The 144,179-nt window shown below is 41.4% G+C and overlaps 1 protein-coding gene and 2 long non-coding RNA genes across 7 annotated transcripts; 1 reads left to right on the top strand and 2 right to left on the bottom strand.

Annotated features, from left to right (window-relative positions):
- Nucleotides 37,345-48,491, top strand: LOC110402905. The gene is made up of 4 exons (XR_002441388.1): nucleotides 37,345-38,672; nucleotides 43,687-44,877; nucleotides 45,627-46,099; nucleotides 48,347-48,491. It is a non-coding gene; the product is annotated as an uncharacterized LOC110402905 (long non-coding RNA).
- Nucleotides 38,683-42,699, bottom strand: LOC110402906. The gene is made up of 3 exons (XR_002441389.1): nucleotides 42,614-42,699; nucleotides 42,369-42,515; nucleotides 38,683-39,427 (listed from the first exon to the last, which is right to left on the bottom strand). It is a non-coding gene; the product is annotated as an uncharacterized LOC110402906 (long non-coding RNA).
- On the bottom strand, nucleotides 53,996-129,699 carry ELAVL4 (ELAV like RNA binding protein 4). Of its 5 annotated transcripts, none has more exons than XM_021405085.1 (7): nucleotides 129,189-129,699; nucleotides 94,520-94,760; nucleotides 72,559-72,662; nucleotides 63,043-63,196; nucleotides 62,430-62,655; nucleotides 61,049-61,087; nucleotides 53,996-56,754 (listed from the first exon to the last, which is right to left on the bottom strand). In XM_021405085.1, exons 1-7 carry the CDS (start codon nucleotides 129,231-129,233, stop codon nucleotides 56,427-56,429), a joined length of 1,137 nt encoding a protein of 378 aa, XP_021260760.1. In that variant the 5' UTR covers nucleotides 129,234-129,699; the 3' UTR covers nucleotides 53,996-56,426. The 5 variants fall into 5 exon arrangements, with proteins under 5 accessions (XP_021260760.1, XP_021260762.1, XP_021260763.1 ...); XM_021405087.1 differs by lacking the exon at nucleotides 129,189-129,699 and adding an exon at nucleotides 128,792-129,161; XM_021405088.1 differs by lacking the exon at nucleotides 129,189-129,699 and adding an exon at nucleotides 112,803-112,973.

The raw sequence follows: 144,179 nt of genomic DNA, 5'->3' as shown, positions 1-144,179 counted from the left end.
ACAAGTTTGCACTGTGCAGGAGCAATAATGAGATAGAATTCCATGAGAGATGCATGTGAAATATTCATTGATAGGCAGAACCACTATGGATGAAAACAAGAGCCAAAACTGGGTTTGCAAACCCAAATTCTTATTTGCAGACAAGTGCCCTTTGGCATTTTTTCTTCCTGATAGGGAATAAATTAGGCACATTAGCAGCCACATGTTTTTAACAGATGATCTGAGATGGCTGCAAGAAGCAAAAAGAGGGCTCAGAAAGAAGGCCAACCAAATTAAAGGAATTCATAATATGCAGCTGACATGTCCTTGTAAAGATGGCTATTAATAAATACGCAGACATTGCACAGTTTCTAAACGTCTTCCTGTATAACGGAGATACACAATCCAGTGACACAGGAATAGAAATGATCATTTTACCATTAAAACTAGGGAAGAGTCATATACCCTCTGGATGCTTCTCAGAAACATGAGGAACCAAAGTGTCGTCTTTAGGACTTCAGGAGGGCTCTTCTCTGGTGGAAATGGAATACTTAACAGATATCTTTCTGCAGTTAATAATAGTTTTGTAGCTCAGCCCAAACAAGGATGTACCAAATCTGGCTCCCTCTTGAGTCAATAGAAAGCGTTATTTTCCACTAAGTCCTGGCAGGTCTACAGACAACAAAGCTTAAACTGATGGAAACCAAACTATGTTTTAGAAAAATAAGTCCCTTAGGTTAAGTATGAGGAAATTCCTCTGTGACACTTAGCACATCACGAAGTCTAAAAAGAGACTTTCAATGCACAGGCACAGAGAAAGTGTTTTTCTTGGTAGAATCTTTGTCTGTGTTCAAGTACTTCAAAAACAAGGAATGAGACTAGTCTGTTCATTATGATTTGTTTAATTATTGAACTATTAGTGACCAACATTAGGGACATTGGAGAAGTTCAGTAAATAAATGTACTGGGAATAGGCATTATATGCTGATTACTTCATGCTCGCTATACAAAATATCAATTTAATGAAATAGAAGCTTTCATTTGGAACCGCTTTACATACAATGCCTAAGTTTAAAAAAGAGGATAGCTGCTGACTGAGAGCAATATCAAAAGGGTTGGATATGTGGGTATAAATACCAAAATAGAAGAGCTGTATAGTTTATCATATTAGAAAAATATGATAAAAAAATTATAAAAATCTATAATGAAGTAAAAAGTTGCATATTACTGTAGACAGAATTCTCGCATTCTACCTATTGACCAGTCTTTATCAGGGGTTCCTTTTACAATCCTCAATTCTTTTCTTCTCCGAAGAAAATGAAGATGCTAATAAGTATTTTTTTTTTCTGTGGTCAGCATGAAAAACAGTAGGGACAGCAGAATTGCATAGATCATTCATTTGTGAAACGACAGATCAGTGTAGAGCTAAAATGCATTTTTACTGGAGAGAATCTATTATGGACTAAAGCAGAATGGAGATGAGCATGTGTGTCAAGGCAGCACCATGTATCAGGCTGTATTTCAAAATTACAGTCCCAAGAATGTGCATTTATTAATTAGGTCTTAGTGAGGTATAAAGAAAATAAATTTCTGGGCTGAAAAAAGAGCATTTAGACAACTAAAATTAAATTTAAAGTTCTCTTTTGGGATGCATGATGCTGGAAAGAAGGTATATTACATTAAAATGCATACACAATAAGTTAATATGGTTTACTTGTTTTATTGAAACACATCTGGAAGAAAATAGCAACAGTAACTGCATAAAAGCATTTCAGACATTGGATAGCATTTTGGTAATTAGGCTTATGTCTAGACCATCCAGTTATGACTGCTTTTTCAAAGGTAAACTACATTAAGCTATTTAGTTATGAAATACAGATTATAAATATGAAACAATTGGGAAAGAATAAAATGCAAAGACTGAAATGAGCAGAAGTAGGTGATAAATATTGGCTTTGCTGCTAATCAGGTAGTGTTAGTTCTGTGCCGCCTGGTTCACAGAATATTTTTCTCTCTATGTAATAAAATACATTTTGTTGTGTTGGATGTCTGTCTAAAATGCCAAACAAACTGTCTTTCAGAAAAATTATATGCCACTGTTGCATTTCAATGCGTACTGGAAATCTGACAGGAATAAAAAAAAAACAAAACCAACCTCAGGCAGGGAACTCTGCTAGGTCTTAAAGGTACGCAGTGGGAATTGGTGCGCTAACAAGATTTCAGTTGCCCTTGGTCTATAACCTCTTCTAAGCCTGAACCTGCGCCCTTTATTAATCTTTTTTACAAACCATATAGGAGAAATAGAATATCTAATAAGAGAGGATCGCTGTAGTTAGGGTATTAAAAAGAAGTGTAAGAGTAGTAATGTTCCTTGCCTATTAAAAAAAAAAAAAGGCATCAACTAAACAAGAAATTAAGATGCTATGGCATAATACTTAGATGGAAAACAGTACTTGTAAAAGAAGATCATATTCTTCCTTAATAGTCTGTACTTGTCCTGCCTCAAATGTCCTACTCCCTGCCCCGCTGAAAGTATTCAACTTCTTGAAATCTGAATTCTTCTCTTGAAGATGAAAGATTAATTGTAAAATTAAGCTCTACTTCTTAATTTATATAAAAGATTAGGGGTTTTCTCTGACAATTTAAGATCAATATGTATTTTTCAGAAGTTCCAGTCATTGGAGGCTACGCTATATTTTCTATATTTCCCACCAAAGAGACAGTATAGGGACGTTTCATTTAAATTTGCCGCTGTAAGGATAGGATCAGTGTCACCAACACAGGATAAATGAAAGTTTTGCGCAAGCAAATTTTCAGTCAGACCATATACATACTAATTCCAGGGAGGTCAAATATTGACTTCTGCTTGCCTTGGCAGTAGCTTTTTAAGAGCCAGCTGCAAGTGTCTTTTTCACCACTAAAATTATTTTTAATGTAATGTTTCCTACTCTGGATGAAAATAGTTTTTACAATCTAAAATGGGACTTCAGCCCAGTATCCCAATATATAAAGACATTACATTAACCAGCTGAGATGTTCTGTCGTAAAAAGATAACTACCTTTACATAAATAACTCTTGACAATGCAAGCAGGGCTTATATTTGAAGGTGAGAGTGTACACTGTAGTTTATTGTATTATATGAATGATAAAAATGATATTTATAGACCAGACAACATTGACCCTTGTGATGAGCACTGAGAGATTTACACTTTAAGGGGAAAAACTTTTTAAGAACTGACATCATCATCAAACAATTTGTGTTTCTCAGTGAATCCACAAGCTGAGCCTAGTGTTTTAATGACTAGAAATCATGAATATTAAACCAGAGAAAAGTTGACAGTATTTAAATGAGCATCATTAAGAGACACATAAATTAACAGGATTTTTAGTTCTTGTGGAACCGCCGTTTCAATGTTAATTAAACAACTGGAGTGCTCTTGTGCATTCCCAGCAAACTGTCCCTAATGTGTTCTGCTGAATATCATTATGGGTGGCTGCCTTGCTGTTTAATTATTTTCAAGCTGATTTTTTTTTCCATTGCTGCAGTGGTTTTATGCTTGTCTTGCATTCAGAAGGTGATGGGGCTTAATCCCAAAGGAGTCTGTCAGTTTGATCTACATGTGGTGCCTATACTGAAATACCCATTTTTGTAACTCATAAAACATGCACGTATAGTGTTGCTGCCTCACCCTGCTGAAAAAGCCCCACTATTGACTGCATTATCTTTGTACATAGCAGCCATTTGATGACTTACTGGGATTTTAGCAGTAGTTCTCTATCACAGTGGTAATCATTATTTATTCCATTCTGCACATGCAGGTGGTAAAGAATATGAATTTAGTTATAGGGAAGGGAAGCAAAATAAGCGCGAGTTCTAGTTATTTTGTAAATGTGAAGAGAAATCCTACACAAAGAACTATGTGCTATATCTGTTTAGCAAATTCACTGTCCAGCTGTTCCTGTGCTTCTAACTGCAGTAGGCATGTGTAAATCAGGAATTAAAACAGTGCGTCTTTTCAATTTTGGACATCACCTAGTCCTCTCAGAACCAGGTCTGTAGGGACTGCAGACTTTGTTCCTCATTTACTACACCTTGCTTTGCCAATCCCATGTGTCTCTGCTTCTATCCTTTCCACTCCACCTACTTTGCAGGAATCCATACTTCATGTTTGAAGGAGACATTCCCTCAGATTTTACATTTAAAGGCCAAGTTGGATGGGCCTTTGGGCAACCTGATCTAGTGGGAGTTGTCTGTGCCCATGGCAGGGTGATTAGAACTGGGTGGACTTTAAGGGCCCTTTCTGGCCCAAACCATTCTGTGACTGATCATGAGGTCTGAAATGAGGCTCTATGGACTCCTGGGATCCAAGACCACCTCTGCTCTGTAGGTTTTTGCTCATGTTATCTACTCTCTTGCTTGTTGATACCTCATACTGCGTTCTGAAGCTTGTGGCTGGACACCAGGAAGCATTTCTGTGCTGTGCAGGTGACAGAGCAGGTAGTCCAGAGAGATTGTGTGATCTCCTCCTTGGAGACTTTCCAAAGCTAACTGGATGTAATCCTAGGCAAGCAGCTCTGGGTGGCCATGCTGGAGCAGGGTTGGACCAGATGGACCAATAGGACCCTGCCAACCTCAACCAGTGTGTGATTCTGCGTCCTTTCCATTTCCAGGCAGAATTTCTAGACATAGCACATACAGGTAAACATCCCAGCTAAGTTAACCATAGATATTATGATGCTGTACTGTAAAAATGATTCAAAAGCAGTGCCAATCGTCTATATAGGCTGCATATAAAGAGGACATTGGAGATTGTGACAGCTCTAGCTTATGCAAGGAGGAGAATGTGCCCTTTCTCTGCTGCCTTGGCAAAACAGAGCAAAGGCTCTAAATACTGATTAAATGTACATTAAGTCATATACTGTCACCCTGATTCCTCCCTTGCTACCCTGCAGCATCGTTAGGACCAGGGAACACTGCCTCCATGTTACGGCTGCATGTTACTAAAACCTGTCAGAGCTAAATCTTTGGGGCTGTTAACGCATTCTTATTCTGTTTAACCTCAGCTGACTGACAGCCTGGCCTGTGGATGGCAATGTGACAAGCTGCTGGCTGGTCAGCCCGAATTTGAGGAAAGGTCTTCTATAAAATTCATGAGTTGAAGGAAGAAAGGAAAATCCTTGTTTTCTGCCCATGAGAAGTCAGGCTTGGTCATATCAGCTGGAGATGTTTCCGTACTCTGTACCATTACTCTGTATCTAAGTAAAGCCAGAGTGCAGGTGTTAAAGAAAGGTCCACCATCTTCCACATTTTGTAATGCATAAACTCACCTATTCCTAGGAGCAGCAGAGGCTTTCTTCACGAAGTACAGCAGTCTGTAGAGATAATGTACTTAGTGTTGCTGTGCTGAAATTATGAGTAATAAAGTAGATGGAAATTAGAAATCTGATACAATCCTCAGTTTTAGGATTATCTTTCACTCTGAAATAAAATTTTTAGCCAGTTTTCTCGGAAATGTGACAGGAACATTTGTTGATGGGGGAAAAGTATTTTGCATCCAGACCTCAATTTAATTAACTAAAAGTTGTTTCTGAATGTTTTTCCTTCCTACCTACCTACTCACAGTTGCCTGTATTAATAGAAACAGTTGATAGATGTCTTCAGGGGATCTTCCTATCTAATTAGTAGATTTTTTCATAGTGCTTCTTGCCAATAAAAACAAAATCAAAATAACCAAACAAAGCTAATTATGTGGTGCTTTGAAATACCTGTCACTTAGTTGAATATACATTTCCTCCTCCCCTTATTGTACATCACATCAGTTAATTGGCATTTATATATAATGCATTTGGCTTTCTACTGGAATTCTGTGGTGACAGTTTGTTTAGGAGGTGATATCCAGGTCCTTTATGAGCTCTTCCTGACTGGAGCAGCAAGAAAGGAGGCAGTTGTAGTTCACAGAGTAAGCAGGCATGTCATCCAAGCAAGTCATTGACTCTATTTGTTTAGACTAATATCCTTGGAGATCCTCCTATCTCTCTTCCCCCTAGATCTCTCTCTACCCCCCCAGGTCTCTAAGTAGCTGGTGGCTGTAGGTGTGAGTATTGAAAGTAGATCTGGGACAGCACGAAGTTCTGGGTATCTGGTTGTGAGATTTAACCTCTGTTAGATTTAATGCCTGATTTAGCCTCGGTTTTGTTTGAGACAATATGAAATTATGTTATTCATGTGTGATCTCTTAGAAGGTATAAAATACTTCTTGGTTTTGGATTCCAGTACTGATTTAATAAAAATTTATTCCCTATGTTCTCTCCAGATTTGTTCTAACTTAATCAAAATGTAATGCAACATGGTGTTGTCTTTATTTCGCTTAAGTGATTAATGGAGTTTATTTGCAAGTAAACCAGCTCTTCTATAAGTCACCAGCTCAATGAACTTTTACCAGATTTAACAATTCACTTAGCATTTCCTGACTTCGGGATGGGGACTGAGAGGCAGAAATATGTGCAGTTACATTCTATATTGCATAAAGTAACGTGCAGCTCATTGAATCCATACTGGATATTTCTTTCATAGCTCTCTTTAAGTAGTCTGCATGGTTTCATATTGTATACTACAAACAGCTGGCAGAGTGAAGACAGCACTGCATTTTGTTGTTTTTAAAAGTCTTGTCTGAGGAGACGTGTGTCAATTCCTATGGATGTTTAGACCAGTAGAAAGTTGTAAATGCCAGCAGCAAATACAGATGGTTGTGCAGTGCTGCTAGTGCAACGGCAAACAGAACTGTACTGAGTTAAATTCTTGGCTACGGGTTTCAGGAGGGAGAACAACAAACCTACCCCTGAAACAAACTCCCATCAGGTTAGCCAGCCAGCAACACCAACAATAATTCAGTAATCAGAATAGGAGGCAAGCTTTCTTTTGCTCTGAAATTTGCAGAAGGAACAATGTGAAGTCCATAAGCGGGACCCTCAAGGGTCATGCCAAATGTGTATTCCTATTGAAGGCTGCATCTTACATGTGTTGGAGGGCAATGATCTTCCTAATTTACATTTATTATAGTGGCCACACCGATATGATTCCAATTCATTAGACTGACATATACCTTTGCCTCACTTGTATTTCTTGGAAGTATCTAGTACAATCTATAAATTCCTATCTCTGTTCTGGATGAAGGAAGAAATATGAACCTTCAAATATGTATTTTATAATGAAGACAACTGTGCCATCTTATCACTTGTTACTCCTCACTGGCTCCCTTGTGTTTAACTTCCCTAGTAAGTACTACAGAGCACAAACTACTACTCCTGAACACAAAATTGTATGCAAAACAGTCATTTAATTTTGCTGGGCCAGTATGTAGGACCAATTGCTGTTGTTTAGATGCTAGGTGTTTTACAGAGATTTTCAGAGTGTTTCTGTGTCATTTAAGTATTGCAAATTGCAAGTAGTGTCTTGTCGATAAGGTGTCATAGAGGTGAATGCATTTCTAAAAGTCCTAAGAATAATGAAAGCATTTTAATGCCCTTGTCTCCCGATTTTGTGTTCTATTTTACACCCTGCACACAGATATCAGTGGTGTAACAAAGTGTTGGAAACCTGGCCTAAACTCACTATCTTTTATTTTTTTGCCATTCCCATCAGACTTGATGAAATTGGACTTGGATGCCCTTCTTCTGAAAGGGGTAGTGTACCAGAGGTTAACTGGTTCCCAGACGTCAGTAGTTGCTTCTGTGTGCAGTTTATGGTGCAAAGGCATGAACTACATTTGCTTTCTCTGCCATACATGGCGAACAAAGTCACATTTCCCTCAGTGTGTGGGAGGAAAGGAAAAGGTTGCAATCCCACTATTTAGAAAGTCTTTGCGAGCCTGTAGTGCAATGCAATGGGAAGCAGGAAATGCATGAAAGCAAAACCAAACCAAACCAAAAAAAAACAGCAAATAGTAAAGGGCTTGAGGAGAGCCCAGTGCCTAGGGAATGTTTGAGGAGCAGGAAAACAGGGACATCAGCAAGAGATGAACCTTTGCTGTGGTATCTGGTTCTACTGGTTTTGCTTTTCTCTGGGCACAAAAGCACTGGAATTAAACACAAGCTGTTTGCTTGCTCAAAGCAAACCAGTCTGAGGCCTTTTGCTCTTATATCTCACCTTCAAACTTGCACTGATGTGCCAGTATCCCACTCCTGGGCTGTGAGAGGCTGAGTCATGGTGCCCAGCCACAGGGTACTGCGCGTGCAGGGAGCTCTGGCATTTTGCAGGAGGTTTGTGATCACAGCATTTGAAGACAAAAGGCTCCTGAGCAGGAGCAGTTAGCTGGCTCTCTATCAATTGAAATTCAGGTTTTTGAGCAGCAGTAATCTGATACTCTTTGCTTCTGCCATTCTGGGCTGCTCCAGCATGCACATCAGAGCTGTACACACAAAATCAGATATAAAACAGCTTTTCAGAAATCTTTCTTTGTTCTGAGCATTTAATGTTTATTTTTTCTTCTACACAATGGCAATTCTAGTTAAAATAGCATTGCATCGTTTGGCTCTGGTTGCTAGATAATTGGGGAGTCTTTAAAGTAGATTTTCAAGTTGAGAGTAATGGAGACAATTTATAGTGGAACAGATGGTTGGCCTTCATTTGCCTGTTGACAGGTAACGTGTTGTCAGCACTTCAGGTTGTTATCATACAGAGAACAGCAGTTCAGGATCTTAATTGGGACCCAAAAGGATATACTCTACAGCACTTCCTGGGCATTTACAGGCACAGGAAGACGTACAAAACAAAATGGGGGAGGAAAGAAAGCTGAGGCATACATATGATTCAAATGCGAAAATGTTGAGTTTCTGCATGATGATTTCAGTGTGCAAATCTTTTGATGAGGATAATACAAAAATTGAGAGGATCAAAGAACAGGGCAAACTACTGCTTCCCATGCACAGGGTGCAGCTGGGGTGTCCACGTCCTCGCACAAGGGCATCCTGCTGTAGCAACAGCAAGCAGTTCACTACTAATACGCTGTGCATGGAGCTATGCAGGGCACCTGGAAGACACATAGGGAAGCTGAGGGATTTCTCATCAACACTTCTCCATTCAGATGTTTGCTATATCAAGCAGGAAGAAGCTGATACCACTTTCTTTGAGGAAGCAACATTATGGTTATCTGTAATGTACCTGTCTTAACAGAAAGAATCATAAAATGGCTTGGGCTGGAAAGGATCCCAAGGATCGTCTAGTTCCTACCCCCTGCCACAGACAGGGCCACCAACCTCCAGATCTGGTACGAGACCAGGCTGTCCAGGGCCCCATCCAACCTGGTCTTGAACATCTCCAGGGACAGAACATCAACACTCTCTGGGCAGCCTCTTCCAGCACCCCGCCACTCTCTCTGTGAAGAACTTCCCCCTGACATCCAACCTAAACCTTCCCTCCATGAACTTAAAACCATTCCCCCTTGTCCTATCACTATCTACCCAAGTAAAAAGTTGATTCCCCTCCGGAAGGCTGCAGTGAGGTCTCCTTGCTGCCTTCTCTTTTCCAGGCTGACTGTATCAAAAATCTGTAATGGTTTTTTTAATACTGACTTTTGCACAAAGTATTACAAATCAATTGCTAGCTTTGTTACCCTTATAGTTTATATTGTTATGTTTAATTGGTTCATTTGGTGTGCTGACCTCCTCCAGGGAGGCTGTGTTTTCAGAAAGTCAATGGTTCCAAACATTTGGAAGAAGAAATGCCTGTTTGGATAACTGCTGGGAAACTAAAATATATGCTGTCAGCAAGCAAGCTGGCGGCGTGGTCCGTAGGGGACAAATTCCTCTCTCATATGTGCTGCTTAGAGAGATTCCCCTGAAATAATGCCATTATCCCCAAGAATATTGTGAACTTTTGCTCTTCAAACATTCTTTATCTCTCACATCCAGTTATGAACTCCTTTCACAACTCATTATTATTATTGAGGGCTAAAAGTGTGCTTGGACTGAGTCAGTAGCACGTAACTCCTGCCTACAGGGCTAACAAGCTATGGCGGGCTGCGCTCATTCAGAAATGAAATCAGAGCCTAGAAGCAGGTCACATCCCAGCTGTGATATTTTCCCAAGGAAAGCAGCTCTGTTAAGCATACAGCTAAAACATGATCTCCATCTGAAAGGCACATGATGCTGTATTACTTAGGAATGACTATTTCAAAAAACAAAATCAGTCACTACCAAACTGCCTTTTTCAAGCCTGGGAACAAAAGGAAGAGGAAGCAGACACCTCTAACACAACTTTGTTTTGAAGAGTAATGAGACATCAGATGAGATGCTATTATAAAACTCATTGAGATTCCATACAGCAATACAGCACCCATTGCTACAGAAATTTCAGGAACACGTGGGAAACGTGTGCAATCTGGATTAGAAACAGAATGTCCTCTAGCAAGATTTGTTGTTGTTGTTGATTTTTTTTTTCCATCTAACCACAAATGTGACTCTTATGCCCAAAAACAAAAAGGGAGAGAACTTTATGTCTGCTGAGGAGTGTGAGAAATTCACACCACTGCATCTTGCCTTGCGGACAAATAGCTGATTCTGCTCTCAGCAAGACCTGTTTCTTCAGTCGGGCAAAATTACTGGGCTTTATTCAATCTACAGCAAAGCTTGAACGCTCACTGTTTTACCCTTGCAAAAGATTATTTTGGCCAAATCATGATTAAAAGGATATTTTTAACTGGCTTCTACAGACAAAATATCAGAGGATTTGTTTCTGAGTCAGAGATTTAACTTCTGTTTAGGGAGCAGCTCTGGAGCACTTCTGAGTTGCTGCAATATTCCAATGCAATGTGCTGAGTTTACTGTTCTGTGCAAAATTGAGTGGGTGCTAAATATTGGACTGAGAGCAGAGCATCCATACATGGGTTCATTGACGCTCAGCTTTAGATAGATGAGATGTACCATGAAATTAGCAGGCTTACTCATGCTGAAAGCCATGTGTGGTTTGGTGCTTTGCAAGACTGGAATCACAGAATAACGGAATGGCTTGGGTTGGAAGGAACTTTAAACACTATCCAGTTCTAACCCCCCTGCCATGTTCAGGGCTGCCACCCACTAAATTAGGCTGCCCAGGGCCCCGTTCCTAAATCAAAGTTGCCTTTTGATGCATGGTACAGGTATAATGCAGGTAACAACATTAGCAGCTGGTCTACTCCTCCCCACTACTGCATCCTTGCGTGCACTTGAAAAATCATGAACGGCATAAAAGCACTGTTTATTTACTCTATTTGCTCATTTAGATATTGGAGATTTTATTGAACCTAAGCTAGCAAAATTAGCTGAGCTCAGGTGGCACAAACGTGTTCTCACCAGGAAGCAAGCAAAGTCCTCCTGACCATTTCTGTGAAAAATTGGGTAGGGATGAATTACAAGTGCTGTTGAATTTAGGGGGCTGTTGAATTGGCCTTTGTGACACTATTGCTCTCTTTGGGCGTGCTTGATAATATTTACCTCCTATACAGTGCTCCCCACCTGACAGAAAACTGCATACCGTGCAATCTTTGCCAAAATTTGTTTAATCTTGGGCATCTCTGACAACTTTATGCACAATATGATGAGATGAACTGCTGTAGAAGTGAGATGTAAAGGAATAAGGTTTATTTATTTCTTTAGTCAAGAATGGGATTAATAATCTATGCTAATAATGCACAGTTATACTAAACCTCTGTCTGCTTTTAGCTACTCTTAAGTTTTCCTCTCTATCTGGTGTTTTATCTGTTAACTGAACCTACCTCATCTGCAGAGATATGAGCAGATGCTTGGAGCCTACCTTGCTGAGAGGGATAGAAGCACAGATTTGGTGATATTTGACAGATATTTCACAGTTAGCTGGGCGAGAACATACCAAATTCATTTGCTGCCAAACCTCAGGGAGAAAATGGAGCTCACTGGTGTGCAAGGACCCTAACTTTGTCCAGGTTAGAGCACAGCCCCTGTCTACTGCCTGCCAGCCCTTTCCAGCAGGAGTTCTGGGGCCCTCCACCCCACTACCTAGGGAAGATGCATGCAGCGTCCACTAGGGTTTGTGGGGCTGGAGAGCCTAGGGCAGTGCTTTGTACACCCTTGCTTCCCATCCCGTACTCCGGATGAGCCAGGCACATTCTACCTCTAATTATCTCCAATTCATAATTAAGCAGTTTTGTTTGTTCCTTTGTTTTTAAAGGTCTCTCTTTCCCTTCCTTTTTCTTTCCTTACTGTAACATCTCCTTGTGATACTGAAAAGAATTTCTTCATTGTTTGGACTAATTTCCAAACAGATTAAAAACTGTTGTAGCAGTCAAGCTTCAGTTCCTTCGTTTATTAGATTCAGAAGACAGCAAATTCCTTAAAACACAGATATAAACAATTATGGTAATGTATTCTGATTTTATAATTAGTTTTCATCACATGAAACGTATATAAGTTTGGGCTTCAGGTTGGTGTTTTTTTTTTCCTGTCCTCCTCTTCTCCCAAGTCTGAGTTTGGAGTTCATGCTTTCTGTTCCCGGATGTGCTCACAGTCCTTGATGGGCCATGTGCTAAGCGGTGTAAACTTACCCCTCAGAGACGCTGAAATATGAAAGAGAAGGCCACAACTGCTGGCGTGGGAAGTATTTTACTGTAAAATGCATGAAGTGCAACGTATCTTGTCTTTTTTTTTTTCATTATGAGAAAGAGAAGGAAATTGCATAAGGCTTAGGATGCCTTCTGAATATTTCCATTCCCTTTTCGCTGTGAGGTGTCACCTGAAAACTCAGGAAAGCATTCAGAGTCCGGGTGAAATGAGGCCCAAATGGTGCTAATCTCTGAAGCAGGGCAGAGTGGCTCTTCTCACAGTGAATGCTGGAGGGGAATTTTTTGGCTATCGATATAAACACGAAACCCTCAAGTACTTCATGGTGAGCCTGACCTTGCCCTGCTAGAGTCAGTGAAATATTTTCCAGTGACTTTTTTGGGCACAGAATCAAGATGTTGAGGCTTTGCTGAAAGCTGAATTTGGGCCTCCCTCATTGTTACATACAAGAGCTTCTTAATTTTTGTTTTAATTACTTTTGTCTTGCACATCCAGAAGGATAGGAAATGAGTTTTATTAATACACTGAGAATGTAATGATCATTAAAGAATAAAGAAAGGATTATAGTAGTCTGGTGCTGTCCTCCCACACGGAACCCCGAAACCTAATTGTAGCCCTTGAGGGTTTGAGCATTGCCCTGCTTAATGATAATTTGAGTCACTGCACCAAAAAGGAAGTGGCTGTTAGGGCAGGAAAAAAGCTCTGATGAACAGTAGGAGAGATTAAATTAACATGAATGGGAAGAAGCCCCATATGGGATTGTAAGATCCATTAAGAGAAGTATTTCCAGGAGAAAGAGGGAAGCATTAATACCAGTGTACAAAATGCTGATGAGTTTTGAACAATCTCATCTGTATAATTCTCATCACTTACCTTCAAGGAAAACAAAGTCAAGCTGAAACAGGTGCTGGGAAGGACAGCAGGGTGACAGGGGCAGCTGACTGGAGAGCCTGTCTGACAAGTGGGGACACAGCTATTTTGTGTGTTGAAGGACAGCAAGGAAAGCCTTGAGCTAGCACCTGCCCAAGCTAGTATATCCAGATGGTGCGCTCAAATGTGGAAACAGCAGCATCAGTGTAGCCCTGAACCTCAGCTGAAGTACACTGCAATGCAGCAGTGCTTATTCGCTCAGGTGAAAAGCTGCTCTGAAGCACCTGTATGGCTGTCTAGAGCTGGAGCTGGCTCCCGTGGAGGCCAGGTTGCACAGCTCTTCTGGGACTGCTGCACATACTAAACGAGTTTGCTGAACCTATCTGAGTCAAGACTGAATGGATATAATTTCTCTCTATCCAAGGAGAGAAGCACATTCTGAACTGTGGACTGTGTGCACACATGCTGTGGGAAGGGAGGAGGAAGAAGAGAGAGAGAGAGAAGGAACTATTCAGTCTGGGGCAAGAATAAATGCAGCTAAGGTGGTTATGAAAACAGAAGGAGCTCTAACTGGCAGAGAAGCAGTTTTGTAGTAGCTTTACATTAAGAGTATTGAACGTGTTTCTTTGCTGATGTTTATTAAAGTACGCTTTGGCTGAAAACTGGATCCGCATGGAGTTGGCCCTCCAGTTCTGAACCCTGTATTCAGTCCTTTGCTGGATAAAATGTCCCACTTGGAAGTGAGAGTTGTACAAGAGATGTCAGGTTTCCTGGGTAAATCTCCAATAATTGGCAGAATGCTCAGTAAATTCCCCGAGGCCAAGAATTCACAGGGTTTTCTGGGCTGGGGAGTGGGGTCTAGCTATATAAGCACAACCTAAATACAAATGTAATTTAAAGATTTTTAATGTTTTATGAGAAGATCTCACTGCGGCCTAGGAAGAATATCAGAATCTCGTAGAAAAAGGAAATACTGTTACCAGCGGGCATGGGGAAGTGAAATGACACAGCTGTTGTTGCACAGTAGGTTAGGGACTGAAAGAATCTAAGTTTCAGTTACCAGGGTCTGTGTCAAACCAGTGACTGATTTATACCAACTTAAGAGGATGAATAAGGGCATGTGTAGAAGATGACTTTACCCGGTACAGTTGTGCAGCCACTTCTGCATGATATCTGTGAGGTGGAAACTAATTTACATGTGGTGACCCTCTGCAAAGCCTAGGCATTGGAAGTAGAGATTTGGTTAGAATTACAGGATGTTTTGTAGGCCAAATCAGAACAACCAGATTTTGGTTCTTTGATGCAAAGTTTGCTTTGGTGTTTCTGGCAAAAAAAGTAGATTGTTAAATTCCAAAAACTTTGATGAACATATCCAAATGCCTGTTGTTGCCACTGGCTGATGCCCTGAGATCTGTGCTAGAGACTGTTTCAGTATGAACAAAGTAACTCCTCTCAGTACGTACTGAACTCTTCTCTCTCAAGTTCTCACTAGTCCTCCAGCTGATCTTGATTCATTTGTGATGTGTCTGAGTGAGGATGTTGCATGTATGGAATGTGGTAGCTCCTTGTCTGTGGCAGGAGATAATCCAGATAATCCTGCACAGACAGCTGTTAGTGTAATATTGCAAAGAACTGAAGCTCAATTGATACAAAGATCTTTGTACTTATGCATAAGGCAAAGCTTCTAAGGTGAGCTGCTGATGTGTACAGGGCAGTGATCAGTCCTTGGGGGACAGGACCTATCTGAGATCAGTGTGAATGTATGCTGAATTTATGCTGTGTACGCTTAAGCACTCTGCCAAAGGCAGGATATATGCGTATGTTTATTTCACTCTTCAAGGCAATTTATACAGACTAGAAGAGACAGAGACAGTGGAGGTTAAATATTCAGGGTGGAGATTTAGCTGTGTGGATCCTTTTAAGGTTAATGGAAGTTGTACCACTAAGTCCCTTCACGTCACTCAGTGAATACTCAGTATCCTTTATATTATATGCTTTGGCAAGAATTTTATCATAAACGGGATCAGCACCAGAAATAAAACTCATTTGATGAGCCAAATGTATTGATTATTTTAAGGACAGCAAGTTCTGTTGTAGTTGCTGTTCTGTTCAGAAGCCAAGACATATGAAGAGTTAGGGAACAGATTAGGTTTCTGTAAGAAGTAACTTTTGTTTTCCCGTCTGAGATCCTTTTATAAGCCTTATGATGCATCAGTTTTCAGTATTACCCCCATGAAGAAGATGTCATCAAGTTCTCATCCCGTTCTGTTCCAAATACCTCCTGAGAAATTTGAGCCACCTTATCTACCCTGAGAACTGAGTGTGTTGAGCATTTGGCACAAGCTGGGCTGTAGTGAAAGGGTTGCCCGATATGACTCTAAACTCAGATCTAGTACTCTGAGGCCCTGGACATGAGATGCTGTTTCTGTAACGTCTGGATGCAAACTATTCTGACATAAGTTACGATGCACGCTGTGCTATTAGGTTTCTTTAGGTTGGACCGCAGCAAAAAAAAAAAAACAGGAGAGCAAGGTAAAACCTGCCTTTCATGCAGTGATTTGTATCTCGCTGGCATGCAGTGAAGCTGTGGAGATCTTCATCTGGGCAAATTTGAATCCTCCAGCACCAGACCATCTGTAACCTCCTGAAAGTACTTCCCATCATTAAAATCTCACCACTTCAAAAGTGGCTTTTGAAATAATTTTTTCCTACAAGTCTGTTAATCTGTGACAAGATAAGGGTTAAAAAGCCTTTCTCCCTCTAGGACAAAGCAGTAGATTATCAGCCTTATCCTTCTCATAAATACCCAGGACACAGGTCAGCTGAACCCCTTTGTGAGTCAGGACTCTTTTTCTCTAATATAATCATATGTTTGGTGATGGATACAAAGAAAATTGCCCAGTACTTGCAGGGTTAAATCACTAATAATGATGTTAGTAGCGATCTGGCTGGCAAAGTATAATTCCCCTGAGATCATTTTCTCCAAGAAAGGCAGCAGTGTGCTGTGGTGCTTTTTGTGAGGAAGGCATTATGCTCCTGTTTCCATGTGGATTAGCTGATCGCTTTCACATCTAACCCTTTTTTGACTCTTAAAGTTCATATCAGTGCTGTGATAAGAGGGTGACGTTCACTGTTGTCTGCCCATCTTTTGTCTTCATTTGTCTTCATTACCAGTTTTTGGTAACCTTGGAGAAACAAGTCACAGCAACTATCAGCCCAGCTGACAAATTTGCGGGCAGGCCAGGGTACAAGTGAGAGGATCTGATGAGAGGTGAGTCCCTGCTTCTCCTGGGTAATGCACCTCCACAGACTTCACTCTTCAGGATGATCTGGTGTAGCAAAAAGGTGTGAAACAGGGAAATCCAGACCCAGGTAATTCAGCTCACGTTTAAAAGGAGGTTTTGCTTGTTGATTAGGTAATCCTTCTCTAGGAAATGCATGGCACCAACTGCTTTTCATGCTAGATTAGTGCTCCTGTGGTCAATTTGCTTTTACTAATGTCAGGGCCCCACGGAGCAGGTTCATCTGTCGCATAGCAACTGCTTCAGCAGCAGTGGAGGTAGCCATGCATAAAAGATTACACATGATGGCAGGGCACAAGTGTGAAGATTTTCAAAATTAGATACAATCTCAGCATGAATATGAACTGCAGAATTGACATGGAAGGATTTTTTTTTTCAAGTCATCAAGTTTCCATATTTATCGGAAAAAATGGTTTAACTGCAGTGCATGTAAAACCAAGGAAATGCAGAGGGCAGTAATTTAGAAAGAGCAGCAAACAAGCCAGCATCTGTATACAAATAAATGTAAACAGAAAGCCCCACACAGTTTCTGCCAACTGTGAGGCTGCCTTTAGTTTCATGCTACAGATGCCCTCAGGAGCGGAGACAATCTACAGTATTTTACGTACATTTGAAAAGGTCACACTCTAAAATGTCCCACAGTCACTGGTAAGAGTGGCTGAGATAACATACGGGACTTCATTTACAAAGGGCATCAGAGTGACCTGAGCAGCTCCTGAACCCTGCTCCAGTGGTGCTGGGCTCTGCCTGCCTTGCTGCCTCATCCTCAGGAGCAGCCAGCTTTTCCTGGCTGCCTTAGCTCTGGCTTCTGCTTTGTCACACAGTCCAGCTTTCTTGGACATTTCTTTTCAAACAAGATGCAATCTTTTCTCTTAATAGATGGACAGAGAGAGAGAGAGAGATCGATCAGTTATTTTAGAAGCTATATGTCAAGGACTTTGTTTTGTTGCTAAAAGAGGTTTTTCTTTTGTCTCCGAAGTAGAGCAAAAGTGAGAATTTCAAGATCTTTGTATCTGAAGTGCCCTGCTAATTTGATGGACTACTTTTGCAGGAAAGGTTTGTTTTTGTTTTGTACTCTTCTGTATTCCCTCTTACTGGGAGGACAAAAGGCTCGGCTCCTGCTGCAGAGCGCTGTGGCTGATCCTTTTGTATGCAAGACCATCAGACTTGCCTGAAACAGGAACCTTGGAGGTAAATCAGGCTAATGAAGCAGCTCAGAGAGGCAGTGTGCATTATTTTGTATCCCACAATGATTTGAAAGTCAGCACACATACAGTACCAACTATTTTGAAGCCTAACATACCTGTAGGAGAGCCAAGAGAAGGCTGTTCATCTAGTCTCCTTGGTGCTTTCATTTAACTGATAGCAATTAGCTCTCCTTTCACAGTGAGGAATACAGGAACCATTTTGCACTCTGGATAAATTTTATCTAGGCAAGAAATTATGTTATGACAGTTGCTATCCGTGATGCTAAAATGCTTTTATTAGGACAATTACAGCTCTTTTTACTCCAGGCTGAAAGAGAAAGTGAAAAGCTAGCTTTGCTAGAGAGAAATCAGTTTGTTAGGAGTGGCCTTTTGCTGCAAAATATCAGGGTCTTCTGGATTAATCTCTGGATTATATAGATTTCCCAAGGATAAGACAGCTAAGTCATCCTCCGTCTCTAAGGAAGACAGCATTGTAGCTGCTTTGGCTAATCTAAGACAACAGCTTTTCCCTTAGAGGGTGTCAGTAATCCAAAAGATTGGTAGATAAAATAATTGAAGTTCTCAGGGGTTAAGTTTAGAGACTGGAGCCATTTTTGCAAGAGCAGCAACTTATTAAACTGACAAAGCCACACTTCAGTACCCACTGGCCCTCCCTCAGCTACCATCAGAGCGTTATCTCCTCAGCTCATGTTTGGGGCATTCTGAGGGGATGGGAAGGCAGGAGGAGAACAACTAAGGCCTCATAACATCCAAAACTCTTCCTTACCATGTGTAAGATTGATAATAATGTACAGTTCAGCTGTGTTTACCAACTTGAGATGTCAAAGCATACTTTAGGCAATAATGATGAGAGTTATTTTTCTCTACACTGTAGAAATACTTTACTATCCCTGTTTGTAAGTGGGAAACTGTGACACAGAGTGTTTAGCTGACATTTACCATCATGTTTTATGCCTGAGGCATAGGAGGGAGAAGAGTCCCAAAACCTAGTGTCCTGTTTTATACTTTAATGACCCACCTCATGTTCCATTGGACCCAATGAAGGACCTCGAAGTCCAGTAGCTGGTATTGTGTCATAGAGATGAATAACAAGGGGCTAGCCTGTGCCTGAAGCATGGCACACCAAATAAAGCACACTTAGTCTGTGGACCCGAGGGCCCTCCTTCCCTTCCTTTATCAGAGTCTTTGTGAGTGAGCGTGCACAGCCTTGTGAGCCACAGAAGCACATCATGGGATATCTCTGGTTCCTGACCCTCCCTTTGCATGCTTCTCCAGAAGGCATGGAGCAATTGGGCTGGGGAATAGAAAACTGTTATTAAAGCAACGCTTTATTCAGGCTTGGCCTTGTGAAAGATGAAAGAGAGAGACTCTCCCAGGGGGCACCCAGCCACGAGTCTTTGTGTTTGAAGAGCCCCATCATTAGTCTTCACTGTTTGCAGATTATCTGACATTTTCAGGCAAAGTTTCTGATAAAACACATAGAATAATTTTCAGCCTCTCCTTACGTGATATTGCCATGGGCTCATTTTCTATTTTGCACTTGCACTGCCAGCTGTATAAGACCAGCCCTAGCTTTACTCAGAGCACGTTTGGCGATTCCTATTTTTCAAGCAGTCAAGTCCTTCCCTGTCAGAGTGTGAGCAGAAACGTGCTGCCATTTTTCTGGAGCTATTAATAGGAGACAGATCATCTTCCTTCCCTGGTAGGAAGGCTGAAGTAAGGATAGGAATCTTGCCTTTCTCTCTAGATGTATTGAAGGTCATAATTATGTTTTCATGATGAAAAACAATTGTTTCTAAAATATACATATGTCCTACAAACAAACATATGTACTAGTTTAATACTTACAGTAGGGATAGATTCTTTTATTCCTTTTTAATCTGTCCTTTATTTTCTTCTAAAAAACACACACAAAGAAAGAAAGGAGCTGTCCAGTTTGACTAATTCATGGATTAATGCTGTCCAGCCTTGCCTCTAACAAAAGTCAGTGCTGGTCCCTGCGGGAGAAGGTGCAGTTCTCCTGGAGCTGTGGGATAATGGTGACAGTCACACCTTCCTACTAAACCTGATAGGTGAAGTTTGGTGCAGACTCTGAAGTGAGGTGCTTCAAAACTCTTATTTTTATTTTTTAATGTATTTACTGCTATCACTCTGCATATACTGTTGGTCTACTGCATTACATTTTCAGAGTCTCGGTTAGATAGCAGTACCAAAGTAAGCAAAACTATCAAGTTAGCCATCAGTTTCACTGTGTCTTTGTACTTGTCAAAGGACAAGCATATTCACAGATAATTGAGTAGGGCTGTTAAGCTGTGTTTTAAACTTTTGTTTTTCATAACTGTTCTTGATATCTTTTAATGTAAATAGTCCTAATATCTGCAATTTCTTTTCACATTATTTTATCTTACCACCCTGTAAAATCAAACCATTTTATGTTAGGAAAAAAATGAGTAGATTTGGAGTGGCATAGAGACTAATGTTAATATTTTTTCTGGTATTTGTGGTGACTGTATATATCAACGATTTTATGCCTCAGCAAAACTGTATGTAGCTTCCAGACTCTTCAGCTGAAATCAGTAGGGTTCTGATGGAATTAATTATGATTTTGTCATCTTTATCTGATTTTAAATATTTACCAGCACACCATAATCTCTTTTCTATCTAATACTCTATTCTGCATATTTTTACAATTTGTTCTACATTTTTAAAAAGTCTGACTCTAATAAGAACAATATGTGATGTAATGGCCTTTTTCCTAGAAATATTTCAGATCTGATAATATAATCACTGAATTCTAATTGTGCATCAAATTGTGTTTTATTGATTAGCCTCGTTCATTTTTTTGAAACAGAGTCCTGGAGAATTATGACCCTTTTGATTCACTCACACAGGTAGTACAGGAAGCTGCTAGATTCTGATAGAGATTGAGTTCATCAGAAAGAACATTTTCACTATTAATTTTTTACCAATTAAAACTAAATTAATGTTAAAAGTATAAAAATTGGCCATCTTGTTTGATTCATTTATCTATTGTCCGGATATGTACTTACATATTTATCTTATTTTCTGGACATCTAGTTATACACCTAATGTTCTCTTCTTCCCCTTTTCCATCCTATTTACATCACTGGTGTGGAATTCATCCCTTTTCTCCTTTTGTTTTCTTTTGGTATATAACTGAATTTCAGTGACTTATTCAAGTTTACATTATTTTGGAAAATAAATATCATTCATTTTTAAGTTTCTTAATTCAAAAAATATAATTCAAGAAGAGTTATACTGTATAGAATTTGTATCAGTATGGAGAAAATATAGTCTCCACTTTATTTTTTATTGATAACAACATTTTCTTGCTGGAAGGAACGATCAGCCTTTCTGTTTTCTCTTACTTTATTTTCCTCATTATACCTTTTCAGATTAATAGTATTTTGCTATCGCCTACTTTCACCTGAGATTTGATGCTTCCATTCCATTGTATATTCAGTTCTACAATTAGCATTTGCTAATTAAAAACATCATATTTCACTCTTAATAGCCACTGTATCCTATTCCTTTCTTTATTCAGGTACAGTTTATTTTTCTTAGTCTGCATTGTTTAAGCACCGTGTCAGTACTGTCTCAATGCAGATTCACAGCCTTCATCCATCAGTGACAAACGGAACTGTTTGTTCATCAAAAATTTTTGCTTAACTCCTGGATTCCTGAATGACTATAAGTGAGCTTGAACTCTTTACCTTTCCTCATCATCTCTCTCACTTTACTTTAGGGACTTAAATCTTGTCTTCAATGTCATCTACCTTGTCTGAAGTACAGCCCTGAGTTCTCTTTAGTTTGTTTTCTTTCTGTATGGTCATGAACTCCAGCATTCACTTCATAATTGAGATGCATCGCGGTAATGTTTGCCAAAAAGGTACCTAGCACTGGGACTCAAGCCTAGTTAGTTGTGAGGCTGCCAGTAGAGATAATGGAAAGAGAAAGGCACCTCCAGAGAGCAATTAATTTTACCTATCTCAGGCACATGCCATAAGATAGGTACGAACCACTGCCTAGGCAAGATCTTTTCCTCTCTCTGGTGACTGCAGTACGAGCTGAAGTGACTAGCTTAAATTCAGTGCCCTGACTTACCTCAGATGACTAAAGCTAAGTGAAGAACGAATGTATCATCTAAGGATTATACTGAATGTTTACCTCCTAAGTCGCTACTGCTGGCAGGGAATGAGGTGCTCCTTTTGGGAGCCAGACATTTAGTCATTGTGTATGTATAACAAGATGCAAGCAGCCCCATCTCTGAGTGGAGATGGTCTGGACTAAGCAGTTTCTACTCACCCAGAAAATTTTTCTCATGGTGGATTTTGCTGCTGATGCTGTAGATGGTCCAGCCCTCAGCTCCCACCAGTTATGCCAGGTTATTCAAAGGCTGTACCTACATTTTGGTGCACAAAGATTGTACTGCAATTTCCAAATGAAGGCATCTCATGCATCTAACTCGTATACCACAGTGACCTGAGAGAATGCTGTATGGAATCCTGCATCCCTTATTTCTGATCTGTCAGTAAACTTCAAATTGATCTTCAAGCTTAATTTTTATAATAACCCATAGGTAGTTTAAATATTTCAGTCTGTTCACCTCCCAGTCACCTTTCCTTGAGGCTAAAAAATTCCCATTTCATCATTCTCTCAGCTACTATGTTAGCTTCTCTAGTACATTAATCATTTGGTTGCCTTCTGCTGTGCTTTCTCCATTTTATCTACATCTGTCTTCCACTCTCATGACCAAAATTGGACATTAGATTCCAAATTTGGTCTATCACCACAGGGTCTTATAAAGTAAAAATGTAATTTTATTGGCTCTGTTACAGATATACCTCTTTCTTAATGTGTACTAGCATATTACAAACGCTGTTTAGTGCTGCTGCCTGTTGCACTGAGGATGGATTAGAAGGATCAGTCAAATACACCCAGGGCTTCTTACTCTCTCGTGTTAACTACCTCATTACCAAATCATCTATTTTTAGTCTTCATGCATCTCTGTTAATATCAGTGTTATTTGCTATGTGGATACCAGTACTGTGTGAACAGCAGAGAAGAGGAGGAGATTACAATATGCAGGGAGGATACTGGCACAAATCAGAATAATATTTCTTTAAAAAAATTCAGGAATGATTTTCAAGGATGATTTTTATTGGGATTTGTCTTTCTCTTCTGCTTTTTATTTTATATTTCCTTTATATCTTTCACATTTCTACTAGTGCTAGCAAAACTATTCTATAAATGGCTATATCCTTCAGCGTCTTGGTGATCAGCCCTACTTTAGTGTCACTTGTATTCTTTGTGAATATAGAGAAAAATCCTAAAAGGGTTCGTTTGAGGATAAGACAATATAGTGAATGTTGAAAATCCTGTCTAAATTGCCATTGATTTTATCAGAGATGTAGGCTCATCTTGTTTCTTAAAAAACCCCTATAAAATACTCTCAAAACAAATAAAACCCCCAAAACCTCAACCAACCAACCAAAAAAAAAAAAAAAAAAAAAAAACCACCCCAAAAGCAACCAAACCAAGCAATCAACTCCCCCCAAATCCCAACCAAACAAAAAAATTCCCACCAGTCAATGAGCAATCTGTAATTATATTCTATTCAGGAAAAATATGGATGCTCCTGTTTTCTGGACAAGTTTAATTTTTTTTCCTCAAATATTTTGTCATATAACCTTCCTAGGATTTCATGCAACCTTGTATTTATACAGATCTACAATTATGAACCTTATCATTAATCTACTGAAAGTCTCTGCTGGATCAGTGTCTCATACATTTTTACTAACAGAGTAAAGGAAGGGAATAAAATCTAATGCTAGAATAATTTAGGGACAAATGGGTACAACATACAATTTTCTTTTAAATTTCTTACTACATTAGTGAGAGATGGTTCCAGCAGTTAAAGTATCAGGTTCGGGCTGAGGAAATTTGAGTTCAATCTGAGTTCATTTGAGTTCAGTATCAGGGCAAGTCATGTCATTTGTCTTTGCCTCAGTTTCTCTGATGAGAGAATCTCTGTAAACGCTGAAAGCACTGGATATTGTGGTCACATACACCATATAGCAAAAGATAGATTTCAAATGACAAGCCTATTGTAATTCCATTTTACCAAAAGCAAAAAAAAAACAACTGCATTTATGCAGTAACTAGACTTAGAGAGAAGTTGGAAGATTTGGTCATTAGCCTTGGAGGGGTTCCAGTTGGCTTTAATGTGTGGGGTGAAGGACAGAGGTATGGAGCAGCCACATGTCAGTACGCTAGTTTGCCTTCTGCGACAAGGAGAATGGGCCATTCAGATTTCTCAGGAAGCCTCAGAAGCACTACTGGCCAAAATATAAGAAGATTTACAAGGGCTAAACATGTGGGCCAGATTATCTGAAAAAAATATCCCCTGTACTGAGGACAAAACTCCTGCTAAGATTTTTGGAAAAATATGCCTTTCATTTTGAAATGTTACAAGTTGTTTGGATATATATGCGCACATACAGCCATAGAACATATGAATTTCTTTAGTGTCCATCTAAAGTAGTCTTCTGTTCTTTCAGCATGTTCAAACTGCACATTCCACTTTTATTTTGACGCAGGTACCAACATTGTCACTGAGACCTGTTTTTAATGCATGATATTAAATTTGTGGACCAACTGATGCAATATGATGGTTAGCCACATTCACTTTAGAAAATACTTGATGATTCCTGAAATTCTCTGCCCAAAATATTAGCTAGAATTTCAACACATGTAAACTCAGAAAATGGATGCAGCTGATTACACTTCTGAACAAGAAATCCCTATTTACCCCAGATGATGACTAGACTCCAATGCTTAGACTGAATACATATGATAGTATTAATTTATTTTTTTTACCAGAAGGCAATCAGAAGTAGGATTTTCAAACAGAAATTGTACTGGTATAATCTATTTAGCCGGGATTTAAGGATTAAAATAGAGTAAGAGAATGACTTGGATGCCCATGATGTAAATAAGATTAGATAATGAATCATTTCCTAATGCATTGGGAAAATAAGATTAGGATGTTCCTGGTCATATGAACAGCTTTTTATTGATGACCAAATCCAAGCCTCTGAGAATAATCCTTTGCTTGTCCTCATCTTTTACATCGTATCAAGAACATGTCCTTAGAGATGATAATTTTAGGCATCAAGGATGAATGCTGCAGTTTTTTGAGACTGTAGGATATAACATGACAGTGAACTGGTGATCCACAGCTTATAGCAATTTCTGTTTCTCAATTTCTTTCATTAAAGTTTTTTTGCGAAGGTTAAAAGCAAGCTGAGACCATAGAAATAACGGAGTTATGCTACTAGTTTCAATGCAGACAGAATTTACCTGGGAGATTTCATGTCATGTCTGTCCACCAGACACGAAGAACTGGACTTGAACTATTTGTTATGTGCTAACAAATAATGGTCCTGGAAAACAGCACTGATGTTAGTCATCAGCTAAAAATGGAGAGTAGGAACAGTAAATGCTTTATTCACTGAGTCTCCATCTTTTATCCTTTTCAGGTTTCAGATGTCATTAAACCTTTTTTATCAAAGTAGTTTTAAATTACCACATTAATTTCAAAATCAAACTAAGTTCCTTAGTAAGTGAACCATTTTCATCAGTATCTGAAAGAATTCATTATAAAGTTGATTCACTGAGAGCTCTCAACTTGCTACATCAAAAGAACAGCACAATTTTCACAATTCAATATGTTCTTGGGGTGAAGGTTCAAAATGTTTGTTGAGCTTCTATTGAAGATTCATATAAAATATTGTAAAAGCATTGCTGAATTTTTTTTCTTCCCAAATATGTATATGGGGCCAATATGCTATGGGATATGCATCTCCAGCTGCTGTAAATCACTATGGATCCACTGACCCCATCCAAGGAACTCTAATTCATAGTGATCTAGTCTATTTAAAATCTTTACTTCTCCTTCTACATGTTTATATCCTAGACAGTCTTCAGTGGTAGGAAAGACTGAAAGGAAGGAGTAGATCAATGTGAGAACAAATGCTACAATTTTAACTGTGTTCATTGGTAGAAATAAAACACATAACACAGTGGTGTTTGTTTATGAGATGAGCTCCTATGTACTACCACAACACAAAGGAAATACTTTTCCATCTTGCAGTAGCAGAGAATAATGGTGAAAAAATAGAGGGGAGAAGAGGAAGTTTGGACAATTGTTCACTCAAATTCCTGGAGCCTGGAAAGACAGTTTTGCACTAACCCTCTTTTGTTGATTACTGTACGAGTATTACTTCTATATATAAGGGAGATTTGGGTGTAGTTTGAACGAACTGTACTTGGGAAAACCAAAAGCATACTCTACTGTGAAACCTTTATCTGGTCTTGCGGGGTAAGTGAAATGAAACAATTCCTTTCAAGGTGTTTAGTGTTACCTATAGCTTTGTTCATTGATTGTCTTGTTTATTTTTACTGAAAGACAGAAAACTGTGCTCAGATCTAGTGAGAAGTTTTCAGAGAATTTTATGTCTGATGTGGCAAAGTGATTTCAACAAAATAAAATCACTGTCTTGCCTGCCTTGTTCATACTCGTGGTCTGATAGTGGGGAATGGCTTTAAACTAAAAGTGGAAAAATTTATATTTGAAGTTAGGAAGTAATTCTTTACTCAGAGAGTGGTGGGGCACTTGCACATGTTGCTCAGAGAAGCTGTGAATGTCGCATCCCTGGAGGCATTCAAGGCCAGGCCCGTTGGGATCTTAGGCAGCCTGATCTAGTTGGTGGCAACCACGCCTATGGAGTTGCAACCAGATATCTTTAAGGTCCCTTCCAACCTAAGCCGTTCTTAGGTTCTACCAGAGCTTTACTATTAGCAGATGGGGGATACTGGTTCCAGAGATAGCCTAAAGGCTTAGAGCCGTAAAGATGTTGGTTTAGACCTGTGAATATCCTTTTTCAGAGGGTTTTATACTGAAGAACTATTGCTTGTTTCAGTTTTTATTGGTACCATGTTCCATACAAATCATTCCTTTGCTTCTGAAAAAAATGCCTTAAGGGAAGTTTTTAAGAAAAGAATTTTGGAGATTTTCATTCCTACAGAAATTCTTCTCCTGAACATTTTCATGGAAAGTGATGTTTGGGTCCAACAACTTGAAAAGCAGATCAATATCTACAAAAGCAATTAAATACGTCAGCAGAAGAATAAAAAGAGCAATTCAAGAGTGGTTTGCCCCTGCTAGGAGAGCCTAAAACAATAGATGTCCTCGTGAGGAGCAATGAATCACAGTGGCACAATATTGCATACTCAACACTGACAGAGCACAAGGGACCATAGAATCATGGAATAGAATCAGAATATCCCAAGTTGGAAGTGACCCATAAGGATCATTTCATCCAACAGAGGACCACCAAAAATTCAAACCGTATGTCCAAGAACACTGCCCAAATGCTCCTTGAACTCCAGCAGTTTGGTGCTGTGACCTTGTGGAACCTGTTCCAGCATCTGAGCACCCTCTGGTGCAGAACCATTCCCTTGCCCCAACCTGATCCTCCCCTGGCGCAGCTCCATGGCGTTCTCTCAAGCCCTGTCCCTGTCAGCAGAGAGCAGAGATCAGCACTGCCCCTCTACTCCCTACCAGGAACTGCAGGATGCCATGAGGCCTCCCCTCAGTCTCCTCTGCTCTGGGCTGAACATACAAAGGGACCTCAGCCGTTCTTCATACATCTTGCCCTCCAGATCCTTCACCATCTCTATTGCTCTCCTGTGGATGCTCTAATTGTTTTATCTCTTTCTTATGGTGTGGTGGCTATAACTGCTGTTAATGAATCCCATACACTGTATATTTTCTTTAGAGCAATTATTTCTCATTTTCACCGGAGCAGCATTGCATGCTGGCAAAAGGGAGGCAGTGAAGGCCAGGTGTCTGTGGAGAGAGATTTACTTCACCTAAATGACCCCTCGGTCACGAGTATAAGTAAGAATATATTTTACCTTCTATAAGAACAAACTGTCCTAACTTTCCTAATTGTCTCCAACACTATACAACAGAACTCCTACCTGGTATCTAGTTCTCTCTGACATTAGCAGTACACAACAGTCTTTATCTTGAAAACTTTTTCAGTGATATAATAACTCAATTTCAGATGGGATATCTATATGCAAGCAATGTACCAATGTGTTAATACTCTCTGGAAGAGAACACTTGGGGGAATTTGTTCAATTACTTGATGCCTCTGGGTGCATCACATATCATTTGGGTGCCTTGTATGTTCTGGCAGTGGGATATAAACTTATAAAAAAATTCAGCTGTGAGAGCAACCTTTGTTACTTTGCCTCCATGAATCACTGAAAGGAAATGTGCTTAGGATGATACAAGCCTGCTTGTAAAGAAGATATCAAAGAGATTTTGGGTTACTGAGGCTGTAGAGGTGAATTGTTCTGTCACAGCACTTTCCATGGGGAAGTCACATTGTGCAACAAGTAGGTAGCTATTGTTACAATATATATTTGTGATTATCCAGAGTTAGATTGGTGTGGTTGATTTAGGGATTCATCAAAATGAGCTTGTACCTTCCATAAAGGTTAACTTTGACTTGTACAAAGTGAATTAAAGATGTGCAGTCTTCAGTATTATGCTCTTCAGAATTTTACAGCGAATGAGCTACATGTCATTGATTATTTACGGAGCACTCCACAATGTAGTAATTTCAGAGTAATATCAAGATATATGTATCCTGAAGCTTGTTGGAATAGAAAAAATGTTGCCAGTGATATTTTGTAAAATAAGTACAGTATAAAGGTCATTGTGGGGAGATGTAAAATTACAGGATATCTTGGCCATGAAATTCAGTTGAAATAAGTTCAGAAATTATTAATCTGTCCTTAGAGTGAAATGATGCATTGGCAAATCTGCAGTGAACTGAATTTCACTTAGGTTTTTGTTTTAAGTGGAAAACCGAAGGGAAGAGAAACCCTGGCTGCACAAAGATTTTCGATTTCACCATGTTCCCACAGAAGAAACTGCAGTTTTGACAGGGCTTCAGCTTCAACTGGCAGCATGTCCCATAAGAGATTTTTTCCTCTCCTTTCTTATACAAAGACAGTGTTTAGTATTGTATCTCTGTGTGTTTGCCTGGAGCAATCTAAGGTACTATGGCTTTTCTAATATCAATTCACATTTGATTTTCATATTATGGCTGCTCAAAGTTTCCAGTAGTGTTTTAGTTTTAATTTGGCAGAAATTAATAAGTATAAGAAGAAAGATATCATACATCAGCACTGTGCAGTGTATTGGTACACTTCCTAATTCATTAGACAATAAGAATAATCTACCACTTCCAATTTAGATTCAGTAAAATAAACACATGTATATTAATGATTTTAAAATATTTCTGTTCAGTCAAGCATGTCTTCTTTATGCAGAATAGCATCAGATCAATAATTAGTTGCCATGCATTTTAATAACAAGAGTTTTTGCTTAAGATTGTTTTTCATAATTTTGCATTTATGTTTGACAAGTTCAGGAACTTGTCTTATTTGAAAGAGAAAATATTAATGCAGAAATTACTTCTCATTGTATTATTGCTTGCCAAATCTAATATGTAAATACCCAGTAGAACTCATGCTTATGTTAATGGGGAAAGGATCATAGAAATCTTGTAGACAAAGTCTATTTGTCCCACTTTGTTCCACACATTAGTATTCTCTATGGTACTTAATTATTCAGTGTTTTAATTTTAAATTAAAAATAAATACTGTACATGAATGATAATTTGAGTGAAATGATAGGAAAACATTGTCACAATGAAATACAAGATAAGTTCCTTTCTGGCACGCTTTTGGTCAGAAAGAGTATCACAAAGAACTTCTTCCTATATTTCCTAAATTTAACTCTCTGCCATTGTTGCAGATCTAAAGAATACGTATCAGTGACTGGTTATAATGTGGAAAAGAAAGTCAGCTGAAACTGTTGTATAGCCAAAGGCAGAGTGAACTTATTATTTAATACTGGATTTATTACTTCTGTGCACATGTTGCAGAGTATGAAGATTGTCACCTTTAGTTAGAAAATTCATACCTGGCATAAGTAGTAGTTTTTACATACAGATTTTCTTTTGTGCTAGTAGCTTCTCAAAAATAATTCATTAAGAACACTCTTAAAGATGACAAATTTGCCCAGATTTGGCTCCGAGAAGAATGTTCTGGTTGTACTGTTATACCACTCTGAAATGAAAGAAAGCTTCTATCTGCCGCACAGAAATGGCTTTAAAAGTAACCTTCCTCTAGAACAAGTTTTGTTTCTTTTTTTTTTTAATTTGTACGAAGCACAGAAGTTGATGACAGAAACAGTTTACTAGGGAAATTAAAATGCTATTGCTATGTGAGACATGAACACCAAGTGGCTCCTTTAATTTGACTCCAGGATGGAGAAGAAACTTGAGCGTAGGAGTAAGGAGCCAGAAGCACCTTCCTTTCTAATGCACTTCTGGCATTTTGGCTTGATTCAGAGTGGGAGCTGATACTGCTCACTACCATAAGGTTGTTGCACCAATACAACTCTCCTAATCATCTTGCTTTTGCAGTTTCAGTGACCGAAATGCAACATGATCTAAGTCACAAAGTCTTTCGCTTTTTCCATACTGATACAATGAGAGAAGCAGTGCCTTTTCCATATCTGTTTATGAGAACCTTGTAGAAATAAACCTAGAACTGGGAGGGAAATTCGAGGTCACCAGCTGTGAATTTAGAAGCTAAATACATGGGCTGGCTCCTTATCAGAGTTCTTATTCTAAAAAGGTGAGATTTGTTACATAGCCACCACACAGAGCTACAAGTAATGATCTGTAGATTAAACTTCTTGCTTCCTTCCTCCCCAAGACTGCTAACCTATGCTCAACTTGTAAGGACTAGTAGCAAAACCTCCTTCACAAATCTTATCTCCCTTTCTCACTCCAGGTACCTGATGTCACCTGTGGGCATGTGTTCCATGACCAAGGACTTTCTTCTTTCTCAGCTCAGTTCTGAGGTAGTTCTTCTGAAAAGCTCTCTGCCTTCCTTCTTGATTATGAGTGAGGATAGTTATCTTTGCTCTCTTAAAAATAAGACTCATTGCTTCCCCTTCATGAGAGTATTTTGCTCAGCTGTAGTTGACTTTTCTTGCTTTCCCTCCCAACCTGCTGTAGATTGGACCTGGGCTGAGCTGCGGTTCAGTTGCTTTCCACCTCATTCCTCTTAACACATTCCACTTTAACCACATTTTAAAACTCACAAGCTTGTTAGGTGCTTTTGTGCTCGTTGCATTTATTTTGGGGAGTTTGGAAGAGGCTCTCAGCTCTAGCAACACATAAACCGTGTAAAATTGCACATTGTTATTGATAACAGTTCAAGTAAAAGTCTGATTGTTGCATTGTTAATTCACAATGGAAACAAGCAGGAAGTACAATCCCCTGTTGTTACTGGTGCTCAAATCGTATAATCCTGTACATTTATATTAAGCTCCATTATACGAGTGGTTGGATTTCATTCCCTCAGTCTTATTGAAATGCTGTTCCAGAACATCTCTGCTCTTCTGATTAGAAACTTCCTAATTTCTAGCCTAAATTTATCCCATTTATACTTTTTGGTTTAGTAGCAACATTAACCTGTAGCACAGAATTTTTTTCCCTCTAAGGTGTTTTCCAGGTTAAACTGTTCATTGACTACAGTCCTTTCCCCTCTCTTTCTCACTATTGTACCTCATCCCTCCCGTCTCAGGCATCATTCTTTGCACCTGTTGAAGTTTTTTCTTCTTAAACCTGAGGAACAGAATTAGCCATATTATGAATGTAAGTGTATGAGTTCCTTGTGCCATGGTGTTCATTCTTTGCATTTGGAAGTACCTTCCTGGATACATCCTGAAGCTGCATTTGTCTTCTTGTCAGTGCATTACACTGACACGTCACACTATACACGGTCATGAGGGAGCATGGGCTGGTAAATTTGGTAGCTACTCTGAGTAAGCTGGACAGATGCTGGCAGCATGTGAAGGACAGGGATGTGAATTTTTTTTTTTTTTTGATAATAAATCAACACTTATCTCTTCAATTTGAGAAAATATCTGTCCTAATTGGTAAATTCTAATAGTTTGTAGGCTATAATTTAATAATGAAGGGCTGGGAATTCTAAATGAAACAAAAGACAAGAATCAAAGCAAAATCCAGTTATTGCTAAAAGTTGCATTGTCCAAGCAGCGTATTTTGCAGTTAATTTCTTTTTTTTTTTCAGTTCTTTGTATTCATCCTTCTATTTATTTGAATAAAGGTTCCCCTTTCTGTGCCAATGAACAAATCAAACAGGTTTACTTGAAATGTTGAAGCATGAGACAATGTATTTTTTGCCATCTTGTTAATGGAAACTAGCTAGTTATTTGTACAGGAGAGACACACTTCTTCACCTAGAGAATACTTCAATAAAGAAAGAGATAGAAATAAACCGCTTACCTTAGTAACATATTCCTGTTAACTGAGGTGGTACATCAGTACCACAGGACCAAGGATACAGGACATTCATAATTTTCCCTAAGTGTTAAGATAGGAATAGCCTTTCCAGTGGTACAAAAGCAGGGGTATTGCTGCATGCTACTATAAGATACTTAAAATTATGAGTGGAGCTATGTTTAATGTGTTAATTAATTCCAACTGCACAGAGAAACTGTAATCTGAATTTCCAAGGGGCCAGGACTCAGGATTTAAATGAGTTAGAGAAATATGTCATATGGAAGCGAACTGTCGACTTGCATGGGGCTGGAATGGTGAACCTGATATTGGCAGCAATATCCCAAATGTAGTATCAAATAAATCTTTTATCTTCAATTCCTGTGTATGAAACCTGAGGATGACACTTATTTTCCATGAGATACTAACAGTTATAATCAAGCATCATGTGTATGAATTGCACAGGTGTTCTTGTACACTATATAAATATGAAAAAGCTACACCAAAATAATTTAATTATACGCAAATGTGACTTTATTCTGACACCAGTACTCATAAATAATCTAGTGGGATAGATGTGAATAGCAGTACAAAATAGTCTGTAACACTACACACCACAACAACCACACCAGTTTGGCTGTGCAGGCATGGCCTTACTTTTCACATGGTGCTTTGGAGTTTAGACCCTAATTTGTCACAGCATTTAATCCTTGGTTTTAACATGTGATAGAGTTCAGTGGTGGATTTATATTTAAGCTGAGGCTTAAGACAAGTGCTTTGCCCTTTAGTACAAATGTAACAGGGTATTTTTTTTCATATATAGCCCAGAAGAATGGCTGGCAAATGATTCATCACCATAGAGCATATCTAATATACCCAATATTAGGAATAAAATGAATTGCCATTACAAATAGATGTTTTGGTAATGCTCTAGTTTTCTAATGGAACAAGATCTGTACTGCATTTGAATCTAACCTTTGTCATGACACAAATCAGCTGGGAATTTGTGGGATTGTGATGCACTCTAAAAACCTGTAAAGCTCCAGAACTTTGAGCCTTTCTAAGGACGACTGTATTCAGAGAAAGGGTTTTGCAAATATGCAGCCTCATGGTTTAACTTGAAGGTTTGACAAGTGTATATTTTAGAGTTGTTTTTCCTTCAGTCAACAAAACCCTATCAGACCCCATAATATACTTCAGTGCTCAGAGCCTTACAAAGTCAAAATTGCTATGGAGAAGGAGGTGGATTGCTATATCCTCTTTGCAGTTTCAATTAAAGGCCCCATCATCAAATGAACTCACTCTTCAGGCTTTGCAGCAGGTCCTGAATTGTCATTCACTTGCTAATTATACAGTCTGTGGTGCTGGTGATTAGGGAGAAGAAAATAAAGGCTGAGTTTGACTGTAGATCTGAAAGTGAGCTTTCAAAGGTGACTATTAGTGGAACCCTCTTTTGACTTGCAAAGTTGATACAGAGTCAGAGAAAGATTAAATCTGGATCCAGGAGCCTTGTTTTGATTGAGAGACATTTCCAGCTGCAGCTACACTTTGCATGGTTACATTTTAGCCCAATCAATATACATAGTGGGTGGGCCATGCACAAGTCCTCAGTACCAACAGGTTACAGGGTAAGAAGTTTGCTTTCCAATCAGATGTGCACATTAGGCTTCAGTACTACTGTACTGAATCTGTGAAGCAACACTTTTCACATATAAGGCACTACTGAAGTAAGTAAGTATAAGGAAATTGTGTTATGCTGTATAATGGATAATAACAAATTTTGGCAATGCTTTAGAATAAATCTTCTTCTGATATTGTTCTGTTACAGATATTTCTACTGAAAGAAAATTCTGTAACTTCAAAATGGCATTCTTTCAGAAATGGAAATACACTGATCAGCAGGAAGCCTAAGGTCCATAATTGCAAAGGTAAGATTTAATGTCAATTTAGAGCTTGGAAAAGAAGTTAAAATCTACGGTAGGGTATTTTAACAGTCAAGACTGGTGATGTCAAGGGAAATAATGGTGTGGTGGGCTAAAAGGGGAGGAGTTTAATGATAGCATAGATGATTTCCAGAAATTTGATGATTTTGTGTGCCTCAGTGCTCAGTTTGGACAATGACTCTGAACTTGAATGGGAAAAAATTGGCTTTATGGAAGTGAAATTGGAATAATGGGAATGAGGCAAAAATCAAGGAGTTGTTTCTTGGGATCTGTGTCACAGTAGTTTGAAGGAACTGACATTTGAAACTGCATTTGTACTTGAAGGATATTTTGGAATACGTTGGAGTGGTATGAGAAATTTCAGACACGATTCCTATATTTAAGACAGGAAAAATTGTGATCTAGTTAAGTGTAGGTATATTAGCATGACATCAGTAGTATGCAAGGCTTTTGGAAAGAAGAGTAATAGAAAACACAGTGAATGGAAGAAGTGGGATAACACACAGTATCGGTTTACTGAAAGCAGATTTACTGGATTATCTTGATAATCTTTCTTTAGATTATCCTGATCTTTTTAGACAAATAACATGAAAATAGATGTGATGTATATCCACTGTGAGAGAAGCATCTGACACAGAGCTACATGGAGAATCGTTTGACTGGAAAAAATGATTATACCCAGAATTGTAAAATGGGTAGGAACTGGCTAAAGGAGATAACAGACGGTGCTGAAAGAAGAAATACCAGGTTAGAGGGAGATAAAAATGGAGTTTCTGAACTCACATTCTGGTAACCTATATCCCTTAATATTTTCATTAATGAGCTAGGCACAAAAAGAATAAGAAACTGCTAGAGAAATGTGCTGATGGCTTAAGTTGGGAGGGAATTGTCAATAGCTAGGAGGCTCAGACCACACAACTAAAATATCCTCAAGGACTGGGGAAATATAAATGGGATTATATTCAACAGGTCAAGTAGCAAGGTCATGTAGCTAGAGACTAATGACAATTTCTAGTATAAGGTAAGGCTTGTCAGTTGGACTGATACGGGAGAATTGGGCATATATTTTGGCACTATTTCAGAAGGAGCATTTCCAGTCAAATAGGACTGCAGAAAGCTTTGATAAGGCTTCCCCAAGAATGTGGTGATCAACTTTGGCCACTAGTGTTTGAAAGAAATTCAGCCTATAGCAGGAGCAGAGAAAAGGTGAATAGTTTGATGGGGGGAGACATTGTGCTGTAGGATACCGAAGGCTTCAAAGAAACAGCCATAAACATGACAGGAGTGAAGCTTTGACAATATTGATACACAAACAACTAACAGTAAACTGCGCATCAGTAATTTTACCTTGTATTTTAGCAAAGAGTTTCTAACGTAAGGTGTGGGTTTCTGGAAAAGCATTTAACAGGAGCTGTGGAGAGAACCTCTTAGTTGTGGAAATGAGTACGTCTGAGAGATTCAGCAACACATCTTCATGCTGTAACAGCAGACTGGGCTCTGTACATCAGTGGTCTCTGATCCATCATCCTGTTCTCACTCATTCTGTTTCCACATTCATACAAAACCATTTCAGCTTTTAACTCTGAAGTCCCCTTTGATGAAACCCAAGCACCGCTGATCCAGAGCAGGTTGGTGACACTTCTAAAGGCTTAGCAAATTTGGAGTCTGGGGAGAGTGTTTTGCCTGTACCCATCTCCTTGCTACTGAGAAGAGAGAAGCAATCAACTGTACTCCATAAAGAGCTGAAATGGGGCTGCTCATAAATAAGAGGTGTTTCCCCAGATATTCAGTTGACTAGTCCAATTTTAGTCCAGAATATTTAGCTGAAAATATTGGCTTCTCATTGACAAACTGAACAGTTTCCCTTCCCCCAGCCATTACTTTTTTTCTGTGTTTCTGCTCATATCTCTTCCATTTCCCTTATTAAATTTGTCTAGCAAGAATGAAATAAAAACATGCTGACATTTTCAAAGAAATCAGATACTTCCCATGAAAGTTTTGATGGAAAATTTTCAGAGAGCCCTGAGGCTCAGGAGCTAGTTAGATTAGGGTGTGGCCAGCTAAATCTGCTGCCTGAATCAGTGGGAGAAATGCCTTAGCCTCTCTAGGACCTTTCAGGTGATTTACTTCTGAGAGGGAAACATCTTTTACAGGGAGCCACATGCTCTGGGTGGCAGCAACTTTGCTCTCACAGCGATTCGTGCTGACCTTGCTGCGAGTGGTGCAGAAGGCTGAGCTGTGCCTGCCTCCACCCTCCCCTCCCTCCCCCTCGCACTGCAGAGGCACACGAGAACTGACCACAGAGTAGCATTAAATGTTTTATTTTTAACTTTTGCCAGACAACGTGTGTATCCGAGGCCAAAAAAAAAAAAGAGCCAGAGAATGGGGTATAAGTGCTTGTCAATGTCAGACTTGATCATTGTCAAATAGGGGCTGGATTCTGCAGCTATGCTGCATGCAGCGCTCCTGTTTCCTTCAGTGGTGCTCCCAAACCACGGCGGTGAATGCCTAGAGAGATGGATAAAGGCAGACAGACGTAGATACAGACTGACAGAATCAACCCCCAGATGGAGGTTGCTTGAATTTACCAGAAATTAAGATGCTGTACTGCTTAAGAAAGAGTTCCACGATCTCATTAAGTCTCTTTTATGTCTCCCTTTTTATTTTGTCCTCCACCTTCCTACAGAAAAATACTTTGTGTCATTTCAGATTGAATTAGAGGAAAATTGCCTATGGACTAAATAAAATGTTTGTATACTTTCCTACTAGCATAGTCCTACACTGAAGGCTTGTGTTTTTTAAAGGAGAAGAGAGTACAGCATGTCGTAGTAATGTCATATATTCTAACTTACTCTAGAAAATCAGGACTTCTTAATATTTTCTTTTAAAATGAAAATGCCATTTATCATTTTCAAATGAAGTGTTAATGGAATCAACTCATACACAAACTCATGTATATATATCTATAAATTAATATACATTCAAAAATCCTCACTGCAGAGAATGATCAAGCACCTTGTCAGTGATCCATATCATATTTGTTGATTTGATTCCTGCTAAAAGATCACTTAAGTGAGACCTTCTGATTTCTTTAACACTTTTGAGGTTCCTTTCATCTAAGCAGTGTTTATTAACCTATTTCTGGAATTCAGCAAAAGCACAAGCTATATTTAATCTGCTCTTTGCTTTGTTTTTGTTTCTGTGTTTTACCTTATTTTATTATTAATTCCAGTTTAAGAATTAGTTACAGAGCGTTGGTCAGTATTTTAAATAACTGAGTTCAAAAAGTGAGAAATGAAATAATAAGTACTAAGGTTTATTATGTGCCTTAGGTTCATGTTCTTTAGGAGGATTCTGATTGTAGTTTAATTCCAGGACTAATGATAATGACAGCAGGAAAAGTATACCCAGTGCAAGAGTAATACTGGGACCTGATGACTGAGCGTTGGGGTACAGCTTCTCCCAGTTTTACTGGTGGCCTGATTATTCTGAATGGCAGAACTCTTGCTGTGTTACCCTAGGTCCCCATCTGAAATGTGGATGTAAAATATTGAACTCTTCAGTTAATTCGAAATCTGCAGATTATGTTCTATGAATAGACTGCTTTCTCATCAAAACTTGACTTAAAACCCCATGACCGGTAAATTCTGTAGATCCCAGAAATCAGATACAGTTTGGAGACAAACAGTGAACACCACTTTTATGGTGCTGCCAGAGGCAACTATAGCTGCATGGAAGAAATCCTGGCCTCATTCGTACGAGTGAAGTTTTGCCACTGAGATATTCAGGATTTCGCTCACACTTTTCATCAGCAGGCCGAGCAGAAGGCAGGCTGCAATAAGGCAAACTGTCTGTTGTGTTCAGTGTGAGTGCATGGCAGCTCAGGACCACACACATGAGCTGTGGTCTGTACATCCAGCTACATCGTGCAGATACCCTCATTCTCCAAGGGTTCCACCTTCACAATATTACAGCTGAACTTTTCCAGCTCCGAGGAGTTTTCCCTCACAGCCTATGTGGTGGGAGGTTTTGTCTTTCTCCCAGCAATGTGGTCAAGGACAAAACAATTCTGAAACTAAATTCTCTGTCGAATTTAACAGCTCTCCATTTGCCCCAGCTAGGGTTGTGGCTACAGATTTATATAGGAATGCGGGCTACAGATTTATATATATTGGCTGGAGATCCACAGAATTCCTACCAGGAAGGATGAAAATTTTTGCTAAGCTTCTTCAAGGAGAAGACTGTGGGAATGAGAACGTCTTTATAAAAATGAACATAATCTGAGAGCAGAGGTGAAATGATACCAAAAGGAGCAGGTAAGAAAAAGGTATTTTGCTGTTTTAGGCTGCTTATTTACAGACGTAGGTGGCCATTTTGGGTCCTTTGGAGAAAGTTCCTAGGCATTCCCCATCAGGGACACAGGGAAAGCAATGAGATGACTTGTTGAACATTAGAGATTGAATTGACCACAAATTCTTTGACAGAACCCAAAACAAATACGATTTGCTGGAGCCACTAAGTTCAAACATGTTCCTGAATGTCACTGTGCCTCACAAGTGTCATGGATTTGTATGCGTTGGTAAATAGAGAGGTAATAAATCTTCCTACTATTTATTGCTCTGCCAATATGTATCTTGGCAATATTCAAAGATATGCACGCATGCTTATGAATTTTATTTTTCTTCAAAGGAGCCAGCTCCTCGTACTAACAATCACAGCTATGACTTGATAGACTCCTCTTTACCTGTCATGCCTACAGAAATCTCCAGAGAATTAGAATTCTCATTAAGTGCTCTGGAAAGCAGAATTTAATCAAATGTATGCCAAAGCTCGCTGTTAAAAAATGTGCAACTATAAATTGCATTTCTGCAGTAGTTGTTGCAGTCCTACAGTGACCACTGAAGTCTTTTTTATTTATCGTACCATGAATACAGAATAGATAAAATTAAATCCTCCTTAATCAATGGCTGCAATTTACATGCGTTACTTGTCAAAGTGACTTTCTCCAGTCCCCCAAAAATACTATACAATGCGACATCTCACCAGTCTTCAGGAACACCCTAAGACGAATCTGAAAGATAAATATTGCAGTTGTGAGTCTTTCTGTCATGATTCAAATAATTTTAAAATTGCTGAGATATATTCCTCTAACAATGTTAAAATTGTTCTAATGCAGGATAAAATGGTAGTTTTAGTCTCTGTAATTTTTATAGCAGCTTGTAATTTCCTTGCACTTGTTACAATTCTCAGATCAGGAAAGATTATGGGAGAAAATGTTTTCACTGAGAAGTCTGGCTCTGTTGCTCATCTTCCCCATAAAGAATATACTGAATATTTGAAATCTAGGAAGGCTTTTACAAGTTGTTTGGTACTGTAAGTGTCAGAGTTGGGCCATTTGATTAGGATTAGTGCCTTTTCTGGACTCCGTTAAAGGGGTGAGCCTTTAACAGAGCCCACCTCCTGGTTTCTCCCTAAACATACTTTTGTGAACACTGATACACTCATTTATATCTATTCTGTTTGGGGTTACTCAGCAGTGAGCTAGGAGAATTTAGAGAACTGTGAAATGCCAGAGTGAAATGCTTATGTCTTCTGGTTCTGCTTTGAACTGGTTTTAAGTCTGTACTAAGAGAGCTATGATTACCACAGAAGGAATTTTAGGAGAAATGTTTGAACACTAAAACCCCTCAAAACGCAGGTACCTTAAATGTACTGAGATCTGACAGAGTGCTGTTGACATGTGTCACTCCTGTTAAATGCACTGCACTGAAACTTCGGGCTTATTTGGTGATGTGTACCACAGTGATCCTTTCAGGCTGTCGTTGGGCTAGGTGCTGCTGTGACTGCAGCTGTGCTGACATGACAAAGGGGAAGAACAGACATTTTCTGGATAAGCTGATGGAGAAGGAGGAACAGGGCTGTCCTCCAGGCTCTTGCAGAATTTGGGAGAGGAGGAGGATGAGGTGGTGTCCAGAGAGACCACTGTGAAGCTGTTGCACCAAAACATGTTGAATCTGCATCTTGAAATATTGCCTACAGATGTTAATGCTGTGCCAAGCTGCACACCTACAGCCACTGCATCAACGCTGTGTCTTTGCTGTGGTGAGGATACATTTCAGTGTTGGAGTACTGGCAGGAGGTTAGGTATGTCACTGTGGCACATATGAAGGATTGTGCACAACTATACTTCTCCATGGTGAATTCAGGGAAGAATCTGAGCAGATCAGGTAGCAGGAGTGCCTCTGGTGACCTGCTGGCACAGGGTGAATGTTTTAGCTCAGGTAAACCCTCTGATTGCCATGGGACTGGGCTGGCAGACCTGTGCCTCTCCCTGTTCACCTGGGAAAAGCCCGGATTTCCAGGGCAGTGAAGAGGTAGTTTTACTTCATGTCAGTGGCCAGTAGAGAATTCCCTGCACCCCCCTCCCATCTTATATATCCCCATGCCTCGCTGGGGCAGTCACTGGCCTTTTTCTTATTCTCTGGCTGCCAGGGCTGGCTCTGAGACACAGGGCCCTACATTTCATGCCTAGAGAAGAAGAAATCTGGCTTGTGCGTTTATACTCTCAACTTTCGTGGGGGTAGAACCCAAACAAACACCTTCATTTTACTAAGGTGAGTTGATGGAGCACCAGTGCTACAGCACCTTAGAGGCCAGCTGGATGGGAAGCCCTGAGCTGAACCCAGCCTCTTTGTATGAGGCCATATCTCCTTAACTCTTTCTCTCCATTCTTAATGTCAGAAATTCTATAACTAAAAATTAAGACAAGTGGATAATACAAACTTCTGATCTAGAAACTGAGAGATAAGCCTCCCTAAGAACGCTGTATATCTTTTTCTCTTGTAAAGAGATGTTGGACACAGCATCACCTCAATTATAATGAAATAGCAAAGAAATTCCACATTGGGAAAGGTTTTCTGAGGGTATATTCTCAGTTACTGCTGAAGATTAAAAATAACCTTCTCAAGCAATAAATTGGTTGAGACAGTAACAGGACCAAAATCATAGTGAAATCTAGTAATGAAATATTAATGCTACCATGTTAAGCTGGGAAAATCATAAAAATTCATTTTGCAGAGCTGCGTAGATCTTATTACTGGTGTCCTGAGCTAGCTGGATGTTAACGTGCAGTGCTCTCTCCTCATGTCCTGTTCCGATATACAGTTCCTATTAGCAGAAAAGATGACCAAACTCTTAAGTCATGTAACTGCTTCAGGAAAGCAAAGAAACCCTGTTGGAGTACATGGCAGCAGCTCTCTAGAATTAGAAGGCATGTTGCGAGTGACACAAAGAGAGCTGTCAAGTACCTGGCACTTTGCTTTACTGCTCCGCTAAATGGCCATTGTAGAGCTGTGGCAGACATGTGGGGGAATTTTATTTCTAGGGCAACATTATTTTGTGTGAAACTGAAATTAGATAAAAACTAGGTGTAAAGGTACGTTTGAATTTCAGTTGATCTTTGTATGCTGAAAGGACCTCCCTCGGTTACTCGGTCTAGCTGCAGGCTTTCTTTCAGGCCCTGGAGCCTGCAGCCTTCAGAAGTCAGGCCAATTTAAATTGTGTAGATTTTGCTGCTTTACATAGCCTATTTGAATTCTGTAGGTTTAAAAGCCTGCAGAGTAAATAGGTAGACTCTGCATATACCTGTCCTACTATCTCAGGCTGCAGCTTTCATGTCACACAATTAAATAAGGTGGGCAGAGGAAGCCTTGCAAGGTCCAGCCACGTGTCACTGACCATGGGTGGTGCTCTTCAGAGCAGAAGGGGTGGCTCATTCACTGTCCAACCAAGGTAACTCTGTGTTATCAATGTCCTACATCCTCTAGCTTGTGTCACCTTTCTGACACACTGCAGAGCAGCAGTGTGTTATTAGCAGTGGCCACAGCCCAGCTAGAGATGGCTGCGTTAAGCTCAGAGATGTGACGAGGACTGCATACTTTGTTCCACTGGCTGGAAGGAAGGATATGAATCTGGAAGCTAGACTAGCATCATGTGCCCAAAATAAATGATACTTGGAGTCACACTTGGGCTGAGGCACTGAATGGAAAAGTCCAGAGGTTCCCGTAGAGAGAGATGGGCACCTCCAAAGAGGAAAGAGGTCTCAGGATCTGAGCAGGAGTGGCTGGAGAAGCAGACCTTGCTACAGAGCCCATACTTGGCTGGTGGAGGGACAGAGGCACAGATTTTTCCAGAAATCAGTATTGGAAGCAGAAAGCTGAGCCTGAGACAAAGTATTGGAAGGGACACACAAACCCACAGGGCTGTCCTCATGCCTAGGGCAGACAGGGATCTTGGGGCTGAGCTACCCCCAGGTTGGGGCTGTGAACACCAGTGGCTTGTCCCGGTGTCTAGCAGGAATCCTGCCCCTCATCAAGGCCTCGACCTTTCCTGCTGCCTGGCAGCTGTGGAATTTTGAGGCTGAGTTACCTCCAGGACATCATTATGATGCATTTTTTTTTCTCTTGGGACTGAATCCTATAGGAGTTTGCACCCCTTGAAGTTTCAGAGGAGAGATCAAATCAAATATAGAGCTACTTTGCTGCCTGTGTGCCAAGGATAAGGAAGCTAAACAAAAATATCCCAGCAGATTCCAGGACTATGCCCGTGAGCATCACCTTGCAGCCCTGGTCCCTCAGCGCACATGGACCTCGCTGGCCTGAATTGTGCTGTTTGCTGAAGGCAAGAGCCTCACAGAGCCGCCGAGGGGACACTGCAGGGTGGCTTTGCTGGGTATGTGTGCCCCAGGGCAGTGCCACAGTGTGCTGAGCCTCTCATCTGAGGACTGAAAGGCAGCAGAGAGCATAATCTGTTTTAATGGATCCTTCTGCTGCTGTTGAATAGCTCCCTGGTTTGGATTACTTCTGCTGCAGGCATGATTAGTCAGCAGTTGACAGGGCAGGGGGTCTCAGTGGGGAGTCCACAGCTAGCTAAGAATAGGAGCCAAATGTTATTTTCTGGCTTATTTGGGAGAAAAACCTGAAGAGAGCAGAAAGTTTGTCCCTTGTTGTTTTCCTGGGTAGGGGAGCTGTCTCGGAGGTGATGAGACAAACACTTGAGGATGGCTGAAAGCACTGAAGTGCAGAGTAAACAAGGAGATGGTACTGGATCCAGGGCATGGGAAAACACTGGGAAGGAGAGCTTACTGAAATCACCTGAAGTCACTAAAACAACTGACAGGACGCACAAATGGTTCTCACCTCTTTCCACCTGAAAGAGCCGGGCACGTTGAGAAAATTCTCGCTCAGTGTCCGCCTTTGAATAATGAAATAAAATATAATGGTCGGTAAAGTTAAGCTCTTAAAAGTAAATCAGTTCTGTTTGCACCGGAAGGCAGCCTGGATTGCCCTGAAACACTGAAGCCATCTGCAGTTCCCGCATCGATTTTCTTCTCCACGGCACTGAACATACAAAGCCAGCAGGCACCTTTGAGTGCTCTCTCAGCCACATGGAGAAAATAGATAAAGCCCTCTGGGCCTCCTGCATGTCTGTGTGCAGCCTCACCTGTGTGACACCTGGCTGTGCCCAACGCAGGAATCAGCACAGTGAGCTGGGAAGCCTGCTGAATCGGCATATTTGTGTGGAGGGGGAAATGCTGCCAAGGAACCGTGACCTGCCTCTTCTCTGCAATGCACCGGTGTGCAGCATCCCAACAGGAGCAGCGTTGTTCTGTGCCAAGTGCCTTGGAGACAGAGGAGACTGTGCCCAATTTGGTGGAAATAAAAAGCAACCTCCTATTTTTGTTATTTGCTGCTCTAGTGAAAACTGTGCTTCCCCTGATCCATCAGAAAATATTGTTTTCACTTCTCAGGCGACCACAGTTTTAGCATCTTCATGTGAAAATACCTGGTTAAGTGCCACAGAAGGGAGGCAGCTTTCTGCACTATGCCAGATGTGCCACTGCCCAGATGACGGTTGCACCAGGAGCAGTACCCGTGCCTCCAGCTGCTGGAAAACTCCATTCTCCATCAAGCCAAGTGTCTAAGCAGCACATGGCAGTTCCTGTGTCCCTCCTTTAATTAGACACTCTGAAAAGTGAGAATAGCATCAAATAAGGTGAGGTCCCACTATTAAAAACCAGCAAGTGAGTGTATATTTAGATACTTACAAAAAAGATCCACATAAAAACCTGCAAGTTTAAGAAGAGGCAAAAAGAGCCTTTGATGTTTCTGGACTCATGTGAACTCTCATGTCAGGGTGTAAGTCCCCAGTCACCGAGCTCAGAGCTGTGGCAGTGCTCTCTCCTTGCATTCAGCATAGCTGCAACTGGTCACAGAGTACATAGCAGGGAGCGAGGCTGCACGACCTGCCTGCCCTGTGCTGCACGCACATCCCCTGGAAAGCCAGTACTTCTGCAAGAGGCACTGAACACATCCCCTGGCCCCACAGAGCAGAAGACTGGGTGTCCCCATCACTCCTGGTAATTCTCAGCATGGGAACAGCAGTACTGCTGCTCTGCTGCAGCCCTGTGTCCTGCAGAAAGCCACAAATGTCAGAGGAAGACGATGGAGTATGAATTCAAAGGTTAGTCTATTTTTTCCCCTAAGCTGTAAAGGAGGGAATCACTATCTTCTGAGATGGATAGTACCATTAATCAGACACTGAAGGGAGTTCAGTCCCTTGTACAGTGCCAAATCATCTGGACTTTTATCTTCGCAGCCCTGCACAGACAAATCTGGGCATGCTGGTGATGGGGAGGGGGATGGGGACAGAGTTATTAGGGGGAAATTTTTGAAGCATAAACAGAATTTCAGCAAAAGGTTGTTCCTGCCATGACATGATTATAAATGAGATGATCAACCACACAGAACATTATTTTTCACGGCTTTAGCTGTTCCAGTGGTAGAAGTAAAAAATGTAAAGGAAAAGGGAGGGAGTTCCTTTAAAAATTCCAGATATTTTAATTAATGCCAATAGCATTAAAATATTATGGCTTGAGATGCTTACGAAAAGTCTCTTTTATTCATTAAATTTCCTAGACCCAATGTAATTAGAATTCTTAACATTCATGGTCTCTCAGCATTGGCTTCCAAAACTAATGGTCTGAGTAATTTTTTACAGCAGATGACCTGAGTTTCAAAATAAATGTATCGCTGTACTAAACATCAGCTTTTTGTAAAGACGGTGCACCATTTAACTACAGCTTCCGAGGAGGAGAAGAGCCTCCATTTTCTCTCATCCAGATTTCCATATTCAAAGGCCATATTGAAAGACTGGAATTTCCCATACTCTATATGTAGGAAATCCCTGAACGTCACATGTTCTTTCTGCAGGTTGCTTCTCCGTGTGCTGTGGAAGCTGAGAGGGCTGTGATGAATGCAGCGGGCACGGGGAAGTGTCCTGGATGAGGCAGCTGAATGATGTCCCGCAGACCTGGCTGCTGCCAGAAACTTGCTCCGTCAGCCTGCGAAGGTCGTTTAACCCCGACGTTTTGCATGGGGCTGCTAAATGTATGCTGCTCATTTTGGCGTCTGCTTGCCAGAGCACAGAGCTCCTGCTGCTGGGATGTGAACCCAGAAGAGCCATGCAGTGCTGGGGATGGAAAGCTGCCGCTTCCCGCTGGGTGTGGCAGGATCACACGGATCGTCTGGCAGCCTCCTGACAGTGAGCCTCAGGGTCCTGCAGCCCATTGCTGGTCCTGGACAGCCAGCAGTGCTGGTTGGTGCAAACCACTCTGCCTACTTCCCTGCAGCTCGTCCGTTCTCCAGTTCTCTCTGTTTTGATGGTTCCAACCGCCGCTATTCAGGTAAATTTCCCAACACTCAGTACCTTTCTCTCTCTTCAGCACTGGGCTTCCCACCCCTGCCCCACTGCTTGGCCCCCCTGTCTTCACCCAGCCCATCAAACTGTCCCTACCACTCCTGATGGCTGCAGTTCCTCCAGGAACCTGGCCCGAATCTCCTCTATGTCAGCATGGCTGAATTAATTCCCCTCATGGTCTGGATGCTGGAATACGAGTGATCTTCACGCCCACAGCACAGCGATAGGACCATAGGGAACATCTCGCTGTGATGCTCCAGCCAGGCGTTAATACGTGGTAACCCATGGTGTGTGAGGCTGCGCTGAGGGTAGCGCTGTGTGAGCAGCTCTGCTTGGGGCTGCAAGGGACTGCCCCGTTTGGGGTGAGCTGCAGGGCAAGGCAAGAACTGCAGGACAGGATCTGCACTGTTTTTTGGATTTCCCACTGCAGAAAGCCTTTACTGAGGAAGTTGGGTTGGATTTTTTTCAAGTGCTCTCACTTGGCCACACTTAGATGGATTTTCACAGTGGCAATGAAAGGAACATCCTTAATACAAAGGTCACAAGTCGGCTAAATTTCTGCTCCCCTATCCAAAGCGTGAGGAGACGTGGTGCATCTTAAAGAAGAGGATGTCAGTTCTTTTTCTCTTCTACCATTACAAAACAGTGCATTGTTCCCTGGCCTTGCCCTTGGGAATAGCTATATTGTTTTGGCTGAAGCTTTCCAAAAAAATTCAGCCTGAGGCAGATGCCCAGAATGGAAAATGACAAGTTACTGGTCAAAATATGACAGTTATAAGCAGCTGAAAGTAGGGTCTTGTAATTGGGAATGTCAGACGGTCTTGACAATAGGCAGTGCTACCAGCCCACTGAACTCAGGAAGGCTGCTCAGGATTCGTGCGTAGGTGGAGCACTGTGCGCACCTCCTTGTGGGCCTGGTAATTTTATACGTGCTGCAAAAAGGGGCAGCAGACGTTGCTTTCCTGGGTGTTAAAGCATGGCAAGCGCTGCCACCAGCTTTGTCCTCTATTCGGCCCCGAGCTGGAGACTGCTGCCAGCTCGGCACAACCCCGCTGCTGCCTCCCAGACAGGGAAAGGGGACGGAGCCAGAGCTGTGCGGCCAGGCATGCCCCAGCTCCCCACAGCTGCTGCTTTCTGGGGGAAGCTGGTGTCCCCACCTCCCAGTTGCTAAACTGAAGGCCTCGGGAGCAATCTCACGAGGAGCAGTGCGGATCTCTGCCAGCAGACCCATGTGCCCATGCCCCGCGCTCCTCTTCACTTCTTGGCCTGCTACAAGTGCAGTGGGTGGGTTTGTGTCTGTGAGCTCTCTGCCAGCTTCGTTGCAGGGCGCTGTGACAGCTAGGAAGGCTGCAACAGGGCCCCGCCGCTGCGCGCAGCTCCGTGGGACACGATTCCTGTCCCTGGCACGGGGACAACTCCCAGCGCCGCAGTCAGTCACTGCACTTTCATTAAGTTTTATATTTAACTTTCCCCCAGCACTTGGGACCAGGAGGAGTATGTTAGTGTCTCAGAGCTGGAACGCTACATTGAATTACCTTGTTGGTTTATCTGGTCATAATAGCAGGGAAGATCCCACTGCTATAGTTAAGAGTCTGTCAGCATTTCCATTATAAACCTCCTATTCTCTAGAGGTTTCAACTTAGCTGTAAAAATCTGTTTCCATTGCACAAACTTAGTTTATAACATGGTATAGAAATATATTTTATCTTTTAATATTGAAAATACACACACAGTTCATACTGAAGTATATATGTGAGTATCCGAAGAGGTACTGGTCTCTAGCACAGGGAACAACCTGTTCAGCATCGTCCCTTCAGTTTAGCTGACAAAACAGCTCTCTGGCCATTTTCACAGTTAAGATACTGCAGTTTGACAGTCTCTTCTTTTACTGGCACATGAACTCATTATATAAATATATGTTAATGTGATCATTCACAAGTGCAGCACAGTCAGTGTGAAGGAAACGTATGAGGTTTGGCACAAAGGCTGCGTGCCCTTCTTGTCCCTTTGTTCTAGATGCTGATTCAAGGACAATCCCCGCATGCTCTGAAAAAGCAAAGCCAAACCTCTGACCAGCTGCCTGGCAGGGAGGGTTTGGCAGGTGTGTCATCGCGGGTTTCTGTGCTGTGCTCTGTGGGGCAAGAAGGCAGAGGGAACTGAGGCACAGCCCTGCAGGTCCCTGTGGAGCGTGGTGAGTTGCTTCTGAGCTTTTTTTTTTTTTCTCCAAACACAGGCTGGTACAGAAGGAAGCCCCTTCTCCTAGAGCCTCCATCCTCCTGAGAGGAGATGACAATTGCAAGACACAGAGCAGGATGTGCCATGCAGCGAGCCTCTGTGGTGAGTGCCACAGTAACATTTACAGTAACATTTTCCCTAGAAATTCGTGGTTGTTTTTTTTTTTGTTGTTTGTTTGTTTGCTATTTTTCTTCCGGAAAAAATTGCTCTTTTTTTTTTTTTTTTTTTCCTGGCCTTTCCGGCTTTTGAAAAGTCGTGGCAAAGCAGTTAATGCCCTGGAGACCCAGTAGCACTCCCATATTCCTGTTGCAGCTGCACTGCTGTCCAAGTGACTCTGACAAGGCACCTTTCTGCTGGCTGCACTGCCTGGCTGCCTCTGCTTCCCACCCAGCCACAGCACACCTTTATTTCCACTCATTTGGTGGCACTGCTGAATTCGATGTGGTTTGCTCAGGTAGGGTTTTACTTTCAGCTTCCACCGCCTTTGCTGGAGGTGTCTTCCAAGTGGCATCAGGGTTTTCTCACCCTCAGCTTTCCTTTCTCTTCTTCAAAGATGTGTCTTCTTCTAACAGTTCTGTTTGGATTCCCTCCCTATACACGGGCTTCTACCCCTTTGACAAGGCTCATTTTTCAGGACAGAGGTTATACTTCTCATCAAAATGCTGGCAAAGATAAGGGCCACATGGGCCCATGGACCAGCTGATGGAAATTCATCTAAATCCCACGCTGACGGCTCCCCACCAATAGCCAAGGCTATGCAGGCATGGCTGCGAGCCCATGATTCAGCAACTTTCACTGATTAATCAAGTCACTTCATTTTTTATGCATGCAAGTTTGCCCAAGGCAGCTGTATTCAGTCGCTTTCTCGTCAGAATGTTAGCAGTGCTGCGGATGTCACAGGGCTTGTGATATTGATATAAATACATATAGATATGCGTAGGTTTCTGATTAGGTTGAGATTTGGAATACTCTTTAGTGGCGTTCGTTCAGTTGATAGAATCCCTTCTGCACATTTACATGCACGTTGTACCTCTGATGCTGCATTTCTTAATTACCGATACACTTTATCTGAGCAAAACATGGAACAGGCCCCTCAGCATAAATTATACTTGTGTGTGCTGAGAGCCCTTCCCAGGTGTGAGGGGATAAACACGTTACAAAGCACGCACACCTCAGGACGGGTTTAAGGGAATCTTCTCACTTTCCAAAAAATTCTTCTGAGTCCCTTAGGAGCACTAACACAGAGCACACGGTGGCTGGGGCAGAGGGAAGGGGTGCCACGTTTCCTGCATGACCTCATGGGTTGCTGGGGATGTGGTGTAGACTTCTACACGCTGATGGGTTTGGTAGCAGTGAGGCCCGGAGAAGTCATTGCCCTTCTTGGCTATGAATAGCGATTCAGCTCTGTGTCATATCACAAACACTGCCCCTTGCCTCAGTACAGAACGTGCAGCAGTTCGGGACACAGGACTCGGCATCATGTGGCTCTGCCAGGTATAGAAGTAAGAGCACACCGTAAATTAGTGTGCTAAAAAATGGGGAGGGAAGATTAGAATATGAGCGCTAGGTTTCAATGGAGTCAAAGGGAAACAGATATTTGTGTTTGCTGGATTTTTAATTTTTTTTTTTAATGGCAGCAGTATTTGTTGATGTTTGTTTTTCTTCTCTTCAGTAGAACTGTGTTTGTTAATAATTCTAATAATAAAACATCCACAACAATTGTGAGATTTGCCAAATTTTCAAAATAGCGGCTAAATTGAATAGAATAAAAGGGATTTCTTTCTTTGTTCTTTCTTTCTTTTTTTTTTTAAATTCTACCTAAACCCTCAACACCTGGTGCGAAGTGGCAGCACCTCCACAGTGACTGCGGCCATGGGGAGTTCAAACACACTCCATAGGCTTCGCATTGTCAGATGCAACAATTATTGCAAATGAACAGACATCAGAAACAAAACAGAAACTCAACCCTGCTGGAACCTACTCACAGATGGACAAATTTGTTATTGTTTTCATGATCTTTTGCAATGTGTTTGCAGGTTTCTACAGCCTTGTTTAAATTCAAGCAAGGACCTTTTTGCACCAACTTTGCAGGATTTCATTTGTGAGTTGTACATTTAATTCTCCACAGCAGATGGTGATGTGTGGGTGTACTGCTGTATATTTGCAACAGATTCCTTATCCTACAAAATTAATTAAGTGTCTCATGTGCTGATTTAAAATCAGAATTGCATTGTTTGTAAAAAGCTAATTCTTGCATATCAGTTTGCTGGGACCCGTGCAACTCAAGCACAGAGTAAGGAAGAGAAGGCTCAGTGCTCCTCGAGCGCACACGGCAGCGCTGTCAGTCCTGCGTGCAGACAGAGAGCTCGAGATCTGCCTGTTTAGGTCCTTGTTTGATAGGCTTGTGGCTATAGGAGAGCTTTTCCTGGGCTCTGACAGGGCACCATGGTCTGTGCAGCTGCTGCGGGGAGGAATCCTGGCTCCTAGTGGCCCTTGGTGCAACGCTGATGGCGTATGGAGTGGAATCCTGTGCTCAGCATGTGGTGTGCGTTAGGTCTGAGGGACAAGGAAGCGGCCTGGTGTTGTAGGTACCTGCGAGCGAGCAGCAGGAGCTGGGGCAAGGCTGCTGCCCCCAGGGCTGTGACGTGAGGAGGGCACTTTGCTGGGGAGTGGCTCAGGTAGCAGACTTGGCATTTTTGATTTTTTCTTCTTCAATGAGAAATAATTTGCAGCCTCTTAACATTTAAAATTTGAGTGAAATTTAATACTAAATAGTTTAAGCCCTTTAAAATGTGCTGGCTTTGTTTACAAATGCGATACAAGCTTGTGGATGGCAAAATGTCAAGCTTTGTGTAAAAAAGCAGCTGCTGGTGTGTGTGTGCGCGTGTGTGTTCATATCCTCTTCCCAGTTATTTCTGCTGAAAGGGTATTTCAGAAAATGGCTAATATGATGATAGATGAACCTGTCTGAGATCAGATGTGGTTGGCTTAAGTTAATTGGTCTTTGTGTCTGTCCCTCTGGTTGCCTTCCTTCCTACAGCCCTTCCCGGTGCCTTGACAGGGAACAGGCTTTCTGAGACACGGGCTATGGGAACAGGAGCTCCAGAAGCTCGGTGACACTTCAGCGGGGTCAGTCTCCGTGCTCCCTGCACGCAGTGCTTCTGCTGACGGCCCCAGCCGTGCCTGTCACACCAGCGCTCATGGTTCCCACGCGGTGGCAGTGACCCCTACCACCCCGGGATCACAGCGAGGGCTGCAGGGGCTGTGCACCCTGTGAGGTGTGTGTGGGTTTTGCTTTTTGGTTCCTTCCAGCAGCTCTTGTTTTGCTCACTTCAGAACCTACTGAAGCTCGGCTGCATTGTCTCCATCACTTCTGGGTTTCAGAAGTCAGTTATTTTTAGACTAGAAATACTGGATTAGCTTGAGACGGCGAAGCTTTTGTAATGCTGTTCTGGATTTGATCTCTCATTCTGCTCCCCATGAACAATGAATTACTGCTGTGCAGTCAGCCTGGGCTTTGAGCTCCTCAGGGCAGGGAATGAATCTGCCCTGTCCTTGCTCACTGACCCTGCTGTACCTCACCTCGTTGCAGCCACTGAAGGGGACGTGCCCTTAGACAGCCCTGCCTGCTCCAGGTGATGGCAAAAGGGGACTGTCCCCAGGGCCTTTCTGTATCTCTCACCCCCACAGCTGAGCCAAGTGCTCAGTAACAGCTGGGTGAGGCAGGATGCATGCAGCCTCCATGGAAGCCAGTAGTGGTAACGGGGAACTAGTCTGCATGTGACACACCTGCTGCCAGGCTCCCACGACAGAAATTCGGGAGCAGTCCAGGGCCCTCCCACCAACAGCCCCTGCCCACCCTCACCCCATCCCATTCAGCCCAAGCACAGCACTGAGGGAGCGCAATCCAACCCCCCAAGGTGATTTTCCATTTATGCAGCAGGCTCGCTAATTGCAGAGTGATTACCCTTTCATGAAAGGAATGTAAAACTTGATTACTTTGAGTGAGCGAGTGCTAGGGAGCAGTGGTTCTGATCCCAGCTGGGCGGAACCTGTGTTTCAGTATGAACTGCTGGCTCTGCTCAGGCAGGATGGGTGCAGGCAAAGGCACCATCAGCACCCCGTTTTATCCAGCACACAGGCGTGCAGCGCTCCGAAAGCAGGTCAGGACTTCACATACCACAGCTGTGACACTGGGCAGAGGCTGTTTGCTTTTCTTAAACGGGCATGTGAGCCTTTGTACAGCTCATGTAAGCACATTTATGAGTGCTGTACGTAACACAGGGACATGGGTACCTTACCTCAACAAGATGCTGAAGAACAGCAGCTGAGCCTGAAGTGGACTTAACAAAATTAGGCTCTTTTGTAGTCAACAGCAAAACGCCCAGAGCAGAGACAGGCTCCTGCCTTAAGCAGTGTGCCCCGTGCTTCCAGCTCACTGCTGGTCTGGCCACGTGAGGTACACAACAGAAAGGAGGAAAAAAAGAAATCAGGTGAAGGGAACAGATGGTGTGGTGTACCTGGTGGCATTCTATTACAAGCACTAGTGACTGGATAGTTTTTTTTTTTTTTTTTTTTAAACAAAGTAATGAGTTCTAGTAGTTAAATGCCATAAGGTTAAATTGGCTGAATTATTCAGGTGTCTGATGATTCCTTCCTATGAATTTTTTTTTTTTTTTTTTTTAAACAAAGTAAGTTCACATAAAAGGCAATGGACTGGTGCATGCTAAAACTCTTTCCTGAAGTGTGTGTCTAGGTAGGTCTAGAGCTGGGTAGATGGCCCTGAAGCATGCCTTCCATCTAAGTCTTTAAACAGAGCCACTGCTTCCTGTATTTTACACCATGGAAGGGGCAGATTCATTTAAGGATGAATAAAGCAAGCCGTAAATTTAAGAACCAACTCATTCTGGGGCCTGAAATTAATTATTATAATCAACAGGGTAACTTAATCTCACAAAAACACGAGTTTATTAATAGGTGAAGGAGCTGAAAAATTGCACAGTCCATCCAGCCCACTGATATTTTTCCTAATCTGTTACGAGATTCAATGCTGCAGTTTTACAAGGTACACATTCTCAATTAGTGAATGTTACAGAACATAAACATGAAGTGAATATTTGCATTAATGGGATTCAAACAAGTCAACTGAAATATCAACTGTTATAACATGGTGAAAAGAATTAAATTGGGAATGTGGTCACACACTGTTGTACAGCAGGTATGTACACTGTTTCATATCGCGTGACATTCACAGCATGGTCATAGAAAAGTCAAACTAAATGACTTAGAAAATATTAATGCTGAAATTCTCATTACTTTTGTTTAAAGTTGATATTGACCGAGTTAATATTTTCATTGTGTAAAAACACTGCATATGGTAGAAACCCTTCAGCATCTCCCACATTCAAATAAAGGTATTGAATCACAGTTACAATTTGGTCTTTGGTGTCAAACATCTGAAATGGCAGATTCCTTCTTGCCTTCAGAAGGAGGAAAAAAACAAATAATGAATATTCTTAGTCTGGTTCAACCAAGACATTTGTCTCCGAGACCTTGCTTCTGAGATCAGACTAACATCTCCCTCTTTGGAGGTGTGGCTGGGATCACTACGACATCTGAACACGGTTAAAAATGTGGAAAGTCCATAGCCATTCTACACACTTTCATTTATTGTCTGGACAATTAAAGTACAAATAATTCAAACACAACAAGGTTATGAAAAAAACATTTACAATACTTTCCCTCAGAAATGATCTAAACTAGCAAGGTTAACATGAAGTCATTCATTATAACTAAAGTATACAACTGCCTGGTCCTAAGAAAGATTCTTTTAAATTATTATTATTCAGATAGTAAAACACATTGTAGAGAAAAGATTCTGACATGCCTTCCCCACTAATGCTTAGCAAATGCATCAAAACTTTCCCAGCAAACTGCGCTCATTCATAGCAGATGATGTATAAAGGTTTCCCTGAACATTGAATGAGTGTTCCTTTAAACTAAAATCTAACATTGTTAAAGTAAAAAACTGATAAAATTATGATGCAGCCTTTGCTTTAGTTATTTGTCTACTACAAAAGTTTGCCTCTTCAGTGTGAAAAAACAATACTTAGTCTACATGCAGTTAGTGGGTATAGCATGGAAAAAATGCACAAAATAAGCACAAGTTATAAATAACCATAACGTTTTATTACCATTAAGACTAAACTTGTATTGAAAAGATTTTATATAACAAGACAAGAAAAGCAATAGCAAATTTAACTATCAACTAGATTATGCATAGCGAGTAACTGTTTCTAGTACTCAGGGAAGAGCATGACCCTTTTTTGTTTTAAATATATAACCGTACAAAGCACAAACATACTAAAATGATCAGTGCACTGGACATGGGAGAGCACCCCCTCAGTCATTTTGTTCCCTTAGCTCTGTTTTCCCCAATCTGAATTACATTAAAATAAAGACCCAGTTGTTTTCTTTTCTACTGTGCAGTAAGAAAAAATATTCACAACAAACATGACAATATATCAAACAATATTTCTACACAAGTTACCTTGATACCTCTGTCACTTAAGTATCATAAGAAAACATTTTAAGACATATACAAACAAAACTAGCAAAGTGTTACAACTTATAATAAATTAACCAAAAGAAAAAATAACTTTATATATATATATATTTATATTATATATACACATACACACACAACAAAATGACACAATAATATGCTTCTTCCCATAGTTTAAGTAAACAAATAAGTAGACTAGCCAAACTAGCTATATTTGATTTTGGCCATATGCATCACATCGGCAATTAAATAAATAAGTGTTTCAAGCAACATAAACAGTGTTCCAAATGTGCCAACACAGCCCAATTATATTAGCATGGGCTATAAAGTGAATTTGAAAATTCTTAACAAATTTAAAGCAAATGTATTCTTTCTAAACACATTACATTTAACTATGATACTAAGATATGTAAATAATTTCGTAGCACCTACTGCTCAAACCAAGGAAGTTTTTGATCAAAATTAAGTTTTCTTTTTTTTAAACTTTTGTTCTGCTGATATCCCATACTGATGACTTAAAGAAAAACCATCTTGCAACTCATCTCCTTGCTTTTGGGTTTTGACTGTGGGTAACTGCGTGCCTGGGAAGAACACTCTCCCGTACTGTATTTAATATTTTTATTACATGCTATGAAAAGATACGAAGATCATCTGTTTGTAGCCCATCCTTCAAAAAACAATCTACTAATCCAGTTTAAAACACACATCTTGATCTCTAAAAAGTTACCAGTGCAGTATGAACATGACAAAGTTGTCAATTTCCCCTAAATTAGCCAGTCAAAATATTTTTTCTCAAATCCAGATTCTCTTGTAAAAATTCTTTATATTTTATAAAAATAGATTTTTCTTGAAACCCATTTTCAGCAAAGAGACCACCTCTTTGGCAACATTGTTAATGTTATTTAAATTGTTATGTCATCAGGTATCCCCCTCTACCCCATTCCCTAACAGAAGACTGTTTAGTTCACATGATATAAAAGAAAAAAGGAAAAATAAAAAAAGTTGCAAAATTATGTTCTTCTTTTTGCAATTTTTATTGTTCCTCTTTAATTTACCAGGGGGGTTTACCAATCTGATTAGATCAATGTTTTCAAAAGAAGAAAAGAAAAGAAAAATCTGTTTTCTCGCTTTTAATCCCATTAGTTTGTAAAAATTGTTTTTGTTTTCTTATTTTTTTCAAATGAGTGAATGGTCATCTTAAAAAGACCCACCTTCAAGGAAGGTAGTAAAACTAGCTGGCCGGGTAAAAATCCCTGCACATTGTTATCTATGTATATTATATTCAACAACGACAGCTATGAAAGAACATTCAATGCATCAAAGGTTTTTTTTTTTTTTTCTAAGCATTATAAAATCCTTTCCTGTTCCTCACAGGATATCCAATGTTTTAATACTTAGGCAACACTGGCTTATAAAGTCCATGGTTGAATATAAGCCTTGAAGAGTTTTTTTGTTTTGTTTTGTTCGTATATATATTTATATATATATATTTTAGTAAGTAAGGATATGAAATTCAGGATTTGTGGGTTTTATTGGTTTTAAAGGAAACTTGCAATACTCTGTCTCCTAAACGGTATCCATTAAGGCTGGCAATCGCCATGGCAGCTTCGTCGTAGTTGGTCATGGTGACAAAGCCAAATCCCTTGCACTTGTTGGTGTTGAAATCGCGGATCACCTTGACATTATTGACCGCTCCGAAGGGACCGAACAGCTGCCACAGCACACTCTCATCCGAGTCGGGAGACAAGTTGTAGACGAAGATGCACCATCCAGTTCCAGTGTGACCAGGGATATTCATTCCGACAAGGCTCGTCATACCATCAATTGTGATCGGAGAAAACCTACCAAGTAAAAAGAGGGGTCTATTCTAAATATATCTCTTGGCACAAGCTACATGGAACCAAGACTTGAAAGTAAATAATCCAGCATTAACTTAGGTTCTCAATCCTACCCCTGGAAGATGACCATGTAGCAACCTGGGTCTCTAACTCCCATGTATGAGGAAGGGATCTCTACCAGATAAAGTGACTGAATCCGGGCATAGGGGCTTTTCCCTTCAAGGATAAACCTCACTTAAATGTTACCAACGTCTAGTAGATCGTCCTTAGCATTTCTTTCAAGTCAAATAGGGTATTCACATTCTGCTTAAAAAGGTCTGTAGGAGTTTGTCACGTATTTCCATCATAAAGATAATGTTGTTCCAGAGCGATGGAAAACCAATGCTTTACTTTTAAGAAGTTTGTTGCACAAAAAACAGAGCCTTCGTGGTTTAATTGAGAGAATAACAAGAAATGCCATTGTCAGGATTCAGCTGTACTAGTAACCTCTTTTGGCTGAATGCGTTATCGGAGAGCTCTGGAAGTGGTAGATTTTAATTCTCCCCTCACAGCCCTTAGCTGACACACACTGGGGAAAAAAAAAAATCCAGTCTGAAAGTCTTAAAGCCAGTCAGCCAGATATACTAAAGAAGATATACGCAGCAATCATAAAGCAGAACAGGGCATCAAGGTGATTAGTGGGCATATGTCAATTAATACCTTCATACTGTGAGATTCCATGTCTGTGGCAGGATCTTAGGTTCTTCAGATAGTCAATGGAGAGAGAGAGAAGCTCCTGGAGATCTAACAGAACTCTAAGCTTGCTTGCACTGTCTTGTAGGGCCTGTTGTGTATACCTGAACACAAACTAGAAAGCTGAAGCCAGGTGGTGTGTTCATGAACAAAGAACCAGCACAGATGAGCATAGGCTGGGCAGGATCTATGGAGGACATCTGAACAGATCTCCTGCTTGAAGCCAGACTAACTGGAGCAAGACTGGGCCTCACCCAAGGAAGGTTTAAAATCTTCAAGGGTGGGAACTCCACTTGCAGAGCCCCTGCTCTGGGTTTGACATCCTCACTGTTCACAATTCTTCCCTTATCTCCACAGCTGAATTGCCCTTGCTGCAGCCTCTTACTGTTGACTCTTGCTCTTCTGCAGCTGACCTAAGAAGAGCTTGGCTTCACCTTTTTAATGCCCTTGTAGGTATCTGAAGACAGCAGTCGGGCTGAATTCTGCATTTGCCTTTCCTCAGTTTCACCAGGTTCCTCCTGCTTGGCAAGGTCACCCCAAAAGCAGCCACGGCCAACAGTGTAAGGACTGCCCCTACTCCTGCACCACACCAGTGCCACCCAGCAACAATGCATGGAGGTGCGCTGCAGCCTGTGACTCAGGTTATTAATGAAGATGTTAAGCAGTATCAGCCTTCAGGATCAACATAATTTTCCTTTCATCAGTTTGAAAAAAATATGACATGATTTCTGAAGCTACACTTTGGGATATGTTTTAAAATAACAACTGCACAGAGGAAGAGTCTTAATAAAAACCCAGTTCCACACAAATTCAGTATGATGAGCTTTAATACCAGAATTGAATAATAATTATTCCTCAAGATTCTGAGCGATGACTGAGGGAATGGAGGGGGGCACTCACAGCATCGCTAAGATGCTTGTTCACACTCCAAGACTTCTCCATTTTACTTCCAGTGTTTCCACATCTGTTTTGCAATCCACACATATTATGCAGTGTATACTTCGTAACTATAAAAGCAACTACATACTTGATGGCTGCTTCTTTTGACTCCTGATGGCACCTGCACATATATTTGGAGGGATGTAGATGCTCAGAATATGCATTCGGAGCCGAAGAACATCACTGGGGTATAGCTACACTATAAATGAGCAGTTTGCAAATGCTCACAGCCTTGGATCCTCAGACATACACAGACGTTTGTAAAAACAGCTTATTAAGAATAAATGACAGCCTTCCTACTGAACTTCATTTTTGCAAGTGAACATCCTTTAGTTTCTCTCCCACATACTGGAACTAGCAACAACATCACCATGGTTCGTTCAGCAAGGCTCTGCTAACTTGCTTCTAGAGCTCTGGAAACAGAGATGGCAGGACAAGGCCAGTTTATATGCTCCTTCTGCCACTTGACATGGTGGAACTGTTGAGAGCAGCCAGGACAGAGCTTGTATAAGCCAAAAGCTTCACATTCCTTTAAAATCTGGAAGATGGAACTTAAAGCCCATTGCTGGTAAGTGCCAACTGTGCTTGTAACATATGTAAGCCAGCTAACAGTTGACTATTTTCTGCTACGTTTAAATTTAACATGAAGACAGCACTAATATGTACACAATCCTGTACGTGACATTACTGTAAAACCTGTACAACGCACAAAGCCGTGCACACCCTGGTCTTCCATAGAATTCTGCATTAGGAAGTTCTGCACGGATACAAAGGGTTAAGGTTTCATACAGTTCACTGAAGAGCAGTTTTTCCCCAGAAACCTTTAGGAACTACATGGCTTTCAACTACCAGTGTGCCATGAGCACAGGAGCCAACATGACTCTAAGAGGCATCTGTGAAACCAGCACAAGTTCACTGACGCAAATACAGCGTTACCTACTGCTGGTATTTGCACTGTGAGTTACGCACATGACCTGAAATCACCGTCAATAAAACCTCTGGTCCACCCCAGCACAGCTCATCTGGCTGTCTGTATTCCCCTAAACAAAGGATGCAGGAGAATGAACTGACCCCCCAAACCCAGGAACACTACACATTTTAGAATCAGTTCTAGAAATCAATACAGTATTTTTCCAGTGACCCTACACCTATAATTACAGACTTCACTAGTAAAATTTTTCAAGATCTGCTGGGAGGAAAAAAGCCAACTCAAAATGCCTGAAGAACAACTATTTAAAACAAACAAGCTGTTGCTATTTAAAGTTTATGCAGATGTATGACGAACAAGCAGGAAACTCATTTTCATTCTCTCCGTAGGTAACATGAAATCAGAACTGTGAAGTCTCGCTAGCTAGAACCAAGTGCTGGTTGTCCTGTACCACATACCAGTGTAATTCTGGAGAAGCAAAAAACCCAATGACAACTCCTGAACACCACCATCTTCTGAGAGTTACTTGCACCTGGCAGATACTCAAGGCTTGGAGTTTTGCAGAGTTTCTGGCAATTCATCAAGAGACAAAGGAGAGGGGAGAACGTAGGAGAAGCAGACTGTGATAGATTCAGGTGGTAGTTCCGACACCACCACCAAGTACACAGTGAAGAAAACAGTGCACTGATGAACATGAGGACTACTTCACGGAAGGTATGCAGCCTGTTTTGTCCACTGCTTCACTTCCATAAGCAGTCTCGTGATCTGTCTGTACAACAGACACTGTGGCAGCAGTTAGGGAGTATACTCCTGTCCTCTGCTAGCTACAGATATACTTACCGTACCATTTACAGCATGAGCTTGGTAAAAAAGCTCAAACCATTTTCAAGTGTGATGAGCAGGCCATTTCAGAAGACTAAGTAGTGTTTTCTCATCTTAACTGTGGGAATGGCCGGACATCTTACATCAGGAGTAAGACTACGTCTTTATTTTGCTGTAAAGTTCACTTGTATTGATGTGCACCATAAGGAGAAACACTGACAATATGTCAACTCATTTTAGCTATCAGACATTGAACACACTGATGAAACAGCATAAACGTTTACACATCAGCTGGACTTTCACACACACGAGCACATACACACAAACACATCACTACTTGAAACAAAAAATAAATCTCAAGCATCACTAAAATTTCAAAGTATTAAACCTGTAACAAAAGAAACGTAGGGCTGATTAAGGTGCACACAGCTACAGTCTGAAGTCAAACTTGGGAAGCCTGACGTAGGACAATGAAGGTCTTAACTGAGATTTGGACAATAGTAGCCTAATTCCATTTTCAGCTGTTACATTCCACATAATCAAGTCAGAGGTTATTTAAAAACTCAAGTTAATAGTTCTGATTCTGAACCATGTGCCATCTAGCAGGACAACTTGAGTTTGAACGCTTGTAGCTGTTGCACCTAAACCATTTGAGAAGCCCACCTGTAAATAAAAAAGGTTGAAAAACCCACAGAATTTGTGTGGCCTTGAAAAGGAACAAAACCAACTGAAGTCCAAACTTAAAAAGAATTTGGCATGCTGGCGGAAGAAAAGAAGGAATTAAAAAAAATAAAGTTAGTGAATTAAAAAAAAAATAAATCGTAGCACCAATCTGTGCCAACACGGACATCTGGCAATCTGTGGAATTCTAATTACCTCTTTACGCCATAGGCCATATTAAGCAAATTGTCCAGCCTGAAAAGAGAAGGAGGGTCTTTGGGTTAATGTCTCACAGATGGCAAGATCGCTCAATGGAACTATTATTAATAGCGTTCCATTTTCAAAGAAGAAATGTTCAACAAGTTTCCCACACATCCAAAGAGTCTAACAACTCGTGGCCTGCTTTGTTAAGTTTGAGATTGTGCTTAAGTTTCCACCACTACATTTCAAGCAACTTTAGTTCATCTACAGCCTTAAAGAAAACCTTACTTCTGCTGGTCTCATTTGGTTTTATCAAGATTCACTTTTGGTTGGTCAATTTAGACAGTATTATGAAATTTTTTGCAAATAATTTAACTACTCACCTAAGTTAACATGGAAAGAATGTTACAGTACAAAACGAATGGAACTGAAAAAAATCTTGATTTTAGCTACATTAATGTATCCTCGTGGAGACACTATTACACTTAACAATCCTCACAATACATCAGTCTAAATGACCACCAAGTTTTGCAGCATGCATATAACAGTCTTCCTTCTGTTAGCCCTTCATCGACAGAACGTTAAGCTGTAACTTCAAGGGGCACAGCTGCATTGTAAAGGTATACTAAACGTGTTTACTTTTGAATCAGTCAGATTACTTCATAATCTTAATTCATTAGCACTTAGCCACCGAAAAACTAAAATAACTCTTGAGTAATTTGGTAAAGCTACTCAGTTATGGAAACGCACTTTCTTCCATCAAAAAGAGACTTCGGTTTGAGTGCTAGGTTGCCTGAAAGTTATTACAAGAATAACAAGGACATTGTGCATTGCAAACACTGGCTTATGTATCAGATGGAATCAATATCTTCAGAATATATGCCATAAAGCATCTCCAAAGATATCTGTGGAAACACATCAAGCACTAATATAAGGTCTCTTCACAGTAAGAGCAGATATCTTAGGCTAAATTTAATGATACTGCTGCCGACTGGAACAGACTCAGCTTTTTTCCTGCTACCAATCCATTGTCATTAACATCAAAGCCCAGGCTGCATCAAAACTGTAATAATACAGCAGAAAATAAAAGCATTACCAAAAAAATTGCTAAGAACAGGGTAGTCACCGCTCATTTGATTACCAGCGTAACTTTGTTCTGTCCTCCCTTTTTCTATGAGCCTTCATGAGATCCGATAGTACAGTGCTTCAGCTGTTTTAGTAAATACAACATGACTACTGCTGTCAGCAGATTTTCCTCCTCATTCTCCAGGAAAGAATATTTAATTTTACAAAGAAAATCAGGTCAGCCTACGCAACTAAAGCACATTTCTCCTGCACAGCACCTGCCCCACATCATCGTCGCTGGTAGAACTTCAGTTCTTTTCCAGGTAATTACCTGAATCTCTGAGCCTGGTGGTGAAGCGGTCCAGGGTAGCGTCTGTTGGGAGACTGATACAGCTGTGAAAGGAGTGCCTGGCTTGTTTTCTGGCTGGGGTTATTGGCAAACTTCACAGTAATTGGTTCTGTAGCACCGCTAGGCTTCTGGCCATTTAGTCCCTTTATGGCTTCTTCCGCCTCTATTCTCTTATCAAAACGGATAAATCCCACACCTCGAGAAACCCCTGGGAAGTAGAAACATGCCAACAAATGAATATATGCAGGAACAGCCTCATCTATGTCATGATGAAACAGAACGTTCATTTTCACACATCGCTTGCAAATTAAGCTAAGTCTTAAAATAAAGAAAAATACCGTTCCCCACTTGTGTTCTTTGCAAGCAGACCCTACCATATTTAATATAACCATTTCAAGAAAACAACACTGTGTTTTCCTATCCCTCAAAAAAATAGCCAAGTACAACTCTAAGCAGTTACAACTACAGAGTACTGGATACGTATTTTACACTAGAAAAAATATCACACTGTCTTAAACCCAACCACCAGCAAGCACTTGCAATTTTACCATCCGGAAAAACATGCACGCAGCAAGGAAACATTTTTTTGTTTAACCTGTGACTTGATCAACCAGAATCCGTGAGGTGATGATGCGCCCATATTGTGAGAATAACTGCTCTAATTCTTTCTGGGTCATTGTTTTCGGAAGGCCGCTGACATACAAGTTCGCATCTCTGATCGATGCTGAACTTGGACGGGCATATGACACCTAGGGATTTAAGAAAAAGAAATACCTATTAGTAAGCAGAACTGCCTTTTACATTTTAAAGACAGATTTTCTTTTCCACAAGCATGAAACCTTATGTTCAGTGAGATGAGTAACCCCCGAGTCGAGGTGCTATCTGTCAAAAAAAACCCAAACCAACAAAACCAGGAGCGGTTACAAGAACAAAGGCGGCTAGAGACTTTGACAACAAATGCAAGGGTTCTTTAAGCACAGGCACAAAACAGCTATTGTTCAGAGGTAGATTAATGTGTGACTTCCTACGCGCTGCTCTGTAAATTTACCCCCCTGAGCTGTGGGTGTATGGATGATGTACTGCATCCAACGTGCAATAACCTTACAACATGCACAGCATCCTCGAGTTCCAGGATGCTTTTCTTCAAGTGTCTGAAACAGATCGGGTTATTTTCAGAGTGATCTTTTGTGCTCTTTGTATTCTCATCCTGAGCTGGCGAAACCTGCTCCAGATGAACAGCAAGCGCTGGTGAAATTCAACTAAATGAACATCTGCTCGGGGAGCTGCATACTGACACTCATTGTCATATCTGCAGTTTATCACAAGAAGTTCCCTTGCACTGTAAGCCCAAACCAGACCATAAAATATTATGACCAAATAAACAAGAAAAGCAAGCTGAGGCTCTGCATGTATGCCATCAAAAAATTATTAAATCAAATCCTTCAACTGCTCTTCTGCCTACAAAAATACAAATCCAGAGCTAAAAGAAAAACCAGATCTATAAATTGTAATCAGATCTATAAATTGTAGTATGTGCATGAAAAGCCCTCTGCACTATTAAGATAAATGCTTTTAGCATAACAAATTGAACAAGAACGCTTCCCAGATAAGGCCTAATTGCAAGCATTCAGCACAGATCACGAATTACTTTGCAGCACATCTAAAACAGAGTCAGATCTAAACCTGAATATTTTGCACTTCATCTTGATTTAAATATAAACAGATCAGTACATTCCTGTATCATGTCTTAAAATGCTTCCTGGAAGAAATGAGGGGTCCTGTCACCAACACAATGCTTTCAGTGATCGTCTTCCCCCCTTCCCCAGCCTCAGCCCCAACACAAATGATGTCAAATGGATGTCTTTATGTGTTTTATGTGTCAAAGAGTTGTCTTTATGTGCTCCACACCTAAAAATAGATGTTGACTCAACACAGAAAATGATGTGAATGACTAATATTTGCTTCCACTATCTTCTGAGCATAATAGCAGACAAACTCAAAATTTTTCGTTTTAATATTTTTGGCAACTTCTTTATAATTCGTACGCTTATATGTAAGCTTTTCAAACTAGCATTTGGAGAGAAGGCTAAAAAGAGGAGGTAGAAAAATTTAGGGAAAGAAACACAAAAAAGAGGTTAAACAGAACATTTGCATCGACTGAGGCAAGCTCAGGGGAAGCACGCAGGCCTAACAAGCTGGGAAGCACTAGACACAGTGCTTGAAATCAGTTCTGCTGTGCATGGTTTGGTGGCTTCACACTCACCCCTCAGGCGAGTACTGCTGCATCGCCACGGTGTGATCTGGCACAGGCACTGGAAGACCGGCAGGCCCAGCACCAAAGCCTCCCAGAAACTGCCAGGCATGAGGGATGGGACCAGGATCGGCCTGGCCTGGGAGGTTCAGAGCACTGCCATGTAGCAGGCTGGAGGATCAGCCCCACACCCAGAGCAGAGCGTGGGGCTGAACCCATCTCCTGAGGTCGGAGAGGTGCTGACTGACCACAGCCAGGCCCACACCAAAACACCGGGCCAAGCAGAGCCTCTCTGCACTCCGCAAGCATCGTACCTCAAGAGGGCACTGCCAGGGTTCACACACCTACAGCTTAACCTGCTTCAGGAATAACAATTTAAAAAAACACTTAAGAGCCTCCCTGGAGCAGGGGTAGGGACCTTTCCTATTCCTCAAAACAGAGCGCTGCAAAATTAATAAAGTTTCTAGGAAAACAGCCAGGGGTTTCCTTTGGGTTTTCTCACTCTGGCACATCCATTAACTGAATGCCACATTACAGGGAAGATGAAAAGTACTGGGATATGCAAAACCACCACTTCCCGGAGCACCGAGTGCCTGACATTTTGTATATAAATTCATACACACACCTCTATGTAGGAAAAAGAGGCTCAGCTCTTTTCTTGTGGGCCATGCAGAAACGCAGAGCTAAGAGCCTGCATGCTCAGAAATTCATCTCCTCACAGCACATGTGAAGACGCATCATCACTCAGATCTAATTCTTATTTCCTCCTGCAATCAAACATCCAGGTTGCAGGGGAGCCTGGGCCAAAGAAAGAAGCTGCCAAAAGCAACTCAGCTGTCTTTAATATCAAGGAGAAAAGGTTGCAAGCTGAATGGACATGAGGCAGTGGTGTCAATTATTTATCTCCTTTTGAATCTTTTTCATCTTTCCTCTCAGGTCAGCCAATGACAAATCGATTGGTTACAGCACAGCATCCTGCTTTCAAGCTATTATTCAGTTAGTGCTGAGGACGGGATGTCTTCCCATGTATAACTACCTAAGGAGGAAAACATCCATCCCAACCCTCTCCCAATGTGGCCACAAGCAACTTGCGCTACGGAAGTTAAAATGGGCGCCAAAACCAGCTCCCATTTTATCAGTGAACTACAAAGCACTCAGGAAGAAGGCTGCCTCAATTCTTTATATTTACATCACACTGCTCACAGCAGAATTAGCACCCTATAATGAAACAGCCTGTTGAAAACAGGGAATATGGAAATCTCCAGAAGAATCCACCAGAAGAAGCCAGTACACCACACTGTTGCCTGAACCGGGCACTTCTCAGAACTCAAGTGTTCGTTTGTACGGACACGATACTGTGCTTCACTACATAAGATCGTTCTTAGTTCCTCTGCAAGGAAGATAAAATACCATCTGATTCATTTTATGGCTTACTGACCTCCAGTGTTAGTTTCTAAAGTATACAGAGAGTAACCGTGGAAAACAATACCCTAGCTAGGATATTTCTCATCTGTGACTGAGCATCAGCCTCTATGGGCTTCTCTCCAGGATGAGCTGCCCTCTCAGGAGTCTAGGCTGCATTGCTCTCTCCAAACACTACTGGATGTAGCGTCCAGTATTTCATACCTTTCACAGTAATGAACCATTCTTTTTGCTCATGAGCAAAGAAGAATCTCCAAGTTAAAGCAATTATCCTCCCTACTGATTCCGTACCATTTCCCAATGCAGAAAACTTTTTGTAAAATGTCTAACCTCCAGACTTCCCAGCACGTAAATTTATGCAGTCTGGTCTTTCCAAGTCAGAGAGCCCACAAAGGCACCTAGAGGCATGAACGCATCCCATTTGTCTTCCAAGGCAAAGCTCTGGATGTTATCAGACACCGTTCTGAGAATGATGCTCCTAACTGTTTCACTGCTGCTTCTCTTCAAAGACTCCTTCAGCTCCAATGCTAATCCTGGACTTGACAAAGTTTTCATGGAACGAGCCAGAATGACCTCCTGGCTGCCGCCTGCTCCAGAGGACATTGCTGTTCAGTGACACCCCAGGCGGCCTTCAGGAACTCCTGCGTAATGTCTTCAGAAGCACTGAGCTTTGCTGCGACCTTAAAGACGTTTTTGAAAGGCTTTGTTTTGTCTGCACGACAAGCTCTCAGATGTAGGATCACTGGCATGATTTTGGGGTGAGTCATTTTAGTTTTCATTTGAGGTCGAGCTATGCAAAATGGGGACAAACCTGTCCAGTGTCCACTGCCTCCTACAGCACTGGTATGCACGGGGAGCACTTTAACAGAACCGGTCAGAGTGTCACACATGTACGCAAGCGCAATCTCACTTTCCAACCATGACCTATCTAATGCCAGACAACTCACTACACCCAGAAGAGACTGTTTCCTCACAGCCACTCCCCCATGCCTCAATCCTGCGTCAAAACTCAGAATTCACTCTGTCAGAACCAAGCCAAGAACTAAGATTTGGAGTACCTTCATGTCAGAGGCACTGCTTTCTCTCCTGTTGCTAGCCCTGGGCTGGGGATGGCAGGGGAGCAACGAGGACTTTTGGAGAGTGACAACGCACTTCACCACGTAGTGATTCAATGCTGTTTTGCTGGGACTCATTATGATTACAGTTAAGATACAACAGTCCATCCCAACACTGTAGGGGAAGCATCCACAGATGACAACCTACAGGCACTCTGGCTGTATCAAGAGCCAGGCTAAGAAATAATTGCTCCAGCTCTGGAGAATGAAAAGCTCATTGGCAAAACTGAAGCAGTTAACAAAGACATTTCAATTAAGAGCAGATGCACAAAACTACAGGTAAAGACTCTCTGGTGCCCGCTGAAAGCAGCGGAGCCAAATCCGAACCTTCAAATTCACCCCCAAAAGGTCCTTTGAGCCACATCATCGCTACAGGCAAAGGGATTTGTTAACCAGCACTGAAGTCCAAGCAAGAACGCAGACAGAAGCCCTTAAAGAGCAAACACCTCAAACTTCATCACAGCTTTCCAGATCTGAACAAACCTTCCATCCAAGGCTTTATCCCCAAGGGCTGCAGTTGCAGCAGACACCTCCCTTATATGAGTATTCCAATGTGCGGAAGCTCAGGATCAAGTGATCACCTTGATGACCAAAGGAGGCACGGAACAGCCGTGTCCCAAACCCGCAGCTCCACATCCCATAACCTGAATTTTCTGGGAAGGAAGGTGTGCACCACACGCTGCAGCTCAGCAGAGCTGCACATGCAGACCTTCACAACACGCAGCCAGCCCCACCATCCCCACAGCCCCGCCACCAATAGCTGTCCCGTCCGCGGAGGGGACCAGAGGTGGCTGATCTCTGGTTATCCTATGGCAACAGGACAGGCCGCAGCTTGGCGGACAGCCATGAGAGCTGCACAGGCAGATTTAAGGCCTGAATGTTTAGAAATACCAGGCCTTTCGAGAAATGACAGAGCAACCAAAATAGCCGAGCAGTAACGTTGTTACTTCACCTCCAGAAAATACAGGAGGTATTTTCTCCCACAGACCTACTGACTGCATTCTGAACTACCACCATCCCGTCCTATCGATCAGAACAGATGTGAATAAAGCAGAAGTAAACGTTTGAACAACAGAAAAACAGCAGTAGTAATATCTCTTGTTATTTCTTAACTGAAAACTAGAATAACCCGAAATGCAGAAGCAGCCTCTGACCAGAGCAGAATGATGCTATTTGTTTGGTATTAAATCCATCAAGGCTTTAAGATGAAACCAGAAGGAATTCAGGGCTCACCGAACCCAGCTCCCTTCTCCCCTCACAGAGGGTTCTTTCCACTCCAGCAGTTGGCACAGCACATTACCTGCTCCTGCAGAAGAAGAACAAAGCAAACCTATTTCTCGGGCAACGGAGAAAAGGCAGGAGAAGGGGATACAAGACTGCACTTCAGGTGGTCAGCTGCTATCTTTTGATTGCAGACCTGCTTTCAGAATTCTGTTCTGCCCTTGTTCCAGCATCCCCCAACACAAACCAGGTCACCTGAACCACCAGGAAATAGCAGAACACTTCCTTCGTGTCCTTTCAGCGCTGCCCGCTTTTTTTTTCCAGGGCAATGCAGGATTTAATGTGTGGTGCACGGGGCAGAGGCTGCTTGTTTTCTGATATTTGATGCAACTGAATTGCGAGGCAATCTTCAACGGCAGCAGTGACCTTTCGTACGCTTTTATGGATGGGCAAATTTAATTTCTAAAAATAGATTCAATTTCTGGAATATACATTTATTTCAACACACGCTGTATCTTCCCTCATTCTAGATTATTTTGTAGAACTACGCCAACCTTTAGCTATAAAAATGAAGTGAAGCCCTTTTTCCCCCCCTCACAAAATGAGGGTGCTATGAAATGGCATAAATAAAACATGCCCTGTGATCAGCTGAGGAGGAACATAACGCATATAACCTATTACCACCGAACATGTAGCACTTCCTTCAATGCTTGCTTCCCCCAAACAGATTTCTGCAGACAGTCACCTCTCGACTTTGACTTGAAAGGGCACCATTGACTTAAATAAAATGCACATAAATATTTTAGCTGCTTCAGTGCAAGGAGATTATTTATTGTAACAATGAAATAACAAAACACGTTTCTTTCGGTTATTTCAGTCCGCCCATGTGCGGGCAGGCAGTACCGGGCTGTTCTGCTGATCCTGCTGGAAGCCAGCTCCTCCAGAGCCAGCATGGCCGCTTTGCAACGCGTCGGGAGGAAGAGAGAACATTCAGCTGCCATGAGACGTTACAGAAGTGAAAAGGACACGATCTGGGGACACATGCAGAACTGGGAGCTACTGAAATTAATTTTTTTTTTCCTTCTCCTCAACAGGAATTAAGACTTACAGGGTCAATAAAACAAGTGCAAATGTGACCCCCTAGAGCCAGCTCTCACCCAGCCCAGGCACACAGGCACAGGACTGCTGAAGCAAGGAGATGGGAGGGAGCAGCCAGCAGGGCCAAGGTGACCTTGGGGTGCGGAAGCGATCTGCGCCTCTAAAAGGCCTTGCACAGCTTATTTACGTGAACTTGCCACCCAGGCAGCTCCCAGACAAAATGCAGCTGAAGAAATGCTAGTGCATTCTGTGGCTGCCCAGCACCCACAGACAGGCAGAGGCTGAGGGCTCAACCCATCCATCAGCACTGCACTACGGATCCGCTCTGTGGAACAAAAGCTGAGCCACGCTCACGAAGAGGACAGCGTCAAGTAATGCTCAGTACTTTTCCCATTCAATGTTACTTTAGTGTTTAAGTAACTTATTTTTAGCCTGCAGAACTATATGCCACCAAATCCCTCTCCATACACGACCTAAGAACTTTTTTTTAATGCACTGGAGGTGATTTTTTAATAACTGTAAGGGCATCTAGCAACACTAAAGTAACGGGCTCTAGGAATCAGGTAGGGGAGTTCCAGGAGGCAGCACGGCCAGAACCTGGCAGCAAACCCCAGTGCGCTGCTGGGCAGTGCTGCACGGGGAGCACGCAAACACAGCGGCACCGAGCACAGCTCCTCTGGGCAGCAGGGACATCGCCGGTGGCAGGGGCTCTGCTGGGAAGGGTTGGAAACCGTGGTTCACTGCTCAGTTAGCACCAACACGGAAAGCCTCCTTCTCTACCGCAGTGCCATGGAGGAGATCTCATCTAGGAAGTTTTTTTTTTTTAAATGAGCAACGATACAACTCAGAAATACAAAATAACATGGGTAAGGTGAGGAAGCCACACACAATCCTGCAATTAAGAACAGGGTTAGAGGCAGCTGGTTTGACGTCCCTCTGTACGAAGACTGGCTACCTCAAGAGAAGGCTCCTTCAGCTTGGTTGCAGGTGACAGTGTTAACATCTGAAAGCACTTGAAAGAAGTCTACACAGTTCCTCCCAACCCCCAAAGAAGTTATGCAGCTCCTATACGTGTAGGTTAGGTTGATCTCTGCTTATTATTAGATTTAACAGCTTTCAAGAGCCCAGCAAAATGTCATGTGCTCCATAAAAGTCTAGCAGCTATTAATAAGCATGAAATAAACCCAAACCTAATAAACTATCGGTATTCATAAAATTTGAAGGGGATAAAAAAATTAAAGGAAAAAACATTTGGCAAAACAAAGCTCTGGCACGGTAAGCTTCTGCCTACCACAAAAACTTCATTATTAAAGATAAACTATTAAGCCTTCCTCTTTTAATTCTGCAATTTAATTAAGTACATGCATGAGAAATGTAAAATCATTTGCAGAGTTTCTGGAGATTATTTTTAAGCTTACATGGTTCTGTAACCGTGGAGTATCAAATACAACAGAGCATTGCTCTGGGTCACAAAAATGAAGGTACAAAACAAAAATCGCTGCTTATTCAGGTCAGGAAACGCAGCATCTTTGCTAAAGCTGAGTAGTATTCAAAACACAGATCAATTTTGAAAGATCTAAAACAAACGTGGCATTCAAGCTGTACTGGGTTTTTAATAAAGTATTTACAACACAGTACGCATTCTCAAAATATTTTACTTTTCCTGATAATGTAGAAGTGATCTGGACAGCAACTCAGTGCTCAGCTTCTAACTGTAAGCAGAAGTGCTGAGTCCAAGCGCACATTTCCACCTGCAGTGGTAGATAAGACAGGAGATTCTGCTGCTCTGCCATGTATTTTCCTGTCAATTTTTCCTCTCGATTTAACTGTATAAAATCAGGCTGAGAGCACTGATATATGGCCTGTGTCCATATCTACGAGAAGGACCTGCCTGGTCTAAGGAAGGCCTGGAAGGAGTGGTCCATGCAATGCTATGCTCAATGCCCTCAGGACCTCTGCTCCTGACCAGTCAGCCAGGGAAAGCTTGCTCAAAATGATCCTCAGTGATGACAAGGAACTAAACAAATACTTTTGCCTTAAAGAACAATGCTACCTAAACCTCAGCCTTTAGAGAAAAAGAGAGTACTGACCATATATTACTTTCCATAAGACAAATTGGTTCATGTTCCGTGGATGCTTCCAAAACCAAATTACTCTGTTTTTATATTCTATAACATTTTTAGCTTTAAACACAATCGAAGCACAGAAGGACGTTAAGAAAAGGTTAGAAATCCAAGTTCAGCATTCTCAAATAATCTATTTAGGTTTGAATCGGATTTGCTGTTTGTTCCCCTTCAGTCTTTTGACTCACGTGTCCTAAGCTGTACTATTTATCAGAACTCGGGATGTAGAAATCTTCTGTAAGCATCTCTGAAACAGCTTCATCAGCCAGGCAGCAAACAACACGACTGTAGAAATTTGCTTTTCTTGTGAGACCACTAAAAGAGGTCATTGAATAACTAATGGTCTATTACAACAATGAAATGAGAGACTTCAGTGGGATCTCTAATCCCTCCAGCTTTTAGAAGAGTAAATCAGACTAAGGACGGGGAAATGGAGATTTTCTTTTGAGAATGAAATCTCCTAACTTGAGAAATGTACCTTCAATACCTGCTAATGACACAAGCGTCACTGAAGGCTAATTCCACGTGAAGGTGCTTCCCATTAAGACAAAGGAAAACGTGCAAGTTAATTACGAATACGTGGTCCTGTATTTTACATCTGTTTATGGTAACAGCATCACTGCGGCTGTTCTATTCTACATTTAAATCTCACTGCAACATTTTAAGGGAGAGGAAGTAACAGGAGGCTCCTTAACAATAGCAGCAATTTTAGAGAAGAGAGATTTCATCTCCTGCACATCTTTCCCCTGTTCCAAGAAGGAGCTTGTTAGCTGAGTGCCCCTTGCAATGACAGATTAAAGTAGCGGTGAAATTGCCAGAAACTGTTCCAACTACTTTATCCTCTCCCTGAACTGAGCAAAAGGCTTTTTGTATTGTCTTACCTTTATGGTTTTGGTCTGGAGTCTGAGTCCATTTAAAGTGTTAATGGCTTTCTCTGCATCCTTTGGATCAATGTAGTTAACAAATCCATATCCTAAACTCTGCCCTGTTGAAACAAGAAACAAGGAAAAAAGGACTCAGTTTTTTGGTTTTTTTTTTTTTTTTTTGAAGCACACAGTTTTCAATAACAGGATCAACATTTTCTTCCACTGTTCCTTTCACCACTGCTTTCCCCTATGGTCTGTAGGCCATTCTTCACTACTTCATTACCACCTGAAACTTTTGTATCGGCTTCTGCTGTTAAAGCTGTTGCTCTGAAGATCCTACTTGAAAAACAGAAGGAAGCAAGCCCCACCCTTCTCCAAGAGGTCACTGTAAAGGTACAAAGCTTGACATCAGCAGAATTACATAAGAGTTCCCAATAAACCTAACTGGTTGACTTGCCAGAACAGTAAGGAGGCCACCACTTCAAAACTGTAATCACACGGAAATGCTACAGTTTATATAAACAAATCTATCGGTGTTCGAGAACGCAGAAATGAAGCAACGTTTTCACATCAACCTTTAGGCAGCTGACTGGGAAGCAGACAGCCGCCTTTGCATCTCGTTTCATTGCTCAGCGTGCAGCCAGGAAATGGGAGGAGAAAGGACAGCTCTCGGATAAAAGATTGCATTAAAGCTTTCCTCAGTGCATATGAGATGACAGCAAAAGCAAAACAGTACAACTGCTGCTGTGCATGGGGTGGCAGGAGCCCATTTCAGCAGCCAAAATCATTTCAACAGCTTCTGTTTTTGCTGTTTCACTAGCCAAACCTTGCTCGTGCTTGCAGCAGCAAGAGGAGACCCGGTTGTAACTCCAGCACCAGCGAGGCAGCGCCAGCAGCACTACGAGAGCGCAGGGTCAGAGCTGTGTGTCTGCAAGGGGATATGGAAGCCTGGACCAAAGACAGCTCTTCCTGACTCCCAAGAATTGTACTGCAGCATCGGTTCTGTGAATGCAGTATGAGAGCACGGCTTCCCCCTCCTTCCTCTCGCACCTCCTCCTGAAGTTATTTTGCACATTCGGAAAACGCAGTAATTCCGACGTGTTTTTCCTTAAGGCACACGTACTTAAGACCCCACAGGCACAAATAATCTCCCTGCAAAAACCACACGAGCCCGAGCAGGAAGTGATGCACCTTGGCCACGCTGCTGCCCGCGTCCCTGAGATGTTCACACTCCCCTTCTTGCTGCGGGGTTGCTCACATCCCCCTAAGAGGGACAGCAGTGCCCGTGGACGTGGCTTGCCAGGAGGCTTCTACCTGCACAGCGACAAACCCGGCTCCCTCTCACTGAAGAAAGCAGTGGCTGAGAAAGCAACCGCACACGGAGCGCCTCGATGTACCCCGCAGGCACGGGCTCTGCCTCCTCGGCACAAGGCTTTGTTTCTTTGTCTCCTGGACTACAAAAAAAAAGCATCTGTGTTTTTCTCAGACGCCACCAAAAATACAGTGCTTGCTGTAACACAAATAGGGAGTGCTTCTGTCTTAGAAAATCAGATCAAAGCGCTAAAAGCTGCTAACCATGCTATGGAATACCTTAAAAATCCATGGAAACACTGCGGCTCGTTCCTGAAGTGCCCACATGCAGGCGTATGGGTAAGAAATGGCTGTTTTAAACTACAATATATTCAGGGAGCAATTTCATCCAATCAATTGAACTTCTGACAAAAGTATAAAAACATACCCAGTTCTCTTGAAGTGCTGAATTAATCCCAGCAGAAAATATCCTTACTTGAGTTACGTGGCATTAACCAAGAAAGAACTGAAAGCTGCCTGAGCAGAAATACCGAGAAGATGCTCCTCCTGCTATGCCTTCCTCCCACTGCCTGCCCAAGATACTTCATGCAGCCCCAACTCCTGCGCATCTAAACCTACCACATTCCTTCATGTATTTCGCTCTGAACAGTCCTAGGGAGAAGGGAGTCCTTCTGGAGGAAACTGTCCTTGTTTGACAGAAGATAGAGGGAAACAATGGGATCAGGGCCTGGCTATCCCAAGTCCATCCACCTACTCTTCCATCTCTCACACACTGACCCACAGACACATGCAGCTAACCTGAGCCTGGACAAGGCGCTGGGACTTGTGTCAGTCCAAACATGGGACTCAGTGTCCCACCACTGCATTGCTGACAGCACAGGGGCTGGCCAGCCTCCACGCTACATGCAAGGAGTGTTAATAACACGGGAAAATATAACATATAATTTCAGGCCATTCATTCCTCTCCTTGGACTTCTCTGGTAACACTGCTCAAGTTCAGGTATCACCATCCCCAGTTCTCACTACCACTGGAAACAAACAGGTATTTTCTCCAAGGTGAAGGATAAGGCATGCTAACATGAGCAAAGCTGTCTGTGTGTATCTGTACAACTTAGCTTAAAGGAAACATCACATTGTCGTAACATTTTGCTTAGAGTACTAGGCACACAGATATTAGTCTTTATAGTATATATTCCCCAACATCACTAAATACGTGTACCTACTGACAGAATTTGAAGTTTGTTATCTATAAGCTATCTACTGTGATTTCTTATGAAGTATCCTAATTGCTTTAATGGCTGTTCTAAAATGTTAGGACATGTCTACTCAGCATTCTGAACACTGAATTTCTGGTAATTAAAGAAAACCCAGCAACTTAAGATAAAAAGCCCAAACCTCACACCCTTTGCAGTCTGAAATCTCGGTGCCGTTGCTTCAATTAGCAAATCCCTGTTGCTGCATGAGGCCATATGCTTCACTTTGCACCACTGAAGCTGAAGGGGAAAAAAAATCTTTCCATTAAGAGCATACCTCTTCAGAAAGATCTTTTGCTTGGTCTACTTTGTGTTTTCAGTACTCAGTATACAGTGCATCTCTCCCGAATGCCACTGCTTAATGAAGACAGACCCACCTCTCCCAAAACGTAAAAAAATTGGGAAGAAAATAAACCCAGAACCAAAATCATTTTGTGCAGAGCTTTACGACTGCTGGCAGACATCATAAAGTTTTACTGTGCTAAACATTTACAGCTAAGAAGCAACAAAGAAAGATATACCCAGCTGAAAATATTATTTTCAAATTACTCTCAGGAGCAACACACCTTATGTCAGACAAAACAGACTCCAGAAATGAATAACTAAAAATTGTTACTAGGAGAGAAAGAAAAAGATTTTGTTCCGTAATATGGAGATGAAATAAAGTAAGAACTTGCGTTTTTATCCCTCTCCATCACATATTCCTCTTGCAGGTACTTGAAAAGGGCAGCATTTCTTAGGACGCAATCTGGCACCGCAAAGCAAGCAGCTGGACCTCTCAGTGGGACGCCACGCAGACACTGAAGTTCATTCCCATGCCACACTTCCCAGGAACAGCACCGTAAATAGTAAATATTTTCTGTGATTTGGAATCTAATAGGTCGTTGCATGCTGTGATTCAGTAGGGTAGGCAAGAGATATTTCTAGATGATCCTAAAACACCACCTTTCTGCAGCACTACTACCATTGCTCTTTCATTACTTGTGTAACTTGGAGAAAATAAGTAGCAGACCTCCTGCAATGAGGTAACAAATAGGTCCAGTTAGTGCTACGAGTGATCCAGATTTGAATGTCTTAAAATAAACAGTCCAAAAACCCAATCATGAAGCTAATTCCAAGCTTGTAGCGCACATATACCCTGCTTGAAATGGAAGGCTCCATTTCAGAGCTGGAAGCCGCTGCCATCACAGTGAACTCGCAAGGAATATGAAAAAATAAACATACTCTGTTTAGAACATTTAACCACGTGCCCTCAAACCTGCAACTATTAAAAAAGCCGCACCAGATCAAGGCCTGTTCTTGCCTTCCTCTATCAGGCAGCCTGCCTGCGCCAACGCCACATTTGAACTCGGAGAGATAAAGGGGAAACAGATGGCAACTTAAGTTTCTACAGAAATATCATCAGAAACTGAGATAATGAAGAGCCCAGAGAAACCCCTGGCCAGTGAAGTTCAGAATAACTCTTCTTAAAAAAAGAATTAAGAAACTACGGGGTGAGAAGAGAGAGACCTTCGAACTGGTGCTGACTCACGAGTGGATCTTCGCGGTAACGTGGCAGACAGCAGATGTGTTACTACGCCTAAAGAAGCAGCATTAAGTGCAACCAGCAACTCAGGTGGACATTAAGCAGCTGCTCCTAGCATTGTTCATGTTTAAATGAGATGACTGGGCTACTTGCACTGAATAGCCTTCAAAAATAAGAGGCAAATGACTCTCTTGCTATTTTCAGTGATTCTTAGAGCGCTAAGCAAATTCCAGGAGCTTGAAGAAAGAATTCTGCACTGAAATTCAAAGAGGTAGGACTGGACAACCCAAGTAATTACAGGTCCATCAGCCTAGTGCTGAGCAAGGCAAAGTTACAGAACATTCAATACTGGACTCAAATAATAAAGAATTAGTGAGGGGTAATATAATCAGTGCCAATCAAATTAGCTCTATGGAAAATAGATTCTGTCAAACTAAACTGACATCCTTCTTGATGAGATTACAAGTTGGACTTATACATTTTAAGAACGTCAATTTAATAGCATTGATAGACTTGGTCTTCCATAAAGCACTTGATTTGTTACTGCTTATTAACTGACGAAAAATTAACATGGTACACATTAAATGAATTAAAAAAAAATCAGCTGACATCTCAAACCGGGAGTTATGAATAGGAAGTCAGCAGAAAAATGTTTTCCTGTCCATCTCTCTCTGTAAAGAGATCTTGGCCCTGAACTGTTAAAACATTTTTGTTGACAAGTGGAAAAAAACAAACTCCTGGCTCTGGAAGGTTGCAAAGACCAGGACAGGATGAGAGGAAAGAACCATGAGGACAAAGCACAGGTACAAAGCAACTGCAGCTCCTCAAAGCGTTCCAAGTAACCATGTACCTTCAGACAGCACACACCTGAGATTAGGTCCATGCAAACCACAATCCCCAGCATGTTTTCCAAGCACGAACTTGCAAGGAAAGTGAAAGACTCAGAAATAAGGAGATAATCAACCACATCTCAAGCTTGCAATGACGCCAATAGGGTTTCAATGATTCTTTGTGGTATAAAAACCTTATACATGAATAGGGAAAAAAAATAGTTGCCGTAATCCAACTTGCTGCATGTTTAGCTGCTGCTCACCAGGCCCGGGCATGGTGCTTCGTGTTTCATGATGAATACCAGTGCCCTGGAGATGGTAGAGAGGAGCCATAAGAACGAGCAGGATTGGAACGCTCTTTCAATCACAAGGTAGTAGAGATCAATCCGGGCCTGATCAAGAGATCAAGGCAAATCTTAACAGCATACACCAGCATCTGACTGAAGTACAGATTTCCATCCCCCCAATAATGTGTTCTCTGGACTGCAAAGAAATATTAGAAGTCTGTGGTCCCCACTACGAAGGATTATTCATGAAAACAGCACAGAATAGGACAGCAACAATGCTAACTTCCTTAAGCTGTGGTTTTTTTTTTGTCTCTTGCCCAAATGTAAAACCTAATTAAAGCTGCCCGCCTGACAGCCATAACACGCGCGGCACCGAGCACCGATGCCTCTCTGTGACATGATATCTTCCTCCAGAACTAGGCCAAGTCTGACAGCTCATCTCGCATTAGCCAGGCAGAAGCCGTCAGACTGTAACAGCCTTCAGTCACTCTGGATTTAGGACCAAAGGCTAAAACAATGCTCACCGCAAATTCTCCAAGGCTCCTGGCTCCAATTTTTGCCCACTTAAACCTCAGCCAACATTTAGGGAAGAAAGTGTTGCCAGGCTGAATGTGTCTATTGAAACAGCTGAGCTCAGCAACCGCTGTCCACATGTGACTTTGATGCATGCACATGTGCACTTTTGGACCTAACCAATAATCCCCATTCATTAGAGATATCCCCAAAAATACTATGAACAGTAGCAAGAGAAGCAGCAAGCAGAAAAGTCAAGCGCAATGAAAGAATTGCAGTTTTCTCCATCTTCTAAATGACAGCCTCAGAAGAGATTTGATGCTCAAGGTTCTGCTCCTGGTAGCTTTCTTTCAGAGCACAACCTTGCAAGCCTCCAATCCATTTCAGGAGTGTTTTAAGCGTGTTCCTGGAAGGACAAAGAATGCCTGCAACTCGTAGGAAAAGCTGTGTGAAGTAGGGGCTTTTGGAGAAGGTTACATAAATGCCACTGAGATGATGCATTCAAAATGTATGAAAAAGGTCAAGTGAATTGCCTACATTTGTTATTTTTGTATAAAGTTTCTGTAACATTTATCAACAAAATGCTGTTTACCTAGGAAAAGAAGATGATATGTAGAGAAAATTCTGACTAAAGTAAAATGAGATCCAAGCGCAGCTCTGAAGCTTTTCTGCAACAGCACCGTTAGTTTCACTCATTCCCCAATACTTCACCAAGAAGCAAAACCTACTGTCATCCCAGCAATGCACTCTGCAGTCATGGAAGCAAAATGGAAGGGAAGCAGCTCCAGCACAGTCCTCCTCAGCCCAAACAATTAATCCAAGGCTGTCACTGCCACAGCTTACTACAACTCAACTATGAAGGCAGCTAGCATGCTCTGTGCTTAGCATAGCTTTCCCAGCATCCATCTAGCCTACAGTTTACTTCCCATCACAACAGAACTTCCACTTTCGCAAAAATTATGGGAAAAATACGTAGCCTTAAAAATGAGAGACAGATGAGGAACAGCTTTTTTATTCCCCCACTTCTGCAAGGAAGACTGCAGTACACAAACTTTGTTTGGGAACTCAAATTAATGCACAGCGGGTACCCTTAGCAGCTCTTTTGAAAAGATGTTCCTCAAGAATAACAAGTTAGCCGTGTTTAAATATAGCCCAGCCTAGAACCTCAGAAGGGTTTGATGCTACAGTACACCTACAACTGAGCACTGCTAGTTCTTAGTTAAAACCGGTACCAGCAAGATTCAAATAGCAGTGGAAGATGCATCTGCCAAAGGTCCTACCAGAGAAGAAAGGCAGGTTTTAGCCTCACACAGGGAAACCCTTGTAGCAGATGCCCCAAAAAACTATGTTTGGAGCTTTTGGAGTGAAAAGATAAACAAAATTAAACCTAAGCCTCAGCAAAAATAAAAACAACAAAAAAACCACCCTTCTGCTCCACAGGCAGAAGGCTAGATCTAGCTAAGACACCCATGGAAACATGCACGCTGACACAAACTCTGCTCAGTAAGAAGATCCCTCAGCAAATTCTTCCCTTAAGATACCAAAGGCCTGATCCCCAAACAGCAAAGGCTGAGCTCTCCCTGCAGGTGGGAGGAAACACCAGGATTGAGGCAGTGCTAGGAATGTCAGAGACACCCGGATGAGAGCTCGTCTGCACAGGATACAAGGCTTTTCTGGGGGCAATGGCTTACACAATGAATTCCCGTGTGACCTCTGTGCACTTAGTACTAAGTCCCCCCCAGCCCAAGTGGAAGGGGCTTCTCCATCCCATGCCCGCTCCGCAGGCACAGCACTGGATAACTGAGAATCCCCCAAAGGAAGCCCTTGCCAACAGCGTGCTGCATCCCACGTAAAACACTCCCTCGGGGAGAGGATAAAAGGGAAAACGAATCAGACGTACAGACACCACTCACTCAATTTTAATATCTGAATGGGAAGTGCCAGATACCATGACAACAAGCCTCTACGAATAAAAGGGGAAAGGAAAAAAAAAGCATTGCCCAAAAATGTGAAGCCAATGCTATAAATGTAGCTAAAACAACCAAATAAGCGCTAGTGAGGTACCTGTGATCCCCGAGCTCACTGTTGCCATGTGGACAGTCGCTGGGCCCAGAATACAGAGACCCAAAAACCAAAAGCCTACAGCAGAAAACAAGGTCATTCAGCCAAAACCTTGCTTAAAGTGAAAGCTTGATTTCACCAGGCAATGCCAGAGGAGATTAGAAGAGGATCAGTTTTGTCCTTCTTTGCAATTTTGACAAATCCCTTAATGCAAGACAATGTTATTTAATGTCTTGGTTTTCGGAGATGCTGAAGCAGTAGCAGTTCTTATGGAAGTGAAATACCAATTGACAGCAGCTGCTTTCCTTCAAAATTTGACACTAAAATGCTTCTCGTTCTGAGGTAGCCCTATGCACCCATCCACAGCACAACACAAAATCGACAGCGCTAGGCTGAGCCCGCTGCCATGCAGATACACCACTAAATCCTCCCAAAAACCCTGCTCTCACAGAGATTTCAGGAAGATGTTCAAAACCATGCAATCACTCCCTTTTAAACTCGACCACAACACTAATATAAAACATGCTTACTCTTGCATATAGTGCTTTAGAGTCTTTTTAAAGGCTTCTAGCATTTCAGATGTTCTGCATCTCATGTGAGAGATGACTTTGCTCTTACCTGCATGCTATACAGAGCCCTAACAAAGTCAGCTGTGTAATTACTGTACTTGAGGACGTGGACTAATCTGCATGCAAAGCTTAAGTGTCAGTTCGAGACAGATGCTGCTGACTTGGCTGGAGCCTTCTGCGGCTCCCATTACCATAGCATGGAAGTGCTTTATCTCTGCAACGCACCTTTCCAAGCAAACACACTTTCAGGAAAGTACTTTGATTCCTATTTTGGAGAAGTAAAACTGAAAGACATTGCGATTTCCAGGGTAAACTTGGACAGCATAACATTTATCAGAGCAGGAAACTAAAGCTGTATTCCCCCTCCCCCCACCCCTTGCAAGACAGTAACCTTATTATTGGACTACAGTGCTTTTGTGCGTTGTGCTGGCCTGGAGATATCTTGTAAACAACACACACATTCCACATGCTGCAGAATATCTTGCCTACTTTCTCTTTTGTCTTTTTTCCCCTTTTCTTTTTGCTTTCCTGCTTTTATCAGCTTTCTTTAAATGCAAAAATTCATTTTCAGCACAGGTACATACACACTACAGCAAGCCGTGATGAAGTCTGTCTTCAGAAGCCACTGCTCCTGTCACACACAGGCCAAACAGTTTCATTTCTGAACAAATATCTGGATTTTTCCCTTGGTTGACATCTCTCGCTTCACTTTTTTAAGTTTTCTCCCCCTTCCCTAAAGGAACCATGCAGCCCCTGAATTAGCAGCTGTTCTGAGAAGAGCAAGGCTGCACTCCTCCCCGCTTTGTCCCTGAACAGAACAGGGACTGTACTACAGAAATCCACTGTTCGGGAGACAGGCATGAATGGAAAAGAAGCAGCCATGACTTATCTATCTTAAGCAGTACATTCAATGCTGAAGAAGGGACAAATTGAAGACAACAGAATAAAAAAACACAACAGGCTAAACTATAACAATATTCAATAAGAAGTAGCAAAGACAAACTACAGAGAGTGAAAAACAAACCAATGCAGAAAGTGGGAAGCAGCCGTGTGGAAAGAAATTTGCAATAGCAATTAAAGGAGTCACTGAATTAGACAGAAACGTGTCGTGTGTGGCAGGAAGCCTTCCACAGCCAAAATAGGCTGCTGTCACATCATGCGGAGGGAATACAACGTTGCTGGAAGAGCAGTGTAAAAAAAATAAGCAGCAGCTACCCTCAACTGTAACAAGCATATGCACTGGAGATGCGAGGAGGAGAGCAACAAACTGAAGAAAAATGTCAAGGATCAGCAGGGTTTTAAATCAAGCATGACTTAGGGCTTGAGATAACTGAAGATACAAGATTAGAAATGTCCTATGGTAAAATATTAGAACATGCTACCCCTTGGCTCAATGGAGACTAAAAGGAGAACCAAAAGCCTATAGATGCTTCAAATGTGTAAAGACTGACTGAAGAGGAAATACAAGTGTGCTTCTCAGTGTTACACATAAAGGAAGAAATTAAGGAGGATAAATTGTATGGTCCAAAACCCAAGAGAAAAGGTGCTACAACAGCAAGACCCAGCTGGTCATCAACAAGGAACATTATGACAGCAGGTGTACCTGCCTCTCCTGCATCCGATTCCAAATCCTCCATCTTCCAATTTTAGATGGAGCAGAAACAGAAATGGAAGGCAGACTAATTTGACATTGGTCAGACTTCAAGCAAAGTGTCAGCGACTTCTGAATATTGTGATCCCATCACACTTTGCACAGTTTTGGTGCAGATACACCAAACCTTGAGCTTCTTGTAGGATGGCAGATATCCAGACACCATGTTCGTGAAGCCTGCTGCCGTAGAAGGCAACAGTGGAGAGATGAGGAGGAAAAGAAAAGCAGAGCCACAACAGAGCCCAGCCACTGACCTGCCTCCGGCTTCCCCAGTGGATCAGAACAGCACCAGCACAGACCCAAAAAAACACTGCCTTAAGAAAATACAGCTCAGCTGAGTTTATAGGAGAGATGTTTTTGTAAGACTAAGAAAATGCTCTCCCACAGAGGAACTACATCACCAGAGGAATCAGGAAAGGAAAGGCACAGCTGAAGTACGAAAATCCAGTGAATCTTCAAGCCTGGAAGCACTTTGTGTGGAAACAGCAGCAGTAACACTTGAAACGGCAGAGGCACATGAAACTGGAGAGAAGGGAGTATGCTTTGCAAATTACGTAGGACGTAAAATGCAACAGCTATATGAAACCTGGTTGGCTGCAAATTCAAAAAGCCTCGGTAATTTTGTCATTAAATGATTTAATTTAGCAGCATTTAGGGTTTTGTACCTAAACAGACTGTCAAACAACAAAAATCCAAAAGCCACCACAAGGCTAGGAAATTTCACAGTAATTCGGAACAATGACTCAGAATGCCTATTCTGTCTCAAGCAGCCTACTAATTAAACTCTTGGAGCTCTACTAACCAGTCTTTCCAAAGCACAAAGGACAGTCATTTATTACAGGCCACAACACAAAATTGAGTATCAGCAACAAAACCTGTGTCTGCAGCATTTTTGATCTGATCAGTGAAAACAAATGAAAGCTGCAACCTGACAACTCCGCAGCTTAATCTCTAGTAGTTAGATTTACGCAGATTACTTCACGTAGCATCTGCAAAGATGCTGAGGAAAGTAAAGTCACTTCATCATATTCCAAATTGCACTACCTATGAAATTCTGCTATTTGTAAGTATTTAGACTGTAGCAAGCCTACTTAAATTTGCTTCAGCTTTGACATAGAACCTTCAAGAACCTTGGAACAAGAGGATTTTTTTTTTTAAAGGGCATCTCCAATGCCCGTAGTATTTCTCAGATACTTGCAGAACTAATGAGAACTGTTTAAATCAGGAAGTATCACAACTGTTGTGTGCATGTACTAACCAGTTCTATCACTCAAACTTCTGATAGTTTCATTGAAAAGGCAGCCAGTTCTCAGTAATTGCTCCCCCCCCCCCCCCCGGTCTAAAACACAGGTTTCCACCTGCTATTTTCGAAGCTACTAGAACTAATATACTCTTTGTTTGATTTTTCTCCAGATTGAAAAAACAAGCCTTTTTAAGGTGTGACATTCTACCAGTACGTTCTCCAATGCAACATATATGGCTCTAGACACACCATGCACAGAAGTCACAGTCACAAGCAGTTCTGGTTGGGTGACCACCACAGAACACGGTACAGATTTAATGATACATGACCTCAGAAAGGAGACATTACTTTTCACAATATTTAACACGTAGGTGGGTAAGTGGTGGCAGGGAGGGTAGGCAAGGAACAGGCAATTTACACGTGTTTTTTCCTTCCTTTTGTTTCCAGTTGACAGAGTAGCTAACCTGGAGCAAGAAGGTACCACAGTCCTACAAAAGAAAAATCATGGCAACAAAGCAGCTATTCTGGTGAAGAACAAAGCACCAGGGCAAAGGACCTACCAGCCAACCTAGCTCCCAAGCTGCTGCTCTTAGCGTCTGGAGTTGTTTTGTTTAAGAACGAAGCTTCCAGAACAGGAAAGGAGAGAGAGAAATGGAGGGAGAGATGCATGGGTAAATAGAAATGACACAGATACAGTATGTAGGAGAACAGAGGAGTCTAAAAAAGGAATTGCCGGAAAATACTTTTTCCTTGTTACACGTCCTATCTTACCATGCCCTACCTACCACAGAAACTGAAAACACCCCCTCCATCTAACCAACAGCATCTTAAGGAAGACGGCCTCATTTTTGGGTCCTGGGATGCTGAAAGCAAGAAGCAGCCTGTGGATGGTAAATTCAGGTGCTTTAAAAATGGGAGAATAGACTTTATCTGTATAGGGCAGCAAGGACATTATACCTTCTACCACACAAACAGCATCCCCTCCAGTGCAGCAACAATTAATCATACTGAAGATGCTGCCATTTGTTTGCTTGCAGGTGAAAACGGTGCAGTTTTTTCATCCATCTGCTTTTTCAATACCCCTTTAAAAACCATCTAATTGAAAAATATTCCAGGCTCTTGTGAATAAAAATAATGAGAGTTCAGTTTTTTCCTCAAGCAGATATATTCCACTGATTAAACAGATGCTATGAGAGCCGTAAGAACAGCAGTACTGGGTCAGAGCAGCATTCTGCCTAGTCCAATATCCTGTCTTCAGCAGCACCTGCAAGTCAGTAACTTGCACTGAAATTCCTCAGGGGAACAGGCAGAAACACCTGCAAAGTCAGTGACAGATCCTGCTCAAGGAGAACATGTCCAACAAACCAAAGCAGTGAGTCAGCCAAAATGCAGCAGGTGAGCAGTGTCAGAGAAACAGACTGTGACTTAAAACCGTGGAATTGCTCAAGTTGGAAGGGACCTTTATAGATGATCTAGTCCAACTCCCCTGGAATGAACAGGGACACCCACAGCTAGGTCAGGTTGCACAGAGCCCTGTCTAGAATTCTCTGACATTTAGTTTTTCTCTTCTTCCTCTACGTTTTTAGAATCAAAAATCTCACAGGGAAGAGAAGGATCTTAAGATGGGCATCACAGATGAGAAGTGTGATATCTGGGTAAAACCTGAAACAAAGCTCAGAGTCTAAACAGAGATACAGACTGAGATACAGAAGGGCCTAAACAAGACTCATGCTGTAGAATCCATAGTATAGGAAGTCAAGAGGTTGCAACCCCCTTATCAATGACTGCTCCAGGAAAGCATATGAATCAGGAATCTAACTAAACTCAAAAATACATGCTCATCTGCTGGTGAAGGCTTAGTACCACAACAACTTCCAATAGCTGATGGATTACCAACTATAACCATGTAACTGCTGTTGAGCTTCATACAAAGGCTGTTAAACATGCAATTCAGCTAGCAAGTTAAAACTATCCTTTAAGAGGGAGTACAGAATAGATAAGCAGCATTAACAATATGGAGGTGTAGAAAACAGTGTTAAATCCTCCTCCAATCTATTCTTACATATAATGACTATTTGATTAGAAAATGACTCTCTTAATGTTAAGTCTGATATCTTAAGTTTTAAAACACTGGAGTTTGAACCTCTGAAATTTTCTGAAAGCAAATCAGAAGGAAAGGATTAGAAGCCCAGCAAGATCTTCGTTTAAGAGCTATCCCCAAAGAAATGCTACCCTCTGCAGAGGGTCACTCACTTGAGAAGCAGATGGGAAACAGGTTGGCTTGATCACATAAATGGGTCCTCACTCAAGTTAGACACAGCAGAATGATTCCAAAAGCAGAGATCTGAGGAATGGGGTTTAGAGCGGATGGGGGTCAGAACAGGCAGTTTGTTGCATAACTGGGATAGAAGCAATAGAGAGGAAAAAGATGGGAGTGCTCAAGATGTATACTCCCATGGGCAGCAGATCCCAATCTGGATTTGAAGGTCTCAGGGTGACTACTTCCAGAAGCTGAAGTGAAGGAAATCTTGCAGTACTCTTCCGGCTGTAGGGAGAAGCACCTGCACTCTAGAAGAGAAGTGATGATGGACTGGGCCTATGACAGAGAAGAGGCAAGAACTTCCTAGCTCATGGAATCTGAGAAAGCTCCTGCAGGCAGGTCAAGTAATCCTGGTTACAATTTGTAAGACACCATCTTATAGCCAAGAAGAAACTCCTACCACAGTGTTAGTAGAAAGGCGAGTCTTGCAAAAAGAGAGCAGGAGCTAAGGCAGTTTCAGAACTATTTAGAGTGGTTTTGCACAGGTCACTTATGTCCTCGGACAAATTGCCTAACAAGAGAGCTGGACAGATGTGCAGGGGTAACTGCTGCAGCATGGCATGGCTGAAATGCAGAAGACCTTGAGCAGCAGGCAATGGATGAATGCATGGAAAGTCAAACTTGGAGCCCTGGAAGGTGAGGTACCTCCTGCTGCCACAAAAGGCCACACCTCAGCTCGAAGACAGCACAGCATTAACAGATACTGCTGCCCATCTCCCAGTGCTTCCCCAGAGTTTATTCCTTTATCCTTGCCTTCCTTGTGCCGAAAGGAAAGAACTAAAGACTGAAAAGCTGGACGAGTGCCGAAGCACAGACCTTGTGCTTGGAGATTAAGGGGCACTATGGTTTAAAAAAGGTGAAGTAAAATACTGGAGCCAAGGACAGACTGTCACCTAACAGAGGACTTCACCAACCAACCCATTTCGCCTGGCTGTTTCACAGTAGATGGAACATCTTCATACATATGAAGGGTGGAGGATGCCTTAGACCGGAAGGTCAGCAGATACACAGAAAAGCCTCATCAATAACTTCTCTAGAGGTCACAGGGCCAGAAGTAAGCATGCTAGTGCTCTAGAGGAAACAGTACTTGCAACTCATTAGACTTGATGGGAAGGTGATATTTACTCAAAGCAATGAAAACTGAAGAGAAAACTAAATATGCACTGAAGGCATCTGATACACCTCAGAACAGTTCCAGTACTCAAACTGCTTAAGTTACTAGGAAGGTTTTTCTCAGCTCAAGGGTCAAGCCTTCTTGCCTTCTGCCTATTTGCCTCAACACTTATTTCAACTACTTTCCCCAAATAATCAAGAAATTAAAATTCCTTTATTCACCTGTGCAGGATACACACAAGATGACTGCAGAGGTGACAAAAATGAGATGCAAATTTGATCATTTTGCTCTGTGTTTAGAAGAGACATCAACTCAAAGCAAATACATTTTAGAAATCCACCAAGATGCTCATTACAACTTCTATGTTCCTTCCCACACAGTGCTGATGAATTTAGTTCACATACTTAATGCAAATATTCATTTAGCTGATCAATATTTGGGGACCATCTTGAATCCGCAGCCCTTAGAATAGGCTAAAACTTAATGTTGTGTTACTTATCTCTTCTTGAGCAGAGAACATACTTCAGGAAGTAAGAAGCTATAAAAAATAACTAGGTCACCAAATTAATATCAATTTACCGAGCCTTTAATGACATTTGGAACCATATAGTTAAAAAATAATTCTGGATTTTAGGTTTCAAGGACTCTGACATGTCTGCTTTTAAAGCCTTCCAGTATTTTTTTTTTAATCTTCCAATTGAAGTTACCAAACAACAGGATTACGACCAAAAATTAAAGCATGCTCTGTATGCCATCTGATTTGTGGAAAAAGTGTTCCTTTTTCAGCTACAGAACATATTGCAAGACTTCTGTTTTCTTGAGGACCTGACTTTCTGTTACACTACTCTGACCACTCTTTTCACACTGCATTTTGACCACGGACTCAACTCTCATACACATCTGTTGTATTTACTGAAACACAGTGAGGCCAATCTCCAAGTCACTTCCTGAACTGAAGGTAATTCAGTGAATTTGGCATTATTTTCCAGTTAAAAGAACTCCAGTAGAGTACTAGCTCTGCTGCATATTCATCTATTCTCCCTACTTCATTTCAGCAAGTATTAAGCCCTTTACTTTTGAACAAGTGAAATGCAGTGAAGTTAAATACTACTGTTTACAAGTCTTTTCCATCCAGCCCACTCGGGGTAGGGTACACACTACTAAATGTTGCCTCTAAAGGCAACTTAAATTCCAGAATTGTATTCACTTTGTAAATGGTGGACGCCACAATACACAGTGTTCTTCTATTCTGAAGGACTGCAAATTCATCTACCACAGGAACAAAGCAGTCGCTGTCAGACTAATCTGACAAGATCTGTACCAAATAAATAATCAGAGATCAGTGACTAGTTATCACTGCTTCACAGAGAATTACCAAAATATCCTTCCAAGTCAACAAGGGAATAAACTACCTCTACATGGTGTTTTTCTCCTAAACCCTGTTATTAGGTAGGCTTTATGCCACGAGGCATGAGTTTACATACTTGCTGAACATTTTTATAAATCTTATCTAATGTAATCCCTACATTCTGTAATCCTGTCTATTTAATGTATTTTGAATGGGCAAAAACTGCCGGAACGAGTAATACCTCAAAATGGAACGAACTTTCCAAGCACAATCAGTGAACAGGACATCAAATGCAGAAGTAGTTTATGGCCAGATCAGACTGTTTCACAGCGAGCTATTCTCATCTGCATATGGGCCATACAGTTATTTTCTTCTTCCCAGCAGGAAACAATTTTTGGTATGCCCTTTTACAAAATATAATAAATATTAATAAATATACATAAAGCCCTGGCTGTCTTTGTACATGAAGTTCCTACAGCTCTTAAACATAAGTAACTAAACCGTTTATTTTAAATCAAAACAGATATTTCACCCCATGTTAACAAAAAACCAGCACAATTTTAGTATCTCAGCAACTTCCAAGCTGAGTCTTTCAAATTCAGGAACTTCACAATTCAATTGTTATCTATTGTCATGAACTACATTACATAAAGGTCTCTCTCCTAGAGAGAAATATAACTCAGAGTCTTGCTTCTGCTTTGCATCTTTCATTATGATCTTGGTTTCGTTTCTGGAGCTTTGAGTCCCCTCTTGATAACAAGATGGGTACTGTGACTTCCCTCTTGCCTACTCTATTGAGGAGCAACATCTTCTATTGAAATAAAGCTTGGCTCCAAGAAGTGGACCAATACCAGAAGAGGCTGGCTTACTACATTTAAGTACTGTTTTCTTGCTACTGCATACTGGTCAGATTCAAAAACTTCCTTCCCAGAGGATCTTACTGATAGGCAAGATGATTATACCTGGCTTTCTTCCCTCTTGCCTCCTAGAGTCACCGCCACAGCTTGCAGTGCCTATTAATGGCTTCTCCTGAGGATACAGACCTTTTCCATGCAAGGCTCTCAGAATGTCCCTGACCCTGGATGCGAGAATTAAATTAAGCTTTTTTAAGCAGTTTTAAGTCCCAAATTTCACGAAGTGCCAGGCAGGAAACCTCAGCACAAAGCATCCCTGAACCACCAGTTCAGCACCATTCACCATCTCTTCCTGTTAAATAAAATGCGCGCCTTTTATTTTACAGCAGCACCTCTTGGTACTTTTTTGTAAGCCATTTCTTATATAGGGAGCTTGAGAGAAAAAAATCTAGCACAGAGATGAGAAATACCAGCTTCACCCTTCATGGGGTTCTGGAGCAGAACAGGTTCACACTGGTGTGCTGGGAGTACTGCCAGAGTACCCACCACTGCAGGCTCAATTTACTGGTGTCTGTAGAAGCAAACTGACAATGTGAACACTGCTCACATGGAAGACTGCGCCTGCACTCATAATGCAGTATCATTTCTGATTCTGCCATTTTGTAGCTTTTGGATGTTGGATGGACAGTCCACTACTAGGCAACAGTCAGTATTTTGCTCCCAGCACATTCTAACACGCAGATGATACTACTTCGAGTCAATTGTTTCTCTGTTCTGCCTTTGAATCATCAATATTTATATTTACAATACCATGATTATTTCTGAACTGCAATCTTAATCCTGGTCTGTATCAGTCCTGTCATAACTACTTGAAATTAAAATAAAAGACATGAAACTGTGTATAATCATGAAGGAATTCAAAAGAAACAATTTAAAACAGAGGTGCTTTTTGGAGATAGAAGCAATGAAGTTCCCTGATTATGCATGCAAAGAACATCAAATTGCACCACATAGCAGGAATATGCAAACTCTGTCATATGTTAAGTGATGCACAGAAATCCTGTATCAATAAATATTCTGCTTTACAGCGTGCCTGAGTCATTATAAGGTATGAAAAGATTAAGATCCAGACCCAAAGATTCCGGATACTGCTCATTTGAAGATCAGGTGATATGAATTCCTGTGTAGAATACAGAGGAAAAAAAAACTAATTCAGAAGAGCTCTGATCAGGTCACAAAAATCAATGAAAAACTGCTAACAAGCATCTTCCTTCTCCCACCCACAAACCAAGTCAACAAGGACAAGGCGGTTGGCCAGCAGCGCTCGCAATGCTTCTGACAGACACTATGCTGACTGAATCTTTTGCTTCCAAGCATGGGACAGAAAGTCAGGAAATTCTGAGAAAATAAATGCTGATGAACTCAAGCCATTCCTTCCCCTAGCTTGAGTCAGATCTACTACTAGCTTTCTTGGAACAAAAGAAGAAATGGAGCACGCTTGCAAAAATACGCAGTTTAACATCACTTGTAAGCATGGAGCCTCATATCCACCCAAAAACCTGGTCCTTCTCCATAAAGTCATCTCCTTGCATCTGAAACTGTACTAAAATGTTTATGCCATTTGTGTTTTTTTTTTTTTAAACTCAAATTCCTTCTTCTCATTTTCGGAAAGCAGCTGATTAAACCTGAACAACTGGCTTGTTGGACGAAATATGCTGTAGCTATGAAATGGTACAGCAGGGACCAGTTTCACTGTTAATTTAAAACGCTAGAATTAATTAGGTAGTGCAAATGAAGAATTTAATAAGCACACTTTACAACCACAAGTTCTGCTTTTATTAAACACCCCAGCCAAATGAAGGCAACTATCTTCAGCCCGTTTTTCCTTGTCTCACTCCCTTAAAATCTCTGCAGTGAAAAAAGCATTCTTCTATTGCAGCCCCTCCCCCATGATTAAAATTTATGCCTGACTTCCATCTCCTCTTTCAAGTCATTAGCATCTTTTAAAAATGCTACTGTATATCCTGCCTGTTCTGCAAAGCTACCAAACAAAACCCAAGTTTACAATTTTGGTTTTGAATACCAAATTAAAGGCTGTCTTAGAAGCTGTCATTCCTATTCAACTCAGCACGGTATACTACCAAATTAGCATATATTTTTTAGTAAGGGAACATGGTTGTTTAAACATGTGTCTTTCCAAAAAGAGAGGTAACATCACGAATCAATTTCCTTAAAAAACCCTACTGCTGTTCTAAAAGACCTGCAAAAAGTCTTGGAGCAGATGATTATTGCTGACATGTATTCTTTAATCCACTTAAAATAAAACAGCTCAGACCATGAACACTCTCAAAGGGATACTTTAACAGACTTTATTTAGCCTTTAACTCCTTGAAAAAATAGCGTTTTGAGTCTAAACATTATTTCACAGTATCTGTGCACCTGCTTTAACTGGACAAGGGGCACAGAATTGGTTCACACGAAAAATTCAATCTAGCCTCAGAAATACGTTCAAGATTTTTTAATATGGTTTCGCCAGACTAGCTTCTTAACATGGTTTGGTCTGTGACCTTTTCTATGCCTCTAAACAAATGTTAGAACGTTTGTTTACCAGCATACATTTAGCTGAGATTTATAAAATAAAATTTTGAGCAAACAATGAAAAATTCAAAAGCAGACAAACCTAAACTAATTGTTTCAGACCTCCACCAGTGCAAGCAGTTTAAGAATTTAATATTTCTTCTACAATACTGCTTCACTGTCAAGTAAGTCTACAGTGACTTCAAGAAAAGCAGCAGAACCCCCCCGAAAAGTCAGTTATTCCTGTAGGAGCCTACTGTTTTAGTAACCCTGAATTAATACAAGGGTTAAAAAGGCACCCTGAAAGGTAGTAACGCTGTACAATCACAGGTCTCAAGCTTTAACAGATTAAATTCTCTTTTGAAAAGTGAACAGCGCAGGCTTTGGAGGACAATCCTGGTAGGTTTTTTTCCTACCCAAATTTGGCTTGGTTAATTTCTACTTGCATCACTTTTGAAAACATGGAGGCCTTACATCACACAGGGATTGTGTCCTGAAAGCATTTTTTTTTTTTTTAAATAAAATCAGTAACTTCATAGCAAATTCCTTTTTTAACTATTAATACGCTTTTTAAAGAAAAAAGTATAGGCAAAAAACTACCCAATAATATGTCAGGGAGATCACCACCAATTTCTCACATCTTCAAATACAGAGACAAAAGCCTGGAGATAAAATGGAACAAGCAGATGAAGTAACAGCCCTCCTTACAAGGGCTGCCAATTATCTATGAAAACAACACCCAGAATATCTAGAATGCTGAGATTTTATTTCAAGGAAATCCCCATCAACGAGGAATACAGGAGGCAAGGAAACCTACTAAAATACAAGACCTGCCACAATCAAAATTTAAGCGAGGCTCGCTTGTAAATGAGAGTTAGTTATTCACTCGGGTCTCAAATAACTCAAGTAGCTTGCACTTCTCTCTCTCCAATCATTTTCAGACTAAGAAGAAAAAATATCTGGGGCTAAACTTGTCTTGTAGCAGGTATTGAGTGCATCATATTGGGGTACTGGGACACATAGGCATGTAAAAGCAGAGAACTTGAGCTCTTGGCATGGAAATTTTTGGAAAGGAGAGCATGAGCAATTTGTTTTTCTTTTGAGTTAAAAACAGTAAAAGAATACATAAAAGAAGTCAAGTTGATTTTTCAATCTGTTTTTTTTTCCATCCCCTGAAGCTGTGTCCCAATCAGAAGATATATTGAAATAGATACATCATGGTCAACGTGCAAACAGAAAGCTCTGCCGGACTACAATTCTGAGGACTCGAGCTGCCCTGGGGCTTCTGCCATTTATTATGTGCCTTGCGTTAAACAAGAACATTGCTGTATGTCAGGAAGTAAATAAAAAAGAAACATCGCATGTTTGGAAGCACTAAGCAGATAATCCTAATGCTGCCAATAAAACAGCTGCCAGGCTGTTACAGATGTAGGTATGAGGACTTGTCTTTTCAATTCCTCATTTTGACAGCGCTTCTTTCCAGAGGATGCACACCCAAGCTGCCAAGAGCACATCCTTGGGAAGAGACTGCTCCTGCGCTAGAATCCTTTCCTTCCCAAGGCTGCTGCTCTTTGTGCTAAACATAACGCTGGTGACATGCTGAACAGCAGTGAAATTTCAGCTGTTCCCCACCCACAGTGCGAGTAGACACACAACCTATAAAACTAACCCATAAAGCAAACCATATGAAGTCACTGCTTCTCCTGCTGCCATTCTGTCCATCAGTGAATTTCTGGCTGCAGCAGCAAGGATGCAGAGCAGGTGAGGTGCATCAGCACCAACCTACACCCTCTTAGCAAAGTTGGAGACACCTCTGTCTTCTATGGAGTAAGATCTGTAATTGGAAGCTTTTCTTATTCTGAAGGCACCAATCAACGGGTGCCACCTCATGCAGGAAGAAGTCATTGCAAACTACGGTGTTCTCAGGGAACAAAGCTAAGTTCATTAGCCAATAATCAAAGGTGTTCAAATGAGATCTGGAGGAGTTGCTCCTAACTACACAGCACTAGTGCTCCAGGAAGCCAGAGATACGGGGGCTGTGATGGACGCACAGAACCACTGTGATTCTGAATTGCTGTTAACACAAAGTCTGATGAAGGTACTAAGAACTTCACAAGAAATAGTCAGAATTGTGAACTGTCAATAGCTCAAGCAATTCAGATATGTCTGAACAATTGAACCATCGTTAATTAGGAAACATAACAATGATCAAGAAAGCCATGTCATCATCTGAGGTCTGCTGAAAGAAGCTGCATGGGAAGCATTACGTGCATGCATACTGGTAGTGCCTGTGCCACCCCTCAGAGCTGTATGCAGGCTGGAGAACATGGGGCTTCACCTGTAGTTCTACATCCAGTATACATGACTGAAAACTAAAGGTTTACCATTGGAATAAGCTTACCATGATACCTACAGAACTTCTTGTAGAAAGCACTTGCAATATGAGCACTGAGGTTCTGCTGACCTGAAGCGTAAACTGACCCTGATGTACAGGAAAGCAAGCAACGCTCGAGAGCTTACCTGTGATTTTGTCTCTCACGAGTTTGCAGGATTCTATTTCACCAATGCTCCCAAAGAGACTCCTGAACTCCTCCTGGGTCATGTTCTGGGGTAAATAGTTGACTATGAGGTTGGTTTTGCTGTCATCTGTGGCAGCCCCCGTCTGCATGGGGGAAGGGCAGTTTCTACTGTTGCTGGAGGGTCCATTGGTTGTATTGGAAGTAGGGCCATTCGACACCTGAGGCTCCATGGTGCTAATTATCTAAATTAAAAAGAGAGAAAGAGAAAAAACCCTTAAGTTTCATAGATACAACTGCTGTTTTTTAAAGATACTTACAAACGAATGAGTAGGTAGCATTCATGACCAATTTAGATACTTCAACAAAAGAAACTGGCTTGATTCCTCTGTTATTGTTGCAAAGTAGGTCATGCTAGTCTTTGGCTGTGAGCATATACTAAGATGCAGTTTAAAAAATCCTTTTTTGTTAATGCAAAGCTGATTTCTGCTTTCATCACACAGCCATTTTCACAAATGTATATTTAAACCACATAAATTTAATTATAATTTAAGGTAATAATCATAATTAAAATTATAGTTCCATTAAATCAGATGAAATAAGTGTACGGCTCTATATGAAAAGGTAAAATATTTTACCTATTTAATAACTGTATCACAAAGTGCAATGACAACAACATTAACCAAGCACAGCCAATCTGCTAAGTGTCGTCATTCGTGCTGCCTTTAGTTAATAAAGGCACTGTGTCCCAAGGCATACCACTTACTGGTTCCAGGGATGACCTATATTCTCCAGTTACATTTTTCACTAACGAACTGACACCTCTTTAAATAATAAAGCCCTGGATTTGCAATCTTCAGAGATACAAAGGTCTTCAGGTGAGTTACTGGAAAGGTTTAATCAGATAAAGCTTATCCAGCACAGAACGGAATTTTAACAAGTGGTTCTAACTTGAAACACGGACTGCCAATTTCTCCACCAAATGGACTCAGGACTTCTCCAAAATGCCACAGAATAAACCATTTTGCTCACGCAGACAGGTGACATTATCCCGGCTGTCACTAGTGTGCCCAGTTGTGTGGGCACAGCTGCCTCCAGGCTACAGGCTGAAGAACATGGTCAGCAGCAGAGCTGCACAGACACGTATGAACATGAACCTGGGTGCTCCACGGCTCTGCAGGGACCTGCCTTGCCCAGGGACGGGACAGGCCACAGAGCAAGCAGGAGCCATGGGAAGGTGCACCGCAGGAAGGGCATGGAGGAGAGCTACCAGCACAGAGCCTCGTGCTCATCTCATCCTGTAATTATTATAATTACTCATGACTTAATTAGCTTTCTTTTTTGAAGACAGGGAGGTATGTATTGCGACAAATTAGGCTTGTAGTTGGGTTGGGAGGGGGGCACCAGAGCAGAGGAGTATGATCTAAAATTAACTGCATCAGGGTGGTTAAGTCTCTAAATAGCTTATATTCTGGTCAGGTTTTCTGTTTTTAAACTGATACGCTTTAGTGTTTCTTTAAAGCTTCATTTGTTAAATAATCCTTCTTTTTAATCACTAGAAACAAGTTTCGAATTACTATTGTTTTTGATTACTGGACCCCAGAATATATTACTTGGTTTGACCATTTCCAAACCGTGCTACGTGATGCCTATACAGAAAGGCCTTCAGCCACAAAGCACAATAGTTTTTGAACACGAATTCCACACAAGCAGTAACCTCAGGGCAGCCAGCAGTCTCAGAGCCCCACTGCCCACTTCGGCAGCCACGTGTCCCCAGACTCCATTGACACCTTGGGCAAGGCAGGGCCCACCCACACATTCAGCGCTCAGGACCTCCCGTTTACCCAGGATTAGCCATACTCTCTTCCCCAATCCGATTTCCGACACGTATTTACTCACGCACACTAAGTGCTTCAGACACCACTAAATCTGTTTAGCTCAGAGGTCCAGCTGGAAGATAATCTTTTGATCTCCGCATCTCTAGCCTTACAGCGGGTGCTCACTCCAATCCTAAGCTTTGCTAATAACCTGCTGCCCATGCAGGCTCCTCTCACCCTAAGGATAATACACCGAGCTCAGCATGCTCGTACATACACCGTATCAGTTTCAGTAAAGTAAAATCCAGTTGGGGTTTTCCAATTGTCCCCCCGGGTAGCCAAGCAGGAGAACACAGGCCACCTCAGATGGGACACGGCCTGGTCCTGCCCCACCAAGAAAAACCTGACAGTTAGCCAGGCTCAGTCAGAAGATGGCAGCGACAGACACTGCTAACAGCAGCTCTCAGAGTCATCTGACCGTATCCTTTCTAACACAAAGGCCACAAGACAAACCACAGTTTGAGGGATCAGTCCTGGCCCTCTGAAGCCAGGAGAAGCGCTGCTCGTGGCTGCGGCTGTAGAAGCAGGCCTTCAGCACAGCGTGCTGACAAAGCCACGTCACCTATTCTTAGCAGCAGGACCGAAAGCTATGTATAGTTCCCCACCATAAACACAAACCTCCATCTTTTAGAAAAATCTATTCAACAAAATTTGAAGCTGGCTGCGTCCTACTTCTGCGTTTCGTAAACTCCTTTCAGTTGCATTTTAAGCATGCTCTACTCCACGCACATAAATACAGTTTAAGGTATTTAATGAATACAGAACATCAAGAGTAATCTAAGCTGCTCAGTAAAGTCTCTTCTTGAACAAATGCATTATATGAGGAAATGTATTTCCAAATATTTCAGCATAAGCTACTGTCACCCCAGGCACCAGGGTTTCCTCCTGGTTGCTCCTACACAGCTCCAATCAGATTTTTCAGTAGTAGGGAAATGTTTATTTCCCTGTTGGCCCTTCAAATTTTTACAAAGTTGTACATCACTATAAATTGACTTGTACATAAAGTTTAGGTAACAGAGACAGGTGTTTCACTTACTGCATAATTTCAAGTCTGTACGCAGTGGTTTCTGCCCAGAAAGACCTAAGCACCAGAGGAAGCAGCCAGAGTTCTCATGGGCACAAAGGAGCATCACTTTTACACGTATGTACTGATTCATATCATTAGTAAAAACGCTAACAAGGAACATAAATCCCATCCTCCTTTTCAACATTGTCCTCTACCCTATAAATCAATACAGACATTGACAGCACTTGACTTCTTAAAGTTAAGAAGCTGTCAGTACATTACATGAAAAACTGCATTTGTTCAAAAAATAAAGTTCATACCGTTCACCTTGTCTACAACATGTAGAGACTTAATTCAGTACTTACACTGCAATATGGATATTATTTAAGTAGACACTACAGTTTCCTCAGCAAATAGTTCATTCTCATCATGTTTTAATTACTGCTGATAACATTAATTGTTTAAATACAGCCCAGTACTTTTTATAAAATTCTAACGAAGTATGAAAGGAGGTTATACATTTATCTTTAGCTCACAAAGGGCTCACCTGGATATCAACAAAAGAAATGCAGAGAATCCAACAGCAACTGCATACAAATAGATACTTTTTGAAATATGAAACATACTGTAATTCCTTAAAGATCAGCATTAGACCTCCTTACACACCACTTAAAACTAGCAACATCTTTGTTGTTCCACAGCCCTTCTCTAACCTACTTTGCGTAGCTGCTGAAATCTCACTAATACAACCACCGTGTGTGCTAACACGTCCTTGCTACTGGTGCAGAATCACAGGTTTTTGCTCCCCTCTTTTTTTTTTTTGCTATGCTCTCAGTACTGCAACATTTTCTATATACAGATGAACAATAACTGAAGTAGTAAACCGCAGCTAATATTTTAATACATTAGTAATTTAAGCACCAATACTTCGAATATTCCACGTTTGTAACATTCAAAACGAAAATACTATGACTGCATTTTTTTTTTTTTAAAGTTAAAAAAGGCAACTCATACCTCAAATTCTAGGTACATTTCAGACTGCTGCTTTTAAAAATTACTTCTTGGTGTACTACTTTTCTCAGTATGGTGATGCATCAGCCCAGCACTAGGTATTTCGGTTTGACAGATTTCACAAAGGAAAGCTTTGCTGCTCAGGAATTCAGCACCAGCCTTGCCTGTGTTCTGCAATACACTGCTTACCAACAGGCTTCACCTAACCCCTCCTACAAAATATCAGCAACAAATGAACGTTACAGCCATCCCCGCATTCCAAAACACGTTTCAGAAATACTTCTGTCATATCTGCGTATACATTTTCTCCAATTAATTCAATTAATTTAGTGCTGCTGAATTACTAGTGCCAATGATAATGCAAAGAATACCTGTATGTATGAACAAAGCGATTACAATGCTTAAACAAGCCACAATGACTGACATTTATCTTCAGTTGCTATTACAGTAAGTGTGTAACATCCATCTACCATTACAAAGCACAGTTAATGAATCATTTAGAAAACTACCCACAGACTGAATTAAGACAGGCTTATCTTCCTATTGCATGCATAAACAATAGCCAATGGCTCCATAAATGTAAATATACATGTTTTATATTTACAAGATTTGTTCTCAGTAGACTAAAAAAGGCCTGTCTGTTGGACTGAAAGACTGTCACAGACATACACTGCGAGGAGCGCGTACTCAGCAAATAATTTAACACTCATTCTTGCTATCCAAGTTACATAAGCTCTGCTGCCCGTTTTCCACAATAAAGAGGAATTAATTTTAGATGTGGAAAAAATAGAGTAGCAATTAACAATCTCAAAAATAAGCATATGCGCAGGCACTGAATTGTTTTAAACATACCACAGTCTCCTCTTTAAGAAGAGCCTGAATAAAATCCTAAGAACTCCAAAGGATTTGTGTGGACAGCTCCATTTTGAGGACTCCATGTCAAAAATCTTATCTATGAAACTGTTCACAGCACCTAAATGCCAAGAAAAATGATGGTAAATTACACCTCATGAAGAATTCATAACATCTAATTTTATTTTATTTCTAACTGTTTATTAATGAACAAACTCAGAACATTCTCTCATGAAAAAGAATTTAAATAATGCAGAGCTCTTACTTCATCTAAAAAAGCTCTTTAATTAGCATTGCAAGTTGTTTGCTTTTACATGGGAAAACAAATGGTGCCATGGCAGAGGTCCCACAGCCATCTCCTGAATAAGATGACAAAAGGAAAAACAAACAGAACCTCTCAAATAAAACAGTCACAATGGTTTTCTTCCTATAGTGAGAAACAGGTTTTTAAACTCCCAGCATCTCTCTCCCTCTGAATGCAAGGAAGTCAGTGTGGCACACAAGTCTCGGTCCCACAAGAACTTTCCTGCAGGTTGAAAAGCCCAATTTGCAGGAGCTGCCGGAGCAGCCCAGCCACAGGCCTCCATCTGCCCCCACCAATGGGGACAGCCACGTCACAGCCAGAAGCCCTGCTCACAGGCACCAAGTGAAACAAGGAGCTTTAAGACCTGCCCCCCCAGCCCTCAACCAGCACTGCATGCCCCTACCCCAATTTCATGCTGCTCCTTCTACTCACTTCACCAGCATTAAGCACATCTCTACACTTCGGTTGAATTTTACTGGATCATAAAATCAGGACAGATCTTGTCTTCTTCTCATAGGAATGTTTAAAAAATAAATTGCTATTTTAAGTATTCATTGGTTGAAAGCCACAGTTCCAGCAGCATGGGCACTAGGTGCACCTGCACCTCATGGGCACGTTATGTGCGCTTCCATCAGCGCTGACCTTTGGAGAAGCACCGAGTCTGCACTAAGCTGCACAGAGCTTCTTCTCTACAGCACAACTGTCAGATTTCACTGTCAATTACGTTTTTATTAAGGCTTATGTACCACACAACTAGACTTTGCTATTATTTACTTAAGAAATGCATTGTGAACATGAAATAAAGGAGGAAAATGAAGCTTTTGAGCAAATCTGCCTGGAGGCAAATCCAATATCCCAGAAATTATTATTTTTCTAGACCCTCCATATTTTGACGTACCCCCCACTGATCTGCACACTCTTTCAGACGCTCTTCCTCTCCCTTCCAGAGGAAGGGATACTTGATGTCTTAAGAACAGACATGGCTGAAAGTCTCAGTTCAAAATGAGCAGTCATTGGCGCTGGTGGGAAAGCTACAGTCTTCCCACAAAATCTGCTTCAGAGGACACTGTACTCAAGTTGAAATGGTGTTCAAGTGTTTTTAATCAAGTTCACATTTACCGGGTGCCACAATAATGCTACAGAGCACACAACTGATCCCAGTGGAGAAAACAAATACATTCACTTCAAGAGACTAGCTTCTGTTCAAACGAGAAAGTTATTTTCATAGTTCAGCTTATCTTGATCTAGTTCATTAGAAGTGGCTGTGTGATGATGCCAAAACAAAACAGTCTGCCCCCAATTTGGGGCACAATAATGTAAAGTTTATTGGCAATATGACTCACTGCAGTCATGCCTGAAGGACAGAACTGATACCAACATCAGGTTGCATCAGATGCTGTCAGGGTAGGGACTATCACTGCACCAACACAATAAGAAGCGTACAATTTTTATTTCAAATTTTGCAGAAGGGGCAAAGCAAAATAAACCGAAGTATCTAAGCAGAGTGCTGTAGACACATGGTAAGCTATGACAGCTCTAGAAGTGTAACTCCATGTCCTCAAGCCCAGCCTAGTCACAGGGTTACCTTTCCTTACAAAACTGACAAAGCAAAACAGTATTACGATGCACCAACTTGCATGATTTATCTGAACCTCACAAAGTGGTAATAAATGCTTTCTGTTCCCACAAAGTATGGGATTTACAGGTTTACATTTGATTTCCATGACAGAAGAGATTGGGTGGAAGGAAAAAAAGACAGGATACTCAAGTAAGCCAGATCCACTTCAACATCAAGGTCTGAGTAGATGAAGCCATTCTCAGAGCTACACATCCAATAACCACACAAGAGATAGTAACAAATGCACTATATTACAAACTTGATGTGGTTTCTTATTCTCACTGCAGGTACTCCTGCAGTGAGAATAAGACAGGACCGGGAAGCACTATGTTTAGGGTACCTGTAGTTCAGCCCTCCTCAGACCTACAGGAAGCATGCTGAACTGGAGAGCAAGGACCTCATAAGCACAGTGACTTCTGGGAAGCATCATGAAGTGTGCATTTGTAAGGATGCCGTGAGAAACAAAACATGGAAACAACATTATCATATGTATTACCTCAACCCACGCTATCTGTTGCTCTTTATGAAGTTCTACCAGGCTTGACTTCCATCGTGGTTAGCAGATCCTTCACTTTCTGAGATGCCTATGGAGAAGGTATGCATCTTGGGATCCTCAGCACAGTTTGACTCTACTCTTCAGCGCTCTCCAAGCATCAAGCAAAGGCCTACAGTGATATGCTAAACAGCACTGGAGTGCCCAAGCAGCTGGACTTCATCACTGTAGGTCCCTTCTGACTGAAGCTTTCAATCAGCACTAGGCATAGGAAGAACTAAGGTATCAGGCAGCATCAGAGAAGCTACCTACTACCCCTGCATGACAGCAATTCTTTTCACTAAGAAAAACTGACTTCTAGGAAGTCAACTGGTTATACTTTGGAGTGGTTTCACTAGAATTTGCTTGTAATCGTTTCTGACATTGAACTTAATTTACATATGAAAATATAAGAGAATCCAGCCTTGATTTCACAGTATTCAATCACAGCTCTGGAATGCAGCATTGGAAAAAGCAATCAGAAAATGCCAGGAGAGGAAAATGGATGCGTCTTGGGTCAGCTTGATGAATTCTGAAACCAGCTCAGCTTTGAATACCCTATAGTTCCTTGTGTGCCCCACATCATGGCCCTGAATGAGAGGTCATGGCCAGCAGCAGGCCTACCTGCGTGCCAGAACAGGGCTGCCAGGGCTCCTGCCCACCGTGCCCCTGGGGCAGCCTCTGCCAAAGGCCCAGACATTTCTGAAACCCAAGCAGAAGCAGCATGGTCAGGCATTGCCTTTTAAAAGACACAGTTTCAATCATCCTGCCGCCTCTGCTGAATTCATATTGGACAGCTCCATTCCTAAAATCTCACAAGGGTTTACTTTATTTATTTAATCAATCTGTACTGCTCCTTATTCCCTCCTGGCTTTTTCAGAAATCAGGATCTACTACTTGTTCTTTCAAGATGCATATGAAGGCTGAAGGAGTCTGAAAAACAAACAATTTCAGCAGAAAGATGACATCTTTCTCTGACTGATGCTCCAAGCCAAAATCTGATGAAAGCATCTCCTTTTTCGCAACGGATAGCATTTTATTAGACTGATGCCACAAAGGCAGGAAAGAAGTCTCCCACTAACTGCCTCATCAGTCTTAAAAAAGAGATGGAGTCTAGGAAAACTGTAAAGATCTGCATCTGCAGGGTCACAAAACCAAAAAACAGTGAGTATGAGACAAACCCTGACAGACTGGAGAGGTTCTCAAAAGCCTAGATACTACATAATACTAATAATATGAGAATGCTAGAGACAGACAACTGAAACAACTCTTAAGTGTAAAGGAAACATAACCTAGAAATACACTGAAATGAAATCAAAGGTATTTAAGAATATCTTTCCACAGTTTTAGTGACTTTCCGAATTTTATTCTTAGCTCAGTTTTGTTTCCTGCCTACTTTACTGACAATATTATTGCATTATATATTACCAATTTATGTTAGAATTATATTACTGATGTGAGAATACATATGTACCACCATGCAGTTACGCAGATTTCCACAGGTATACATGTTAGTGCAATAAGCAGACAGCTGCAAGTCTTCATTTTCTGTAGACCTGTCACAATTCCACTCTCTTTCCTTTTAAGAACGCCTAGAATTATTTGAAACCCAAAAGTTTAGGTTGTGAAAACTCTATCACAAGCCATACTGTAAAACTGCTGCTGGATCAAGATGGAAAAGACCTGAAGTTTACTTACCAGACGTTAAAGCAAAGGCAGGTCAGAGCAGGCTCTCCCTGAAGCCCAGGGACATCCAACCCCTCACTGCTGTTATTACTACTAAAGTTCTAGAAGCAAAAGCTACAATTTTCAAAAGCCTTTAAGTGATTTAAGGTTCATTAATGTCCACTGCAATAGGATTTCAGCTCGTAAGCCATTTGTTCTCTTTTTAGAAAACGTTGCCCATACGTTTTTGAGGCAAACAAAGATCACGTAGGAATTCACAGCTTAGCAAGCCACATGCCTCAAACAAGGTATTTCAGGCTCTGTCCTCAACAGGACCGTAATGAAGACACACTGGTAAATGCAATTAGGAAGCACTAATCAACATGTGTATATCTTGACTGCTGGCAATAACATCTCTATGGATACTGCTGCTCACAAGTTCAAGAGATAATACCCCAAGACAGGATGTGGGGAACACTGGAATTTAAATTTCTCTCATTAGAAATGAGAGCTTACTGGAGAGTAACAGCACTTTTCTTTGTCCAGTCTTGAACTGAACTAGACTAGTAATGAACAAAAATTTACAGCTTTTCTGTAATTAACCTCTAATTCTCTGCCCTGTACCACACCATTATTACTTATAAGAATAATACTTCCACAAGAAAATAGGGATTCTTGCTTCCGTATGGTGCTATGGTAGACAAAGTCAAAGTGAGTTACTGTGGAGTGATATGACCACGTAAGATAGCAATGGGCACAAAGAGAAAATTTAAGTTGAGGATTTGAGAAATTCCTGGTGGAGAGTGATAAGAATTGACCTTCTGGGATACGGAGGGAGTGGCTTACTCTGATGCTATCACAAGTAAACCATCAACAAAACTGCTTAAACAAAGTTAAGCAAAGCACTGTCTGGGTCAAATCTCAATAATACAGAAAGATACCACGCAAAGAAAAACCACCTATGCTGAGATCAAAGACCATTACCCACAGATTAATAGTGCACTATTCAATCAATAAGGACAAAATATCAAGTACATATGCGTCTTTCACAGGTCTGGCTAAAAGACCCTACTGGCTTATCTCTGACAAACTCTAGTAGCAACTATACTAAAAAAGGGAAACAGGCCCCAGGCCAAACCAAACATCTTCCTTATTTAAATTACTAGGATGCTTCCTGAAGTTCCTAAATAAACTCATTAACTAAATTCTTATTCAAATAAATGAAGGTACCCTGAACATTCAAATACCTTTTAAAACTCCTCTTAAGACAAAGGAGTTGGCCTATGGATAACACAGTCCTGGCTAAAAATACAATTAGGCTAATGCTCCCTGCCAGGTGCAGATGCATGGAGGCAACGAGTCCCAGGCCACCTGGGGAGCCCAACCTCAAACCCCCTATGCTATATTTCACTTAGATGTGAACAGGCAACCATTAAGAAAGCAGGAGCATTAGAGATTAGTAGGTAGAACTGCCCTAAACACATAAACACAGACAAACAGCTTACACAGGTACTTAAGAACTGAAGGAAGAAGAAAAGAAACGATACTAATACCTTTTCTGTTGCCTAGTCTTTCCTTATAATGCTCACCTGTCATAGACTCAATGCTTCCTTAGAGCTGGATCCAGTCCATCAGTGTTTCACCTCAAACAAGAACTCTGTCTTTGTCTTGAGGTGACCTTGGGTCATTATTGAAGCTAAAAAAGTTCTCTAAACATCTCTGCTTGCTGGGGCATTCAGCCTAGGTACCGCAGCTCACTCTGGGGTGGGAACATCTTCCTGCAGCAACCACCAGGACCACATACAGCTGTAAAGCTCCTTGACAGCCAAAGATCATCACACAAATGCTTTATTTTTTTGGTAAGTAGCAAGGACTAATCATGGAAATTAAACTCAATTTCTATCCCAGTGAGCATCTACATTTATGAACACTTCCTTCAGTAGCTGGGTAATGACAAGCAGAGACAATAAAAAAGGATTCTAAAAATACACTACTCTTTTTCCTGGATTAGTGTGTCTACAGTTAAATATAAACTGTGCTCTATAAATTATCAAACACAATGTCAAATTCTGAAGTGTACTCCGGAATCTCTCACAGAGCGCACGAAACAGAAAATGGTAATTTTGTCCTGGCCCACTTAGTCTAGAGAACAATATGCTACCGTGCTGGATCACCAAGGCCCTTCCATCCCTGGTCACGCTGAAAAAGGCCACAATCACCGCAGCAGTTGTGTATTGCATTTTTTAGGGCCCCCTGCATCAAGCAGAGATACTAATTCCCTTAACAGCTGCTCTTACAGGAAGGAAATCAAACTGCAACATTGCCACAGAATAGCTGGCACACACATATTAGGAAGAATTTCCAGCGCTCACGCTTTCTGCTAAAAATCAGCTTCCCCCTACTCATCTACTGCCAGTAACTTCATTTGGAACAAAGATATGCAGGGAACACTATTAGAACTATTTTTATTTAAGGAGTATTTGTTTACAGGCATTATTACTTCTACAGCATTCTGACAGTGCCTCCTGCTCTGCAGAAATTGAAGGGACAAGCGTACCCATAAGTCCTCAGCCTCTTCTAGAAGCGCATGGTAGAAGAAAGCCACTGGCCACCATTGGAATACCAAGGTCCAGCAGCAGGAGAAGGTGAATCCAAGGACAGCAACTCAGTGCTGCACCTACCATCCTTTGATGAAGTACCCCCGAACCTCTCTGATCTCAAGTGAAGAATGCGTTAACACCTCATCACAAAGTAGTAGCTTAAACATGGGTTAACCCTGTTGGGTTGTGAATTTTGTATTATCTAACAGGGAACTGCAGAAAACTAGGGGAGGCCACATGCCAGCTCCACAGGGCTGAGGAAAGGCTGGGCCTTCTCCCCATGTACAGCTATCTGACTCACACCAGAAGGCTTTTAGTATTTTGCCCAATTTACCATGAAACTCTCAAACCTGAACTACTACAAAACAGGTTGACTTCCACACATCATAACAGACATTTAGAATTTAAGATGATCTACATTAAACAAAAATCCTCAATGCAAAGTCTCCCGATAATGCTTAACCTAATAACAACTCTCAAGTCACTAATACCAGTTTTGCTTCTAATAGCTGTAGAAAAGTGCAGACTTATGGCAACTGCACTCATCTGCCCCACAAGAGATAACGTGACAGTCAGCTCCTGGAATTCCACATTCTCAATGGGCCACTGCGCACAACACTACAGGATGAGTCAGATCCATCTTAAATTATAAATTGTGAGTATTGTTGTCTTTGCCAGTTTTCAAGTATGCAATAATAAAAAATTCATAAGGGGAGGAATGAAAAAAGGACAAGCTTCCTTCATCCCTTATGTACCTACAAAAGCTTTTAAGCAGCACTCAACCAGGGAGTGAATACAGAGAAGCCATCAGCTCCTCCGACCAGGCTCGCACGCAATCACAGGCAATGCACAGGCCCAAGCGCAGTGCAGTGACCTCCCATCTTTTTTCAACTCTTTGTGGAGGGTCAGATGGGACCACATTCTCACCAACCATCTCTGAGGAAGCAAGAACTAAAAGGGGAGACAGCTTGGTGGCCATTTGACAGCGCCGCAAACACTCCCAGATTGGAGCAACTGACTTGAAAGAGCTTTGCTACTGGAAGGGCTCCCGTGGAACCAGTGCCCTCCACCAACACTGAAAGTCACCAACACGTACAGAAACACATTACGCAGGGAACATTCCTGAAGCTCCGAATTAGAGAGCAACTTTCATTTGCATCTGTTCCGACACAGATTATCATGCTGTACCTCCATGACTTCTGGAAGCTCAGAAGTCAAATACTCTGCAGCCCTGACCCTGAAGGGAAAAAACACCCACTGTAAGATATGAGAGATTTTAATGCAATAAAAATGAATTTAGTATTAAAAAATAAATGAACGTAGGGAAAAGTATTTGAGACTTCAAGGATGCATAATTCCCCATCACAACAGCATCGCTGACGCAACTGCATGTGCCCTAGCAACAAAAGCGTACTACAGAATTTTATATACATCACAACCCTAAATATCGTCAAAACCAGGCTTGTCTTTCATGGTGTAACTAACCCATTTCCAGAAAGGACACAAAGGTCTAGCTTTTTTTTAAATACATTCTAATTAAGGATTGGCTGGTGGTTCACAGCGTTTCTTGACTTGTAAAGATTTTCTTAATTGAGGAGAGAATCATCAAATACAATGCGATCAAAGGTAGAACAATAGGTAAAAGACAGTCGGCCTCCTCCGCTACTTTATGGGGCCCTAAAGCAGCAATAATTCATTAGGAGACCCAGTATGGTTAGGGAAAACGAGGATTATCATTACCAAAAATAAAGATAAACCTAACACCAGTGTTACTGAGCTCATTCTTAATGTACACCAGCAATGTAACTGCTACAAATAAAACAGTATTAGGTAGTTGAAAACGTTAATTGCATTTTCACTGTATCTCATCTGAAAGCACCTGATTTCTAACAGTGATGTTCCACCACTATTGCACAGTCAGAATACTCAAACAAGTAAACAACAAAAGGTCTCATCTTCAGTGCCCCAAGCTACCACCCAAAACTGCTTATAATTAGAGGCATGAACGAAGTAAGTAACAAACCTGCAAAGTCAAGGCTCTGAGAAATTAACAGGCATCACACCACTGCACCAGCTCAGATTTATCACTCATTATCTCCCCGACTAGCACAGCGCAGTTTCACATTTGTGCCTCGTTCTTTCCTCCAAGCTTTTCCTTCCTTTTCTAGACAGTTAATTTTAGACAATTACTGCCTCTGACACATTGAGACCTTCTCTCTCTTTTCTTCTTCCTACTGTAAAGCTGGTGACCTACAAAAGCCCCCTGTACCTAAAATATTCTGGTATTTTAGAAAGACAGATCATTTGAAGGAGGAAAAAAGAGCAAGAAGGAAATGCATTTGAACACCCACTTCTCCAACATCTTCACTTGACAGTATCTCAAATGTTTAAATGCGCTCCAATGGAATGTTTAAATCCACATTAAACACTGGATTTTACTACAATTAAAACTATTTTACTTATTGAACTGAAAACATTACCTTCCTCTTTCCTTTTCTGGAGAGTTTTGAAAAACATGTCCTGCTTGTAGAGTTATTTGGAAGTCCTGTGCTTTGGTAACCAGATGTATGCACAAGCAATTCAAGAGTATTACCTTACAGAAACGCCCTTTCCATTCTCATCCCAACCCCAGCACTTCCTTTAGCATCCATCTGAATGGCACAGAAAGACACACATGCATGAACACACGTAAAACACATGCACGCTCATCTCTTTCTCCATCCTGCCCAGAAAGAAGAGGAGAAAGGAGAGGACTGCAATGGGGGAAGGGTGACTTTCTGGAGGTAAGCAAATTTTGCAAAATCTGGCCTACCGTTTGCAAAGGCACCACAGTTTTCACCCTCACCTCACTCGCAAGGAAAACTTTGCGCCCATTTCTCCCCCAAAACCCCAATGACATTGAAAAAAATACTGCATTGCAGTATTTGCCAGTGCATCCAAGTGTATCCAGTCAGCTGTCCCACAGACAAACAAATGTACATTTTAGTGTGTCCACGCATGTAAATTAGTTGTCAGTGGACACAGATTGCCAAGAGAAGTGAGTAGATTTGTCAAGTTATCTGCATCTCTCTCACTGTAATATCCTCTGCCACTGCCCATGTCTTGCCTGCTGAAATATTTTGGAAGTGCAAGTTCCTGAAGAAAACACCAAATACCCCGGCCAGAATGTGGGATACATTCAGACTTCATTTCTTCCGAAAAACCTCGGAGAGCAGAGTGGCTCCAGGTTACGTGCTACCAGCACGACAATTGCACACAGAAGATAACCCGCATTTAATTAATACCCTCACAGCATTTCAAGTAGGAAGGTTGGTGAAAAAGCCACCGCAACCTAAAAGACGTTTCCAAAAATTAATATATGCAAGATTAACGCAACCGGATTTTCTTTCAATAGAGTCAAAATATTTATCTGGAGCAAATAAAGATGAGGAAGACTATTCCAAGCCCATTCAAGTGGGATTTTTAAGCACACCCCTTCTAATTCATTGTAACCATCCTTTGTCACAACAGCTCCGGTTCACTTTGAGAGCTCAGAAAGGAAAAATTAATAGAGAGGAAGAAAGCAGAGGAGGCAAGCAAGCCAGTCAACAGCAGAGAGACATGAGAGACATCTCTGTGCCTAACATGGGAACTTGATTAGTGAAGTACACGGAGACAGGATTTTAAACTGACGGGCAGGATTCACGTTGCATCAAAACCTAATTCTGAATTTCATCCTTTCTGACTCAGTGTTCACCAAGACAGCAGTGTTTTTCAAAATATGTCTAAACACAGCTGCAATTTCTCCACCTTTTTATTTAAGCAGGAAGGGGTTTTATGTTTTCACCTTTCTGTAGTAATTCCAAGCTATCTAACTATTAATTTCACTAACCTCACGGCTATTTTCCTATATGAGCATCTACAGCGTGATCCCTTACATACAGAAAGAATGCCACTATGTACATGCAGGCTGTATTCATTAATATCATCTTAAAACAAAGAAAAGAGGAAGACTGAGGCAGGAACACGTGCGCCATAAAACAAGGACTACATTTTTAAATCTTTGTAGAAATACCAAATCGAACAAAAAATGAAAATGTAAGTGCTAGCTGATGACTCTTAAACAATGCAGCTGTGTATAATAAAGGCACCCTTATTTATTGGCGTGACTAAGTTAACAGATTCAGAACACAGCATCTCTGTTTTAGATGGAAGAAAAATCATTTTACTCACACACACAACTATAATACTTGTCAGAACACATCTCTGCACACGGACAGGCTGTAAAATACACAATTTTACACATGCACACACACCCTCAAGATTTTTCCCCTTCACCATGTAAAGCAGTGCAGCTTTCAGAGGGCCATTCAGTCACTTCTTTACAGAAAGGATTGCAGCAGAAGCAGTACTAAAAACAAAGCAAATCAGAAGGGGGATTTAATTTCTTTTTTATTCCTACTTAAATCGAGCACTAACGTCCCTGCTCCGATTTGCATTTGAAGTAATTGTGCACGAGAGAAAGGAAGAAAGTAAAAAGAAATCTGAAAATGAAGGCAGAAAGAAAGGCGTGTTCTGTATTCGTGCTCCGCTTCTCTTGTGCCTCCTGATGTGTGATAGATGAGCATGTTCTGGGCAACCACATTTTTATCTCTCTTACACTACCGTCTATCGCTCAGTAGTCCGCTACGCTGTTTAACGCTTCAGCACCAGCAGCCTCGCTTAAAGATGCACTTCGCTATTCCACATTGTTTGCCACCACAATGAGAGCCCATCACCACCAGCAGAATATTCAGCTGCAGTTCACAAAGTAAAGTTGCCACGAGCAGCCTGCCATTGGAAGCGGCACTGCTACAGCAGATGGAGAATAGACGGTGGCTAAAGGTGGGGCAGGAGACGGAGAGGAAAATAATCCCATTATTTTCGTAAATTCTGCTCAGAGCATAAACTGCAGGATCTGGTGAACTCCCCTGAACTGATTATTCTGCCACATAACCATCTGATTTTGTAAAAATACCAATATCACTTAACACAAAATCACTGCTTAGGGTAAATTCATTCTACCTACTGTTCTCATAGGGACATTTGCTGGAAAATTCTAAGAAATGATTTGCAGAAGCTATCAGCTGTGGGAGTTCACTATTATACCTCTGTCAACTTCATTCAATATAATTTACATTTTTTTTTATACTGCCTCGCAGGATTCCTTGCCATTTTTTGCACGTACAATTTCACAGCAGGGAGGGGGAAAAAAAAGAGGGGAAAAAAAAAATGAACCCTCTCCTCTTGCAAAGGAGAAAGAACAGATGCTTAAAAACAGATTTCTAGAAATCACTGTAAGCCTGAGCCAGAAATGTAATTAACACCTATTTATAAAGAATAATTAAAGTTGTGACTGCCACAAAGAATAGCACAGATAATCGAGGTAGCCCCTGCTTTTTTCTTTTTTTTTTTTTAGATTTTTTTTTTTTTTACACTGTTTGCAGTATTCCCACATGATTGCCACCTGCTCCCCCACTCAGCTTCCCCTCTGCTCGTTTCCCCGGCAACCTTTCATTGGCTTTTCCTCCCAGCTATCGCTTTCAGTTCGGCTGCTCAGTCTAATCTTATTTGTTTTACACCCATCAAAACAAGCAGGCAGACAAAGGCAATCCTGTAAGAAAGGGAAAAGACCGCCGCTTTGTTTCCCCGGCCGCGCTCCGTGGCGGCGGCGAGGGGACCGGGCGGGGGTGCATTGTGCGCGGCCCCCCGCCCCCGGGATGCGATCGTGCCATTTTGCACAAGGCGAGCACAAAAGGGGAGAGCGCGGCTCGGGTCCCTCCGCCGCCAGCGCGGGCTAAAAATAGAATTACTATCCGCGCAGAAATATGGCTTTTCCCTTCTCCTCGGTATGGAGGAGGGAAGAAAAGAAAAAAAAAAGGAATAAAAAAAAGCGCACAGAACGCGGCCCCCCGGCCCCGCGCAGCCCCGCACTACCTGGCTCCCCGCGCCCGGCCCCACGCGGGGCCACCCGCACCCCCCGCGGCGCTCCCGGCCCGGCGCGGCGCTGCCCATCGCGGTGGCGGCTCCCGAACAAAGAGCCCCGCGCGGTGCGGTGCGGTGCGGCGGGGCGAGGCGCCGCGCTCACTTACCATCTTCAGGCCATTCCACTCCATCTGGGATCGCCAAGATGGACCCTCAGAGCCCCTCACCGAGTCGGAAGCAAAGAGAGCGTTATGTAAAAGCTGACATTCCTTCTTACAGCGCGGCTGCCCAGCGATGCAACAAAATCGACATAGACTAGGCGCTGCAACACACACAGCCTCCTCCTCTTTTTATGAGGTCATGACAGGAAACTCTTTGAAATACAATATGCAGCATTTACCGAAGCTCATATAAATCACTCGCTTTTAAAATTACCATACCTATTGCGCAGTCCACCAAAAGAAAATTACCAATCTCGAAGCTTTTTTTTTTGTCCTCCCCTCTCCCCCCCCGAGGATTTCGCATCTCCGAACGCCGCCGTGCACGCACCCCCCGCTCGCACAAAGCCGCCGTCCCCGCGCCCGCCACGCACCGCCCGGCATCAGCGCTCCGCTCTGCTCCGAGCGCACCGCCGCCACCTCGCAACGAGAGTACATCCTTTATTAAAGGACGCGCAGACATTAAATATGAAAGGGAGGGAGGGAGAGAGAGAGGGAGAGAGAGAGAGAGAGAGAGGGAGAGATCATGGACAAGCACAGCAAGCCACCCCCGTGTGAGACAGGCGGAGAGCGATGCACGTTTGGGGAAATCTATGTCAGCCTCTACATCTACCTCTACAGACACCCGCTGCGACCCGAGCTTAAATCTACCAATACCTACCATAACCATTCTTAATGGCAAATATTGGGTCTTGAAAGGCTTCAACTCTTCTACAGACTGGCTAAGGTTTCGGGGACCTGACTTTTATTGGTATTTGTTAAGATCCACCAAGCACAGTGTGCGCAGCGGGCGCGGGGGGCGCGGGGCGGGCGGTGGGGCCGCGCTGCCCGCTCGCTGCTGGCGCTGCCGCTGCTGGCGCTGCTGCCGCCGGCCCCGCGCCGCGCCCATTTATGGCCCCATCTGTCAGCGGCGCCCGCGCGCTCATTGGCCGCCGCCGCGCGGGGAGGCGTCGCGACATCAGGTGCTATTGAAATGAGCCGCCGCCAGATTGACGGTGTTAATGAGCCGCTGACCTCCGCCCGCCGCGGCACCGGGCGGGGTTCCGAACCGCGCCGCTCGTTAAGGCCCCGCGCCGAGGAGGGCCGCGCGGCCCCTCCGCGCCTCCCCGCGCCGCCGCCCGACGGGGAGCCGCGCGCGAGGCCTGCCCGCGCGCCCCTACGGCCGCGCCGCAACGCCCTCCGCTCGGGCTGGGGGCGGCCCGGCCCCTCGGCCGGCATTGCGCTGAGGGGAGCGTGCTCAAGTTCACCGTACGCGCGCACACACACACCCCCGCGGCCCTCCGCTAACAGAACCGCCGCCCCGCGCAGCGCATCTCACCGCCCCGAGCGCGGCGGGTTAGTGACAGTTCTCACAGAGCAGCGCGTGTTCATATTCCATATTCTGCGATTTCTCGCTCACAGGTTGGCCGGGCCGCCAAGGCACGGCATCCTTTCATCACAACTGACCTGGAGTTTGCATTCGCCCCCACTAAAGCGTACTGCTCCACACACACGCACGGATCGCCTCATTCCACCATTCGGGCGCTCCTGTCAGTGAAGACGGTCCTTCGCAATTCAGTCTTAACGGGAGCGCTCCCAAACCTGAGGTAGCAGCAGAGCAGTGGGACGAGCGCTGCTACAAACCCACGGAGCTCCTTCCGAGGAGAAGGGCACCTCCTCACAAACCACCAAACACACCTTTGAAAATACCGAACCGGATAACCGCTGCTCCAGAAGTTGTATTTTATTTTTCAGTATAAATGTACCCCCTCGGAGCCACTCAGCTCAGAGCTGACACGCCGTGCATTTCACATTGCTTTCAGTCATATACACACTCACACACCCAGAATACACGAATACGATGTATGAAATACAGGCAGCTTACAAAACCCAGCTCCAAACCAACCCAGCACAGAGAAAAATCGCATTTACAAGACATCACACAACCTATCTGTGCAATGAGTACTGAATTCAATTAAAATAGGAACAATATGAGGAGGCTGCAGAGGGTTTCTCTCACCATACACATCTTTTTGAGCACATTTCTAGCTTGGTAAAAACTAGCAGAGATTAAACTCGTCCGGAAGACCCGTTTCCTAACTCAAATATTTAGGTGACCCACTCACCGAGCACGCCGGCATCACAATGCTACGGAGCCGCTTTATTACCACACAATCGCGTGCAAATATACATTGAATACTGAAGTTAAATTTGTAATGCAAATTTTCACATAAGGTCTCTTCTGGGTTAATAACAATTAAAGAAGGAGTCCAGATTTTTTTTTTATGTCTTTTCAAGTTCAGCTTACTTTGTAGCTATAAATTGGTTATGCATATCAGAAGATTCAGCCATTTTTCTGAAACAATAATCGCACGCTGCTCTCCTAAAAAAAATCATCTTTCATTCATCTATAAATCCAGGTGCTCTGCACACCGACCGCGTCCCCCAAAAGCACCCCACACACAGGCTTTCCAAGGAGCACTAAAACAAACGCTCAACCGTCCTCAGAGGCCTCCCTCCGTAAAGACAAAGGCAGAATCCTATTGTTGAAAAAGTCAACCTTATTCTCGTCTTTCCAATAGTACCATTTATCTCTCAGGGTAAGCGCCTGGCCACGGCATCACAGTTGTGACACATTTGTAAAGCATCAAATTCTCAATACAGCCCCTCCAGAATCCAACAGCGAGCATATTTTTAATGCAGTCTTCCATCCCCACAAAATAGAAACTTGTCTTAAACAGCTAATCCAATATCAAAATGAAATCACAGGGTTGTTTCCCAGCCCCCCCCCCCCCCTCTGCTTACCATAAATGAGCAGTTTCTTGACTCATTAATGACAGTTTCCCTTAAAAGAAGTGATCTCATATCACTGAGCCCCTCTCCACCACGCATACATCCCAAAGGTTGCGGGTATCTTAGCATCAGTAGCCGCTAGCAAGCTCTCTCATAGAGAGCCCAGATGGACTATACCAGAAGCCAATTCAGCGTTAATAACTACCTACTCTGTGCAGTTTAGAAGCCTTACGTGGCATAATGTCCTAGGCAACAGCAGCCGATTGAAACCGCAAATAAAAGACAACCCAATTCTCCAAAAGCATCAAAAGGAAAAAAACCATAATAAATTGAAGAATGATTTTTTTAATCTCTTACTTTCAGAAGATTAATCTGAAGCCTTCATAAACATAGGAAAAAGGAGAAAAAACAGATGCTGCCCAGAAAAAGTGACAAAATATTACCTCATTATTTAACAAAGCAGCATTAAGCGTCCTGCTGATTTCAAACATCTTGCCACAGATTTTGGTTAAGAGAAACAGAAAGAATCCTTTGCAAGCCCTCTGTCTGCAAAGGGTTCTTCAATTTTCTTGCGCACAACAGAATAGTCAATATGTTATTTCCCTAGAGTTCGCACATTAAAACATCTAGTCAGTGAGCTGAATTTTCCCCTTATCACACAGTAGACTCCTGTTATATGTACTGCTCTCTTTGCAAGATTAGCCTGCCCCAAACATGGCTGTTGTTTAAACTATTCTTTAAAGTAACAGTTCACTCCGTAACCACCAGGTGGGCAGTGTACACAGATTCAAGTAACCATCTTAAAGATTTCTTCTTGGAATCGCTTTAGGTTGCGATATACAGCGGAACCCACACCCCTACACTTATCAAGCAGGAGGAAAAATGCACGTGTATGATTTAAATACATATATACGATTCGGATTATTTTGCGCACTTCCCTCTCCAGAAGTAAGCTCTATTAAAACTAAAAAAAAACCCAAAACTTTAACCATTTTTTTTTTAAAGGGACCTTAAAATTTACAGAGGACCATTTCGTTCAGCAAATATGAACTAAATGGTAAAACCCAATTTGTTCAGAGAACAAAATGTAATTAGAAGGGAAAGCGCACCCAACTGAAATGGTCTGTACTGCAGAACAAAATTAGCATCACGTTCAGCATGACAGTGTTTCAGGAAAACACAAAATTCAGCATGTAAATAATTCACATGTGGGTAGAGTCTGTTCGGAAATACTAACTATACCTCCAAGCAAGTTTGCAGACAACTTGATAAGATAATGCCATGACGTAGTTTGGCTTAAATTCATTTATGAAATCACTGTTGCACGCATCAAAGCACACGACTGAAAAACACACAGGAAGGAGACACTTTTCAACAGTGCGTGAATCTCCTAATTTATCAATCTCCCCATTCCCACATCTGCAAGCTCCCCCTCTCCTCCCTCCCCTTTATTTAAGGCCAAATACCTCAAGGAATACTTCCATTACTATAAAAAAACAAATTTACTCAGTGCTCTACAGCAACACCCAGAGGCCTGAATGAGATCGGGATCCTTTGCACTAGGTGCTATACAAACTCTTAAGTCCTTTCTTACCAAAGGATTTAGAAACATACTAAGCACAAAACAGAGGTGTGAGAAGGAACAACAAACAAAGATAGACACTAAGTGCCTTCATGGGCCAGGACGGCACAGCTATGAGAATTACGGGGTCTCCAGCCACTACCTGCACTAAGGCAGAACCCAAGAGGTTATTTACCATGGTGAAATAATAAAAGCATGATACGGACCAGGGCTGCTTTGGATTTTTCACCTACAAAGTATCAGCTCATTCTTTCATATCTAGCAATCCTTGCTGAGTAAGTACACGCAGAGTAGTGATTTTCTTTGTTGGCCTTTAACTAATATTAAAGTGATGCAGTAATGACTTAACCTTCTTGAATATGTATTGAGTTTCAAGTCATCCCTTTTTATATGAGGATAAAGGTTATTTGCATCGATTTCTGTTTGCATGAAATAAGCTTATTTTCTCATTCACCATATGCCTTGAACACTAATTAAAAGTGTCACTTTCTTCTAATGTAAAAGCATAACCATTTAGTAAATAAGTACCCTAGGCTTTCTGGACTTTGTGATAATTTAAGGACTTTTTATTTCCAGGTAACTTCAGTGCTTGGATTACTACATAGTCCTCTGATTTAAGTGAAGTGTTTTACAAATACACATTTCCCTCCCTCCTCCCCAACAAAGAGGGGGAAAAAGAGAGCTAGAAGCGCATCTTTAAGGCCCCACACTCCTCTTATCCCGAGGCAAATCCATCCAATCAATATGAAACCATTCACATGCCACCATCTGCCAAGCTGTAGAGCAATGTGGCTGCAACAGACCTCTTATAAAGCAGCAGTAGTCTCATTTTCAGTCTATTAGGAAAGCACCAGAGCTCTCATGTGCAAGGACACAAAACTCCAGCTCAGGCTCTTTCACACCAGTTCCTCTGTGCACTGCTGCAGAACTCCTGTAATTTCGCTGCTCGAGTTTTCATGCTAATCATCAAAGCGTGAGGGAGGAGAAAATGATCAGTAACAGTCCTACTTCACTGCAGTACAAAATAAAGAATTCAGTTTAATTCTATCCTAATATGATTACAGCAAACCATTTAAGTGCTGCTGCCTGCGAACTACAGCCTGACATTTTCCATCGCCTCATTTTCCACTCTTCCAGAGGACTGAACATTTACACTTCGAACGTTTATTCTTCCTGAAGACATTTTTATCAAAGTTATTCTTTGATCAGAATTAAATATTATTTTGTTGCTTGACAGATGGGAAGGTGCAGGTGGATGAGGAACAAAGGAGATGCATGTGAGAGTAAGAGATGGATTTGAACTCTAAAGTGATTTAATAGAAAACAACAGGCTAGGAAAGGACATTACACAATGCAAGCACTAGGGTTTGCCCTATGCAGTAATTCAAGAACCTCTGCAGAAAGTCTCCTCTTCAAGCTATCACATCAACACTATCTTTAACAACACTGAGCTCACACATAGCCTTTTCATCAGCAGATCTCACAGTAAATTAAAAACTCATCCACCACTTACAGCATCGGCAAACTCACTGCATGAGATGAGCCTAACTTACAAGAAAAAGCATCAGAAGACAAAGGGAACATACCAGGGCACAACCACTCATTAATGTACACAAAGAAAGTGATTCATCTCCGAACACCACCTATAAAATGCCAAGAAAACAGCAGAAGCTGCTTGGGAAATTCAGGGATGCTGGAAGTCATGAGTCCAAAACAGAATAAGCTAGGCCAAACAGCCCATAGCACCTCACTGCAAATCAGACTTCCAGAAAGAGAGCACAAGAAAGCAACCAAAACGAAGGCCAACAGATCACTCTGAATGTGCACAGGAGTTGGGATACACCAGAGCAGGTTTTTTTTCGCCTGCTGACACTCGAACAGCTTATTATCAGTGTGTATATAAACAGTTTATTTTTTTTTTTAAACTGAGTGGTTTTAAAAAAACAGCAAAATAGAACATCCCACCAGGTACCTTGTGGAAATCAAGGCACTGCAATCCTTTTTAGGCAGTTGCTCTTTGAGTTTAGTGAACTTCTGTATTTGAAGAAAAGAGTTAAAGATTTCACTATAAAAATGTATAAAAGTGATAATCCACAGCTGGAACATGGCACAGTTTTTAAGGAGACAGTAGCTAAAGCAAGACAACCACTGTAGCTTGGAGCTTTTATTCCCTTCTTTTATTTGATGAGCCTCTCATGAGAACAAGAACCCATCACTGACTCCTGTTCTGTCCCTGCTGTGGACCCACCAGGAAATGAACAAGCCCTAGGCTGATGCAACGTGCTGCCTATGTGCTGAGACTGCCCCTGACGCAGGGAGACTAAACATGCCACAGACCTACCTGGACACCCTGTCACCTCTTTTAATCGGTGCCAAGAAAGACAAATCCAAGAGGAGTTAAGGATCTAGCTACTCAAAAATGCCTGCAGTAACAAGACAAGAGATGTAAAAAGCAGACAAAAAAGGCCCTCCTACATACATACAAGTCTAAATGGGGAATCTGATATATAAACTTCCTCAAGAAATCACAATTCAGCTGCTCTTGTACAAATATGCTATTAATGTAGCTTGCCCACTTTTTTCCATGCCTTATGAGATGTGCAATTTGGATGCTGCATTGCTGCTCTAAGTATCATACACCAGTTTTCCAAAGATGGGTATATTTGCAAATCCCACTGTGGATACTTATGCGCAGAAGCTGGGAGACTGGAACAAAGCTCCCAAGGGCAGAGCAGAGCACAGAGGTAACAAAATGAGTAGATGTAAATAGCTCTGATCATGAGCAAAATCTCAGCAATGCACTCAGACTTGGACATGCATGCAGGGCAGTGAGTAAGCATGCATCCAGGAATTTGGTGCCAACTCAGGAAACTCATCCCACCCCAGCTGCACAGGGCTCCTGGGGAGGCAGACAGCCCCACTAAGGGGCAGGAGGGCTGGGACACAGGAGCGGCACCTGTCCTACACTTCCCACAGCTGGTACTAGCATCACAGCTCCACTCTGACTCTCAGCACACAGTTACTTGGGAGATTGCAGAATCCCTTGGTCATGCTGCTCCTCTTCCCTGGCCAAAACTCAATGCCTTTTAAAGAACCCAGAGGCAGTGCACTGAAGTAAGAAGTAGCATATATTCTAGGAAGACATGTTAGTAAGAGAAAAATCAATTCTTTCCTCCCTTCCTAGTTGCTTTACTTTTGCTTCAGAAATATACAGCACTTTTCCTCCCCGATTTTGCTTCCTTCCTTTTAAATTTACAGATTTTAAAACTTGGATTCGACAGTAGACATGAAATCTGCAGCTTGCCCTGCCATCACTGGGAGCAGGATTCAACCCTACCTACAAAGAGAGAGTAAACACTTCTACCTGCTGTCAGTTTTGCATAATAAAGTTTGCAAAGTTTCAACCAAGCACAAACGAAGAAGTTTTCAAAGATTTATGACTGCATTTTTAAAATGTATTTACTTGTAAATAATGAAAGGACTTAAGACACTGAAGAAGTCTAGACTTGCCAGGGAGATTTACAAGAGTTCAGCCATTTTTAATGTGCCTATGCATGAGCACAAAAACCCTCACAGAAGCAGGAGCAGGGCCCTTCAACAAGTACTGCCTAATTTTAGAGAAGTTGATGGATTTGGTTTAGACTCATCTGCAATACAGTATTCTACACATCTTACACTCAGGCCAAATAATATCAGTAAGAACAAAGGTAAAAACCTGAAAGGGGGATTAGTCAGGTGACGTTTCCAAGCTTTGAGACAGCGATCAGAAGAAGATCTGGGGAAGATGTGAGGTGGCTGATAGGGGATCAGAAGAGAGGTGTAGTAGAAATCAAAGGAGACCAGCAAGCAGAGTGCAGAAGGGTTACATCTTCTTCAACTTGCAATTACACGGGAAGGATATAGAGCCAGGGAAGATACAAAAAAGACAAAAACAATACAAAGAGTTAAGAGCTACAGTTGTCCCAATTTCTTCTTGTTACAACAGCTGGCACTTAGTGTTTCAGTAATAGGCAGAATGCAAACCAGTCTTAACATTTCACATTTAGAAATCCTGTTTCAACTGGGTCAGCCCTATCATGCTCCTAGCAGTAATGGCCATGCTACCTAAACCCAAGGTGCTCAAAAGGCAGAAAACTAGTTTGATGTGGTCAAACTAATAAATCAAGCTCTTCTCATATCCCAGAGCTTACACTTGTACCTGCAAGCATCTCTACAGGAAGCTTCTCAACTACATCTATTTTATTTTATTCCTTTTATTTTACAGATAGATAAGTAAGGGTTAAAAAAAATCTGCTTGAAGGGTACCCCAAACCCCAACTCAAGGATAAACGGCTCCCTCGTGAACACTACTCATACCTCTTTATTGGGCAAGCTAGACTCCTGAAGTGATAATTTTATAGCAGTAACAACAGTAAGGTACAGAAAGACTAAAAGGTGGAGGAAAAAAAGCAGGCATAGTATTTCAGGAAGGACCAGTGATGATTCTGAACTCTCCGTACTGAGACATGAACAGGAAGGAGTTAGACAAAGGCAACTACAAGAACAGCAAGGGAAAAAAAAAAAATCACATGGGGTTCTTCCTCCCTAGAACTTATGCTGCTCGTGTCTTGGGATCTGGATGACTCTCATTGGTCTGAAAGACTTCAGTTTTTCCTGCCCAACTCCTGCAAATTTTCAAGTGCATTTATTACTTTCACTACATCTTGCAATGTTAGACACATCCTTGCAAATACTTCTCAGCTTTCTTTGAACTAAGGGAAACAAAAATGGATATTTTTAAACACTGTTTTTAAAAGAAAACCTATTCCAAATTCATTTATGGCAATAAAAACTTGTCCAAACATTTAACTTGCTAATAAAATGATTTGGGTTACAATTCCCAAGCAACACATACACAGTGCTTGGACTTCCAGGAAAGCCCCAAGAAAAGGGTTCCAGCTCATCTGACTTGTAACTGACGGGATGGTAACAATCTCCTCAAAACAGCTACTCTGAAAAGCTACCCAGCTACAGGCCATCTCCCTGCAATTACAGAGTATTTCACTCCACTGCTTGAACACATTTATATGCTTCCAAGCAGTTTTCCTGATGTTTTATAAGGATTCCCCAATGCAACAACAAACAATCTTTCTTTTAATAGTATCACCGGATGCGCTGTAACCTGCATCTAGGGACACCCTGCTCTGCTCAGATAAAACTTAATCGTTCTTCTGACACTGAACAATGAAAGTTCGAACTTGCCCAATGAAGTCCCTATTTTTACTATTTTCCATAGCCCCAGTGGCAACAGTAGCAAGTATCAAGTAAAAAAAAAAGTAATCTCTTGGAAAATATTTCAAGAGAGCCTGAGTAACCAACATACACTTAGTGAGCAAAGAACACGTTTCCTCTGTTAAACCATGTCAGTTAGTATTTATTCCTGCCTTTGTCACCTTCCATCTACCACTGGCTATGGCACAAAGGCTTCAGTGCTACCAGCACAGAACACTGTGTGTCTCCTCACACCCAGATTGCTTGAGGTACGAATCTTTTCCCACTGGCAACAGTTCACAACTCCAGCCTTCACCATCAAGACACTCCACATGCATTGCCATAATGCCACATGCTTTGGAAACACCCATGATGGAGATCACACTGTGCACATGTTGCTGACAGATGCAAAACTTCCTGAAGCAACAAACTCTGAAATCCCATCACTTGCTTTTCCCTGTGGAAAGCAGGGCCAACCTTTCTGTTGTATCATAAGATCGTAACAGTAATTTATTAAAAGAATCTGTCAGAACTAGACACTACTGCATGCTTCTTAAGCTTTTAAGTAATGAATGAAGGAAAAACATCTGACAGATACATCACATCAACTACACAAACCAAAATAAAGAGATACTAAAAATGTTGTTGAAGACAACATGTAAAAGTAAACACTACTACCCTGCTCCAAGTGCTTCCACAAGACTGACAGAAATAGTTGTAAAATATCGCAAGCACAACGAAGGTTCTACTTTATTCAGAATCCAGAAAAACTCCGGTTTCTACACAAGAGACTGCTTGTAAGGTTCAGATTAAGACAGACAGGCCAGATGCTCTGATGTGCTTAATTCGCCCATCAGCACTTTCCTACCCTGTCCATAAACTCAGCTTAACTATTCTGTTCACAGGTGACCACTGAGAACCACAGCTGACAGGTTAAAAGCAAGGAGGAAGCAGCACATCATTTGATGGCAGTCCCATACCACAAGAGGATCCCAAAAGCATCATTCAGTGCTAAATAAGCAACACAATCTGGTAAAATTTCAGCCAGGTTTCCAGGCGAAGGATCTGCAGAGAGCAGCATTAGGTTCAGAGAAGCAAGCAGGAAGGTCTCAGATCAGGCTGCAGCACCTGGGCCTCCCCTCTATTGCTCTGTGAGGAGTCTCCTTGGTCTTTGAGAGGGGACAGGAAAAGCTGCAACCTCTGGGAACAGCTTTCAGGAGATATGGCTGGTACTTCTGACGTTACCATGAACACCTGAAGGGTAAGATGAGCAAGATGCACGCACAGAGCCGAGAAGTACAATGTAGCCCGTGCTACATTGCAGCGCCCCATTATTACAGACGATTTTAAACTCCTGTTTCATAAAGGGTAGTTAGTTCTGGGTGCTAATAACCCTGATTCAGAACTCTACTCAGCAATGTACTCATTAGCTAGACCATCTGTGTAAAGGGAACAACCTACGCTGTCACAGCACACAGAGCCTGGGGCTGACCTTAATATCTTCCCCCACATACCAGCAGAGGACAAGAGAGAAGCCTGGCATCAGTTTCTTCCCTTCCTCTGCTGGAAGAAGATGTCTGGGCTAGCAAGCAAGCTTCACACCCCTCAGGTCACACTGCCAGCTGCGGGAAATGCACTGTAGCAACGACTTTCTCTACAGTCCTGGTGGTAAGGTGGGAAATTTGGCTGCCCTGTGTGTTAAAACATCACAGGACTCTGACTTAATAATAAGAGAAACTTCACAAGCTGTGTGAAATAGGCCTCCTGACATTATTCTCAGCCACTGCAAGTTAGCTGATGGACTGGAAAGCACTCAGCGTGACACAGAACCATACAAGTCTACAGCATCTGTTGCCTTTCATCTTCTCGCTCCTTCCTCTGTATCACACATCTGCCTGCTAGGACAAGCCACCACAATGTGCACAGCAGGCTCCCCTGCAGGTTCTTCCTACATAGATGCAGGTCTCCTTCAGGACTCAGACCAAACCACTTGGGTGACCCACCACTGCAGGAACAGCCTTCCCAGACATATACAGACTGAAGGACCATGAAACAGTGAGGACAACCCAGCAGCAAGTGAAACTGCAAGTTCAGATTTTGTCCTTTCTTCAAGGAACTTAATTCTTCTGGAACCTGCTTTCCTGGTCAAGAAATCTCACAAAGCTGGTAGCAGTTTAGCATCTTCGAAACTCCCACCTTCCTGTCATTCATTCCAGACAGGCCAACGAGTTAGAAAGCCATCAAGCATAGAACACGCGAGCAACAGACAAGCAGGATGGAATAAGGACTTTTCTTAGAAAAGGATAAAAATAAGACAAAAAACCATTTGAAAACACATCCACTTGAATGAGGAACAACAATTATAAATTACTGGCAAGCAACAGACCTGGAAACAGGAGCCTCAAGTACAAGACCAGATTTATATAAAAACTTCTGTAAACAAAGATTGCTAACCTCCAATCTAGAAACAGCAACCACCACTATAGCAAGGCCACTAGTACTCAATACTACACTACAGCATAATCTGATCTGGGACAACCAAGCCCTACATGCCCAAAGCAGCCAGAACCAAGTGTTCTGCAGAACCCACGAAGCTGGGAGCACCAGCTAGCTTGCAATATTCCTCAACAAACTGAAGCAGATTAGCTAGGGGTATTATTATTTCCATAAAGTAGCATGCATAAGGTGAGTAAATCTTCTGTAATCTACAGCTAGACATAAAGCAGTGTGCTTTAGGATCCTGCAGCTCGTCTAAGAATGTTTCGAGGAGAATGAGGTTTGGAGGTCTTAGTGGGCAATGTGCACAGGAGACAGGCAAGCATTCCTTGCCCCAAGGGTGCCAGGCCTTTTCTTTTTGACCTAGGAAGCCTCTCCAATAACAGTGTTCCTACTGAATTAGGACCATTTTGATATACCTTGGAGGACTGGGATTCTGCATAAACAGGGAGCAACAGCTCAGCCAAAGGTAACCTCACACAGGCTGCTGCAACTAGCAAGGATGTCAAAGTGCATGAACTGGGGTGTGAAAACACTTAGTTCAAATTTGCAATTATACCTTCATATTTATTTGTGCTTAAGGAAAGGATACACAGTGAACAGGCTTGCAGGGAAGATAAAAATCCACTATATACATATTACCCACAAGAACACATCAGCAGGTATATTTGTCTTATAGCAAGCCAGTGCATCTTACTGAAAACCAGAAATAAAGGCAAACTTGAATAACAAGATGCAAGGACTCTAGCTATACATTGCAAGGAAGTATGGAGGACAATGGTTCAAATAAAGTCAACCGTGTTGGAAATAGTGCATGAAATCCCAGAAGTGACAAAACTACTAGTCAGTGAAGAGGATGAAAGGAACCAAGTGGAAGAAATCAATCAAGAAGAAAGATTTTTCTCCTTTTAAAAAAGGCAGGCAAGGGGCCAGATAACATAGGTGGACACACATGCAAAAAAAACAACCCCTACATTAGCTACAAGTACAGCAAATGATAAATTTGATAATAAACTTAGACACAGGGACAAATTTGCTCCAAACTAAGGAATGACAGCAAGCATTGAGGGGTGCAAACAATTTTTCTTGCACTGGAAAAAGAAAATTGTTCTAATGCAAATGGATGAGCTGATTAACAAAGCTTGCAGAGTCTGTTGTGAAAGACGGGTGAATGGAGAGAACCCGAGGGAGACACTAAGAGCACGTAAACCAAATCAGGGAGCAGCTGACTGCATTTAGAAGGAAGCAGCTATAGGAGCACTTAGAAACACGAAAACAAGAATATGACCTAGGCACAGTAAACATGCTGAAGTGGACGGGAATAGAAGGCATCTGTTCATTGTATTCTTGAACTGCAAAAGTATCAGTGTAGTTTCACAAAGACTATTTGTTATTATTATTACTTTGACAATCAGGAAGAGGTGGGGGATTATCAGAACTACTATTTTTTACCAAATTCTTACAAAGAAAACTTATGTAGAAGCTATATTTACTTTTTCCAGCACTAAAACCAACTGTTGAAAAGGGGGGGAAAACCCTAACTTACGGAAATCCCAAACTCACCCTCTCATGTATTAACTTTACATCATTATATGAACAAAGGCCACATATTTTCTCTACTGTGAGGATACAGAAGCATTTTTTCTTGAAAAATAGTTTACTACGTCATTGAAATTGCAGAAGCATCTGTGCACTTTGGGGACTTCAAACATTGCATCAATTATCTGAATAAATAATGAAAAGACATTGTGAATAAAATGTTTCATCAAGCCCCGTTCACAAGTCAATTGCTTTTTGAATCTAGTAATATACTGTAATATTTATGTGTTATTCCATTTTGCAGGAGGTTAAGAGTTTTCTGTGCTTCTATGCTACAGTTACTACAGTTTGGGGACACAAGCCAATAAAATACAAAAGGGTACAGGAAGTATAACACACACTTAGATCCTCCACTGTAAAGTCTCTTTCCACACCATCAACAAACAAAGGAAGTATCAAAACTTCAACTGCAAGCAAAGGGACACACCAAGTCCCACCAGCAGGTCAGGCCAGTGACCAAGACTTAATGCATTAAAACTGGGTCTCTGACAAGCAGCACTTGGTCAGGGCAGAGCACGAATGCCTGTTTGTTGAGCTGTCGTTTCCAAAGAGTCTCTGGCTGGCACCTGGAAACAGCACAAGCATAAGGCTGATTATCATTTCTGTAACCCCAGAGGAAAACGATCAGGCAAGATGTTTGAGTAAGAGCAACGCTGTTCGAAGGCAGCATTCATAAACAGAACAAAGACTAAACAAAAAGCTAAACAAGTACATCATAATTAACAACAACCACCAAACTTTTAATTAAGATATGCAAGAAAAATCAAGGAGAGCTAATTAAAAAACAAGCGCATATACTTCCTTAGAAAAATCTGAATTGGTACTGCGAAGCAAACAGGCTAATTGTAAGTGATCACAATTATTTTGTCACTGTTACACAGTTTAGGCACGATTTTTCAGCCTGCCATTTAATCCTGATCTTGTTTGTACTTCTCTGTTCTCTAATGTAAGATCCTCCCAGCTAAATTCTTCCAAAACTGAGCAAAACTGAAGAATACACCACAGAAACTTAGCTTTGCACAGCAGGCCGGTTTTGTAATTAGTTTGAGGCACTCTTTCCTGCCTAGAATGGTATTCTTCTCACAAGGTCAGAATTCTAATTATGGTGCACTCCCCCTATTCACCCTGAACAAATCCAGACCTTGCAGAAACAGGGCCCAATGCATGGCCACGTTAGGACCCCACACTCCACCTGTTTCTCTTGTATCCAGGCTGCCAGACCAATATAAAGATATGATGTGATTTCACATATTTATCTGGTAGGTACAAACTTCCCTTAAGGCTAAAAAAGAAGTTAAAGATAGTAATAATCTAACTGACAATATTAAGGTTTAACTTCTTTTCTCATATAGTACCCTACCATGGAAATACATCCACTTGGATTACTTCACCAATTCTTCAAAACGGTACCAGGCCAATCTGAACACCACCAGGTAGTTAATGCTGGCAGAAATGAGCCAAGAATGCCAACACAGAGTTATTTAAGAACTTATTTGCTACATATCTATTTCTAGAAAGTTAATAGTTTGTGGACTCCCAGCCATAATAACCCCAAGTATGCCTAAGGAAAAAAAAAAAATCAAGAAGGGCAAAAAAAAAAAAAAAGGAATTACCACACAAAATGCCAGAACGCCAACACCAAAATGATTTACAATTAACAGCCTCCACATCTCCTCAGAGCAGCGTGGAAATGAACCCCTCACGCTATCAAGACCAATACAGTTGAGAAAAGCCATATTCCCAAGTTATTTCTATGCCAAAACCCTACTTTTTAAAACACGGTCTTACATTTAATAGGAATTGATGGGCTGATGGAAGCCACGTGCAACACTCTCCCTGGGCCCATTTTGGGTGAGAGACCCTCTCCGCACAGCTGCAGGACATTAACTGCGCTTACGACCCCTCCTAAGTGTGGGTGCACATGCTCACACCTGCTCGCTCTCACACAGCCATAGGCCTCCATTTTCTCAGCCCAGCCCAAGGCTGCCCTGCTGCCACTCCTTGTTCCACTGGTGAAGGAAAAGGCTCGTTTCTGCACAAAGGCCTTGTCACCTGCACAGCAATAAGCCTCAGATATATTTTTTTAAAGCGTTAACTGAATTATTTTGCTATGATTTCTTTTCTTGCTTTCCCCTCAAACACCTCCAAATATTAACAACAAAATAAATGTTGTAATACTTTAGCACGTTTGAACGCTACCTAATTTAAAAATCTGATTTACTTCTCGTTGTTTAGGCGTCCCTACTATCCCATACATCACTTAGTGAGCCTCATCCGTGCTGACCGACCATGGGGTTTTGCTTCGGCTGTGCCGCAGGTTGCACCCCCCAGCCCTCTGCTCCTCACAGCGCTCCAGTATGCATCAAGATCTTCTAAACAAACAAATAAATGGAAACGGCTTAAAAGTTTACTTAAGTTCATAGCTGCTCACGCTGTTTTTTTTTTTTTTTTCCTCTCTCCACAAGGAGACAGGTGCTGGCGCACCACAAAGCCTCACCCGCACCTGTGCGGTGCTAACGCCACTCGCTGGGGCAGCGCGCACCACGAGGCGAGCGGCGGCCGCGCCAGGGCTAGCGAGCAGCAGCGACCTCCAGGTGAGGCACCGAGCAGCAAGACGGGGACCATGGCGGGCAGGTATCTTAATTAGAAACACAACAGTTGCACTCATCGCAGTAAGCCGAGACCGAGATGCTCGCAAAGTTCACTTTTCCCACCACTTAACATGCAGTATCTCAATGAACAGCGCTGCTGAGCACGAAGTGACCTGCTGCAAGACCTTAATTCATTACAGCGCCCTCCCACCCCACAAAGAAAAGTTTAGAGAACTCCCTGAATCCATTTTTCAGCCCTCTTTCATAAGCCCACCCAGCCCCCGCGGCACACCCCCCCCCCCTTTTTTGTGTTCCCCTCACGCAACCCTCCCCCGCAGCCCCCCCCGGCTCGAGCCTCACCGCGCGGTGCACGCGCATCTTCCGCCGCTGGCTGCAGGAGGCGCGGAGTCGGCGGCCCGAGCAGCGCGCGCGCGACGGTGGCTGCGGCGGCACGTGGCGGCTGCGGGGTCTCCCGCGCTGCAAAGCGGGGCGGGACGCGGCGCTACGCAGCGGCGTGAAGCGGCGCCGCCATCTTGTCGGCGGCAGCGCCCGGCGGGTTAGGGCTAGGGGGAGCGGGGAAGGGCCTTTTATCTCGGCGGGCGCCGTGGGGAGTCAGCTCCGTGGTCTGCGGCGGCAGCCGGGGGAGCTGTAGGGACAGCCGGGGCGGGGAGGGGAAGCCGCGTGGCTCGGTGAGCCCCGGGCGGGGTGAGCCCGGAGATAGGTGCCCGAGGGGAAGAACCGAGCCGGGGTAACGTACCCAGCGGGTCCGCAGGCTCTCCTCCCTCCCGGGGCCGCGACGCATCCAGGTGCCTCGCGGATTGCAGCTGGAAATAAATAAAAGGCGGCCGGTGGGACGCAGCGCGTGCAGACCCCCTGCCTGGGGGTGCTTCCTTGCCGTCAGTGACCTCCTCCAATAAAGATGTACAAAGAAGAATTTTGAGCAGGTTAAAAAGCCTCTTTTTCAATCAATGCTCAAGGAACGGATAAGATGATGTGACACAAATGTATGATCGTGTGCCACAAATAGAACATTGTGGGAAGCTTTCCCTTAAACATAAGCTTTGTCCTATATTTTTTCAAACAGTTTATTTCCTTGCTGTGTAGGTCATTCTTAACATTAGGCTAAATTTAGCCGAAGATGCACCAACAGCAGAGACAGACCTCCTCGGAAAGCTGGACTGGGCCCGCAGGCTGACTGCGTGGCCTGGGCGGGGGGCTGGCTGCAAAATATTTGCATTTTTATTGACTTATTCTCAGGAGCTTGATTAGGGGCAATAAAGCCTCAGCTATTTAAATAAAATATCTCTAGAAAATTAAAAGTTTACGGTGTGGTTTGTCTGGTATGCTCGTGCTGCAAGCCTGAATGCAAGCTGCGTTAATTTCAAGGGTATTTCTACCACGCAGAGAGGGAGGACTGTAGCCCTAACATCTCAGGGCTTTTGAAGATCTGTACCTGGGACTTCAAAACAGGGGTCTGATCTCTGCTTCCACTAAGGATGGCAGAATTTGTACTTGTTTATGGACTTTGATTTTCAGTTCTTTGTGTATAAATTTAGCTGTGGGCGGGGTATCCTCAGACAGATCTTTCCCTATATGCTATACATAACAGAATGACAGAAAGACGTACATGATTCTGTGTTAGATTGACAATGAATTGCATTTGCTAGCAAATACTGGATCAGATCCATCTGTTTCAGAAATTAGCATAGCAGCAATTTGTTTGTTTGGCTTCATCTGTCTATTAGTTTGGTCAAAATCCTCATTTTAGAGACAAACTAGCACATACAGAAAGGACCTGTGATATTGTCTGCGCAGGCATCCCGTGAAACAAATTATTCTAAAAAATGAGGTTATGAAATGCAATTATCAGAAAACTAGACAGAGCTAAATTAAGATTTTTTTTTTTTCTGGGAACAAGTTTGATTTTTTTTAGTGCGTTCTAACAGTCTTAACATATGAAAAATCTCATAACCCTAAGCAATATGATGATAGTAAGATACTTCTCTCTGAACCTAAGTTGTGTGGCTGTACTTGTAGATACACCGCACCTTTTCTTTCTGTATATTTTGACAGAATTAAGGAAATCCTTACTGACTCACAGCCTCCGCGGCCATCTTTTGAAGTGGTATTGATATTCTTAAAAAATTGAGAAGTCCAGTTTCAAACAGGAGTCAAAAAGGATATAGTCAGTCCATTAAAAGATACCATCTAATTAGACCGCAGCTTTTCTAAAACCATTTCATTCTGAAGTCTGGTATGCCTAAAGTAAATGACATCTTTTTGAAACTTGTGGGTTTGTTTTTTTTTTAATTTACAGTATATTGCACTTTTCTGCATTTCAGTTGTTTCCAATGATTTATTAGATTATTGAAAAAAAAATTTAAAACTATGCTTAATATTGGTTACAGTGCAAATATTTCTCCACAAGTGCGGGAAAAGGTCTGCATCGTGTAGTGAATGATCTTTATGTTATTTGCTTGTTGATAGGAGTCCACAGTCATATGATATTCCTAACTGTCTTTTAAGAATATAACAATAAATAATAACCAAAAACGTCTTCTGTAATCTTAAGAGTACAGGCTGAAACTGTTATTCTAAAAAAGAGAAATCTAGGTAGATCTGTGCAAATATGAAGAAACATGGATTATAATCAGTATGTTTCTTACAATGAAGAGTGCTAATATATTACTTAGCTATGTAATATGCAGAGTAGAAGATTTAGTTCATTTTCATGTTACTTCATTTCTTAGTTACACATCAAAACCACCAACAGAAACACCTTCTGAAATAAGAACTTACGTTTCTCCTTCAGAAAAATGAGTCCTATGTTGTAGGCAATGAAAATGCTGTGAAGTCTCAACTCAAAGGATGTGAGAGCTCATTCTACACGAGAATTAGGAAAGCACCTGTGTTGCTTTGTCTATGCACATCTGTCTCTACCTGAGCATCTAATTCATATTACTCCTCCCACAATCCGCCCCATTTCTTTGTCTAATCTGAGCACCCAACAATAGGTTCCATAGAAGTTTAGAAACCTGCGCTGAATGGAGGGGGCGTGATTTGCTAATGAGAAGTGGCTTACCTAGTTCACTGTTGAAATCATCTCAGTTTGATTATATTACTTTACGATGGAAAAGAAATACTAATGTCGGTGACAAAATCTAATAGCTTCACAGGACTATATGAGCGTGATGATGAAATTTCCTATTCAGAATATAGCACTCTAAACCAATATATTGTTAATGCATACCACTATTTTTAGAGTAAATAGCAAATGTTGTCAGAAGAAAGTATTTATGTGTTTTAAGCAATGGAGAGAGAGTACAGTTTTCAAGGTAAGCGTAGAAACCCATTACAAAGCTTATCTTTGCAGCTGACTATAAAAGCTATAAACACATAAAAGGCTTAAAGGACATCAGATACAAACTTTGATTCTTCACATAGTCAAAACTCCCATGCAACCAATGTTCAAACAATGAGTATGATCAGTAATGCTAATAAACTCCATGGCCAGATTCATTCAGAATTTTCATTTAAATCATGTTACAGTGTATTGAGTAGCAATTTTTAAAATTATAGTTAGATGTTGAATATAAGGCAACATGGTATTATAGAACAGACTTTATTGGGTGTTTTATTACTACATAGGAAAAGATGTAAAAATGTGGCTTCAGGACCGTGGCTTCAGGACAGCATTGTTTTGTTTATAATGGGAAGGTTAAGAGGTAATACTTGTGTCACAAGCGAAAATGGCTGAAAATCCTTCCAGCTAAAGAGGGATTGTAGACTTCTATACCAATTTCAGATTTTAGAGGGAAACTTTTTTTTTTATTAATCTTCTTGTCCAGCTCTAACCATAATACATTTAGCCAATCATAGCACCATAAGATTTAGTTAATATGTCTTCCTGATTTTTGAAAATATGCAGAGATGTGGCTGACTATAAATACTTAACATGACATCCAGTCATCATAAGCTACTGAATAGAGAGGGGATGAAAATGACAGTGGATCCCACTGAAGATTAGCCTTAAGGCTCTTGCTGGTTTTATTAAGATTCAGAATAGTAGGAGTTGGGAGGAAGAAATAAATAAAACATTTTTTTGGGAAAGCAGGTGACTTTATCAGAGCGCTGATTTAAACCATGAAGTCTTGTCTCTGATCGGTCCTTTAGCTGATCAGAAGAATATTGTTAAGAAGTGTGGTTGGTTAAGAACGCTCCACGCTGTCCCCCAAGTGGCATTTATCAGTAAATTCCTGCTTTTTTTTTTACTATTATTGCGCTTTCTCTGAAGTTCTCCACATAATTTAGTCAGTGAGTCTGACTGATTTATCACAGTCACTCAAACATGTTTTTACACCATTCATTAAATATTTCAGTACAGGTCTAATCTCATTTGGATTTATTACGATTTATCTTGGATTAAGCATTTATCTGCTAAGGATTTTGACCTATACTACGAGGTACTGATGAAGCATAGGAGTTCAGGAACTTCTAAGCACATTAGAATGAATCAGCAATGTTCTTTTTTAACACAGACTTCACACATTATCTTCTTTTTTCAATCAACTTTGCAACATCCATACAGATACATTGAATAAGTGTCTCATTTTCACTTAATACAGCCAGTAACCTGGAAGACTCTTAGCATCCAGTAGGAGGAAAGATGCATTTAATTAGGAGCGGCTTAAAAGATCAGGCCTCAGAACAACGTGATTTCTTATTCAACCTGCCTTCAACAACCAATATAGCATAATCATTGTTTTTTTATATACCAATTAAATGTCTTTCCTTCTTTTTGAACTGTATTTTGGCAAGTCTTCTAGCCCCTCTTTCTACTTTTTCTGGTTTGCACAGCCTGAAGTAGAAAAAAAAAAGACAAAGAATAAAATTAATTATCTATTTATTACCTTTCTGGTCTCTTAATATTATTTTTTTCTTATTTGGATAGGTTCATACTGCTTCCTCTACTGATATGCATGGTGCTGCACCACAGGAAGTTGAGTGTGGTATTCTCACGTGATTAAAAGAAATTAGCCTTTGGCTTTGGTTTGTGGCAAAGCCACCAGTGTATACCCAAAAATAACTTCTAGTTTTTTCCATACTTACTAATTTTGTATATTTATCATATTTTAGAATTCACATTTTATGCCACTTTAATTGCACAAAAGTTAGAGAATTCGAGTGGCCGCTTTAATTTTGTATGTAAGCTTTTCTCATAGCTTTTCTTTTTAATTCATGATAACACAGTATAAAGAGTGCTTAAGTACCTTAAGGCAGTCTTTGTTAATACTGGAAATCAGACATCGGATGTGAAACTGCACAATTTAACATGTTTACACACTCTTATTAAAGGAATTAGGAAGAAAATGTATGTTTCATTTCTAGTATGCATTTCTACAGTTTGCCAAATACTGTCACATTTAGAATGTGCAGTCATGTAACAAATGACTATATTGTAGTAGTATTAGTCATATTGAGGACTCTCCTTGCTTACCAGGGAGTTTACAGTATGGATGTAACTGAAGAGATGAAACCTACGATTGTAAGAGGACACTAGCTCCTGTACATCTGACTTCATTAAGTGGAATAATGTAATTTGATTGTGTTTTTCATGAGAACATTTCATATTTCTCATTTCTTTACAGCATTGGGGCACAGCATGTTTTGCACACCTTGCCATTTCATCATGGAAGGCAGTTGCGCTTGGTCAAGCATGGCAAACCTTGGTCAATCCATGCTGACTACTGTTTCTAATCACCTTCTCTTCCTCCTTCAGAAATTGCTTCAGAGGAAGTGCACTATTATTTTCCCTGAGAAAAGCAAATGCTGATTAGCCTGTAGGACTCAGAATTGTCCTTCTTTTCTTAGCAGTATGGGATTTGGGGTAGATTTGTGTGTGAAATCAGACTTCCACTTCACAGTTAAGAGATTTCACATAGTCCGTAGTAATATGCTCCATATAAACCAGGATTGAAAAGTCTATAAACAATTATTGATCTCCACATGCTACTGAGGAAATTTTCCAAGATCAGTGACAGCTTGGAATCACTGGCATTTTAAAATTATAGATCACTGCTTCACTTTTTTGGCATTAACAATCTTGCATTATGGCAATGAACATGTTAGATGTGCGTAGAAAAAAACAAAATGCTTTTAACATTTTAGTATTTTTTGTTTGAGCAATATTAAAGATAGAGATTTCCTGATACAATTCAAAATAATGGTTTTGTTTATTAAAGATATATATGCATTAAGATGAAGTTAGGGTAAGAAAAATGCTTGTTTTTGTGAAAAGAATATCTGCTTTCTCTACACAAACATCTCCTGAGGTTTCTTTTGATTCATACTTGATTATGTTAATGTCTAAATCAGGTTTTTACTCCTGGTAACACTGCAGAATGCCTACAGTTATAGAAGATTAAAAATAATATTCCATCTGCCCCATGTCCTTGGCAGTACAACTCAGTCATTTTTCTTTCTGAAATTATTTACAGTGAGGAGGATTGGTTTCAAGACATTGTCCTTGTAGAGGCTGTCAAAACCTCTTTGGTCAACTACTGAACTTCCCTATAATTCAGGAGGCACTGTGCACTTACCTCCAAAAGGGCAATTTTTACATGACAGGAAAGGGTGTGCTTATAATGTGTTAACAGGTCTATGTTAGCTGTTAGTACATGCTAAAATCACCTCTTTGTTGTTGATGACAAAACATTTGGAAATCCTGAGGTTGCTTCACGTTGCCTGAGGTAGGAAGGACCTAGTGCTGTTCCCACATGGATCCCTCCAGCTGGTGAAGGATCTGCTCTGATGCATTCTGAAGGACATTACACATGCCTTGGCTGGAAAGGTGGTGATTTCCATGTATTGGTTGGGAGAGATGAGAAGGGGAAATGATGGGAGTGCTAGTTTCATAATTTACAGTATTAGATTCTTGCGCCACAAAAACACATTTCACTTAAGTTTTAAAATTTGACTAGTAAGATTAGTTGGCTAATAATGTTTTAAGGCAAAAGGAATGTAATAGAATATGTTGTTAAATCTGAATCTGGAAAGAGCAAGCATAACAGGCTGCTTTGAACTAAGAACTTTGAATACAGACTTAAATTGTTTAAGATACAACAGAGCTTGCTTTATTTCTTTGACAGCGTCAGTTCATCCACAGTCTCTAATGGCGTGATATATGCAAAGGTATCTTTATTTCGCCATCTCAGTTTCTTTTAGGGAATGATTTGTGATCACTGATCTAGCATTAGGAGTACAGAGTCTTTCAAATTTCTCTTAAAATATGTGATATTGCAAACAACGGATATAAAATGAGATTCACACACATAGCTTTGCTCGTGGCCAAGAACTGTATTGCAATATGCCGGAAATCCAAACATCCTCCTACTCCCAGAGCCTTGCTGACAGATCTGCAACAACTTCTTTCTCTTGAAAAAGCTACATACAGAATCAGAATAAGAAATAGAGAAGCGTGCTTATTCTGAGAAACTAATTTAATCTATAAAATGGAAGGCTAAAGATTCCTTATCATTATGAAAATCACATTTATTTTTTGAAAATTCTACTGTGTCAGGTAACATATAGATTATCTGAAACCCCCCAAAAACATGAAAAGTAAACCTTGTCATTCTTGCATTCTTGAAACAGCAACAACAGCAACCCTTAGGATTAGTGTCATTGTTTTCATATATAGGCATTTAGACTGACAAATCGTTTGGTTTCTGCATAAGTACAGGGGTGTGCATTAATGGAACTTGATACAGAAATAGAACCTTAGTTCAGCAGATCCTCCTTTGTAGAAAAACCAATTAAAAAGCAAACACAGGGGAATAGAAAAAACAAGTAACTTTTATAGGAACGTATTTTTTAAACAGAGCATACTTTGCAAGAAGTGCTCCATTAGATAGTACATATTTTAATTAGCTGTTTAGAAAATCAAGTTGACAGTGTCCTTTAATTAGTAGACATTGACTTATTCCACATGTATTATGGCATAGTGAATCTTATTAAGATAAATGTTTCTCTCTGAAGATATGAAAAAAAAATCCACTATCATTTGTTTGCCTACCAGATTGCTCACCATCAATATGTCTGCTATTTAAAATGATGAATTTTAGTCACATATTTAATTAGCTAATAGCTGATCTCACTGTAGGGTCTTGATCCTCCTTACATGTATTCTTTCATCCTCAAAAAGTCTCTGGTTGTATCTTGTTTTTGAAGTTTTCTTTTGAAATTGTCCTTGCTACTTTCAAACTTAAAATGCAGCAAATTAAATTAATGAAAGTAAAAATTATTGTGAAAGCATTTAAGGTTTTGAGTACAGTTGTGTATACCTACTGTTCATTGTAACGTGTTGCTAGAGGCTATGGATTTAAAAAACCAAACGTTTAAAAATGTTAAGGTTAGTTTTCACTTGCATTGCTTCAGATACTTGGTCTGAGAGAAAATTATGTGCGCTTTTAAAGGCTATTAGCTCATTTACGGTTTCTGTGCATTTGCATACTGCTGCTCAGTGTGCAGCCATCTCGCAGCATTCATGTGGTTTGATGGCAACAGTTGGAAAGTACAGTGAATGTACTTGATTCTGTTCTGTGTCAAGATAACTACTACAAATAAAAAGATGTCTTCATAGTGTTCATGGACATCATTGGTTTGGAAGTGGACTTTTTGGGAGATACTTTGTTATTAGCTGTTCATGGCATATGACAAAGGGTACTTCTCCATCCGCCTAATAGAGCAACATTCAGGGAAACGCTCACTGAAGAGGGAGCGTGTGTCTGGCCTCCAAACCTCTGCTTTTCCCTACAAGGTGCAGTGATGCATCATGCCACCGGTACCAAGAGGATGAGCAAGAAGAAAGCTTCTTTGTTACAGAGATTGCATTTGAACAGGTTATAGTGACAGGTGTGGTGCTGCCAAGGAGAACCAGTGCCAGAGGTGCTGTAGCAGTCTGGGGCTTTCCTGTGAGTAACCTGGAGGCAGCTGGGAGGTTTAGGTAAATGTTGGCTGCCATCACTTATTAAAGATCTGAAGAACCTCTGCGAGATGGATTTGTCAAGGAACTTGTGACTACATGGACTTGTGTGCACCTGCCATTCAGCTTGCGTTAGCTTAACTATCTATCTATATATACACCCATAAATATCTGTATTACTTGTCAATGAATTTTCTTTAAAAGGGATCTTGGAAATGCTATATGGTTATTGATATGAGTCCCTCGTAAACTATTATAGGCCAGATTGACTCAAAATCAGGGAATTTGCTCTGTGAGGACAAAGGGCACAAAGGAGCAGCTAATGGATGGACTAATAATGCATGTCGGAATAGGGTGTGATATCCCTTAGGCTGGTTTTGCTGCTTTCAGCTTCCTCACAAACACTGAACAGTAATCAAGCTTCAATCTCTACAGAAAACTGACTATATTACTTAAAGAAAAGTATTGTTTGACCTCTGGAGCATGTTATTACTAAGAGAAGGCATAACTGACTTGTTGGATAGACAATTATTTGTTCTTGCAGTTGTCCTATAACAGCATGGATTATAAACCTTATATCCTAGTCATGCAGGCAAAACTCTGTTACCTTGGCCCCGCTATTTAATTAGCTGTTACAATTGGACATTGTTTATACCTCAATAAATGTTGCCTGAGTAAAGACTTCCCCTTACCCAATTATACCAGATGTTTTTTTTTTTATTTCTGTGAAGGTCCTAATTAAATAGCATCTATTCTCATGTTTGTTTTAAATCCTGGCTGTTGTTTAAATTTCTCTGCAATGCTATGCTGGGACATTTTACCAACATTTCTGTCACTTTATGGTTCACCAAATGGAGCAGTTCCCTTTAAATGTTCTTGCTTACTGTTAATCTCAGGTTTACCCCCACAAACATCAGGACCATATGTACTCATCTAAGCCTGAGACTTGGGAAACCAGGTCAGTTCATTGCCATAGAATGGGCTTCTCAAATGATGGAATAACTGGCAAGGCATAATTGTTCCTGCTGTTCACTGTACAGTGTGAAAACAAGTGTAAGGCAAGCGAGAACCTTGATGGCTGAGTCTCACTGATCTAAAGCCCACGCATCAACCTAACTACCAAAGGCTATCTACCTGCGCCCTTTGAATTCATTCTTTTGATACATTTAAAATAAAATTAAAAGAAAAAAAAAAGCCTACGAGTGCTCACTTCTGTCATAGGCTGATTTCACCTCTCTCATCTCTCCAGATGTACAGCACCTACATTAAAAGAATTTTACTCCAGTGGATGCTAAAAATGATTAAATATACAAGAGAATTGCAGAGTATGTAGAATCTTAAGATACAATCCCTAAAATACATCTGCAAATATAAGTATAGGAAACAGCCTGGAAAATAATAAAAATAATACACACAGATTCATGAAAAAAATCATATTTATTTAATATTTTTCAATAAATATATTAAAACATCACACAGTCTTAGATTTCAGTTTGAAGCAGCCACCAGGACTGTCAAAATCATGCAAACCTCCTGAAAACATCAACAAAGTAGCAAGGTATCATACATTACACCTTAGGTTTGAAAATTCCACAACTGTCCTCATCACACATTCAAATACAAAGAGAACTGACTCAGCCCTTCATCTTTCCCAGATAAAATGCGCTTATTTTGTGTAGCATGTATCACAGAATCACAGAATCACAGAATGGTAGGGGCTGGAAGGGACCTCTAGAGGTCATCGAGTCCAAGCCCCCTGCAAAGCAGGCTCCCTAGACCAGGTTGCACAGGTAGGCGTCCAGGTGGGTCTTGAACGTCTCCAGAGAAGGAGACTCCACAACCCCCCTGGGCAGCCTGTTCCAGTGCTCTGCCATCCTCACTGTGAAGATGTTCTTACGCGCATTTGTGCGGAACTTCCTATGCTTCAGTTTGTGGCCATTTCCCCTTGTTCTATCACCACACACCACTGAAAAGAGTCTGGCCTCATCCTTTTGCCTCCTGCACCTTAGATATTTATAGACATTAATCATATCCCCTCTGAGTCTTCTTTTCTCGAGGCTGAACAGACCCTTGAGAAAGGGTGTGTGCCTTTCCAATAGGAACTTAAAAATGAAGATTCTTCATTTCCACAAAACAATTTTTAAAAATTAATCTTGTAATAATAAGGGTTTGATTTTGTCCTTGGGTAACATTTATTTTTCCATTCTGCACCCAAGTGTCTGGCCCTGACCTTTCCCTTGGACGTCTTTCCTTTCCTCACCAATTGCAGGGCATAAGCTCATACTGGCAACCAACCTCTTTCCAACAAATCATAGAATCATAGAATCCTTAGAGTCTGAAGGGACCTCTGAAGGCCATCTAGTCCAACTCCCCTGCAATGAAAAGGGACACCACAGCTAGGTCAGGTTGCCCAGGGCCTGATCCAGACTCGCCTTGAAAGTCTCCAGGGACAGGGCATCCTGGAATCACAGACTCACCTGTACTATGTACTATGTACCTGTAGTATGGTTGTAATCTACAGACTAGGTTCCTTAGGCTGGCATTTTCTCTGTGTAATTAAACAGTACCGATACACATCCATGAGGACAATCATTAGGGCCCAATAGTTCAAAAATATCCATAAAATGTAAAATTAAATATTTTCAGGAGTGAAATGAGATAGCGCTTGGATTGCATGGGCACAAACTGATCCAACTTTTGTGATCATGATGCCTCAGGTTTCATATCAGTTATCTCAGCATAACTTTTTGATTATTTCTGAAGTCATGCACAGAACGAGGGGAGACACAGTCTGACCTTTCCAGACTTGCTGCATTTTAATTTTTCTTATGCTTTGAAATAATAAAGAAGAACCCAAGAGGTAATATTATTTTTGTGTAGAACATCTTAAGATATACTAGGCATGTTCAGAATACATTAAAGATCCTGTCCTGACCCAAGAAATTTACAGTCTGCTTTTATGTATTACATAACTAATGAGAGCAATAAATGCTAGGGGAATGGAAAAAGTGGAATGAGTTTACAATAATGAGATTATAGCATTTCTCCAATATGTATGCATGTTTTAAAATTCACTTCAACTTTGCTACCTCAGTATAGGCTTTGATTTTTCATTTTGGCTCTCTTTATCAGATTATATTTTCTGTCTGAATCTACCAGACCATAACATCCTGGCTAAAAACTCTGGCCAGACTTTTTTTTTTTAATTTGTTGTGTATTTTATTTTATTTGGATTGTACTTCTTCTGCTCTGCCATCACAGCCAACGTTGATGGCAGAAACCTTATGGCCTTTTCTCTGACAGAAGTCAAACAAAGTTGAAGCACCTGCATTATGTGTATTCAAATGCATGCACTATTTTTTCTACACTGGGAAAAAAAAAAAAAACTTCTCTATGATTTCTATATAATTGCACTTAGATTTTTATATCTGCACATTACCGTACTATACACCATATGCGAGGTGCTTGAAATGCATGCAAAACCTGTGCATTAATATTCTAACTTTCCATTCTCATCCAGGCTTAACAGTCATTTAAAAACAACTTGTGAAAAAACAGTAATGCCCCTTTTTGACTTCAGTTTGCTATGTATAAAAGCGTTTTCTTTTTTTTTTCTTCATTTGCCAATTTTTTAAACACTCTGAAAATATCAGGATTGTAAAATTGAGTTTTTATTGATTTTTCTGGAAGATATCTGAGATTTCAATAAATATGTATTGACCGCAGCCACCTCTAGTTGAATCAGAAGTATTGAATGCGCAATGCAGATCAACCTATCTTTGACATATTTGAATTATCTTCATGTTAAGAAAAATAAAAGGGATTAGAAAGAATTTTTCCTTAATTTGCTTTTGTGGCAGTATGTTGTCTCATGTTCTTTAGTAGCCGTATAGTACTGTGGGCTGTGGCAAAAGATAAACAAAACAATAGAATATCTAATATTATAAATACAAAAGAGAATTTAAAAAAAGCATATTCCTCAAGTCCCTATAGACTATAAATAAAGAGAAAGATAGTGCAAATCCATATTTAGAAAAATAATTTCTTCCTCCATATTTAGAACGCAATTGTCAGTCACATTAATTTTTATGTAAATTTGTTTAAGCTGATGAATCATAACTGAATAATTGCCTAATCTTCCTGGTTTTGGCCAGTATCTCCATTTGTATTTCTATTACCACGGTTTATTTTTATTTGTTTATATAATGTTTTTTAAGAGTCCACTCCGGGAACCCATATCTAACACAGCAAAAATAGGGCCTGCTTCAAGTCACTTTCAGTCCAGCACAAGTTGATGCCAGAGACAGAGAGAGATCAGAATAAGACAACACTAGTCACAATGACAGACAGTAATCTTGGTGCACAGCTGACTATTTATTATCATTCCTTCAGTAGACATCACAGCACAGGAGATTTTTAGGGAGGGATTTGAAGGAGAAAAATTAGGTGAGTGGGAGTGAGAAGCAGCAGTGAGGGAAAGCAAGAAGGTGCTGGTTTGAAAATGTAACAAGTAGAGTTATTACTGAATGAAATGTGTGGGGGGAAGACGTTGATTTCTCTGTAGGATATTAAAAGATGATAGGGTGGGAATAAGCTGTGAAGAGCCATAAAAGTGAAGTAGCTTTTGCTTGCTAAGATATTGAAGGATGGATACAATAAAATAAAGAATATGGCTGAAGTAATAAATGTGAAGATAACCAAGGAGATAGCTTTTTGCAGTGGTATTCTGTTACTCTCTGTTGTTTCATGATGTCCAAAATTAGATTATTAGCTTTGGAAGGGAAGGGATCAAGGACATCTTTATACTAAAGAGCACCCTGACATCTTTTCACATGCTCTAAAAATGCATAAATAAAAACATGTGCTTCTGACCATTCTTTCCCTCATTTTTCAGTCCTTATTCTTTAAGTTTACACCATTCAGGTATCTTTCTCTTTTCAAAAGAACTTTCTATATGAACTTTCCAGTTCTTCTCTCAAGTCAAATTAGCTTACTGTTTTTGGAAAGACTGCATATCATCTAAATTTAACATCATTTCAGCTTGCTGAGGTGACTATAACATAGCATTAAACTCAGACTAAAAAAAACCTGAGCGTGGCATTTCTAGGTTTTTCAAGTGTGTTAACTCAGAAAAGCTAATTTGACTAAAAAAAAAAAAGCTTTTTTTCCCCAGATATCTCTGATTTCAATATACCTACAAGTATCTGAATTACTAGTATGGCAGCTGGAGGCAAAAGGCCTTTGGATTAGTATTTGTGGTCATCATAGAAGTGAGTCTCTCAGAGAAATGTGAATAAAGAGAAGGTCATATCAAGAACTGATTTGGAAGGTTTCTCCACAGGCACTTAATTCTTAGAAATTTACAGATGAAAAATGCTATGTGACTATTAATAGATAGGAATGAAATATGGATGAGGGGACACTAAAGCTGGAATAGCAAGTAGAACAAAGGGGATAGGGGACTTGGGGACATAAGAAACCAGACTAGAGCTGCAGACTTGGACAGAACTATGTAAGACCTAGATAAAAAAGGAAAGTTTAGATAAAAGAATGAAGAGCTGAGTGTTATGAGAAAGTATTTTAAGAAGGACTGGGACATGGCTACCAGGGAACCTAAATAAAAGAAGTTAATACAGACAGGATAAAAGATGAGCAGAAACAAAAAAGTTGCCCTAGCTATTGATACTGATACGGTCAACTTTGCAGGGAGAAATCCAGAGTTGATAACAGGCTAGACAAATAAATAGGAAAAGCAGTCAGGCTAGGTCTGTAGTTTTTGTGACAGAAAGGCAGGAGGTACATTAACGCGTGGAGAGTTTCCAGGGGAGAATGTAAAGAACATTAAAAGCTTAAATCAGTGCTAATAATGTTTCCCAATGAATATGCAGAACATTTAATATAAGCAGACATCAGTGAGGTCTGAATGAACAGAAGAGAATACATGCAGCATAATCTGAAGTGAGGTCTCCCAGGATCATTTGCCAAGCAACAAACAAGGCCTGGGTGATTTGCTAGCCCAGGGAAATAGTGTGAAGGGAGAGCATGGGGCGGGGTGCTCACCATAGTTCATTGTCAGCAGTGAGACAAACCAGCCTTTGCAGTATCCTAGTTACCACCTGTAGTTTATGACGGCTGAAGAAGTATAGGCATTATTTTTCCAGAACTTGAATCTAGATGTCCCTTGATGGCTTTTAAGGGCTGGCACAAAGCAAAGAACAATATCCATGTTCCAGCAGGACTTCTAACCCCATCAGAAAGCCTCCTTGGTGCACCACTTTAGACATATTTCAGCCACTGGCACAGGAATGTGGCCGTGTTTGAACACTTGTGACTGTGGCTGTGTTACAGAAATATGTTGAGAATGAAGAGAAAAATAACCAGAGAAGTACGAGCTGAAAGAAGAATTGACAAGGCTGCAAAAGCCAGGGAAAAACACAATGAAGAGGAGGTAACAGACCCTACAGAAATATCTAGCTGTGTAGAACCATGTCTTGTCATGAAGTGTTGCGCTGGAGCAGAAAATGCTCCATACCAGAGCATACCAGATAGGAAGTTGTAGAGTAAAGTAATGTTTCAATAACAGCATTTTAGATGGAGAAAGATACAGTTTCACTTGCCTTGATTTTTAGGCTTGGAGTGTTTCACTAACAGGTCACTGGTCTCTGTGGTAATTTATTAGCTGTAAGTAAGCAAACACATAAATGTTTATGTAGCCATAAACAGTGCTGCCCATTTCCATTGCTTAGCACTGCACACATACTTCCC

The sequence above is a fragment of the Numida meleagris genome, chromosome 7 (assembly GCF_002078875.1).
Source record: "Numida meleagris isolate 19003 breed g44 Domestic line chromosome 7, NumMel1.0, whole genome shotgun sequence".
In the NCBI taxonomy this organism is placed as follows: domain Eukaryota; kingdom Metazoa; phylum Chordata; class Aves; order Galliformes; family Numididae; genus Numida; species Numida meleagris.
The sequence above is the reverse complement of the archived record's forward strand: the minus strand, read 5'-3'. Positions and strand labels throughout refer to the sequence as shown.

Coding starts and splice junctions, on each gene's coding strand:
- ELAVL4 (XM_021405085.1), bottom strand. CDS start 129,233: ATGCGTCGCGGCCCCGGGAGGGAGGAGAGCCTGCGGACCCGCTGG. Junction 63,197..72,558: donor TCCAGACCAAAACCATAAAG/GTAAGACAATAC, acceptor TTAAATCCCTAG/GTGTCATATGCCCGTCCAAG. Junction 62,656..63,042: donor TCTGGTTGATCAAGTCACAG/GTTAAACAAAAA, acceptor TCTACTTCCCAG/GGGTTTCTCGAGGTGTGGGA.